At 39.8% G+C, this 144,179-nt stretch overlaps 2 protein-coding genes across 2 annotated transcripts; one reads left to right on the top strand and one right to left on the bottom strand.

Moving 5' to 3' along the window:
• Positions 1–4,653: 4,653 nt before the first annotated feature.
• Positions 4,654–105,316, bottom strand: UGGT1 (UDP-glucose glycoprotein glucosyltransferase 1). Its single transcript, XM_060105781.1, has 41 exons — positions 105,089–105,316; positions 99,945–100,080; positions 94,800–94,882; positions 92,308–92,438; positions 88,152–88,264; positions 86,302–86,476; positions 84,322–84,418; positions 83,324–83,402; positions 81,193–81,293; positions 80,406–80,505; positions 78,921–78,981; positions 75,470–75,561; positions 73,758–73,908; positions 71,362–71,481; positions 70,149–70,234; positions 66,054–66,189; positions 63,962–64,093; positions 50,816–50,980; positions 48,663–48,783; positions 45,319–45,417; positions 44,362–44,385; positions 43,754–43,848; positions 41,635–41,841; positions 40,721–40,852; positions 39,790–39,920; positions 36,908–37,003; positions 32,526–32,628; positions 31,381–31,460; positions 29,784–29,973; positions 25,216–25,374; positions 24,591–24,676; positions 22,779–22,863; positions 21,563–21,651; positions 20,923–21,027; positions 19,588–19,672; positions 18,372–18,554; positions 17,112–17,272; positions 15,708–15,822; positions 11,287–11,403; positions 10,675–10,843; positions 4,654–8,929 (listed from the first exon to the last, which is right to left on the bottom strand). Exons 1-41 carry the CDS (start codon positions 105,144–105,146, stop codon positions 8,904–8,906), a joined length of 4,674 nt encoding a protein of 1,557 aa, XP_059961764.1. The 5' UTR covers positions 105,147–105,316; the 3' UTR covers positions 4,654–8,903.
• Positions 105,317–128,505: 23,189 nt separating this feature from the next.
• Positions 128,506–129,945, top strand: LOC132494982 (glutamine synthetase-like). The gene has a single exon (XM_060106472.1). The coding sequence runs from the start codon at positions 128,711–128,713 to the stop codon at positions 129,572–129,574; it is 864 nt and encodes a 287-aa protein (XP_059962455.1). The 5' UTR covers positions 128,506–128,710; the 3' UTR covers positions 129,575–129,945.
• The last annotated feature ends 14,234 nt before the right edge of the window (positions 129,946–144,179 follow it).

Here is a 144,179-nt window from a genome sequence, read left to right on the forward strand (position 1 = left end):
AGGAATCAGGAGTGGTAGTTGGCTTGTGCCTGCCCCTAACTTACAAAAGATCAGAAGCCTCTCCCTTCATGAAGTGCTCCCAACCAGCACATGAAGTGCTGGTTGTTATAAGTGTCCAAACATGTTCCAGAGTTCCAAAATAGTTTATTGCAATTGATCTTTCCAGCTTAATGGTTGACTCAGCAGAGTGACTGACCCCAGATCTTTGTAGCCTGTCATTTTGCTTGTTGTCACACCTACTCTGTATTTTTAAGTAATGTCATTAGGTGCATACCTATTTAGGATTGTTAATGTCTCCTTGATTAATTGACTTGTATCATCATAGAATATCCTTCTTTTTCCTCTGGTAATTCTTATTGTCTTTAAGTTCACTCTGTCTAATATGAATATAGCCACGCCAGTTTTCTTATTATTAGTGTTTGTGCGAGGCAGTTCTTAATGTCAACCTATTTCTATTTAATATACATCTCTATAAATTGCTTTTTAAAATACAATCCGAAAATCTCAGACTTCTATTTAGAGTGTTTAAGACCATTAATATATAATGCAAATATTGACTTTTTCGGTTTAAAGCCTACTGTTTAATTTGTTTTACTGTTTATCTCCTCTACTTTTTCCTTCGCTTCTCCTTTCCTGCCTCTTTTGGGTTGATTGAGTTTTACATGTTTTTTTTTTTAATTGAAAATTAAAATTTTCCTGTCTCCTCTTGTTTTTTGTTTGTTTTGTTTTGATTTTTGGTATAACTATATTTTTTCAAATGGTTACTCTAGGGAAAACAATATGCTTTCTCAGCTTATCAGTTTATCTTGCATTACTGTCATACCAATTCATAATAATGTAAGAACATTATAACTCCCATCCTTTGTGCAATTGTCATGTATTTTACTTCTACATGTTATATACCCAAAATATAGGTAACATTTTTGCTTTAAGCAATCAACGGTCTCTTAAAGGAAAAATAGTATATTTACCTACATACTTACTATTTCCAGCGCTCTTCATTCCTTCCTGTAGACATGAATTTCTATCTAACTGGCATCATTTTCCTTTTAGCCTGAAGAACTTTTACCATTTTTTTTTATAGTACAGGTCTACAAGTAATGAATTCTCTCGACATTCAGTTATCCTGAAATAATTTTATTTCATTTTCACTTTTGAAAAATATTTCCCCCACATAATGTTAAGACAGATTTTCTTTCTTTCAGCACTTTAAAAATATTATTCCACTGTCATGTTCTTTTTTCCTGATAAAAAGTCAGCTATCATTCTTTTCTTTTTTAAAATAAATTTAATTAGTTATTTATTTTTGGCTTTGTTGGGTCTTCATTGCTGCATGCAGGCTTTCTCTAGCTGTGGCGAACAGGGGCTACTCTTCAGCGCGGTGCACAGGCTTCTCATTGCGGTGGCTTCTCTTGTTGCAGAGCACGGGCTCTATGCACGCAGGCTTCAGTAGCTGTGGCACGTGGGCTCAGTAGTTGTGGCTCACGGGCTGTAGAGCGCAGGCTCAGTAGTTATGGTGCAGGGGCTTAGTTGCTCTGTGGCATGTGGGATCTTCCCGGACCGGGGCTCGACCCCATGTCCCCTTCATTGGCAGGTGGATTCTTAACCACGGCACCACCAGGGAAGTCCTCAGCTATCACTCTTGTTATTTCTGTGTATGGTATGTCTTTTTTGTTTTCCTACTTTTTAAAGATTATCTATGTTTGGTTTTCAGCATTTGACTATGACGTGCCTAGGTGTGACCTTCTTTGTATTTATCCTGCATGTGTGTGTGTGTGTGCACATGTGTGTGCATGTGCGTGCGCTGGTTTGGGGGTGGGGGGTAACACACAATGAGGCCGGACAAAGATCAAGAGAAAAGCTAGAAGAGTTTTACAGTTTTGTTATATCACACTTCACACCATACAGGACCACTCGGGGGAAACACTAGAGTTGGTCACCAGGAAGAAGGCAAGGCAGGAACTGTGGGCAAGAGCTTTGTGGTTTCCCCAGGAATGAATGGGTGAGGCAGGGTAAGACTGGCTAACTTGAATATTTCAATAAGCTTTGGAGCATAGGAGCTGTCCCTGCATGTCTTATATCTGGTCTTGGGCGATTAGGGTGGGTATATAGTGGCCCAGAGTTGAAGAGTCCGATAAGTGAAGTGGTTGAGGGTGTGGACTAGATTGGCTGTTTAAGAGAACTGACTGGCCTTTAGCCAGGGCCAAAACTGGGTCAAGAGAGCATTTTTAAGGAACTGTATTCTGGAGTCACTAAGGCTCTTGGACCCACGACTTATTTTTAATCACACCTTGACAATTGTTGGCCAGTATTTCTCCAAACCTATTTGTTAAACTGCTCGATACTACCTCGCAGGTTATTACATATATTCATTTATTATTTTTCTCAATCGTTTTTCCCTCTTTGCTCTTCAATTTGGATAATTTCCATGAACCTGTCTTCAAGTTCTCTGATCCTTTTTCTTTTTTTTGCAGTGTTTAATCTTAAGCCTACCCATGAAATTGGTTTTTAAAACTTTCATCTCTCCTAAAATTCCCCACATCTTCATCCTTTGTATATATCCATTCCTATTGTTTCTTTAACATATTTATAATTATTTCATTTTTAAATAAATTTTATTTATTTATTTTTGGCTGCAGTTGGGTCTTCGTTGCTGTGTGCAGGCTTTCTCCAGTTGCAGTGAGCAGGGGCTGCTCTTCATTGCGGCACGTGGGCTTCTCACTGCGGTGGCTTCTCTTGTTGTGGAGCACGGGCTCCAGGTGCACAGGCTCTAGGCACACAGTTGTTGTGGCTCGCTGGCTATCAAGCGCAGGCTCAGTAGTTGTGGCGCACGGGCTTAGTTGCTCCACGGCATGTAGGATCTTCCCGGACTGGCATCGAACCTGTGTCCCCTGCATTAGCAGGGGGTTTCTTAACCATTGCACCACCAGGGAAGTCCCTATAATTATTTTAAAATTCTTATTCAATAATTTCAACATCTTGGTTGCCTGCAGATCTCTTGATTTTTTCCCCCTTGTTTTTGTGTCCTATATTCATTCCTGTTTCTTACGTCTGATTTGTGATTGTATACTGGATATTCTGAGTGATATATTGTAGAGACTCTGGATTCATTAATTTTCCCATAAAAACTGTTGAGTTGTAGTAGGGAGTTAAGTTACTATTGGATCACCTTGATTCTTCAAAGGTTTGACTTTACACTTGATTAGAGTGGTTCTATTTTAGTTTTGCCCTTAGTCCTAGGGCCTAGACCCGAGTTCAGCGGAAAGTCCCAAATATTTACTGAGCCTCTCTAACTTGGTGAGACATAATGCCAAACTTTTCCTCCCCAGCACCAGACATCTGCTGAGCTTTTCCAGCCTTCCAGCTGTTGCTTTGTTTGGCCCTCTTGGAATCCTGCTTTGTTCCAAGTATGATTTAGGAGTCAGCCAAGGATTTGAGGGGAGTATGCATGGCAAATTCAAAGCTCTGTGGCTTCCTCCTTTCTGGGATTTTCCGCCTTCAATTTCCAGCTGCTTGGGCAGCCTCTGAACTCTGACTTGGTTCCTCAGCCCTGTAGAACAGCCACTTTTTGTTTTATTCCCTGTGGGCCACATGAGGAATAGTTGCTTAAATGTGGATCTTATCCAGTGTGTTTCTCTTCTTTCAGTGGTTGAGTCCCCTCCAGTTTTTGCCTGTCTCTGGTCACTTTCCAGTGCATTTCAACAATGTATATAGTTACTGGTTGGTCTGATACAATGCTCTTGCCACTGATGGAAGCCAGACTATAATCCAACTTCTTTTTACCTCTTTATCTGGTTGATGGTTATACAAGTGTGTTTACTTTGAAAATCTATCAAGGTGTATGTTTATGTACTTGTACCTTCAAATGCTATACATCAATAGTAATTTTCTTACAAGAAAAAAGTGGTTTCATGTGGGCACCCAGTTTAAAACCCGTCAGGGGCTTTCTGGTGGCTCTGGATCAACTCAGATCCCCACTCCAGCACCTCACTCCTGGCCATGACTCCAGCCCCCGAGGTTCACTTGCAGCTCCTTAAATGAGATACACCAGCTCTCCATCCTCCCTGTATCCCCACCTCCCTCATTCTACATAGATAATGCCTACCGATTCCCCAAACTTGAGTTTAAGCATCCTCTCCTTGTAGAAGCGTTTCCTGACCACCAAATCCCTCCTTCCCTCCTCCACCGTAGGTGCCCTCTGTCATGTTCTCACAGCCACAAGGTCCCTCTGCCCAACCTCCACCTCTGCAAGCGCTCCCATTACACCAGCTTGCAGTGTCCAGTGAGCACCTGAATGGCAGGAACCGTATCTTCAACCTCACATCCAGCCCCAGTGTAGGAGCTCAGAGAATTTGCAAAATGAACAAAGTCCAGGCCATCCTTCCTGTTATGGTTAGTGCTTCTGGGGCAGCTTGCCTGCCAGATCCTGCCTGGGGCAGTTCCCCAAACTTGGGGACCTAGGAGAGGCCTGGGTGCTCCCCTGAGAATCTAGAGAATTGGCTGCACCTGGACCAGCTGCTCACCAGACAAGGCGTTCAGGTAAAGCTCTTCCTCCTGTCCAGGCCTGCTGCTTCTGTCAGATGGAGGGATGGAACTTCAACCTCTAACGACTTACCTTTCCTAAGCATAAAAGCTGAATGACGGACCAGACGGTTTTAAAGAAGAGAAGGAAAAGTTTATTGTGTCGAGCAGACCTTATTTTCATTATAGTACCAGAAAATTCGTTATCAATCCATTTCAGGCACAGAGGGCTCTGCAGACATTTACTGCCCCGGTGCTTGTTCCCAAGCAAGGGGCAGCGCCTGGACCTTTGTTGCATTTAATGGAACAGGATTACAGTAAAATAGGAGAGTTACAAAGTTGTTTTTTTTTTTTAAGTACACTGTTTCTTTAAAAATTCTAATATTTTTCTTCGTTTTTCCATGTTTACCTCATTATTAGCAAAAACAACTGGTTGGAAACCACTGTACTTGATAATCTTTTCTCAAATTGCTGACCTTAGGTTAATGTATTTTGCTATTTTTATTCTGAAGAGGAATTATGTCCATTTCTCTGGAAATCTAAAAGGTGACACGTAAGGCAATGCATAAATTACAGGTGGGATGAAGGCCTTGGCTCAAACCCTAACTTGTGTCCTACTTAAATCCGCCGCATTTGGCCTCTGTGTTGCTAGGTAATTGGATAAGACTCAGGAGCTGGCCTCACTTTCGGACTGCTTCTGGGGAGCATGCAGGTGCCTGAAGCTGATTTCGTGGTTTGTTTTTATAAGCTGTCAGCACTCAGTGACACCCTGACAGGGAGAGATCCTCTACTCAGTGCCCTGACTCACCGCCACCCAAAAGCGTCATTTCTGTATTAGATTGAGAGATCAAAGACCAAATAATGAAAGAGAAATTGGTATCCTCCAGATACTCTGAAGTACCAACAAAGCCCTGAGTTAATGTCGAATTTGTGGAATTCAGTCAGGTTATTACCAAAGTCCTGATAAAGATCCTTGCTCACTATAGCAAGACTGGGAAAATAGGAATTTAAATTAAAAAGGTTATCCCACCACACTAGACACAAAACAGCAACACTCAGGTTGATTAACCCTTATCATCCCACGTGTCCCCATAAAATCAAATGCTTAAAAAACTAATTATTAAAATTACACAATGGAATATATTTAAATAACTTTGCACACAACACACCCTCCATTGTTACCGAGAGAAAACTTTGCCAAAACATTTCCACTTCCATGATATTTGATACCACAGCACGAACATTTTACTCAGAAAAATGCACGAGATGTCCTCTTGAAACCCTTGAGTTGAATTATTTCTTTTAATCATCCATGGTAATTTCAGGAAAAAAACAAAACAAAACTGCTTTCAAGTAGCCAAATTTACTCCCAAGGGGGTGTCAGGGAGGAGGAACCACCTTATACTCGCTGCTGTGAGGGCGGAGTGTGACCCGTTCGAAGTTACGAGGTCAGTAAAGTGGAATTCCCAGCTGAAGGAAACTGGGATTTTCATTTCCCTTCCAGTCTCTTCTGGAAACCGCACTGCTGTCCCTGGCCGTCAGCCCTTCACGCAGCAACCCTGCAACCAGACAGACATTGTTCGTTCCATCAGACCTTTCACAGGGCTCATGATATGAAGGCGTGAGGACAGCAGAGTCGATTAAGCTCCTTTCTTGGAAACTACTACCTGGTTTTTATGAGATCTTTGCTCCCCACCGCCCCCCGAGCTGAGCTCACACAGTATGTGGGCCTACCAGATGCACGTGCGCTTGGTAGGCAGGCAAACAGCTCTACGTTTCAATTTGAAGTGCCGTTTTGACAGGTTCAGCACGCCCTCAGGCGTGTGGAAAACTGCCGCACCAGCGCTCTCAGTGTGGCAAGTATTCAGGACGCTTTTAAACGAAAACACAGGCACGTCCCCGCAGCTCTGAGAGCAGGCCGCGTGCACCCGTTCTGACCTACATCAAATACCACTGTTCGCAGGACATAAAAACCCACACTGTTGCGTGTTGTTCTGATGTGTCACATTATGTCACATCGCTCTGGCACTGATTCAGAAAGAAAAAGTTTCCACTATGGCATGATGAAGGGGAAAGAAATCCATTACGTATGAAAAGATGGTTGAAAACAACGTATTGCGAGGAGTTTCCAGAAGCTTGCACTTCTCGGTGAAATCAGTTCGTGTTTCTTGTGAAAAATCTCTATCTTTCCCGTCACAATTTGCTTTCATACGGTAGAGAGAACAAAGCTGACCAAGACCGAATTTTAGTGGCGGTATCATTTCCCAGGGCGCTAGAGGTTCGTTTTGGAAGTTGCTCATGCCACGCGAACCAAGATATTCCTGGCACGAGAAGGAGGGCCCTAGGCCATTTCAGAAGCAAGCGGGGTCTCGCATGTTTAGATTCAACTGTTAATAAGACTTAAATATAGGGTGGTGACAAAGAAGGGGCAACGAGGACACACACACACTACACACAACGGATTTCACCTCCTCATGTACGATACGCGTCAGGGCCCAGGCAGAAAGACGTGGAAAGGTGGCCTGTTCCACGTCCCAAGGGAACCAGCGTTTAGAAAGCACATCCCAGTGACTTTTGTTATTTCCCGCTCAACCTCCCAGAAAATGAAGTGGGAAAACGCACAACTGCGCCCGTGGTTGTAGACAGAAGTGGCAGCGGCAGTGGCAGCCTCTCTGAAGGCTTAATTAACCCTCAGATGGACCTGAGTGAATGTTTTCCACTCTCATTGATTCTATCCCTTTAGCTGCTCTGACCTGGGGAGGAACAGCGTGGGGGGAACTCACGCTAGAGCCTTTGTCAACAGCGACACCTCTGAGGGACCTTTACGGTCTTGGATCGATTTATCTAAAAATCTTTCGGGCTCCCTCCTCCCCAGTTTTTTAATGGACCTACGAAAGCACGCTCCAAAGCTCCCTTGGACTAAGAGACTCCCGAGCTAACTGGCGTGTGAATATAGAAAACATGAATTCCTCGGTATTTGTCCTAAGACTTTGGAAGGAGGCACACAGTGCTCCGCTGCCGTGCCCTGCAGCCTGGGCAGCCGGGGGGCAGGACCTGCAGCCTTACAGCCACGCAGGCCGACAGCACCCACAAGACTCCTCGTGGGCGCCTCCCGGCCCTGCCCACCCAGCAGGAAAGGCTGCTGCGGAAGCCCCCTTCTGGGCTGCTGAAGTGAAGACACGAAAAGCCATGACCAAAGGGCCAAACCTGCTTCACGATGCAACTCTGTGGAGTCAGAACGGGTGGAACGCTGGCAATTTCTGCAAGTCAAAGGCAGCCCACCACACTAAACTAAAAGGAATATAGAACAGTGTACAGAAAAAAGGGAATTATACAAGCAGAATCTCTCCCGATCTCAGATCTGGGAGTCTTCCGTAGAGAAAAGTCAAAGCCAACTTCCCCTGGGTCTGAGAGACGAAAATCCTGTGGAGAAGAAGAGGGTAAATGATGCGGTGACCTTCCTGAGGGAGCCCTGAGCCCTTCAGGATGGATCACTAGAGGGGCTTACTATGGCTGTATCCAGTAAGGAAATAACAGACTTCTTTTTTAAGAAAGTGGGAAGAGAAAAGCAAAGACTTTCACAAATTAAAAAACTGCTTACAAAACAATTACTTAAAAAGTTCACTGGGGCTGGGTGGAGAATAAGGATAACGTCTTCATTTCCAATTAGTCACAACGGTACCGACGGTCTATAAAAGAGAACGGCCGATCTCCGGCCCTCCTTGCCCTCACCCCAGCGTTCCAGAGCCTCCTACTCCTGACATTTTCCCTACCCCCAGCCCAACCCACCCCCATCCTAACCCCAAATTAACCTGCCCCGAGCTGAGCCTGAAGACACATGATTGTTGGCTGGGTTTCAATTTGACAGTGAACCTGATGCTGGGGAAGGGCACAGGGGAACGCTGGCGCAAACCCCGAGGTGCGCAGACCTTGGGCAAAGCTTCTGACGGCCGATGTGGGTGGCACCTGCCCTGCGGCCCAGGCTGCAGACTGAGCTCCGCTGCCCATAGGCTGAGGTAAGGAAGGACGCGGTGGCTCTGGCTGGTGGCTTCCCGAGACACTGTGGCACGTGTGGGCTCCTGGGTGTGAGCACCACAGGGCTCGTTTTCTTCCAGTTGCCTCTGCCATCTTCCCTTCTGGTTAGAAGCCTGCTCTTTATAGAGTCCCCCAAAGATCAGCCCCTTGTCTTCCTCTGAGGTATGAATCCAGTGGAGCCTTGACTCCAGAGATCCAGAGCCGCCAGCGTGCAGGAGTCATAATGAACGGTGCAGCACACCTGCCCAGCCAGTTCATCAGCAGTTGTATAGACAGATTGGAAAAAGCTAGCATTTAATATAAAAAGTGTTCTTCAAATGGTGTCATTCCCTATCCTCCTCTGGAGATCATAATTCTTCACGCTTCTGAGGTCCTACGGAAAAGGAGAACAATTGAAAAGAAAAGGAATTATTGTCAAGTTATAAAAGTACAGACTAGGGACTTCCCTGGCGGTCCAGTGGTGAAGAATCCGCCTTCCAACGCAGGGGACGCGGGTTCGCTCCCTGGTTGGGGAACTAAGATCCCACACGCCACGGGGCAACTAAGCCCGTGCGCCTGAGCCCGCGTGCCGCCAACTACAGAGCCCATGCGCCCTGGAGCCTACGCGTCCCAACTAAGAGCCCACAGGCTGAAACGAAAGATCCCGAGTGTTGCAATGAAGACCCGACACAGCCAAAAAAAAAAAAGTACAGACCAGGCATTTTCTGGTACGAAACCTATTATTTGTGCCCCTACCTCCGCTGTATCTCTCTTTTTAAATTTTTAGGAGCTTTGATTTAGTGTGTTTGTGTTATATTTTGAAAGCAAAAACAAAGTAAAAAAGACATTTTTATTTTTAAGAACATGGAAACTACCTGCATACCCCTAACTCCATCTAAATATTGTTTTCACAAGTACAATATTTATTTCTAGGAAAAATGCATATATTTTTAGTCAGGATTCTTCTTTTTTTTACTTAATAACATATAAACATTTTCCTATGTAGCAGTGTAGCTCATTTACTATTTTCTATTTTTGGGTGTTTAAAACTGTTTGTTAATGCCTTTGGTTTGCAAGTAATAATAAAATAAATTTCTCCATGTATATAACTTTCTTCTTGTATTGAATTATTTCTTTCAAGGTAAATTCTCAAGAGAGAGAAATTACTGGGGATATAAGCATTTTAATGGCTCCTGATGATCGACTGACTGCCTTCTAACAAGGATTGTTCTAGTGCACAAAGCTTCAGCAAGGTTCATCACCATCTCCCTCAACAAATGGCATTATCAATATGTACGTTTTTTTCTATGTAGCATGTATTAATGATAGATTCCTTTAATTTGATTACTGTTTCCTCAAATTCATTTATATTTGTGTTTTCCTCTTATTTAAACAGTATGTCTACATTCTTTGCCCATTTATCTATGGAAATCCTTGAGGTTTTACTCATGAACTTAATTATTTTTATGGTGAATATCCAACCTTTTAGCTGTGATTTTAATATCATGCCATAGTCTTCAGAATCACTCAAGATCCATGTTCTATAACTGCTTTTTGAGAATTCGTTTTGAGCTGAATAAATTAAAATCCAGAGCCCAGCTTATTAATGCGTTTACAAAAGGTCACTTTTGTATTCTACTTATTTTTTTAGAATGGCTACCATTCGAGATGTACATATAGTGGGGAAGACATTATATGAAGATTTAGTCCTTAGAATACTTTTTTTCCAATCAATACGTTCTCTGTATTGATCCTAAATGGGTTCATTCACTAGTGCCTGGACAGATTTAATTAAAAATCAAGGAATCTGACAAGAGGTCCCCCAAATAATGTCAGGTTTGGCTTGTGTATCACAAAACTCATGAACCTAAATAACAATAATCACAATGAAAGCAGTCTTTCTTCAAAAAAAGAAAGAAAGAGAAAGAAAGAAGGAAAAAAGGGCAGCAATTGCATTAATAAATACGGTTTAGAACCCAACTGAATAAGGAAAGTGAACAATATACACTAGCAGATGTCAGGATGGAAGGATGAAATAACTGTTTCTTCTAGTCCTTTTATTCATTATTCTGCTCTTGCAACAAACAGAAATCAGACAGGCCAAGAAGTACTTGCCTAAAGCCAAGAGGCTGTACGTACCTTCTCGGCTCGGTTCTTGTGCCGGTGCGTCTTTATGAAGTGCTCCTGTTTCCTTCTCCTCCTGAAAGCGTGTCTGTAGCTGTTTGATCTCCTGATCATAGTCCTGCCACTCTGGGACAATTCGAACAGCAGCCTCCAGCTTGGGCTCTTTGGTCATTGGATTATTACACTGTGAAAACCAAAATAACACACTTCAACGGAGCTGAAGGAAGCGTATGTTACACAGAATTCAAAGGTGTTTCTGTTCTTGGGTTACAAGTCCTTACTGGACAAAAAGAACAATACAGAGGAAGCAAACGATATTAGCAGAAGCAGTGTGGTAGTGAGTGTGCTGTACAAAGCTTCTGCAAAGAAGCTGTGGAGCGCTACTGGAAGGCAGGAAAAGAAACTGGAAACGTTACAAGGCACAGAGTGATCTGGAAGATCAGTGGAACTTCACCAATTCTAAGTAGTGAAAACAACCCCATCACATACTGGAGGATTTGGCTTCCTGCTGAGGTTGCTGTAAGAAGTTCTGCAGTCCCTGAACTACACAGTTAAAGAGAAAGACTAAATTATCTAGTCCTCCATCAGACTGGACGAAGATGCAGAAAAGAGCCGCCGACAACTTACCAAATCAATTGTTTTTGCCCTTTTCTTAGAGGCATCGTCACACCATGTTTCACACCAAAGCCATTCTTGAGGGAGTGATTTAATTGGCACCTGGTGGATCATGTTATTGGGCAAATCCTGTTCGGAAGAGAAGATAAAAACACAACAATCTAAAGTTCTAGGGGAATAAACAACAAGGTCCTACTGTAGAGCAGAGGGAACTATATTCAATATCCTGTGATAAACCATAATGGAAAAGAATATGAAAAAGAAAAAATATACATACGTATAACTGAATCACTTTGCATTACAGCAGAAATTTAACACATTGTAAATCAACTATACTTCAATAAAATATAAAAGAAAATGTTTAGAAATAAAGTCCTAGGGGAAATTTAAATAAATGCACAGCAAATTAGCTGCTCATTACATATCACATGTCAATCACAAATTTTTAAAACAGAAAGGGTCAGTACGAAAAACCTTAGAGAAACTAAAATATTTATTTCCGGTGTTTTTAAAAACCACATAGTTTAGAGGATCCATAAAGTATCTACCCACAATAAGCATCTGAAAAACTTTAGCTTAAAACTCACAAATAGCCCGCATCTAGATTCCCTCCATGAGGGCAATTCTAAGAAAAACAGTACTGCCTTCTAAAAGCCAATTAAGCATCGAGTGTGGCTCTTGTACTTCAAGGTTTTGCTTAAAGGAAGTGCTGAATCCACCTTGTCTACTGAGGCTTGATCCCAAGTAGATGAAGCCCACATGTTTTCTAGCCAGCTGTACTCTATGCTTTGAAGCTTTTCTCTCAGGAAAACTTGTGCGTTTGACACAGTAAAACGTTCCATTGTCCAAAGACACAAACAACCAATACGATCCGATAATTTCACTTCTGGGTATATACACAAAAGAACTGAAAGCAGAGACTCAAACGGATACCTGTACACCGATGTTCATAGAGGCATTATTCACAAGTCAAAAGATGGAAATAAGCCAAATGTCCATCAACAGATGAATATCCAAACAAAATGTATATACATACAATGAAATAGTATTTGATCTTAACAGGAAGAAAAGTTAAGATACATGCTACATGCATGGATGAATCTTGAAAAAAATCATGCTAAGTGAAATAAAACAAACACAAAAGGAAAAATATTGTATGATTCCAAAAGTACCTGGAATAAGCAAATGCATACTGACAGAAAATAGAATAGAGGTCACCAGGGGCTGGGGGCAGGAGAAAAGGGGGGTTAACTGTTTAATGGGTACAGAGTTTCTGTTTGGGATGATGAAACAGTTCTGGAGATGGACAGCTGCACACTGTGAAAGTACTTAATCCCACTGAACATTTAAAAATAGTTAAAATGGTAAATTTTACCACAGTAAAAAATAATCAAGGTAAAATACAGATACCTTCGGACAACAAAAACTGAATTTGTTACTAGTGAACACTAAGTAAAGGACCATCTTCAGGCAGAAGGAAAATGATCCAATATGGAAGCCCAGAAATGCAGGGAAGAATGCAGAGTAACCAAAAGGGTAACTATGTGAGTGAGTTCAAATTTAAATAGATACTGACTGTATTAAACAAGAAGAATAACTTCTTCTGGGGTTTAAAATATAGACAGATCTAAAATACATGGCAACAAAGTATTTAGGTTGAGATAAGGATAAATGGAGTAATGAGTTCTAAGACAATGACACTCAAAATGTAGTCTGTGGACTGGCAGCACAGTTTGCTAGGAATGCAGATTCTAAGGCCCAACCATATACCTACTGAATCAGCCTGTGGGGGATGGGGCCCAGGGATTAAGGCTTTAATAAGTCTTCAGGTGATTTTTTTATATATGCTAAAATTTGAGAAGAACTGTTCTGATGTTTTTGCACTGTCTGGTAGATGAGTAAAATACACTAATTAACATTAGCCTTTGCAAAGTGAGAAATGCATACTGTAATCTCTAGGCTAATCATTAAAAAATTATTTTAAGTGTATAGTTTAATAGAGGGAAAATGGAATTACAAAAAAATCCTCAATCAATCTGAAGGAAACTGACTAAGGAGAAAAAAGAAATACAGGACATATGGAATAAGCAGGAGGACTATGGAGAAGCCAAACTTGTTGGTGATTACATTAACTATAAATGGACTAATGTTCAAATTAAATGACTGTCACAACCACACGAAAAAACAAACCAATATAAGCTATTTGTAAGAAACAGAACTAAAACATAAGGATAAAGAATGATTGAGGGGCTTCCCTGGTGGCGCAGTGATTGAGAGTCCGCCTGCCAACGCAGGGGACACAGGTTCGTGCACCGGTCCAGGAGGATCCCACATGCCACGGAGCGGCTGGGTCCGTGGGCCATGGCCGCTTAGCCTGTGCGTCCAGAGCCTGTGCTCCGCAACGGAAGAGGCCACAACAGTGAGAGGCCCGTGTACCGCAAAAAAAAAAAAAAAAAAAAAAAAAAGAATGATTGAGAACAGAAGGATAAAAAAATATACCATGCAACACTAACTAAAAGGAAAACCAGCATAGCTGCACTAATACTAGATGAAGCACACTTTAAGCCCCTGCCCAAAAAGCATTAACAGAGATAATAAAAGGTTAATTTGTCAGACATATATATGACTTCTAAGTTTTTAGGCAATGAATGATAGCCTCTAAGCACATCAAGCAAAATTTGACAAAACCAAAGACAAGAAAGATTTCACAATATGGAAAGAGATTTTAGCACAATTCTCACAGTAAATAATAGAAAAACAGACAGACAAAACACACACAACATACCACTAAACCTCACCTAATGGACATACATAGAAAAACATTATACCTAACATCTGCAGAATATAAAACCAGTTGAAATGTTTACCAAAACTAATCATATCTGGGTCAGCTCAACAAGCAAAGCTCAACAAACTTCAAATGGCTGAGATCATACACAATACTTTCTCAGACTAGAGCAACTGGGCTAGAACAACAACAACAAAAAAAACCCTGGAAAATCTCCATGTATATAGTGAAAGAAACAAGAGGGGAATTTAAATATCTATTAATGAAGGCAGTAATGGAGGAACTGAGAAACACAAAAGACATACAGAAAACAAGTAGGAAATTGGCAGATGTAAATCCTACCACACTAATAATTACATTAAATGTAAACTCTAACTGAAAGCCACATGGGTTGCCAGCTCACATCTATCAATTTGACAGATTAACAATAAGTAGTACTCAAAATTACATAGAGCATCAGGAATTCTTACACTGCTGATGGGAGTATAAATCAGAACTACTTTGGAAAACTCTTTGGAATTATCTAGTAAAGATAAAGATGGACCAATCTGATGACCCAGCAATTCAACTTGTAGTTGTACACAAAATTGAAATACGTATACATGTGCATCAACCAAGACATGTGCATAAACAATGATCACAGCAGCATTATCTGTAGAAGACAAAAATGGAAAACAACCCAAATGTACAATAAACAAAACATACTACCACTTCACACAACAACATGGATGAATCTCACTAACATAACATTAAGCAGAAGAAGTTAGACTCAAGAGTACATCTTGTATAATCCCACTGAGACAGGCAGAAAAACACAGGTAAAACTATAGTGTTTAAGGATACACGTGTAAGTAGTAATTCAATACAGAAAAGCAATGGAGCGATTACCACAAAAGTCAGGATGCTGGATACTTCGGTTAAAGAGGGTGGTTCCCGGGATGCTACTAATGTTGTATTTCTAAAACTGGGTGGTAGTACATGGGCATGTGCTTTGTGGTAATTCATTGATGCATATGAATATGTATATATTTATAAATTTTTGTTTTGTACACTCACTTTTATGGGTGCTATGTATCACAAATGTTTAAAAATGTTTAAGGCAGACTTAAGCAAAACAAAATATGTGAAACTATGTATCTAAAACACAAACTATAATCTCACCTCTAAAAAATGTTTAGCATTAATAAACAGTGACTCATCCAAACTTCTTAAAAAACACCATGGTTGCTGATATGGGAAAAAATGGGAAATTATGATACTATATTCTATGCTGTGAATCCTGAGCTAGTTAGTTCCTAAAGAAGAGAAATACACTGACCCTAGTAGGCAGAGAGACAAATTTATCAGATTAGCTGGGTACAAAATGAAAAGATAGGGTAATGGTTCTGAGTGGCAGTGTCCTCCTTCTATCTCCCTCCCCAAACCAACCTCAGGCCCATGACATTTTTCACCACTATGTCCTCTCTTGAGGACAGATAAAAATGTCACACACACACACATACACACACACACAAATTCCTTTCCATGAAGACACAAAACACTGTCCCAACAGAGGAGATAATTGAGAAGCAAATACTACTTCATTTTCTGACACAACATTGTATACCCATCACTGAAACGGTTAACCAAAAAAATGGCCACTTACTTGATCAAGATTTGAAAGGCTGTTAGGATCCTGACTCAGACCTTGGTACTGTCCCCTGAGTCTGTCACCAGCAGCTATTTTCCTAAACTTCTTCAGATCCACGACATACAATGCACTGGACAGAGAAAATCCATTTGTTATAACCATGGATTATGGCAGGAAAAGTAACCGCACTGATTAATGGAACAGATCAGTAGGCAAACATTCCGGCTTCTCTTTGAAAAGGTAAGCTGAGGTCTACAGTGGAGCTCAGAGTCAGTCTGTGCTACTTCAAAGATGGCTAAGGAAGTTATTACAAAACCCATATTCTGGTACCACAAGCTCACTTTGTCACTGTTCTTTAAGTAACTGCCTTCCAAAGGAAATCATCTCTGACAAAAGATTCCTAGCAAATGTCAGCAGATTTGGTAATAAAGACTGATAACCATTAGTCAAAGATATCCTGATGATGTCTTAAATGTTAGAGGAAAAAAAAAAAAAAACCACCAAATGTTACAGTTCTTTTGGGCCAAGAACATAAAGTACGATACTGAAATCACCACACCCCAACATTTATCTCTACACGTGCTGCTTCCTCCGTATCTCCCTACTCTCCAAATCACACTCTGCCCAGAAAAGATAATGTAGAAAAGCAACAAATGCCCAACAGATACATTCACTGTTTAACCTAGGAGTTCTAGGAATTTATCCTACAGATATACTTGAAATATACACAATTATGTATTTAATTATTCACTACAACATTGTACGTCATAGGAAGACCATAAATAATATATATACTGGAATAATGTGTTGATGTAAAAAGGAAAAAGGTCTCTCTCCACATGTGGATATAAAGTCTACTAGAGACATCAAGTAAAAAAAGCAAGGCACAGGGGCCTCCCTGGTGGCGCAGTGGTTAAGAGTCCGCCTGCCTATGCAGGGGATACGGGTTCGTGCCCCGGTCTGGGAGGATCCCATATGCCGCGGAGCGGCTGGGCCCGTGAGCCATGGCCGCTGGGCCTGCGCATCTGGAGCCTGTGCTCCGCAACGGGAGAGGCCACAACAGTGAGAGGCCCACATACCGCAAAAAAGAAAAAAAGAAAAAAGAAAAAAAAAAGCAAGGCACAAAACTATAAATAGGATAGTATATATTTTGTGTAAAAAACAAGTCATAGTTGTTTACCTAAGAATTAAGAAAGTCTGGAAGGACACACAGTAAATTAATAGAGGATTTTATCTGTTGTGGGAGTGGAAACTGGGAAGAAGGGAGACAGAATGGGGAAGACTTCTTTTCACTGTGTATTGTTTATAATTTTTAGTTCTGAACCACATTAATGTATTACCTATTCACAACTTTAAACATACAAAATTACTTTTAAAGAACATCAAACAACAGCATTAGAAGTGCTCCTTCTTTGGCACCTGATATGATACTTCCGCCCGGATAAGTGACTGGCCCAGTAGCCCGACTTCCAGAACCTGTAGCCGTCCATCTCCCTGCGGCTGTCACAGAAAGGGGTGTAACCGTAGGGAGCACCGTCCAAACTGAAATCTCGCAGCTCTTTCAAATCTGTTCGCACAATCTGAAGAAGAGAGGATCACAGTCATCTGTTAAACAACTATGCAGACAACAGGGTCCAGAAAACACGGCGGGGAGCTCAGGATCAGCGGCACAGGCACAAGACCCAGCTCGAGCCTCACTTCCTCCACTGATTAGGCTGACCGCCCTCACTAGCATGTTAAGACGCTTAGCCTGGTGCTTGGCACAGAGTATTCCAGCATTCAAAAAAAAAAAGCGGAAATAAAGCAAATTAATAATTGCTACATTGCACAGCCTCTCTGTGACTCAGTTTCCTCATCTAAAATGGAGATCTCATAGGGTTGTCGGGAGGATTACATGAACTAACGGGGAATGATGGGGAATGACGCCTGGCACACAGTAAGTGCTCAGCAAGGATTAAGTGTGATTATATTAAAACTAGGAAAGCGTGCTTCAGGCTGAGCCAGTTGTGATATAAGTGAGCCAGAGGGGACAGAATTCCCAAGAGCTGGATGAAGCTTTGTCCAAATGACTTGCACACATTACATCACTTCCATTCAGATGAGGAACTCAGGTTTTAGCCAGCTCAGGATAAAGGAGAAAGGCTGTAGGGTAGAAGTATATTTACACTTTTTGAACTTGTATGCTCTAAAATTAGAAATTTTAATTTTCTAAAATTAAGTGTGTTCCTTTTAATTAAGTCAAATCTTGACAGCAGGATGACCTTCTGAAGAGTTCCACATTATCAAGGCCACCTACTTGCACTTCCTCTCTCTTACCCTTGTCAATAACTTCTAGCTTTTGGGCAAATAATTGGAGATGATGGCAAGCACTGTGTTAAACTGATGAATTTTCCAATTGTTAGTTTGTATGTTAAATGAACTAAATTGAAGATACAAAACTGCATACACAATGCAATCACAACTGTGTAAAAGAGGCAACGGGAACAAAGATGAAAAGGACATGTGTCGAATGTAAATTTTAAAAGTGATCACATCTGGGTGATACATTTCCATATACTCTAAATAATGTAAACTAAGCATGTATTTTTCCATAATTGGAAAGATAAAATCATGTAAAGAAGGAAAGCAAGTCCAATGCCTTTAATACAAACTGCTGAAGCCCAGTCTTTAAGAGCTTACCTGATCGGCATCCACAAACAGGAACTTGTCAACAACCAGCGGGAAGAGCACATCCAGGAAGAGGATCTTGTAACCCCAGATGATGCGCTGTTTCTCAGTCTGCTGATGAAGCCACCGGGGCCATTTGTACTGAACAAGCTCATATTGAAAATTATATTTGTTTGCCATATAAGGTATAAACTCCTATTTTGAGACACAGGGAACAACAATCATTTACTTTAAGAGAAACAAGTAAGTGAACCAACCACGATTACGGCACAAGCAAAACACATTTACCGTATCAGTGGTCTAATGAAGAAATGCGACCCTGTCTCATTCATAACTACATAAAAGAATACATATAAACTTTTGTCAAATCCCCATTTTTTTATGGCTTCTAATCACCACATGAGATGACAGAAATCTTTAAGTGAAGGCTTTTAGATAATTAATGTGTGTGTGTGTGTGTGTGTGTGTGTGTGTGTGTGTGTGTGTGTGTGTTTTTAAGGGAAACGGACTTTATCTGTCGAAACTTGATTTCAGTGAAACATTTTTTGAGCTTGACTTTAAGCCTTTCTCACCACTAGATCTAGTCCGGGGAATGACACAGCAAACCCAAGTGCTCTGAACAAGGTTGCTGCCATTAAGTCTTTCAGGCTCTACATGTAAGTACTTTCAGGGGACCAGAAGTGAATCACTTCTCTCGGAGAGATATTACTGAGTACATTAAAAGCTGCTTGAAGAAGAACAACAACAAAGATGCAAATAGATCAATTTAGATGACAAATACTAACTGATATAAAGCGGAAAACTTTCCAAGCGTGTTTTTGTTTTGCACAGATGATCCTTTACTTCCACAGATCACTGGGTAGTTGTGCATGACAGAACTAACCATCCTTCTCACTGGAAACCTGTACTGTACTCTCTAATTAAACAAGGACATGCACACTCAGAGGAAGAATGTTACTCCATCAAAACAAAAGATACAGACTCTCCTCCTATGTTATCCAAGCTTCAAACAAGTCATAATTTTGTGTTCAGTTTTATAACAACTATTCCCCTCAAACAGACCAGTCTGGAAGAATAATCCACATAGAATTATGTGGGTGAATCAGGGTAACCAAATACAAGGAAAAATTTTAAACTATACACATAACGTAGAAGTAGCGAAAGTATGTTACACTGTACATATCTCCTTAATAGGACTGTTTTCCTTTTCGAAGCCTGAGCAACAAACCTTAAACGTGGGGGACAAGTAATTCTTCAAGAACCAGAATTTCACAGGAGTCTTGGTGTTCTTCAGTACCGATAGCATCATTATGCTGTCAAAGAGAAGCAAAGAATAATAACAATTGTCCAAATCTTTTCAATCTCAACAAAGCCAAGGAGAGTCCAGCAGGAGACCACTCAGTGTTCTTTGTGGCAGAGCTAACTGGTGGCTCAATTAGACAGAGAGAGACCCTGAGTCGGGGACCATGGAAAACCGCCCTTACTCATCTTTAAAGCGTTATCACTGGACGGGGAAGGACTACTTATTACCTATAGTAACATACCGAACTGATAAAGGCACATGTTTTAATTACGTTACAGCTTTAAATAAACTGCTTCATGAACTGACACGTTAGTTAGGGTACAAATGAATCCTGGAGGCTGTGCTTAGCTGACGACATCACCCTAAAAAGAAGCTGGAAGAGCCCGGCGGCTCTGCATCCCGGCACTGCCCCCCACGGCCTGGACGGGGCCTGCCAGGGAGGAGAGCGGGGTGAGGTAAGGGGACGGCAAGTGGTTACAGCTTCAGGATTCCCTACTTTGGAAACAAACAAAAGCAAATTCTGAGTCAAGGAATTTAATTGAATTCAGTTGTTACTGACATCTGACATTACTATTCTAGGTGAGATATTATTTCTTGGGAATATGAGAGCTAAACGTGAGTAAAATGACATCTCGATTAGTTGCTATACTAGATTTGTAGTGGAAAATTACAAGGAAAAAGAACCCTGGCATTAGGAAAGTCACTCTCAGGCAAAGGCCTTCCTGACCACTGACAACAAGGCGCCCTGAGGGCCTCCCCCTGGCGACTGCTGTGTCAACCAGCCCAAGCCTGTGCCTCTCCTCCGCTCTGGCTGTGCGACCTCAGGCGAATCCTTCCACCCTCTGAATCTCAACCTGTCTATAAAACGGAATTAAGATCCCTCCTGGCTCTAGCATCCTATGAATCTTCAGAAGGCAGGTCCATGGCCCTATTCCACCTCTGTTCTCTCTGTTAACCTCCTAATTTCTGGTTTAAGCGATGCTTGGAGGACAATTAAACACCATTCTTTATGATGTGTGCACAGTGATACTGAAATATGTTTACAGCCTTGTAATAGGTACACAGATGCCTTTAGCTCTCCTTCATGAGGCTGGCTGGATCAAAACAAATACAATTATATATGGTAATCTAGTCACAATCCTTAGAGTGTGTCAAATACACAGAAGTATAACAGGCAGAATCCCATAAAACACGTACTCCCTAAATAAGAATCCTGTAACAAATTCATGCATATATTCTGAAATAACCAACGTGACTAACCGAAGAAATCTTTCATAGAGATGACCAGACGCGACAGAGAAAATATTAATTATGTCATCTTTCTCTTGTTTCACTTCCTCAGTCTTCTGTCCTCCTGTAAAGCCCCTATAACAAGAAAGGTGAAAACAAGAACACTTGAAACACTGGTACAGACACACCGCCCCAGGGGAGAGGGAAGGAGACGGTGCTTCCCCATCCCTGTTCCTTCCCGAGAGCGCGAGGCCGGCGAAAGCAGCCCACAGGACGGAGAGGTGGGGATGGCTGCCCAACGAGAGGGAGCCTGCCCATAGGGCCTCGTGTAGCTTCAGGAGAAGACTGGACACAGGCTAGTCCACAGAATGCAAGACATACAATGGAAGGTTAACTGAGCAATTACCACTCAGCTCTCCAAACAGCAGGCAAAACCCAACAGCAGTCAAGAACTAGGGCACAGAAGTAACCCCACCACGAGGGGACGATAACCTCTTTCAGTTAATCAGCGGGAAACACTCATCTAGTCTACGTACAAGTGCAAGATTTCGTTGCACAGAGCAGAATCTGAAAAGCCCAAACAGGATTATTATACTCAAAAGATGGGAGGGATGGTGCTTATATATCAGTTTTTCCTTAAAAACATTACTTCTCTAGGATGCCAGTTTACCATTTGAAGGAGTCCCAAAATCCAGATTCATTCTCATTAGTTCCGTCGCTCAGCAGGTCTTCATTCACCATGTCTGCCTTCTTCTGAACCTGCAACCAGTCACACGTGACGGATCTGATCCCCCTACTGGGTCTAACAGGCATTGGACTGATCTTCCCTGGACGCACACTGTCCACACTAGGGAGGGAATGATCCTGCCAGCAGGTACAATCCGCCCCGAGTCCAGATGTATTCAACAAACCGTGCTCATCATATCACATGAAAATCTTAAGTGTGGAGACAGCAATCTCTTTTAATTAGACAATAACTGTTTTCGGTTTGAAAAACGGGCAGAGAACCTTACGGCCTGAGTGAAATCAGAAGCACAATTCAGCAAGCTAACCGCTAGTTCTAGGGAAAGAGGGCAGCACACACGAGCTCTAACTGTCAGGAAGGAGTCATCTCATGTGACAGCCTTGTATCAGGGCTGACTAGTGCAAACAGGGGTCCAATCTTCTCGACAGCACAGGGATCATTTTTCTGCTCAACCGTGTGTCGTCTGCTTTCGATTCTACTGTGTATAATGATTATTTATCCCATAATACCTTTTACTTGAATTTAAAGGCACTAGGAATTTCAAAATTCTGAGAACAGAAAGCAGAAGTGAAAAGAAATTAAATAAGGCTACCATTTATTATTGGTTTTGAAATTCTCATTGGCATTCTTTCCAATCTTCTGAGAATAAAATCATGAATAATACTGTGAACTGTGGCTGTGTAAGCAAAGCAGTATCTATGAAAACATCTGATGTAAAACGAGACTTGTACTGCTCACTGAGATAGCCCAAAAGGTGCAATCTCTCAGGTGAAGAAAGCCACAAACTCGTATTTACAAAAGACATTTTGCATTTCAAGCGCATTCCTATAAACGCTACAGTAAAATTCCAAAGGTGAATTAAAGTCTCAGGCTGGTTTCTTTCTTTTTTCTTCAGCTTTACTGAGATGTAATTAACAAGTAACACTTGTAAATTTAAGGTATGCAACGTGATAAGTTGGTATAGGTATATATTGTGAATATATAATAACAGCACTATTTCTGGAGTTAACACATTCCATCACCTCACATAGTTTGGGGCTGGTTTCAAGATACATATTTTTACATAATAGCTACCAAATACCAAGTTACTGCTACTTTCACCAACTTTAACAAAGTGGCTGCCTTAATGTACCAAACTCACCTTCACTTTAATAATTTTGCTCTTGAAGTTGTTGAGGACAACAACAACTTCATCGGCATCAGGTGGAGAATCTGTACCGTCGTGACTTAGAAAAGAAAGGAAGAAAGGAAGACAGACATCACAAATCACAGGTCTCAAAATGCAGTGAATGGTCTGATATCAACCCCCCATATTTGTCCATCATCTTCATGTGATTTCTGAACAAATTATTTTCTCACAATCTGCAGGAAACCCCTTCAAGCTATGCAGAAGCACTTGTCAAAACCTCTGTCCTTCCATGCTGAGCATGCCAATCGGTCACAGCCCAAACTTCCGTCTCGGGTCCCTCTTCGAATGACCTTCCACAGAGTGAGAGGCCCCCAGTGCTGGCAAGCACATCATGAGCACGAACCACTGTCTATGTTCACAAGGTCTGAGCCGAGCACGGTGCCCTTCGATAAAGGAGCACCCGGGGGCCTTGGGTCCCTGCACCGTCACCGGAAACGCATCACTACTGCTCTGTAATGGGCAAGCAGCGAGACATGGCTCTACTTCAGAGTTCTGTAAATGCTTCTACTCTGTCCTTCCTGGAGGCACACAGCCAAGCCTAGGCCCTGCACTCAATCTGGCGCCCATCCTCTGGAGGAAGAACTCTAACGAGCTCTGTGTGCAAGCAGACAGGGCAGAGGAGGAAAAACTGAAAACAGTATCCCCCTACTAATCAACTGTAATGCCTAAAATTACCAGTCACCAAATTTTAAGGTGATAACTACAGAAAGCCACGATAGAACTGGATTCACTGTCATCCAGCAGAGAGCAAAGTTCTCGGGCAAAGGTGAGATCCTGACAGGGAGCATGAAACATTCCAGAGCCTGGGAAGCACAGGAGGAAGAGAGCCTGTGACCGTGAGGTGCTGGCCACCGTAGGAGGACTGGCCAGGAAAAGGGCACACAGCAGGGACGGAGTTTAGAAAGACAACACATAAGCTTTTGGGGAAAACATTAATAGGCGAAAACCCTACTATGTACAATGAAGATTTTACTGTAATACAAAAATCTTCTACTTTCTTGGTAAGAAATATGCAGAAATCCACATAGCTTTCAGGTGGGTCAGTAAAGACTATAAAGCTACGATGAAGACACAACAGGATGATGTTTTCAAATAAACTCTAATGGAAATCATTCCCGAAATGAATTGGCATAAAGTCTTCTCACATAGCTTAATACTAATTTAAACTGTGTTAAGCAGAATTTAGATCACACCTTTTTAAAAGGCAGTATAATTTTTTTAAACTAACAGTCACTTGTAGCAAACCTTAAAGCAAAAAGCAGGCTACCGACGATGCTCTGGGAGTACTTCTGTACCACCTCAGACCTGGAAAGACAAGTGCTCGCACCAAGGTTCCATGGCCAAAGCTTACATGTCTTGTCAATCTGCAACTCACTCAGGGTAGAGAAATATACTATCCAGGGTTGAAAAGTCTGACTGTTCTTCATTTCTTTTCTCCTTTCTTGAAATGACTCACTTTCTCATCTGCCTATGGTTTTCATCACAGTGACAGAATGATTTGATCCTGGGATACTGTTAGCACAAAAGAATGACCAAAGAGTCAAATTTGACTATACATATTGTTAGTATTTACACTGCTTGTTATCCAATTATACCCTAACAAGCCTCCCACATTTAATTTCCTAGAAAAGCACCGTTTCATCACACATACAATTGCACATTAAATTCTTATTGCCTGGGTAATTGCCAGTGTAGTGTTCAATTCAAGCTGATTCTCATTGCAGAATGCTCTAAAAAAAATGTACCTGCATCACTTAATCCTACCTGTAGATTCTATAAATGTCTTCAGAACGTCCCTTCCTTAGTCTGAGAATCCAAGCTCCTGGGTTGGCTTTTAACTGAAAATAGCCCTAGGACAAGAAGACAAGACAAATTTAAGTGCTCTTAAAAACATCAAAATGCTGTTTCTGAGGGACAGTTATTTCTTTTTCTGAAATAACATTCACCTTTATTTTAAATAAGATGGTTAACAAACGAATGCAACTCTTAAAATCTACATGTTAGAAACACTAGCAAAATACTGGCCCGTCAAGCCAAGAAGTCTGCCCTTTAGCTGTACTTCAGTGAAGAAGCAACGCATGATGTGTGAATAAGCTTCAAATCTCAAAAAGAAAAAAGAGAAAGAAGGGAAAAACGCTGTCAGCTCATAAGCAATACTTTTTCAGGAGCCAATCTGGTTAGGGTAGAATATTCTAGCATGTTTTCTTTTAAGTTGTCACGTAATTCCAATCTACAAGTTTAACTAAACTGTTGATTTTTATATTGACCAAATTCAGTCCATCATGAATTTTAATCTCCCTCATGTTCAGAATGCTAATTGCTCTGTCATAAATTGCAGTGCCCCAATTAACATGACTGAGTATCACCACCGGATGTACTGATTTTTTACCAGATTAGCCATAACAATAGTGTCCACGATGACTGGCTTGGCTGAAGTTCCTAAGGTAAACTGCAGTCCCCGTGGGGGCTGGCCGGTGGTGATGTCATAGCAGTGACCTTCCAGTAACAGGTACTCCAGCTCATACTCAGCAGCCACTATGCTGTCCACCTGCAATATCAAAATTAAATCACTTGAAGACCACTCAGCAATAAAAAGAAACAAAGTACTGATACATGCAACAACATGGATGGATCTGAAATGCATTATGCAAAGTGAATGAAACCAGACATAAAGGGCAACATACCATATGATCACATTTATAAAAAATTCAACAAGAGGCAAAACTATAGGGATAAAAAGCAGATCAGCTGTTGCCTGGGGCCAGGGGGAGGAGGAGGGGTTCCCTGCAAAGGGGCATGACAGAACCTTCTGGAGTGATGGACATGCTCTGTATCTTGATTGTGCTGGTAGTTAACAAGAGTACACAATTTTAGAAACTACGGTGGGTTGGAAGGAGAGTCAGGAAAAAGGACACAGGGAAAAACAGTAAGGAGATTATTCCAAAAGTACAGAGAGGATAAGATGCTAATCTACAAGAGGAGTACTGGGGAAAAAGCATGTAAGATAAAACTGCCAAATGAACGAACAATCTAAAAGCAAATAATGGAGAAGATAGATAAAACAATCCTACAAGGATTAGCTCATATGAGAAAAGAGAAACAATGAGAAAGAACAGAAAAACATCAGAGAGCAATGCAAATTCATCTTGGCCTTTGGAATATAGCTGAAAATATTGCTATTCTAAATGCAAACGTCCAAGATGAACTTAATGGCTCCATAATGGCATAAAACCGTTCACATGCTGCACCAACTGCCTAAATTACTGCTAATTTCTTGCAGAAAATGGGATACAACTACAAAGTCTTAGGGCAGCTTGGCTTTAGCTAATTGAAGAGTTTCTACCCCAGGCTAGCTCAGGCTTGGTTTTATGACCCTACCTAACCCTAACAGTGAGCTACTTGGAGCTTAACAGTTACTGCAATGCTCCACATGCTCACAAGTCTCAGGCTCTGTATTCTCAATGGAGTGCAGAGAAACTGGAGGAAGCCTAAGAAAGAGGAGCAAAAACTCTGGGAGATAAGGAAGAAACCTACTTTGCTTTTGTTTTTTTGTTTTGGGTTTTTAAAAAATATTTATTTATTTATTTGGCTGCGCCTGGTCTTAGTTGCAGCATGCAAGATCTTCGTTGTGGCGTGCGGTAACTTCAGTTGCAGCAGGCGGGATCTTTTTTTTTTTAGTTGCAGCATGCGGGATCTAGTTCCCAGACCAAGGATCGAACCCGGGCCCCCTGCATTGGGAGCACGGAGTCTTAACCACTGGACCACCAGGGAAGGCCCCGGAAGAAACCTGCTTTGCATCTGATCTATACTTCTGTGCACTGTTCTTTAGTGCTTTGTGTGGTCTCTTCAACAAGAGTTGGTTCCTCAAGGGTTCCCTATTTGTTAAAAATATGGTGTGTACGTATGTACACATACACACGCACGTGCGCGCACACTTTCTGTCTCTCTCCCCGCCACCAACTTAGTACCTACGGGTTTCTACTTAAAGAAACTAGAGTAATTCAACCTCATGATAAGAGGGCTGCTAATTCCTTTGGTAACTATCTTCGAGTTTCCAGTCTCCCAATTCCCAAGAAGACAGAACCAGAAAACAGGCTTCAATTGTAATAAGAGATATTTAAGGCAGACACAAGAGACAAATGTTTTAAAAAAGGAGGGAGGCTCTGAGGCACCGTAAGCTCCCTGGAAGTAAAGACCATGTCTTTTTCTTTTAATTCCTTTGTTAATACACTCTGAGCTAGGTGTAGAGTGAGGGCTGGGAAGAGACATCAGTGAAATGAAAGTACACTATCTTTGAAAATGGATTAGGGAAAAAGGACCACTTACCTTAGAGACTTCAAATACAGTTATATGGAAATAAATGAAACAGAGAACAGAAAAACAATAAAGAAAAACCAATGAAACCAATGGCTGGTTCTTCGCAAATATCAACAAATGGACAAACTTTTAGCTAGACTGACCAGGAAAAAAAAGACAGAAGAGCCAACTTACTGAAATCAGCAAGGATAAAGGAAACATCACTATTCAATAAAAAAGACTGTAAGAAAAGGCTATGGGGGCTTCCCTGGTGGCGCAGTGGTTGAGAGCCCGCCTGCTGATGCAGGGGACACGGGTTCGTGCCCCGGTCCGGGAAGATCCCACATGCCGTGGAGCAGCTAGGCCCGTGAGCCATGGCCGCTGAGCCTGTGTGTCCGGAGCCTGTGCTCCGCAACGGGAGAGGCCACAACAGTGAGAGGCCCGCGTACCGCAAAAAAAAAAAAAAAGAAAAGGCTATGAATAACTATATGCCAACAAATTAGAAAACCTAGATAGAATGGATAAATACCTAACAGACACAAACTTTGAAAACTGACTCAAGACAAAATAGAAAATCTAAACAGACCTATAACAAGAGACTGAATCAGTAACTTAAAAATTTTCCAATCAGGCAAGAAAAGTATATAAAAGCCATCCAGATTGTAAAGAAAAAGTAAAACTCTATTTGCAGATGACATGATCTTTTACAGGCTTGTATACTAAGAACTACAAAATATTGTTCAAAGAAATTAAAGACCTATATAAATGGAAAGACATCCAATTTTCATAGTTCAGAACACTTAGTATTGTTAAGATGGCAATCTCTCCAAATTCATCTAGGGATTTAATGCAATCCCTATTGAAATCCCAGCAGCCTCTTCTGCAGATATTAACAAGCTGATTCCAAAATGCAAAGAACCCAGAATAGCCAAAACTATCTTGAAAAAGAAGAACACAACTGGAAAACTCACACTTCTAATTTCAAAACTTACTACAAAGCTACAGTAAATAAGACAGTGTGGTACTGGCCTAAGGACAGACACAGAGACCAATGGAATAGAATTCAGAGCCCAGAATTAAACCTTCACATTTAGGGTTAACTGATTTCTGAAAAAGATGTAAAGACCATTCAATGGGGGAAAGAGTAGGTTTTTAAAACAAATGGTGCTGGGGCAACTGGATATCCACATGCAAAGAATAAAGCTGGAACTCTACCTCACACCACAGACAAAGACTGACTCAAAATGAATCTAAGAAGCAACATTTAAGAGTTTTAAACTGTGAAAGACCTAGAAGAAGACACTGGAGTAAATCCTCGTGACCTGAGATTGAACAACACTTTCTTAGATATAACTCCAAAAGCACAAGCAACAAAAAATAGGTAAATTAGACTTCACAAAAGATGAGAAACTTTTGTGCTTCAAAGGACGCCATCAAAAAAATGAAGACAACCTGTAAAATGCGAGAAGATATTTGTAAAGCACGTATCTGACAAGAGACTTGTATCCAGAATATACAAAGAACGCGTACAATTCAACAATTAAAAGACAAGCCAGGGCTTCCCTGGTGGCGCAGTGGTTGGGAGTCTGCCTGCTGATGCAGGGGACGCGGGTTCGTGCCCTGGTCCAGGAGGATCCCGCATGCCACAGAGTGGCTGGGCCCGTGGGCCATGACCGCTGAGCCTGTGCGTCCGGAGCCTGTGCTCCGCAGCGGGAGAGGCCACAGTGGTGAGAGGCCCGCGTACCGCAAAAAAAAAAAAAAAAAAAAAAAAAAGACAAGCCACTTTTTAAAAATAGGCAAAGGATTTGAATAGACATTTCTCCAAAGAAAATACACAAATGGCCAATGAACACATGAAAAAATATTCAACATCATTTGTCATTAGGACAGGAATGAAAAATGATGCAGTCACTTTGGAAAACAGATTGGTAATCCCTCAAAAAGTTAAACATAAAGTTACCGTATGATCCAGCAATCCCACTCCTAAGTATATACCCAAGAGAAATAAAAGCATATCTGCGAAAACTTGTACACATATGCTCATAACAGCATTATTCATACTAGTAAAAAAGTAGAACCAACCCAAATGTTTATCAGTGACATAATAAATAAATAAATAAATAAATAAATAAATAAAAATGTGGTGTATCCATACAATGGAATACTATCTGGCAATAAAAAGGAGTGAGGTACTAATACATGCCAAAACATGAATGAACCTTGAAAATAATTTACGTGAAAGAAGCCAGTCACAAAATATATGACTCTATTTAGGTAAGAGTAATAGAACAGGCAAATCCATAGAGAAAGAAAGTAGATTAGTGGTTGCCAGGGGCAAGGGGAATGGGGAGTGATTACTTATGGGTATGGAGTTTTTTTTAGGGGTGATGAAAATATTCTAAAATTAGACAGTGGTGATGGCTGCACAACTCTGTAAATATACTATAACTACTGAACTGTACACTTTACAAGGGTGAATTTTATGGTATGTGAATTAGATCTATTAGGCTGTTATTTATAAAAATACAATTATACCTGAACACTGCTGTGTCAGAAGCCCACCTAGACTGTGATCCAGTCTGGTCAGTCAGAGACTACCACCACTACATCTTCAACAGGCTTTACGTGTGGTTAGACACTGGGAAGCAAAGATATTCTTACCTCTTCTAAGTAAATGTTATCAAGGTCATATGGCGTTCTGACAGACTCTACCATCCAACTCTCAGGTGTGTTCAAGTTCAGAGTGAACAGAGGAGACTGTGGCATATCCAAAAATTTTGCTATTGGACCCTTAGCAAAGCTATTGTCTGAAGTAAAAGAAATCTCTGCTTCCAAGACATAACGGTAAAAGCTGAAATGGAAAAGAAAGATGTGAATTTTTCAGTGCAACCACAGTCCTTGAGTTTATACGCATCCACACAGGTAAACAACTGGCTTAAGACAAACTGGATTTGGAAGGGCTTCCTTCCAGACTGAGAAAAGTGTTTCCAAAACTACCTCTTGACCTAACTGTACGTCCTGTGGTTGCTGCAGGCAGGAGAGGAGAGCAGGGGAGGTGGGGCTGGGAGGGGAGGTCCTTCCTTCCTGCCCTGTTGGGGGATGGGGGATGGGGGCAACTGCTGCTGGAGTCAAAAGCATGTCCTGAGCACTTGCCTCCCCTTGGTGAAAGAAACTCACTTTCCTCTCTCTCAAAAACAAAGTCCTAAATGGTGGCTGAGTTCTCGGGCACACCCTGAAAACACTGTATGCAATCATTTAAACATTGCTCCTATCAGAGGATAATGGTGAAAGCTGGAACCCTTCCGTCACTTTCAAACACGGCTTCAGTTCACTCAGAATCTAACCTATAGAAGAAGCCAGCGCATTTGCAAGGTGGCAATTTACCACAGTCCCCAGATGTGCTACACTATTACTACTGACTGCTTTCCAGGCGACCTGTTTCACAAATGACCATTCCAAAGCTCAGAGAGTATGCAGATAAGCCTGCCTTCCTTTCAAGATACATGCAAATGAGCCACATACATTCCAACTTAGAAATGGCTGCTCTTCTAAGGAGGAGAAGTATAGACAAGTGTCTTTCTACACCACAGCACATTTTAACGTAAATTTAATAGCTACATTGATTCAAATGTTTTTAGAGAATTATGTAATTCTGACCAAAACAAAAAAAAAGGAAAGAAAGCAAACCACAGGTGCAAGTGGCCTGGGTTAATTCCACTTTTTTTTTTTTTTTTAATTTATTTTTGTCTGCGTTGGGTCTTCGTTGCTGTGCGCGGGCTTTCTCTAGTTGTGGTGAGCGGGGGCTACTCTTCCTTGTGGTGCTCAGGCTTCTTGTTGCAGTGGCTTCTCTTGTTGCGGAGCACGGGCTCTAGGCACGCGGGCTCAGTAGTTGTGGCTCACAGGCTCTAGACCACAGGCTCAGTAGTTGCGGCACACGGGCTTAGCTGCTCCGCGGCATGTGGGATATTCCCGGACCAGGGCTCGAACCCGTGACCCCTGTGTTGGCAGGCAGATTCTTAACCACTGTGCCACCAGGGAAGTCCCTAATTCCACCTTTAAATGCTCCCACGCTCACACTAAGTTCTTAGAACTTTTGATCAGTTCTTAGAAATTTAGGAAAACTGAACTTCAAAATAAGTGATTTTTTTCAAACATGAGGTCCATATATAAACCCATATGATCCTTGACATTCAATTTCAGCTTTCAGATTGAGTGTGATTTTTTTCCAGGGGTTGATTTCTTAACCACTTTGTTTTACCTTTTTAAAGGCATGTCGGAAAGTTTAGATTGGCAGTTCATAAATACTCTTAGATTCATGTTGATCAGCTGAGTTAAAACCTAAAAGAGCAAACCAGATGACAAAACATAAAAATTTTCCCTACAAAGTGACTGATATTTCAGATACAATATTTACATGGTCTCTTCAGAAATGTATCAACACTAAGTTAGGAGAGAGAACATTTCTTAATATCTCAAGCAAAAATACAAAGATAATAAATGTTATAAAGTCTGCACTGGATAAATCCCTAGAAATCACAGCTCTAGTGCACAATCTAAATCACACATACATATCACATGGACAAAAACATGGGAAATAGGTCATTGCAAATAACTGCTCCCCACATATGTGGGGAAGCAAGACAGGCAATGGATATAGCTGTCTACACAAGGAAGAGTTTAAAGGTTCATCAGTGCAGCTTACACACTATCATAGGAAAAAATACATACAAATACCCACAAAAAAGGTTAACTGATTATACTTCGGTAAAACTTAAAAAAAAAAACACAACTCAAAAAAAAATTGAGGCAACTAAATTTTTGGCAGAGTTCTTTAAAAATTTTTTAAATTTCAATATCTTATAACATATCTAAAAGACATTCTGCAGGAAATTCCCTGGTGGTCCCATGGTTAGGACTTGGTGCTTTCATTGCCGAGGGCCCGGGTGCAATCCCTGGTCGGGGAACTAAGATCCCACAAGCCGTGCGACGCAGCCCAAAAAAAAAAAAAGACACGTTACAAAAAGAAAATGCTAGTTATAAGAAAGGAAAATGATAAAGCAGAATGCTTCTACCTTTTTACTCTTCGCCAATATAAAGTATGGCAATAATAAATTTAATTCAAAGACATTTTGCTCTGAATAAAGATAATTTTTTTTTCTTAATTACATGAAGTAATCAACCAAACTTGTACCTACTTTCAGAGGTTATTAAGTTGTTTTCAGAGCCATTACTAATCTTTATGAAAACATCTGCTCTGCCCAATATGCCCTGTAGCACTTTCCAATGCCCTTTAAAGATAACTAAGGGAAAACGATGCTCGCAGAGAATCTCAGGGTATGGGACCACTTCCGGTAAATACGATGTGACACGGATGACGGGAACTGCCTCTGCAGTTGTCCCTACCAAAAGCAACGGGGCAAGTCTCTGCGCTTCTCTGGTGACAGGGTCAACAACGGCCACGACATCAAAGTACGTCTCCCCTTCCTTTGGCCTCAGTTTAATTGCACTACAGAGAGCAAAAAGATAAAACATTAATCTCGAGGCAAACAGCAAACAGTTGATTTCTTTGGGGGGAATGGGGTGGGGAGATGACACATCCAACACAACCAATCAGCCCTCTTAACATTTCAAAAAAACTTTAGATCTAAAACAACAAGGTTCCGTGGTGGTCAACTATGTGATTACGTCTACCACAAAGTTTAAAAATGCTCTAAAAGCTTCTGATGTTTGGTTTTGACAGTTACACTATGCCAAGGTTTATTTCTTGGCAAGAAGGTTATAAGGAGAGAATAAATTGACTTTTTTAAATAGTAAAAGGAACATAAGAACATTACAAAAACTTGCAAAAGAGTGAAAAAGGAAATAAATAATCATAAAATCTCACCATCCCAACTCAACCACTTTGTGGCATATTTCTACATAGTCTTCCTTAAATGCCTATTTAAAGATGAGATGCACCTACAGGATATCAGCAATTTTATAATGATTTCACTCCTTCCCCCAAAAGTTTCTTATAAAGATTTTTCCATGTTGTTATACATCAATGTCCTGAATAAGAAATAATCTTCGATTTACCAAATGAACCTGCTGTAGTTTACTCAGCTATTCCTTATTGCTAGGCATTTACTTACTTACTTACTTATTTATTTTTACATCTTTATTGGAGTATAATTGCTTTACAATGGTGTGTTAGTTTCTGCTTTATAACAAAGTGAATCAGCTATACATATACATATATCCCCATATCTCCTCCCTCTTGCGTCTCCCTCCCACCCCTCTAGGTGGACACAACGCACCGAGCTGATCTCCCTGTGCTGTGCGGCTGCTTCCCACTAGCTATCTATTTTACATTTGGTAATGTATATATGTCCATATTGCTGGACATTTAGATGCCTTTCAACCTGTAAAGAACTTCTCACATCCAGTTTTTTTCACACTTGGAAATTTCTTGAGAATTAACATAGTCCTAGACATGGGATTACTGAGTCATAATGACACAAATATTTATGTGGCTAATATGTGGCTAATATGAGGCTAATATGAGACATATTTCCTGAAGAACTAAACAATTTTACAAGGCCAAGAAATGAACTTCACTACCTCTTGTCAGCATTAAGTTATACAATTTTTTTGTCTGTTCTTAGTTAAGTGAAAAAGGACAACTCCTAGGATTTCTGGGGAGAACATGCATTTCCCCACATGTAATTTCTAGTTACATGGCCTCCTTCTAAAGCCACTTTGACTTAGGTGGCTTAAGAGAAGCAGGAGCCTATGATACATTTTAAAAAGGAATAAACTTGAAAGGATTTAAAAATACATCCAATTTTCCCAAAACATTAATTGCTTAATCAATGCTTATCTTTGTTTACTCTGAACACTATTTTAATGTGGTTTTGAAATTAATCACCACTTTTATGCAAAAACATTTACCCAACGGGATGAAAACAAAAGTTCAAAACAGAACATAATAACTAATAAAACTGTGTAAACACAGTTTAAATGGTAATGAAGGTTATTTCAAATCTTAACTGTTTTGGAAATAACCATCAGAATAGCTTTGTGACTGTACTGCAACACATGCTTTCAATCTTATATTAATAATCCCAGCTACCAATAATTATTCCAATACATTTTTTTTTACTCTAATACAGCTGTTCTCAAAGTGTGGCTCTAGACTAGCAGCATCAGCTTTACCCAGGAATTTGTAAAAAAAAAAAAACAAATTGTCAGGCCCCAACCCAGACTTACTGAACCAGCAACTCTGGGGGTAGGTCCAGCAATCTGCATTTCAACAAACTCTCTAAGTAAAAGCCAAAGTATAAGAGCCACTGCCGTCAGATAACTTGGGCCTCTGTGGTACTCTAGAATCTAGAAGGAAGAGCGCATTAGAGAACAGCGTTATACAAACTCTCCCAAAGGAAACGAGAAGAGGGGTCCCAAACAGTCCTCTAGAGCACAGCGTGTGGGTCAGGCCCCTAAGCCTGGCTGGTTTGGGGTAGAGCTCTGTACGGCATACCCATGTCCTGGGCCAGTGCTCTAGGTGACCCACAACAGACATCCTCAGAAACTGACCCTGTAAGGTCTTTTAACCACCCCCACATCTCTGCAGCAAAAAAAGAGGGCAAGAGAAACACCAAGAAAAGAGGAATATTGGTGTGGAAATGGAGAACAATATAAACTGACAACACGATGTTTAAATACACTTGCTGTATTCATCAGAGAAAAGACCAGAATAAGGCTGAAAGTGACAGACACAGAAGCAACATTAGGGGAATCACCCACACTTTTGAGAGGCGAGTAGAGCGTCAAGGAACGCAGCGCTTCGCCAACCTTAAGGTACGCAGGAGTCACCTGGGGGATCCTGTTACAATGAAGATTCTGATTCGGGAGGTCTGGGCTGCGGCCAGAAGACACTGCCTTTCCAACAAGCTCACAGACAGTGCCCTGTTCCATGGACCACACTTTCAGGGAAAGGGTATACATAACCAGTAATTCAGACTTCTTGTTTCTTGCGTAAATGAGAAACTTCTGACTTGAGTATAACAAACACTCATTTAACTAACATGACCCCAATAAAAATAACTTCTCTAATTGAAATCTGTATCATAATAGAATTTGTAATTAGGACATTTTAATTATATATGACTCATGGAGAAAACGATGTGCTAAGTAGGGAAGAGGTCTCGCTCAGGTCTTGGCTATGATAGGCAAACAAGACGGCAGGTCAATTAGGAATGTTTCCTGTGGTAGTAACCAGACCATGTCACTTCCTGAAACCATACAGAGTAAGGAGAGGATGGTGCTAGTGGGCAAAATCCAACCAGGGTGATTACTAGCAAGGAGCCGCAGCCAGTGAGAAAGGAGAGGATCTCCATTCTAGCCTGGAGTCATCAGTTCAAATTTTATCCCCACAAGGACTGGCTGTGAGAAAGCACAGGTCAATGAAACCAAAGTCCAATTCACTCCAGACTAATTAAATCAGAATCATAGGATTCTGATAGTTTGCAGGCTTCTGCACCTAAGGCCTCCCTGGTGATCCTAAGGTGCAATCAGGATATACACCTTCCTGGATACATCAACTGTAGACATTCTTCCTCAAGACAGGTTAACCTTAAATCTAATCATGAGAAAACAACCCAGACTGTGGGACATTGCACAAGACAACTGGCCTGGACTCTTAAAAAAGTCAATGTCATAAAAGACCAAAAAACCCCAGAAAACAAAACAAAAAAACACCCCAAAACTGCTTTAGCTTAGAAGAGACTAGAGACACAACAACTGACTGCAATGTGTGATCTGGACCAAACAAGCAAACAGCTGTAAGGGCCTCCCTGGTGGCGCAAGTGGTTAAGAGTCCGCCTGCCGATGCAGGGGATGCGGGTTCGTGCCCCGGTCTGGGAGGATCCCATATGCCGCGGAGCGGCTGGGCCCGTGAGCCATGGCCGCTGGGCCTGCGCATCCGGAGCCTGTGCTCCGCAACGGGAGAGGCCACAGCAGTGAGAGGCCCACATACCGCAAAAAGGAAAAAAAAAAAAAAAAAAAAAGTCATTACTGGGCATTGGAGAAATTTGAAAATGGACCGGTATTACATAATATTACTTCATCAAGGTTAAACTGCTGAGGTATGCTTAACAGTACTATGGAGAGAGACTCCTAGTACTCAGGAGATATATGCCGAAGAATTGGGGCACGATATATAATGATACCTGCAACGTACTTTCATATGGTTCCCCAAAATGTGAGTGCATGTATGTTTGTATGCAAGCATATACTATACACACACACACGGATAACTGTGGCACAATGTCTACAACTGGTGAAGCTAGATTAAAGATATTTGGGTGTTCACTATAACAGACTTTCAACTATTCTCTAGGTTTGAAACTTTTCAAAATAAAAAACTGGAAAACAAAAGAGAAGGACTTCCTTATAATGCTACACTTATTTTTATTTTACTGAAAACAAGATAGTTTTCAATAAAAGATGAGACACATGCTCTAACAACCTGTTTATTCTTTAATACCAGAAAATGACAACTGATCGGTTTCATTAAACGCTTTCTGTTTTCTTAAAGGGTATATTCAGAACTATTTCAGATTTATTTAGAAATAAATGTCAACTTGTATGCAACTGAAATCTGTTACATGAGTTTTATATATGAATATATATAAAAACCACATGCCAAATTTTCCATTCTTGTAAGAGCTTATATACACACTTTATATGGAAAAATAAAGGAGCTGAGGTAAAGGTAAATATGCACAAATTCAACATTGATTCTATACCTGTGTCTGTCTTCGAAAAACTGGTACTCGATTCTTGCATCTCCTTTTGGTTGAGCTGACAGGAGCGCATCCACCTTCATTACCAAGTCACTCGCCCTGAAAGATGTGGTTGGTGAAAATTTAGCATCTCTTTTACTGAAGGTTTTCCAATTCTTGCTGAACATAATATAATCAACCTAAGTACTGAATGCCAACAAGCTGGTCTGAAGAAAATATAAACTTTTTATCAACTGGCATGAGAAAAAAGTACAGATTTTGTTACTGATAAGTTTTATAGCCCTGGGGTAGGTGCTGATTTTTCCATATGTGAAATGGAGATAATGCCTACTTTGCATGGCTCTTGTAAATACTGCACTGGCGAAACATAGAAAATAAAGCACCTAGCTTAGGGCCTGGCCCATAACTCTCCCTCACCCTCTTCTAAATAACTTTATTATTTTTATGATCATTAGAGTAATAATTTACCGAAAAAACATTCAGGAAAAAAATATAAGGAGAAAATGGAGATACACACAATAATAGCATATTCAAGAAATAAGTATTGATAACATTTTAGTTCATCATTCTTCCATATTTTAAAATATATATATCTACACACATAAAAGTGGTACTATATTATTTGGTAACCTGATTTTTCATTTAATAAGATATCATAAACATTTTGTTGGATAATAAGTATAGGGGTACATCAATATTTTCAATGACTGCATAATATTATATTTATGGATACATCATAATCTATTTCACTATTACAATCAACATCACGGTAAACAACTTAGAAAAGCATTTCCACTTTCCCCGCCCCTCCTAACTTGATTTCTAACCAAGGAAGATCTTGAACTAAATCAGGAGACTGAAAAAATGCTCTACTCTGTTGAATTGAGGACTAAATTCTAAGAATGCTCAAATATATTTGAATATATTCGTGAATGTGTCTGAACTGGAATCAAGCCTATGCATTCTCTCATCGAACCAAACAACTATATCAAATTACATCTTTTGGTACATCTCAATAGTAACTCTGAATACATATAAAACAGGCCATTTGTTTCCTGTGATGTGTCAACATTGTCACAAAATATGTCCAGGGATCCTTGGTTATGTGGACTGGGATGATCAAAGAGGCCACAGGTGAGCTCCGCAGGGCTGATGATGGCCTCTTGGCTGCAGGTCTGGGTCACGCATGAAAGCTGTGGCTGTCATGCACGACCAAGGTGGAGGAGCCCTGGCACTAACGAAAACCTTCGGCAAGCAAGGCCCCTCTGAGAACCCGAATAGTTTTAGCATCCATCTTCTGGCAGCCCCGTGACTACCTTATTTCCCTAAATTCAACCAGGACAGATCCAGAACCATCTCTGCTTGGTAAAAGGTCAAGTCTTCTGTGCATAGTCTGGCAACTATATAGTCCACAAGGACTCCCGGGGGCTCCCCCGAAGCCTCCACAGAGACAGGGAGTGGTCCAAGGGACACCACACCACACCTAAGCCTATGACACAGTGGCTTCAAATCAGGGGGTACCTCCTGGCCTGCATCAGGGAAGTGTTTCCTAGGCTAAAACAAGGGGCATCACTCAATAACCAATGAGGAGGTGGAAGGAAACCTCTTTATCTGTAGCCCCCGTTTGGGTGAGATGAAAAAAGATTCCTTTCCGTATCACACAAAACTTGGCAAAGAGACTACTTTCACAGCTATCAAAGTCAACACTTCACTAAGACGTGCATCTTGAACTCTGCAGCATCATGGTGTATGAAATAGATGAAGAAATAAAACAGAAGAACTTTAAAATTCTATACCCTCAAACAATGCATCAAAGAACACTATCAAGAGAGTGAAAAGTCAACCCACGGAGTGGGAAAAAATACCTGCATATCATATAGCTATAAGGATTGATAGCCAGAATATAAATGAACTCCTACAACTCAACAACAACAAAATAAATAATTAAAAATGAGCAAAGGACTTGGATAGATGTTTTCCCACAGATATACAAATGGTCAATAAGCACACAAAAAGATGCTCAACGTCACTAATCATTAGGGAAGTACAAATCAAACCACAAGGAGATACCACTTCACACCCACTGGAATGGGTATTATCAAAAGAACAGAAAATAGTAAGTGTTGGTGAGGATGTGGAGAAATTAGAACCCTTATGCATTACTGATGGGAAAGTAAAATGGTACAGCCTCTGTGGAAAAAGATATAATGATTCCTCAAAAACTAAACATAACCATACATCCTCCGGCTACACATTCATTTGATATTTAATGCAGAAACCATGTGAATGTGACTGTGAGCTTCAGTTACACAGCAGGTACACAGACCAGTCAAATACTTATTTTTTTCCATTGAGAAATAACTCATTAAAATATATAAACTAATAATAACACCGAAAGAATTAAAATTAACAATCAAGAACCAACAATAACCAACTCATCATCACTTTTGGAATATGCAAGAAAAAAACCTCATTATTCCATACTAGTAAATAAAGAAAAAGAAACATTTAACTTGCCTTTTTTTTCCTGAACAAAATAAAACGGAAAGGTAATTAAACAGATAATGAGGGAAAGTTATCTCTTTACATAAGTATTCCAAGGAAATAAAATCATCTCTCTACTTCTGCATATGTTTGAAATTTTCCACAATCAAAAGTTAAAAAAAAAAATCAAAATGGAGAGAACTAACCCAGTTCTTTAAGCAGCTGGCTACAAAATAAATTAACTCATTTCAACAGAAGTATAAATAAACACTTGAATTGAAGAACACTATTACATTTTAAAGCTGGAGATAAAACATCTTGGAATAGGTAGCATGAGGAAAGTCCAATTAATATAGCCCCTGTGACATGAACTGATTCATTTCTTCTATGGCAAAACTTACACATCTTCTTCTACCCGAAGCTGTTGAATGTGAGATTTGATTTTCTGTCCTGAAGTTTTCAAGATGATATTTTCTAGGAGGTGGAAATCGTCTTGATTAAAGAGTTCACTGTCCTCCAGTGGCCCAATGATCTGTGAAGAAGAGCAGGGTGGTCAGTGCTGGAATCAGCGGGCTGCGGAGAAGTCCTTGGTTGTCCTCAGGCTACCTTACAAACCAAATCACTTTATAGACCCGAAACATGTTTACATCTAAGTCAAATCAATGAAAAAAGTGAAAATAAAACCCAAATCAACTCATACAGTTATTCACTTATCAATTCCTCAACTACACAGAGTGTATGTAGACTTGAATACTTTACAGTATTTTTACAGTAAGCAAACTCTGAAATAAAATAGCAGTATCATTTTCATTAATTCTCACTGAATATGAATAAGAAAGCCAAAATAAGAAAGCCAAAATGTAGTGGTAGATATGAGAGATTTCACCCCTAAGGGCTAAGAGTTTAAAGTTTGGTATGTCCGCCATAGTCTCATTTCCCTGGCTGCAGATATTTATGAAATAGTCTAAGCATAAACCAATTAAGTTCATACAGACCGCACAAACCATAAACATGGTCCCCACATGGGACGAGTACTTTATGAATCACAGGTCTTATGGATTTGGGTTCTGAGAACCACCACACTCTCACCACCTTACACAATGGCAGGACAAAATTAAACAGGAGGAAAGTTTCACATAGGACGTTTATGTCAAAATGAGCCAACTTCCTTTGCAACAAGGGAGCAGAAATGATCATCAGCACTGCATGAGCCCTAATCACCTTTGGAAAAAGTGGCTGTTTGAAGAGTTTACTAGCTTCAGAGGAGAATGCTGCCAAGACTGTCCACTGATCTAATTTGAAGTCAACCTTGTCTCAGGACAAAGTTCTCACCCTTCCATTGCTGATCACTGCCCTCTGTCCCTCCTTCAGCTTCAGGACATCCCTGCAGTACATGGCATGAGACAAAATGAAATCCATGTTGGAAGACTCAAAGACCTCTTTAAAAAGACTGAAATCCATGCCCTAGGAAAGTAATTGTTATTAAGGAAAAGTAATTGTTATTAAGAAAACCATGAAAATGAATAATCATATGAATAAATCATAAAATGCTCTTTTAGTGCAACGTAGTGACTAATTTTAATAATTAACACTACGATGTCTCCGTTCTCCACTCTCTCTCCCATTTTTTCCCAACCTCCCACTTATCAAGTAATGCTTATTTCCTTTTCCTGTTCGTTTATGTAATCGTTCAATTGGCAAACTATAATTCATGATATCTTTATTCTGCATTTTTAAATCTTGCTAATTTCAAGTAAGAGTCTTTTTAAACTGAAATATCAAGTACATTCATCATTTTATAAGAAATCTTAAAACTACAAAACAGTCAAAAGTATGTAACATAAATTAATAAAATGGGCTTATATTGGAAATACATCAAGAACACATAAGCCTCTAACTCATTAAGTAGCTTAAGTCTCTATAAACAAATATTTTTCATTGTTCTACAAACAAATCAAATATTATCTGTCTTTTAAAAACTTACAAAACCAATGGCTTTGTGCTTGAAACATATATAAGCTTATATCATGCACATCTTGAAGCCTAGCAAGTTTAAAAGTAATAAAGGGAATATGGCAGAATTGTTATTTCTTGGTAAGACCCTTCCAATTAAAAAAAAAAAATCATCTGAGCTCAGAACTACAATCACAAATCCTGATCATCAACAGGAACAGGACACATCAGCCCATGGGAATGAACTTCTGAAATAACAATACAAGGCATCCTCGTGCCACACACAGACTTACCCCAACGGAGAACTCCCCAATGTCAGCTCCTGCAGCCAGCGCCTCTGCAGTCTCCTCCTTGGCCATTTTTGTGATGAAGTTCTTAGCAGAGTTGGAGGTCTGTGTTTGGAGAGCTGCCCAGATTGCTCTGGAGACCTGAGTTTTCTCATAACTTATATCTTCACTAGGATTATTGATCATGCTTACTCTAACATTGTTACTGGATTTCTATTTACAAAAAGGGAAATAAGAGTTATATGGTAGAAGTCTTGAATTTAAAAAGCAGCATTAACATCAGTCATATCCCATAAGTAGCAAATAACACTTAAGTCCTCCGCATACAGAGTAAAATTAAAATGCTATAATCAGGCCTTCCAACCCCTGCATGAATTGGCCCCCAGCCTACCTTTCCAACTTCGTTCCTTACCATCCCTGTAAATACGGCATACGTGACAGACCGTCAGAGTCCTGTATTTCCCCAACACATTTTGCATTCTTCTAATGCATGTTATGCCTCACATTGGTATGTGAACCCCAGTTACACCCATCTTCATTTCCTTAAGTCCCAACCCTCTTGAAGGGCTCTGCTCAGACCCTTCATTCACATGGCCTTTCCAGATTTCTAGTAAAAATTAATCTCTCCTTGGGTCAAAAGTCAAGAATCCATGTGGGAGAAGATATCTGGGGCCCACAAAACCAAAAAAAGGGCCATAAGCAACAGAAATTCATAATCATGTGTATCTAAAAACATGTACAAGAGTATTCACTGCAGCATTCTTCTAGCCCCAATCTAGAAACAAGCCAATTGTCCATCAAACAGACTAAACAAACAAAACTTTGTGGTACAGCCATATGATACAATACTGCACAATGAAAAAGAACTAACTACCACTACCTGTAATAACGGGGGTAAACCTCCAAAATGTTGAGTAAAGAAACCAAACACAAACAAATACGTATTATAAGAATCCATTTAACTAAAGTAAAAAGCAGGCAAACCTAGGATGTGAGAAGAGGGACAGGGGAGGGCTAGTGATGTGGCCACAAGCAGGGGCATGCTTTCAGGACTTCGGCAATTCTGTTTCTGTACCTGCGTGGTGGTCACATGGGTGTGTTCACTCTGTGACACTACATCCTATTGATCTGTGCATGTCTTTTGAACCTATATTTTACTTCAATTACTCCCTCCCTGTTCTCCCACTTTTCACCACTTGAGCATTTGTGAATTTGAGTTAGAGTGTGTTATGTGTGTATCGTCCTTCACCTGGACTACTCCTGATACAACTGACCGCACCATCCAGTCTGTTCCCTTAGACAATAAAGGCACTCAGCACATCAGTGACGCTGAAATCACCTGGATATTTCAGTAAGCCTCCTTGGGACGCCGAGTGGCAAGGGGACACAGGAGGGGTGTGAAACTTGGATGAAGATCCAATCTGAAACTGCTCAGGAAAAGGAAATGTAACATCTCTCTCTCTGACAAGGACAACCTCTAGAAGGGGTGATTACTTTTCAACAGTTCACCACTGCCCATTCACTCCACTTCTACGGTTTATATGCTGCACAGCTTTCAGACCACCCATATGTGCATCCCTCTGCATGCCGACACCTACTTCTATTATACACGTGCTAATGTGCCTCTGTGGTATTTCTCCCATATCTGGACCTCTCTCAATATAAGGACACTGTCTCTCCCATACAATATACAACACAAACTTTGCAGCACCTCTGCAGCAAGAACATGAACAGTCATACAATAAAAACTTGTCTATGATGACGATCTTCTTATTTTTTCCTCTAAAAGAATCTATTCCTGGGACTTCCCTGGCGGTCCAGTGGTTAGGACTCTGTGCTTCCACTGCAGGGAGCCCGGGTTCAATCCCTGGTCAGGGAACTAAGATCCTGCAAGCTGCACGGCACTACCAAAAAAAAAAAAATCTATTCCCTTACATAAAGCCAAAATATTGCAGTCTTCTGTTTTCTCACTAGCTGCCAGACCTCTGAAAAAACAATGCTTCTTTCCCTCAAGCACCAAAAAAGCAGGATCCAGCCTCCCCACCAGCACATTATCAGCACACATATGCCATGAAGATAACTGCGGCCTCAAACAAAGATACAGAATGAAGCCGTAGATACTTGCCTGATGTTTAATAGCATCATACAATAATTGCCTTCCAGGAGGGCTATCAAAATCCCCAACAATCCAAAAAGTTACCGGCCTAATAAAAGAATCATCTGTAGAAAAACAAAAACAACATATGGAGTAGGAGGGGAAAAAGCACATCCTATGTTTCAATATTGCTATTAAGCCAAGTAATTTCTGAAAACCATGCAAAAAGTAAGAAAATGACAAGTTTAATAAAGATACAAAGCAAAAGTTTTGAAACTTGGATACTAGAATGAAAGCAGGGTAACTTGCCATGTGGCTTAACTAAAATCTAAGAACATGCACTTATTAATTCTATTTTGATTTGGGTATCTGTTAGCATGGAAAATGAAAGAGAGTCTTTGAACGTGTGGATAACATATTATAGTCTTTAATCATATTCATTTATTAACTTTCTGAAATATAATTCTTGGCAAATATTTATACACAGAATTTATCTGCATTGATAAATTATCTGTTATCCACAGGTTACAGAAACATCCCAATAAAGTGTCAATAAATTCTGAATTACAGTGGTGCCTGAAACCACATAAGATAATTAATTAACAAAAGGAATAGAACATTCTGAAATTTAAAGTTACCATAGATTTCCTTGGAGGACATTCCTGGACAAAAGTAAAGGAAAAAGAGTAGAAGAAAAGAAAATGTCATTCCTCTAAGTAATGCCAACTCTAAGAGTCAAATTTTAAATAATGCCCAACATCACCTATGCTTCTTTTCGCTCCTTAGTCCCACTAGGGTTACAGCACTGTTCCAGGACCCCTCAGAACCAATTTCTTTGAGGAAACAAATGGAACAATTGCCTGTACTTAAACATATATCTGGGAAACCAGAAATTCTCTCTGGGAGAAGACCACAGTAGATAAAAATAACTGCCTTAGGGACTTCCCTGGCGGTCCAGTGGTTAAGACTCTGCGCTCCCAATGCAGGGGGCACAGGTTTGATCCCTGGTCAGGGAACTAACACCCCACTTGCCACATGGCACAGCCAAAAAAAAAAAAAAAATAGCTGCCTTACATGACAGCCAGTGCTCTGAAAGGGTAATAAGTGTGACCAGAGGGGAAAAGCACTGTCTGCCATTAAGAGGATATCATTTTACACAATTTTAATCTGAATAAATAACTCTGCATCAAAATCAGTTTAAAAACGTGCACAAGGATTTCTTGTACCAAGCTGATCTTACAAATCCTAAAAACAATTAACCCAATATTGTCATTGAAGAGACAAGTCAAACCAATTTTCAATCCATTAACCCATTTTTACATCATAATTCTTTTTCCATTTTGAACCATGAAAAAATTTTTCCTTTTACCTTTAATGTCTAATATAAAATTTAAAAAGACAACATCTGAATTTTCAAATATATATAAAAAATTAAATTTTAAACAGATATTTTCTAGACTCAAATAATTATACAAAGTAATAAAAGAAATTATGGAATCTCTTTCCCAACAGACACTAAAAATTAAGGTTTTTGTAAATACTAAAAAAAAAAAGGAGAAACAAATTGAATCCAAGGTAAGCCTAAAATGTATTACCTTTCTTGGTCAGATAATTCATACTATTGGCTATAGCAGCAGTCTTGCCTTGGGAATCCAAGACGGTAAATCTAGCATAATCATCCACAAAAAAGTTATCTGAAAGAAAAATTAAAGTAGATTTATAATTAATATGCCTAAATTCAATCTAATGTTAATATTCAATTGATAATCTCATTTGACCATAATATACATTTTAATAAAATGCATGAGCGAAATATATTGTTTCACGTTTATTGAACAAGTTCACAACATGACCCACCCCATTAATCACATTTTAAGACACAAATAGAAAATGTACACATCTCACACATAACTCTCAGATATGTGTTTGTCAGTTTCATGGTTTAAATTTATTCTATTCCCACTCTTTTCACTTTACACCTACAAGATGATCTTTTAAAGAGACCCCCTTAACTTCACCTCTCCTTTCCATAGTCCATCCCCATAGTAAACTCTTCCCTATCCAATTTGGGGGTAAGAGGGGATGAATGGGAGAGAAAATATTTTTTTTAAACTCTTGTTTGAGTTATTTCACATCTACCAAAGTAACATTTTTAACCTTAACAGAAACAAAAGGTCATTTTCAGATATGTTTCTTTCCTGATTAGTGCCTATGGGCAATGCTCTTATTAATCACTTCCCCCTCAGAGAACTCTTGCTAAAATTCCAGTTTCATCAAGTCATTCCCTTGCTCTCAATACTTTGTAATTTCTTCCTACCTACAAACTGGTCTCCAGCCTGGTATCATAAACCCCTTCTTTATCTCCAGCAATCTTCCCAGGCCTTTGCATTATTTACTCCCCAATACAAATGCCCCGTTTCTTGCAGTGTCCTCCAAGCACATCTTGCTTGCCCACCCTCCCATGTATTTGTCTGTCCACCCACTAACCCATCTATCCTTTCATTCAACAAAGCACTCCAAGGGCCTACTATCTGTTCAGTCAATAGTCTAGCAAAGGTAAGCAATGGTAAATAAGACAGACACTGCCCATGACTTCATGTAGCAGAGGGGAGGAAGCAACATGGCCTTAAAACTGAGTTGCCGGACAGCAAAGGCCAAGAGCAGCGTAGATGATGGAGCTATGACAACTGGGTTAGGAGGATGCCAGCTGCTCTTTCACTGGGAGCTCCAAAATGCTCACCAAGCAAACCACCCTTGCCACTGTGGACTAGCATCATTTCACAGCTGAGGACTATAACACTCAGTGGAGAAAGATATCCAAAAACAGAACTATTTTTATGGTCCTTATTCATGAGTATTGCAAAGATAACTCTTTATAATTTAATTTAAAATGATGGAAACAACAAAAACTCAGGACAAAAATTCATAATACTGCTTGCCTTGCTCTACTAACACTTCTGGTAAAAAGCACTTTCTTACTACTTTCTTTTTCAAATACAAGCATACATGTGCATTTTTCCTCTGCCTGTATTTAAACATTTTCTTCTGTCTGAAAGGAAAGGAATTTAGTTTCAAGGAGAACAGGGGTAGTTGCAATAAAGTAACAACCATAAACAGATCTATATATTCACTGTATTCAACTACAACAACAAATACACTTGGTTTTGACTTCAACATTACACATATCCTTTCTTCCCCAGTGAGATTTCCTGAGCAAGTGGTAACTCTATTCTATTTCCAGCAGTTTGTTAAAGTGGCCTTAAGAGTCTCCAGGAAGGCAAAAGGAACAAATTGTACCTGGGCTTAACCTTGTAAAAAGGTATTCTTGTGGAAACAACCTAAACACTCATCAACCAAGGAACAGATAAGCGAAGTGTGGCCTATCTATACAATGGAATATGAATCAGTCATAAAAAGGAATGAAGTCTTCCAGAACTGTCAGACAATGAAGTTGTATTTATGTTTGTGATTTATGATATTTATTACCTGAAAAAAAAAAAAAGGAATGAAGTTCTGAGACAGGCTACGACATGGATGAACCTTAAAAACTTTATGCTAAGTGAAAGAAGCCAGTCACAAAAAACTTCCAATTATATGAAATATCCAGAATAGAAAAATCCATAGAAACAGAAACTTAATTAGTGGTTGCTGAAGGACAGGAAAAGGGGGAAATGGAGAGTGACTACATCCTTTCTTTTGGGGGGGGATGATAATGTTCTAGAGTTAGTGTGATGCCCACACAACTCTGAGAGTATACTAAAAACTGTGCACTTTACAATGTACACTTTGAAAGGCTGAGTTTTATGGCATGGACACCAGGGATCACCAATCCCTGGGCCATGGACTGGTACCTAGGAACCGGGCCGCACAACAGGAGGTGAGCGGCAGGTGAGCGAGCAAAGCTTCATCTGAATTTACAGCCGCTCCCCATCACTCGCAATTACTGCCTGAGTTGCGCCTCCTGTCAGAGCAGTGGTGGCATTAGATTCTCATAGGAGCACAAACCCTACTGTGAACTGCGCATGCGAGAGATCTAGGTAGCGCTCTCCTCATGAGAAACTAATGCCTGATGATCTGAGGAGGAGCTGAGGCGGTGATGCCAGCGCTGGGGAGCGGCTGCGAATACAGATTATCATTAGCAGAGAGGTTTGACTTGCATGGAGACCATAATAAATCAACTGCTTGCAGACTCATAGCAAAACCCTATCAGTGAGTGGCAAGTGACAATTAAGCTGCATCTGGTGGCAGGCTTTGAGTCAGAATCCAACACTTATTTTAGTCCATGCGTAGCCCAACCCACACCTGAGCCCCAAGCTCAGGGCTCCCACTGATTCTGCATCGTGGTGAGTTGTATAATTATTTCATTATGTATTACAATGTAATAATAATAGAAATAAAGTGCATAATAAATGTAATGCACCTGAATCATCCCGAAACCACCCCCCCCACACCCTCAGTCCATGGAAAAATTGTCTTCCACGAAACTGGTTCCTGGTGCCAAAAAGGTTGAGGACTGCTGATGTAGCTTTATTTGTTAAAAAGGCATTCTTAAGTTCTCAGAGTACAGCTACCTGAGATATCTGTCGACATCATCACTGACTGACTACATAATGAGAGAGAAGACAGCTGCTTACGAGCTTTAGGACTGTGAGAAAGTCAACAGTCTAGGTCCACTCTTACCACCTAATGCCTACGTTCAGTTGGCATTTAAAAGGCACTGAATATCTTTCAAAGTTTACAAAGATTTATCCAGGAAGAATTTCTCTCCTTTTGGAGGAAACTCTTGTGAATTCAGAAGCTAATATAATGAACTCAAGGTGAACGAAACTGTGTTGCAATCTTGGGTTATCAGAAACTCTGAACATTACAATCCAATAAATGCAAAGATTCTGAAAGACAAATGAAAAAGGCCCAAAATTGTTCCTGAAATACTCCTTACTTGTTGCTGTTAAATCCAGGTATTCTCTCTCAGCTGTCAAAATCCTAGAGTTGATTCGTGGAACAACATTTGGCTGATTCATGATATATTCTACCACATCTTGATCATGGGACAGTTCACCCTAGAGTAAAAAAAAAAGAAAACAGGGTGTGGGTGAGATGCACATTAAACAAATATGATCAATAATAATTTATTAGGACCTAAAAAATCATTAACTTTATAGTATCTTCTTATGTACTGGTAATAGCTAAAAATAGAAATTACCACGTTTTAGGTTCCTGTCATTGCCAAGCAAGGCACTGTATGTACAGTATCTCTAATCCGTTCAACAATGTGAGGAAGACGTGGTACCTATTTAAGAAAGGTTAAATAACTTACTCAAGGTCACAGAGCTAATGAGAAGTGAATATGAAATGCAAACCCATGTTTATTTGATCTCACCACAGAAGCAAGCAAGCTCTAGAAATTAGTTGAAGAGTTAATACAAGCAAAAATCCATCCTGAGATCTACTCAGTTAGCTTCTCTCTAAAGAAGAAAGCCAAATTACTTCTCTCAGGCAGTTAATATACTTTAAAAAAAAAAAAAGAAATCATCCCAAGCCTTTTTCAATCTCCGGCATTTCAATCTCAAGTAATCCTACATTTCCAGAGTCACAATTACACTGGGGGAGAAGAAATCATTAACTAAAGAATTAATTAAAGAATCATTAATTCTTCCCTTTATAGTTCTCGTATTATAGAAATACTTGTACTGCATGAGGGTGATCTATTATAAATGGCTGTGGAAACTTGCAAGTTTTTCACACTTAATATATTTCATACAAAACCATATTTCAACATGATTTTCAGGGGGAATAGATGTGAATCAAATATACACAATCAAGTCTTAAAAATTCCACTCAGGGGCTTCCCTGGTGGCGCAGTGGTTGAGAGTCCGCCTGCCGATGCAGGGGACGCGGGTTCGTGCCCCGGTCCGGGTAGATCCCACGTGCCGCGGAGCGGCTGGGCCCGTGAGCCATGGCCGCTGAGCCTGCGTGTCCGGAGCCTGTACTCCGCAACGGGAGAGGCCACAACAGTGAGAGGCCCGCGTACCGAAAAAAAAAAAAAATTCCACTCAGGCATCTTCTGTGGCTACTTATCTCAAGAGCAATAACTCACAAATTCTCAAACTATAAGCCAATAATGAGCATATGCACCAACCACATAATTCAAAAGACTTACAAAGGTAATTGATGACTTGCTATAGATGTAAGCTCATGTACGAAACTTTGGTCTCTAATATAAACCTGAACTGATTCCAATAAAAAGCCTAACTCAAGGAGGCAATCTGGCAAATCTATCTAAATTTTACATGTACATACCTTTTAATGCAGCTCACCTACACACACATACACATGCACACACAGTGGTTGTTTCCAGAAAGAAAAGATGAATGGCAGGGGAACAGGAACGAATAAATGACAGTTTCTCTTCATTTATACCTTTATACACATTTTGAATCTCACACTATCTGCATATCATATGCTTTTATATATAGTGAATTTAGTGCAAAATTTAAAATGTACATTATTACCCTTTGACACAGTTCCAATAATTGGTATTTCTCAAAAAATTATAAAGTACAAAGATATACATATTAGAAGATTCACTGAGCATTATTTATAAAAGTGTACATCTACAAGCAACGTCCAACATTAAGGGATAAAATAAATGATTATTCATTCTTAAAAAGGAATAGCAGCAATCTAAAAGTTTTAAGACAGAGTTATGTTCAGAAATGCAGTGCTAGGGTTCCCTGGTGGCGCAGTGGTTGAGAGTCCGCCTGCCGATGCAGGGGACGTGGGTTCGTGCCCCGGTCCAGGAGGATCCCACGTGCCGCGGAGCGGCTGGTCCCGTGAGGCATGGTCGCTGAGCCTCCGCGTCCGGAGCCTGTGCTCCGCAACGGGAGAGGCCACAACAGTGAGAGGCCCGCGTACGGCCAAAAAAAAAACAACGTACAGAAAGTCTCAGGGATATTTTCACTACAGCAGAACCTACTGGGAGTCTGCATATCAATTATGAGTGGTGTATAGAAAACTTTATTGCCTACTACAGGACTACAAAAACGTAAGCAAACCATGCTCTTTCAAAATCAGCCTTGAAACAGTACTTACCAAGTACACTGCTCTTTGAAAGAAGGTTGTAGTCTCCAGGATTTTGTGCATTGTGATGGTTTCCAACTCATCAGGGTCCAGCTGCTCCTTTTCAAAGGGCATTCCATTGAACAGGACAACAGGCAGTGGACCAACTCCAGTCTGCTCATAGTAGCCTCTTGCTTCCTGAAACACATGGGACCACAAACAGCATATTTTTGTCCTTCCTGAGACAAATGGAACAAAGCGAATTTTTCACACATACACGCTCTAACAAGAAAAGAAACAACAGCAGAAATATGGAAACCAAGAAATAACTAAAGAAAAATTCTTTTAAAAATATATAAAGAACTGGGGCTTCCCTGGTGGTGCCGTGGTTGAGAGTCCGCCTGCCGATGCAGGGGACAGGGGTTCGTGCCCTGGTCCGGGAGGATCCCACGTGCCGCAGAGCGGCTGGGCCTGTGAGCCATGGCCGCTGGGCCTGTGCGTCTGGAGCCTGTGCTCCACAACGGGAGAGGCCGCAGCAGTGAGAGGCCCGCGTACCACAAAAAAAAAAAAAAAAAAAAAAAAAAAAAGTATATATAAAGAACTAACACAACATTGTAAATCAACTACACTCCAATAAAAATTAATTTAAAAAATATATAAAGAACATCATAGTTAATATCCTACTAGGTAAATCTGAGTTTAAATTACTGAGCTTTAATAAAACCACAAAACCTTATAAATCAGGAAGTGGTTGAAGATGGGGATGAGGGTAATTTTAAGCAGCCCAGGCTACCGGACCTGAATTACATATACTACAGCCCAAACTATACAACAGACTTTTCTGCAATGATGGAGATATTCTATCTTCACTGTCCAATGCAGTAACCACTAACCACATGTAGCTATTGAGCACATGAAATTAATTAATTTCCATTTTAAAAGCTCATGTGGCCAGAGGCTACTATAATGGGCAGCACAACTATAGACTGTCATAAATTATTAGTGCTCCTGGGCAGATTACTTGAGATGAAATATTTACACTCAATTCTAAATTTAAAAGGGTCCACATCACTAAACAAGAAGTTACACCTACAGAAAACAAAACAAGGTTGGTGGGAAAACAGTGCTCAAAAATTGTTCTATAATGTACTAAGCTCAATCTTTTGCCTTCTCCAGGACAAAAGAGGTTCCTTGGCAGGGAAGTACCAGGCAAACAAACATATCTGAGACTTTTCCAACAATCGACATAGGTACATTCCCCCAGATATCAACCACAGACCCAAGACTAAGATTTTAGAGTAAAAACTATATTACTACCCAAGATACAAAAAAAAAGGTCCTTAAAGCATTCTTGTTAAACATCTTGTAACTGCTATCTTCTGAAAATAGCAGAATTTAAAAATATATAACCATTTTAGATAGCACAAATAGAAAAGTACCTCAATTCAATAACTAATACCAGTCATCAGCTTAGTTTCAGATCTAGCCACAGTGATAACTGACAGTGCAGACTTATCTGATGGACTATCATGGCACAATGAGAAAGGCCTTCCAGGTTGATTTCTGCCATCTCTGTATATCATGGTTAAAACTTTTAAAATGTACACTCCCAAAACTGTTACATTAATTCTGTTCTTTGACATCTCACTTATCTCAAAGAAGTTTATAAAAACTCAATTTTAATATACTTTGAGTTTTGAAAATCAATCCCCCAAGAAAACAGAACAAAATCCACATTATAACTCTCAGTGACATGACAATAAGAAGTAACACTGGTTTTCTCTGAACGTGGCAACTGAGTAAAAGGCAAGAGTGGGAGGGAGATGTTTTGACTATAAACTTTCCATTTTTGCAACCTGCAAATAGATTATCAGACTAAAACTTAACAGAATGCAGGCCAATTATCAGAATCACACTTAAAAATTACACGTGAGAATTTCTATCAACTGATCACTAAAAATGTTAATTACACATAATTTTGAAACACTGACTACAAAGTCACGAATGAGCCATTCATAGATGATAACTGAGATTAATAAAGACTCAGAGTTAGTATGCCAAATGTAAAATGTCTGCATGAATAAGTTACAACTTTTCTTACATTGGCTTTCAAACATATAAATATGCACCTATCAGACTATATTCTCTTCAGTTCAAAAGATCTACTTTAATGTACTACGTAGTTTTAGAAGTGATTACTTCTTTCAAATATCAGGCATAGATGATACCACAGCTTCAGATTTACACAAAAGGTACAGATATTCCTAAGTGTAATAACATTTGCCAACCGCACTCATTCCTCCTTAAAAAAAAAAAAATGCACTCGGGCTTCCCTGGTGGCGCAGTGGATAAGAATCTGCCTGCCAATGCAGGGGACACGGGTTCGATCCCTGGTCTGGGAAGATCCCACATGTTGCGGAGCAACTAAGCCCGTGCGCCACAACTACTGAGCCTGCGCTCTAGAACCCGCGAGCCACAACTACTGAGCCCGTGTGCCACAATTACTGAAGCCTGTGTGCCTAGAGCCTGTGCTCCGCAACAAGAGAAGCCACCGCAATGAGAAGCCCACGCACCGCAACGAAGAGTAGCCCCCACTCACTGCAACTAGAGAACGCCTGTGCGCAGCAACAAAGACCCAACGCAGCCAAAAATAAATTAATTAAAAAAAATGTAGTCATTCCTCCTTTTCAAAAAAATCTATTTTTCTTGGGCTTTTTCATATGAGGGGTACAGCTCCTGCTGTAAGATTAAAAAAATCTTATTGATCATTAGATTCTTAGGACCTCTGGGAATCTCACAACATCCTTCTCTTGACAGTGTATGCCTACCTACTTAAATAGCTAGGTAATTACGATCTGTTTATATGGGAAGGGCCTCTAACCAGTAGAGATGAGGAAAATAGCCAAATCTGGGAAACTATTGAGGAGTTAGGTCTGTGATGCTCCCACTTGATTCTTCAGCAAAATCAAGATTTCAATGCATAAAAGACAACGTGTAAAAATACCCTTTTCCCCAATTTGTCCACTATAGTCAATGTTTTTCAAGCAAATCCTTTTGATATAGCAATCATCCACAATAAAAAAGGCAACATGTACTTTTTCTTCAATAGGATGATAGAAAACCAGAGTTAAACATTTTCCAAAAGTGAAATATAAGAAAATTCCATTAGTTTTCTCAAAGATTCCCAAAGTGGCCCTTCTTTCCTTTTATTTCACCTTTTCTTTTTCTACAGAGTACTACTCACGCTGTTTGTGAAAATGTGAAAAATCACTACGTGCCCATATCAATATGATTTTATTAAAAAAAAAAAAAAGGTAAGTGACTGAACATAAGGTTGCAATACAATAATGGAAACACGTTCAGTCTAAACTGAGTAGCTCTCATGACCAGCTTCAACTCCAAACCTTAAACCAAGGAGATTTAACACTGAGGCAGGAGTGATGTCAGTATCACGGCTGAATAAGACTTCCCTCCCTCATTAGTGTCTCCCCCACAGAAAAACAACAACTTGGCATCTATCCACGGACAAAAGGGTCTTTGTGGGAGCTTTGGAACTCAGCACCATATGCCAAGTGGCCTGGCAGAAGTGTTGCCCAACCGTGCAGCAGGTAACATGCAGACGGACTTTGACCCTGGCTGTGGGCTCTGCATTGATCCATGAGCTGGCTCCAGGGAACCCCTGGGAAAAACTATCTTAATCAATCACCCATAGACAAGACAGCCTCTGTGAAGTCCAGGTTTCCAGCAAGAAGTTCCAGGACACCACTGGAGCAAAAAAATATGAATTTGGACACACTGGAGAGGGTAAGAGAACAGTCTGACTTTACTCACATCACCCCTCTCCCAAGGCAGTACAGCTTAGGGCCACAAGAGATCTTCTGAGCCTATGATTTCTCCTACAAGGAACATAAGAGCAAGGGATGAGCACTCAACTTCCCCAGCTATGTGGGATACCACCGAAGAGGCCCATTTCTCTCCCGCTCCATCCAGAATACTGCCTTGTGAGTGGCATCACCGTGGGGGCAGAGGCTGGGAGGGCAGCAGACAGTGTGCTCCTAGGGCTTTTAAGGAAGGCAGATCTTACTTACTGCATCAACAAGCCCATCTGTGAGACACCCAGGACAGCTCATCCACAGATGCCCCCGGACGGCTCACGGGCACCCCACAGGGCTCTGCACACACCTGACTCCCATATACCCACACCCTGTGGCTGGCTCCCACTGCACAATCCTGACAAGGGCAGCAAGAGTGAGCTTTGCCAGATGGATAGTGAGGATGTACAGAAAGCCAATCCACATCAGTAGGCCAGAAAGAGACAAAAAACTTGAGCTGTAGTGCCACTTTGGGGAAAACAAAAAGGAGGTGGCCTGTCAGCACCCAGCCTGGGGGCAGTGTAGAATCAAGAGGAGTTAAACAAGTCCAGACTTCTGCACAAGAGGGAACAACCGCATGCAGCAGGTGCACCCACAGACAGTCTGAGAAAGCCTCAAAATTCCTAGCAAGGCTGAAATGGAAGGTATTTCTTTCCCAAAGCAGAGTAAAGACTGGTAGAAGTGACTGCTACCAGTCACTTCCGGGAGCAACTTAAAATTGCAAGGAACATGAAAAAATCAAGAAAGCATAACATCACCTAAGGATCGCAATAATCTTCCAGTAACCAATCCCGAAGACATGGAGATCTGCAATTTACCCAATGAAGAATTCAAAATAGCTGTTTTGGGGAGATTCAGTGAGCTACAAGAAGACACAGAAGGACAATTCAACAAAATCAAAAAAAAATTTTTTTTTAACAAAAAATCAGAATTTTAACAAAGAGAGAGAGAGCATAAAAAAGAACCAAACAGAAATTCTGGAGCTGAAGAATATAATGAATGAAATTTTAAAAATGATATAGCATTAACATCAGAGTGAAATCAAGCAAAAGAAAAAACTCTACGAGTTAGAAGACAGGAACTTTGCAATTATCCAGCCAGAGGACAACAATAACAGCAACAGCAACCGAAGAATTAAAGAAATGGTATATGGATAATTTTCAAATTACCGGAGTTCCAGAGAAGATGAGATAGAGAAGGGGGCAGAAAGCTTATTTAAAGAAATAATGGATAAGAACTTCCCAAATCTGGAGAGAGATTTGGATATCCAAGTTCCTGAAGATCATAGGTCACCAAAGAAAATAAATTTAAAGAGAACCTCTCCAAGACACATTACAATAAAACTATCAAAAGTCAAAAATAGACACTCTTGGGCCTCCCTGGTGGCGCAGTGGTTGAGAGTCCGCCTGCCGATGCAGGGGATATGGGTTCGTGCCCCGGTCCGGGAGGATCCCATATGCCGTGGAGCGGCTGGGCCCGTGAGCCATGGCCGCTGAGCCTGCGCGTCCGGAGCCTGTGCTCCGCAACGGGAGAGGCCACAACAGTGAGAGGCCCACGGACCGCAAAAAAAAAAAAAAAAAAAGAAAAAATAGACACTCTTAAGAGTAGCAAGAGAAGAAGAAGCTTGTAACTTACCAGGGAAGGCTAACAGTGGACATCTCAATAAAAAAGCTGCAGGCAAGGAGTGAGTGTGATGATACACTCAAACTGCTAAAAGAAAAACCTGCCAACCAAGAATACTCTACCTGGCAAAGTTATCGCCCAGAAATGGAGGAAAAATAAAGACATTCCCAGACAAACAAAAGCTAAGTGAGTTCATCATCACCAATCCTGCCTTACAAGAAATGCTGAAAGGAGTCCTTCAAGTTAAAATGAAAGGACGTTAATTAGTAACATGAAAACGTACAACACACTGGTAAAGGTAAGTATATAGTCAAATTCAGAATACCCTAACACTGTAATATGATGGTGTATTAACCACTTAACTCTATAAAGGTTAAGACAAGAGTATTCAAATGAAGCAAGAGAGGGCCCTCAACCATGAATTTTGTAGCAATGCCCTCCATGCTCAAAGGGAATGCGGGATGGATGACAGCTGCCTGAATTCTCCTCTAATGATGATGCTCTTCATGAAGAAAACTCCATCTTGCTGTTTTTCAATATAAAGAATATGCTCATGAAAAGCAAAACAAAAAGACAAGAATACTAAAAGTAACTAGATATAATCTGTTATTGAATACACAACATAAAGAGTTAAGCTGTGAGGTCCAAAACAAAAAAGGGGTGGGAATAAAAGGGTAGTTTTTATATTTGATCAAAGTTAAGTCATCAACATAAAAGAGACTGTTTTATCTATAAAATATTTTACATAAGACTCCTAGTAACCACAAAACAAAAATCTACAGTAGATTCACAAAAGCATACCATTATGGAAAATCATCAGTTCACAAAGGGAGGCAGCAAGAGAGGAAAAGAGGAACAAGGGAAATATAACTCAGCCTCAGATAACTAATAAAATGGCATTACTGTGTCCCTTATCTATCAATAACTACTCTAAATGTTCCTGTATTAAATTCTCCACTCAAAAGGCACAGAACGGCTGGATGGATTAAAAAATAAGACCCAACTATATAAGCCTACAATTCCTTGCGGCTTTAAGGACAAAAACTCAAAGTGAAGGGATAGAAAAATATACACTTACGTAAGTGGAAACCAGAAGAGAGCAGGGGTAGCTACATAGTTCTATCAGACAAAACAGAGTTTAAGCCAAAAACTGTAACAAGACATAAAAAGGTCATTATATAATGATAATGGGGTCAATTCATTGAGAAGATTTAACAATTCTAAATATATATGCACCCAACATCAGAACACCTGAATATATGAAACGAATACTAACAGATCTCTAGGGAGAAAAAGATAACTATACAATGTTAATAGGGGAATTAAAGATATGGAAGCAGAAAACCATAATTCAAAAAGAGACATGTACCACAATGTTCACTGCAGCACTATTTACAACAGCCAGGACATGGAAGCAACCTAAGTGTCCATCAACAGATGAATGGATAAAGATGTGGCACATATATACAATGGAATATCAGTCAGTCATAAAAAGAAATGAAACTGAGTTATTCTTAGTGAGGTGGATGGACCTAGAGTCTGTCATACAGACTGAAGTAAGTCAGAAAGAGAAAAACAAATACCATATGCTAACACATATATATGGAATCTAGGACAGGAATAAAGACACAGAGGTAGAGAATGGACTTGAGGACATGGGGAGGGGGAAGGCTAAGCTGGGATGAAGTGAAAGAGTAGCACTGACATATAGACTACCAAATGTAAAACAGATAGCTAGTGGGAAGCAGCTGCATAGCACAGGGAGATCAGCTCAGTGCTTTGTGACCACCTAGAGGGGCAGGATAGGGAGGGTGGGAGGGAGACATCAGAGGGAGGGGATATGGGGATATATGTATATGTATAGCTGATTCACTTTGTTATATGGCAGAAATTAACACAACACTGCAAAGCAATTATACTCCAATAAAGATGTTAAAAAAAAATAAAAAACAAAGATATGGAAGCAACCTAAGTGTCCATCAAGAGATGAATGGATAAAGAAGATGTAGTTTACATACACAACGGACTCCTACTCAGCCATAAAAAAGAATGAAATTTTGCCATTTGCAACAATATGGATGGACTTGGAGGGCATTATGCCAAGTGAAATAAGTCAGACAGAGAAACACAAATCCTGTACGACCTCACTTACATGTGGAATCTATAAAATACAGCAAACTAGTGAATATAACAACAACAAAAAAAAACAGACTCACAGATACAGAGGACAAATTAGTGGTTACCAGTGGGGAGAGTGAAGGGCGGAGGGACAAGATACAGATAGAGGATTAAGATGTATATTATGGGGACTTCCCTGGTGTCACAGTCATTAAGAATCCACCTGCCAATGCAGGGGACATGGGTTCAAGCCCTGGTCAAGGAGGATCCCACATGCCGCGGAGCAACTAAGCCCATGTGCACAACTACTGAGCCTGCGCTCTAGAGCCCGCAAGCCACAACTACTGAGCCTGTGTGCCACAATTACTGAAGCCCGCATGCCTAGAGCCTCTGCTCTGCAACAAGAGAAGCCACCGCAATGAGAAGCCCGCACACTGCGAAGAAGAGTAGCCCCTGCTCACCACAACTAGAGAAAGCCCGTGGGCAGCAACAAAGACCCAATGCAGCCAAAAATAATTAAATAAATGAATTTATTTTTAAAAAACTGTAATAAATTTTTTAAAGACATATATTATATATACGTAATACATATCTTCCGGGATAACCTAGAAGAAATGGATAAATTCCTAGAAACATGAAACCTGCCAAGATTGAATCATGAAGAAATAGAAAATCTGGACAGACCAATAATAAGTAAGGAGTCTGAATCAGTAATGAATATCCTCCCAACAAAGAGAAGCCTAGGACCACATGGTTTCCTTAGTGAGTGCTACAAAACATTTAAAGAGGAAGTAACACCAGTCCTTCTCAAACTCTTCCAAAAAACTGAAGCAAACAGAACATATTTTATGTGTCCAGAGTTACCCTAATAACAAAACCAAACAAAGGCAACACACAAAAAAGAAAATTACAGGCCAATATCTCTGATGAACACAGATGCAAAAATCCCCAACAAAATACTAGCAAACTGAATTCAACAATACATCAAAAGGATCATATAGGGACTTCCCTGGTGGCACAGTGGTTAAGAATCCACCTGCCAGGACTTCCCTGGCAGTCCAGTGGTTAAGACTTCACCTTCCAATACAGGGGGTGCGGGTTCGATCCCTGGTCAGGGAGCTAAGATTCCACATGCCTTGCAGCCAAAAAACCAAAACAGAAGCAATATTGTAATAAATTCAATAAAGACTTTAAAAATGGTCCACATCAAAAAAAAAAAAGAAAGAAAGAATCTGCCTGCCATTGCAGGGGACACGAGTTGGATCCCTGGTCTGGGAAGATCCCACATGCTGCGGAGCAACTAAGCCTGTTCACCACAACTACTGAGTCCACGCTCTAGAGCCCATGAACCACAACTACTGAGCCTGCATGCTACAACTACTGAAGCCTGCGCGCCTGGAGCCCGTGCTCGACAACAAGAGAAGCCACCGCAATGAGAAGCCCACGCACCGCAATGAAGAGTAGCCCCTGCTCGCCACAACTAGAGAAAGCCCGCACACAGCAATGCCGACCCAACGCAGCCAAAAATAAATAAAATTTTTTTAAAAGATGATCTTCAAAAAAAAAAAAAAAGGATCATACACCATGATCAAGTGAAATATATTCTAGGGATGAAAGGATGATTCAACATCCCCACATCAATCAATGTGATACACCACATTAACAAAATGAATGATAAAAACCACATGATCATCTCAATAGATGCAGAAAAACCATTTGAGAAGATTCAACACCCATTTATAATATAAACTCTCAGTGAAGTGGGTATAGAAGGGACATACCTCAACGTAATAAAGTCCACATACAACAAATCCACAGCTAACATCATACTCAATGGTGAAAAACTGAAAGCTATCACTCTAAGATCAGGAACAAGACAAGGATGCCCACTCTTGCCACTCATTTTCAACACAATATTGAAAGTCCTAGCCAGAGCAATGAGGTAAGAAAAAGAAATAAAACATGCCCAAATTGGAAAGAAGAAGTAAAACTGTTACTATTTGCAGATGACATGATTTTATGTGCAGAAAACCCTAAAGACTCCACCAAAAAATTATTGGAAGTAATAAATACAATAAAGTTGCAAGATATAAAATCAATATACAAAAATCTGTTGCATTTCTATACGCTAGGCAGAAAGAGAAATTAAGAAAACAATCCCATTTATAATCACAATAAATTTAACCACGGAGGTGAAAGACGTACCCTGAAACCTGTAAGACAGTTAAAGAAACCAAAGAAGACACAAATAAATGGAAAGATATTTCATGCTCATGGCTTGGAAAATTTAACATTGTTAAAATGTCCATATTAAGGGACTTCCCTGGCAGTCCACTGGTTAGCACTCTGCACTTTCACTGCTGTGGGCCCTGGTTCAACCACTGGTTGGGGAACAAAGATCCTGCAAGCCATGCCTCATGGCCAAGAAAAAAAATAAATAAAGCCAATTAAAACCACACACACAGGGGCTTCCCTGGTGGCACAGTGGTTGAGAGTCCGCCTGCCGATGCAGGGGACACGGCTTCGTGTCCCGGTCTGGGAAGATCCTACATGCCGCGGAGCAGCTGGGCCCGTGAGCCATGGCCGCTGAGCCTGTGCGTCCGGAGCCTGTGCTCCACAACAGGAGAGGCCACAACAGTGAGAGGCCCGCGTACCAAAAAAACCCAAAAAACAAAAACAAAACACACACAACAACAAAAAAGGTATTTCCCTGGCCGTCCACTGGCTAAGACTCCACACTCCCACTGCAAGGGGTGCGGATTCAATCCCTGGTCAGGGATCCCACATCCTGCATGGTGCAGCCAAAAATAAATAAATAAAATGTCCATATTACCTAAGACAATTTACATTACAGATTCAATGTAATCCCTATCAAAATCCCAAGGACATTTTTCACAGAAATAGAACAAAAATTCTGAAATTTATACAGAAACAGAAAAGATCCTGAATAACCAAAACAATCCTGAGAAAAAGAACAAAGCTGGAGGCATCACATTTCCTGACTTCAAACTATATTACAAAGCCATACTAATCCAAACAGCATGGTATTGGCAGGAAAACAGATACATAGATCAATGGAACAGAATGAGAGCCTAGAAATAAAACCAAACATATATGGACAATTTATGACAAAGGAGCAAAGAACATACAATGGAGAAATGATATCTCTTCATAAATGGCGTTGGGAAAACCAGACAGCCACATGCAAAAAAAAAAAATGAAACTAGACCACTACCTCACGCCATACGCAAAAATTAACTCAAAATGAATTAAAAATTTTAATGTAAGACCTGAAACCATAGAAGTCTAAGGAAAAAAAAGGCAGTATCCTCTCTGACATCCATCTTAGCAATATTTTTCTAGATATGTCTCCTCAGGCAAGGAAAACAAAAGCATAAATAAACAAATGTAATTATATCAAATGAAAAAAGCTTCTGCAAGGGCCTCCCTGGTGGCGCAAGTGGTTAAGAGTCCGCCTGCCGATGCAGGGGATACGGGTTCGTGCCCCGGTCTGGGAGGATCCCATATGCCGCGGAGCGGCTGGGCCCGTGAGCCATGGCCGCTGGGCCTGCGCATCCGGAGCCTGTGCTCCGCAACGGGAGAGGCCACAACAGTGAGAGGCCCACATACCGCAAAAAGAAAAAAAAAAAAAAAGAAAAAAAAAAAAAGCTTCTGCACAGCAAAGAAAACCATCAATAAAATGAAAACACAACCTACCCAATGAGAGAATATATTTGCAAATAATATACCCAATAAGAGGTTAATATGCAAAATATATAAAGATCTCATATAGCTCAAGAACAACAAAAACAACCTGATTAAAAAATGGGCAGAGGACCTGAATAGACGTTTTTCCCAAGAAGATATACAGCCGGCCAACAGGCACATGAAAGGTGTTCAACATCACTACTCATCTTGGAAATGAAAATCAAAACCACATGAGATATCACCTCACACTTGCCAAAATGACTATTATCAAAAACACAGGCAATAACATATGTTAGTAAGTATGTGGAGAAAAGAGAATCCTCTTACACTGTTGGAATGTAAATTGGTACAGCCACTATGGAAAACAGTATGGAGATTCCTCAAAAAAAAATTAAGAATAGAATATGATCCAGTAATTCCACTTCTGGTTATTTATCCAAAGAAAGTGAAAACACTAATCCAAAAAATTATATGAACTCCTATGTTCATCATGGCATTGTTTACAATAGCCAAGATACAGAAACAACCCAAGTGTCCATCAACAGATGAATGGATAAATAAGATGTGAGATATATATACACACACACAAACACACAATAGAACACTTCTCAGTCACAAAAAGAAGATGAAATCTTGCCATCTGTGACAACATGGATGGACCTTGAAGGTATTATGCTAGTGAAATAAGTCAGACAGAGAAGGACAAATACCATAGGACTTCACTTACATGTGGAATATAAAAAAGTAATAAACAAACAAAACAAAATAAATGAACAAACCAAACCAAACAAAAACAAACATGTAACAAAGTAGTGAATACTGGGGGTGGGGAAATGAGTAAACAGGATCAACTGTACAGTGATGAATGGAAACTAAATTTTTGGTGGTGGGCAAGCTGTAGGGGATACAGAAGTAGAAATATAATGTTGTACACATGAAACTTATATAATGTTACAAATCAGTGTTACCATAATAAAATTATATTAAGTTAAAATAAGTGGAAGGAAGGAAGGAAATGAAAACAAACTGAATGACTAGAAAAACAAAAAAGTGCAAGGCTAAAAAACAACTGGTGTTGAATTGGGTGTGGGTAAGACTTGAGAGGGAGATTATAAAATCTAGGATTCTGTACTCAGATAAAAGAGAAAGTATAAACAATGCATTATCAGTATGGTTTCTAATGAAATGATAGCTCAGATCTCAAATAAATGAACCAAAGGCCTTGTCCGTCATTCAAAAACATGAAAAAAAGCTGGTAAATAAACACACTCTTTTATTCTTTTAAATTGTTTCAGAAATGTATTTTGATTCCTTGCCTTAACATTTGTTTTCAATAAACTGACCACCTTGTTCCTGCTTACAATAAAGGTCCTTCACTATATTTAATGTCTCACTATTATCTTTAAATAAAGATTTTAAAATATTTCCCTATATCCTTATTATGAGACTTTGCCATTCTGTTTGTTACATTTCCTATTGCATTTCCATCTTTAGCCTAAAAATTAAATACATGACACACATTAGGCACACACATCATACCTACAAGCATACATCATATACTTCCAACAGATTTTATCCAGAACATATATCACTCAGGTACTACCAGTGCATTATAAAGAGAAATTCTTTTTCAATTGTATAGTTAATAGGCCAGCTAAAAATCAATGATATCTTCACAAAATTGAAATATAAACTATATTTGCAGAGACAGAAAAGTGACCAGGTTTCTAAATTTTTAAATGCTAAGTGCCTAAATATTTCACCATCACCACCTTTATTAACAGTAACCCCCAATAATAAGGAGACGTAAGGAAAGTATAGTGTTGCAGTCAGATGAGAAGTGCCAGAGAACGTTTACCTTCCGATTCTGATCATAAGCAGAGTCAATCCCCAAAATGCTATTCACTTCCACATACGGATATTTCTTCTCCAGGACACTGACCACATGTTCAACTTTAACTTTTTCTCCAGTCCTTACTTTGTTATATATCTGAAGAAAGAAAAACCAGGTAACCAACTACACTTTCACATGTAAATTTTGGAGTATTTATTACAACAGATTTCAGAATGTAGAGGAAAAATGAAAACAATAGCTAATTCTCTTAAAAAGAGCAAATGGGCCATATTGGCAATTCTCCCTTTTCCATATACTTGCTTATGCCTTCTTATGTTAAAAACTACATATTCTTAAAATGACTCAATCAGTTCATATTCACATTAAGTCCCAAACGCAAAAATGTGTTAATTTTTTAAAAATCCGAATACTTATAAGTAACCCTTGAAATGAGAACTCATGTCCATGAAGTTTAAGGGGAAAAAAGTTTCAAAATACGTATGGCATTGTCCTTGTTTTTAAAAGGCAGACATAAGACAACAAAACTGTGTCTGTACATGTACAGTTAAGCATCTAGAAGGATGCAAGCTTTTAACAGTGGCTGCCTTTACGGATTAAGGAGGGCAGAGACAGATTTTTTAATCAACACACTTTAATATTATTTTTTAAAAGTTTTAATAATGAACATAACTTTTTTTTACTTTTGCAACTAAAAATAAAGAAAAAGAAGTGAAAACTCTTTATCCTTTCCTTTATACACACAGCTGTGAGGGGAAAAAAACTTTAAAAAACAGACTTAAAAACCCTTATTATCCTCAGCAACTTCATTGGAACTTATTTCATTCTCCAGAGCCTACTGCTAAGTAAGGTCCACCACCATTTCTCACAGAGATCACAGCAACAGCTCACCAACTAGTATCCCTGCCACTTTCTTTACCCTTCACCAGATCCATCTCCATACATGCATCAGAATGAGGTTTTAACTGGAGTTTAACTCTGTGATCTGGACACCTATTACCCAGCCTAATGGCCTCAATGACCACTGAGGTTCCCCTCTCCACTCTGCTCTCACAATATTCTGCTCAAGTCGTACTAACAACCTGGAGTCACTACCTCTGATTTGCAGCCACTGTTCAACTGACTCCTGTTTTCCCTCCTACACTCAGCTGGGACAACTTCCCACTCCACAAAAATGTCCGTGGCCATCCCTAGTGGAGCGAGGTCCTAGTGCTGCTGTAGCCAGCGGTGCTTCCCACGCTGTACCAAATCATCTGTGTGGAGGCATCCGCCACTAGACTGTAAGGTGTTTGAGGACGGGGGAAAATCTCACTCTTCTTTGTATCCCTAGAAGCTGGTACGGGCCTGGCAAAGGGTGCATCTTTAATAAAAGTTGGCCAAATAAATAAATGAACATTTCAATTAATAAAAAATGCCCCGACTGAATCTCTAAACAGTAAACATAACAAACATAATAAACAGCAGGCTGAAATCACGTTTATGGGTAAAATAAAAGTCATGAAAATAACTGCTTTAAAGATAAGTTTTTCAATAATTAACACTAATCTGTAAGCAAAAGAACTATTACTGGTAAACTTTTTATACTCAAAAATAGAAAAAAAAACAAAAAACAAGGAGAGTTCTCTGTTTGAACTTGAGCAAGTATCTTAAAAAATATATATAAAAATCAGGGTATTTCACAGTTTCTAATTAAAATGGAGAAAACAGTTAATAAGAATTTTATGACTTGAATATTAAACTGATTCCTAACAAAAATATCATGATGATCTTAAAAGGGAAGAAAGCAAAGTTTTTTTAAACAAGTAGAGAACATCACATTTACCGAAAGGCATTAATCAGTGATTTCAAATCGCCAAAAGGCAGAAAACGAAGATACCTTAATGTATTAGTATCTAAGGAATCTTAGCTGAAATCACAACATCTATTATTAACATTAGTGTATCAATAAAGGCAACTCTGGAAATACAAAATGCATGAAGTTAGTGTGAATAATTTGCCTTTTTCTCTTTCCAGAAATATAGAATCTCCTTACCACATACTGTTTCTTAGAGTAAGTTAGATTTTTAAAAATTATTCGCCATTTTGAATATAAACATACGTGTGTCAGAGTTTGGAAGGCATGATACTCATCCACTTCTTGGGCAACATAATTATATGCTCTCAGAATAGCCACTCCAGCATCCTGCATCCCATCAACATCTTCAGAGTCATTAACCACAAAGATTAAACCAAGTCTGGGGGAGAAAGGGAAAGGCAAAAAGAAGAAAAAGAAACAACTCGAAGAATGCAACCAGTTAAAAAACGAAAGGCATCCTCTCTTGAAAAACACAGTCCACATCATACTCTAACATGGTTGGCAAAGGCATTCATCACTTGCAGAATAAAAAAGCAGGTTCCCAAAGGTGGCTTAGACTTTTGAACTATTAAAGCAAGCTGTTTCAATATCATGAAATGAGGCCATTACTGACGTTTAAGGTATTGCCATAGTTTTAGATGGAAATTTGTTCTGTTTTTAAATAAAAATTAGGGGAAGTGAAAATTCTCAGAATGTGAAAACATATAGAAGGGGGGGTGGATTTTGAGATTTCATACCAGCGATATGGGCATCATAGGTAAATGGAAAGCATAAAACTATTTACGACTGTCCTTAGGCAAAAAGCTACACCCATGCTGAAATGGGCGACTGGGACGGACATGTATACACTGATGTGTATAAAATTGATGACTCATAATAACCTGCAATATAAACAAACAAACAAACAAACAAAGCTATACCCAAAGTTAAAGTTTCACTTTTTTTTTTTTTTTTTTTTGGTGGTATGCGGCCCTCTCACTGTTGTGGTCTATCCCGTTGCGGAGCACAGGCTCCGGACGCGCAGGCTGAGCGGCCATGGCTCACGGGCCCAGCCACTCCGCAGCATGTGGGATCTTCCCGGACCGGGGGCACGAACCCGTGTCCCCTGCATCAGCAGGCGGACTCTCAACCACTGCGCCACCAGGGAAGCCCAAGTTTATTACATTTTAAAACTTAAAGGAATAAACCACAAAGAGCTACCATTACACATCTACAGACTGGCCAAAAAAACTTGCACTGGCCATTATAGAGGCCACTAGCCTCTATCTTAGAGCAAAAGCAATGAAAAAAAGGACAGTCTTTAACTCAAATGGATCACAGACATAAATGTAAAACACGAAATTGTAAAATTCCTAGAAAATAACACAGGATAAAATTAGGTGATCCTGGGTTTGGCAATAACTTCTTAGATCTAACATCAAAAGCACAACCCACAACAAAAAGAACTGATAAGCTGGACTTCATTTAAATTAAGAATTTCTGTTCTGCAAAAGAAACTGTTAAGAGAAGGAAGACAAGCCAAGATGAGCAGAAAATCTGTGCAAAACACATATCTGATAAAGGACTGATATGCAAAATATGCTAAGAACTCTTAAAACTAACAATTAAAAAAAAAACCAGGGCTTCCCTGGTGGCGCAGTGGTTGAGAGTCTGCCTGCCGATGCAGGAGACATGGGTTCATGCCCCGGTCCGGGAAGATCCCACATGCCGCGGAGCAGCTGGGTCCGTGAGCCATGGCCGCTGAGCCTGCACATCCAGAGCCTGTGCTCCGCAACGGGAGAGGCCACAGCAGTAAGAGGCCCACGTACCGCCAAAAAAAAAAAAAAAAAAAAGTTAAAAATGGGCAAAAGATCTAAACAGGCACCTCACAAAATAAGGCATACAGCTGGCAAATAAGCATATCAAAAGATGCTCAAAATCATGTCATTAGGGAATTTCAAATTAAAACCATAATGAGATACCACCATACACCTATGAGAATGGCTAAAATCCAAAAAGTACTGACAACACCAAACTCTGGAGAGGATGGGGAGCCATAGGCACCCTCATTCATTGCTGGTGAGAATGTAAAACAGTACAACCACTTGGAACACAGTGTGGCAGCTTCTCAGAAAACTAAACACACTTTTACCATAAGATAAAGTAATCACACTTAGCAGTATTTACTCAAATGTGCTGAAAACTTATATCCATACAAAAACCTGCATACAAATGTTTGTAGCAGCTTTACTCATAACTGCCCTAATCTGGAAGCAATCAAGATGTTGTAAAAAAAACTATAGGACATCCATATAATGTAATATTATTCAGTGATAAAAAGAAATGAGGTATTAAGCCACAAAAAGACATGGACAAAGCTTAAAAGCATACTGTACTGCTAAGTGAAAGAAGCCAATCTGAAAATGTTACATACATCATGATTGTGGAAAAGACAAAAACTATGGAGACAGTAACAATATCAGGAGCTGGGAGAGAGGGAGGGAGGGAGGGAGGGACAAACAGGTAGAGCACAGGGCATTTTTAGGGCAGTGAAACTAAGCTATATGATACTATAATGGTGGAAACATGTCATTATACATCTGTCAAAATCCACAAAATGTACAGCACAAACAATGAACCCTAATGTAAACTATGGACTTTAGTTAATAATAATGTAGCAATACCAGTTAATTAATCAACATTGCTCTAAAAAAATACAAAGTCTATTAATTTTTTTTTAAAGTACAGCCTAAAAATATATGATAAACATATATCAAACATCATGCTCTCAGGAGGTATGTGTAGAATTTGTGTATGCATGGATGAGGTAGTTACATGTATGAGGTAGTTGAGAGGGCTTGTTTTTAGATTATAAATTGTCTTTGTCTTTTTAAAACCCCTCTTATGACAGAAATCAAATGAGTAAGCGCCAGGCAGAAATGACCTAAATATTATTCTTATGAAAATAAAAATAAGGGCTAGAACCTAATTATCTCCTCACAAAGTACCTTCCTTTCCCAAGTATTCAATTTTTAAAAAGGGCATCAGAGTTGTTCTGTTAGCTAAGTCCCCAAATCCAGACTACTGTTTCTCCCAGGACGAGTCCCTCATCAAGTACCAGTAGGGAGGCTCTCAGATTTGTCCCTTCCTCTCCTCGGTCCCTGCCAACAACTCCATATACCACAGCAACTCATACGAAGGAAAACAACTGCTCGTCTGCCTTGGTCTTTCCACCAACTGTTCACAACATGCCTGTGAGTTAAGTGCCTTCTTCTCACCTACCTTTGCAATCTGAAGAGCCCAAGCCCTCTTCCCGTCCCTCAATGAGATTCAGTAAATCTTTAATTAATGCCCACTGTGTACCATAAGCCAACTTCTTTTGTGTTCTTATATTCCCTTTTCATCAAAACATAGCTCTGGCTGTAATCCTCCACCTAACCATGTGGTATTCATGTTTACATTAAAAATTTCATTAAACTTAAAATCTCTGCTTTTCCATCAATGAAAACTCGCTATTTTCTTCAAAGTCTATCTTAAATCCAACTCTGCCATGAAACCTTTGTCCTTCCCAAATATCTGTCTATAATCTTTTTTTCCCCTGAAATTCTAAAGCACTTAGAACTAGTAAGGACATAACCTAGCACTTGATTGAATATCTTACTGAAAGTAGGCACAGTATTTTTTCCAAGAGGGTAGAAATGTGGCTTATGTTCCACTCACAGTATTTAGCTCAGTGCTGAGTATGGAACACACAATAACATTAATTAGCTAAAGAGCTCTTTTCTTCTTTATTTTCATGTTTTCTAAGAATTCAAATTTTATCAACATGTAAAATTACCACATACTATTCAGAATGTGGGAATATCTTAATCCTTATATGTAAAACCTTCAAACATTGTTCTGAAAAGGTACAGTGGAAACCCCAGCCATTTAAGTACCCCGTTGGCAGATTTGGTAACACAAGTGAAATAAATGTGTCTGTTTGCATCTATAAAAAGCTGTGTATACATTTAGTCCTTGACAGTCTGACAAAAGTTCCTGGCAAAGCTCCTTATCTCTGCTGAAGGTAGGCTTCGTGATGTGAACACTTACTTAGGAAAATTCCCTAAGCAAGCTGAGATCACATGCTATTTTTACACAGGCTATTTATTAATAACTCAATGACGGTAAGATTCTATTCATTGAGAATCAAATTCTCTCCCCCAAAAGACACCGGCTTCATACTGAGCAAAAGATAAAACTGCCCTTAACGATCCCCATGATTAATTAGCCTACAATTCAGTAACACCAGACTTGTTAAGAATGACAAACAAAACCTCAGCTAAATGAGATATACCATCAAATCGATAATGGTGTTACCTTAGTGGTATATGATTACTGAGGAACATCTCAGCTGTGTTAATCAACTCTGCAGTGCTCTCATGAGCAGGATCAACTATGAAAACCTGTAGGGGAAGGGAAAGGAAAACAGGAAACGACATTTAGTCAAATGTCACTGGGCCAATAAAAATGCCTTAGTCTTTACACTTGAAGGCCACCTTTTTCCAGCTACTTTTGAACCACATAAAAAAGAAGTTATACAAAGAGCAGTTACCCTCCCTCTGTATTCAAAGAATGTGGTACTGAAAGGCTAAGTGATTTTCTCATGATCTTACGCTAACAACATGGGAACTGCATCCAGCTGGCTAATACATGTCCTTTACTACACCTAACAAAACCCAAATTTTATTAACTCTCCCACCTTAGAAAATGGAGATTAGCTTCCTGTGTATTCATTTCGAAGGGTCTATGAATTAAGAATTCATTTAGAACCCAATTTTTAGACCACAATCGTGGCTATCATGTATTAAGTTCTCATGATGTACTTTAAAAAATAATAATTATCCCATTTAATCTCATTTAATCAAATAAAGTTCTCATTTCATAAAGTTTAATAAATTATCTCATATGGTAAGAGTAAAAGAGATTGAAATTTTGACTGGGAAGGAAAAAAGTGGTTTCAAGAGTGAGGCAAGTATAGAGGATCGTTTCCCTTGAAACTTCTGAGGAAGCCAACCTTGGCCATAACCTGCCCCGTCTCTTTAGGAACTACATGAAGTAAAAGAAAGACATGAGAGCGGAAAAGAGCGTCAACTAAAACCCCTTTTCCTCTATCTCTCTAAAGCAGTGGAATAAGGATTAAAAAGCAGGAGCTGATGAAGATTTATTTAAGGGAATAAACTGAACTATTAAATTTTAGAGATTAAGATATTCAAGAAAAACGGTAGTAATATATTCATCTTCTGAGTAAAAAAGAACAACTATCTTAAAACTTAACACAGTCTAAACCGTGAGATTAAGGATGAGGAGCATTTCCTTATACACTGACATTTCACAGCCCTACAAACAATCAGTACATTTCCCAACCCTTTCAGTTTGAATATGGAGCTAGAAAAAGAGCGTATCTAGTGGTGGTGGGGGGGAGAAGCAGCTAGTAAAGGAGAGAAGTGAACATTCTAGATATGACAGAAAGGAGGGGAGAAGGCAAGGAAGAAATAGAGATCACAGCCCAGCAATAAGGAGTTTTACTTACCATGTTGTGCAAATTCTTCCTGATCTGTCGGATAACACCAGGAAAAGTGGGGCGAAGCAACTCTTGTAGACTAGAAGGCCATGAATTGTATCTGCTATCAACCTCCAGGTTGTTGATCCACTACAAAAAAAAAAAAAAGAACACAACATTGTGCATACACTTTAGTCACCACTAGTGAAATTTGCAGAAATAACAATAAGACTTTAAATTATTTCAAGAAGAATCACATGGGAAAGACCATTTTTGAAAATATAAAGATCAAGTAGAGGGCTTCCCTGGTGGCGCGGTGGTTGAGAGTCCGCCTGCCGATGCAGGGGACACGGGTTCGTGCCCCGGTCTGGGAAGATCCCACATGCCACGGAGCAGCTAGGCCCGTGAGCCATGGCCGCTGAGCCTGCACGTCTGGAGCCTGTGCTCCACAACGGGAGAGGCCACAACAGTGAGAGGCCCACGTACAGCAAAAAAAAAAAAAAAAAGATCAAGTAGAAAAACGAGTGACTAAAACACAAGCCACAGAATAGGAGAAGGTATTTGCGACCTACGAAATCAATAAAGGACTAGTGTCAAGAATATCTATAGAAATCTAATATATCAATTAAAAAAAGGCAAGCAACATAAGAAATGGAAATGAGTCAAGAATATAAGAAATTTACAGAGGAAATTTAAATAGGGAATTAACACAAGGAAAAACGTACACCTTCACTAGTAATCCAAGAAATATAAACTAAAAGCACAATGAAATTTCACACTGATTAAACTGAAAAAAAAAAATTTAAGTTTGTCAATATCCAGGAATAGGCAAAAATATAGAACAATGGGAATTCTCACCCAATTCTGGTGTCTGGAAGTCACTTTAGAGAAGATGACCTAATAAAGTTGAAGCCTTTATTACTACCCTACCACTAAGTACTACAGCTCTAGGTGTCTACCCCAAATATATTCTCACATGTATGCACGAAGAGAGAGGTACAAAAAGAGCAGGGTGGGGCTTCCCTGGTGGTGCAGTGGTTGAGAGTCCGCCTGCCAATGCAGGGCACATGGGTTCGTGCCCCGGTCCGGGAAGATCCCACATGCCGCGAAGCGGCTGGGCCCGTGAGCCATGGCCGCTGAGCCTGCGCGTCCGGAGCCTGTGCTCCACAACGGGAGAGGCCACAACAGTGAGAGGCCCGTGTGGGAAAGTATGTGTATATTACCTTGCTTATGTAAATAGAGTATTTCTGGAAGGATATACAACGAATTGACAATTCCTGTTGCTTCCAGGGAGAAAAACTGGACAGCTGGGTGAAGAGATTTTTCCAATACACAGTCTTTTGTATGTCTTAAATTCTAAACTGTGAATTTATACAAGATATTTTTAAAAATCAGTAAAATATAAAACATGCTGTGATAAACTAGATCTGTATGTATCAACCTATATAAGCCTTGAAAAAATTATTGAGTAATAAAAATAACTGATGAAGGATACTGATATGGCATTTTTCAAAATTTTAAAGCATACAATAGGGGAGAAAACGATCAAGTAAGGGACAGGAGGGATACACGCCCACTTCAGAAGAGGAATTACCTGCAGGGAGGAGAGGGGTGGAACTGGGAAGAGATATAAAGAGGGCTTTGACTGAAACATTTTTTTCTTCCAAGAACACATGAAATGATTAAATGTTAGCATTTAGTACGTATGGCGATGGGTCCTACGGTTGCTAATTATGTTAGTCTCTTTATTCTTTGTAATGAAAAAATTTTTAACAGGAGAAAAATGACACAACAGTATTCATCAAAATAACAGTTACACCACCAAGTGAGAAGTCAAGTAGTGAACATCTACATTCTGTATCATTCCCCTTTCCAAACACTTTCCCTAAAATCAGTGCAGGACAGACACCAAGAAAAGGGGACTGGAGAGCTGAGGGTGCCAGGAACGTCTCCATCGCCGATCTCACTTCCACCACGACTGCCCGAAGACAGCGCTGCTCCCTCTGGTCTCTTTGCAGCGATATTAAAATCTACATAAATCCTTCAATATAAAATATCAAAGGCCTGTTAAAGGAGGTTGGTAGCTAAAAACTGATATTTTTAAACAAAACCACACAAGACTTGCGTGCAACTGAGAATATACAAACTCAACACTTTCCCAAGAGATGCTCAGCCAAATTCCTAAAGAGATACAAAAGTGGAAAAATCGCGGTCTTAACCACAGTAAACCTAATAGCTCAACTTTCTGGAGCATTTAAGAGCCTACTTTACTATATACACATAGCCGCATATATGCAGTTGTTGTCAATCTTTGATGCCGACAAAAGAGTTAAGAGGAATAACTTACCTCTCCTAAAAGACAAATGTGAAACCATAATAAAATACTTGGCCAGACCACTCCCTGGACACACTCACAGAATACCTACCGAAATAGCAGGGCTCCTGATGTCTACAGCATAGTCGACCTCAGAGGGCTGGATGTTCAGTTTCAAAACATTATGCAGAGAAAGGCCTTCTATTCCCAATCTATGCAGACCCTCCATCACCCGAGCTTCATTCCTCAATATATCAAACAGACTGAAAAAAAACCAAATAGGTATTTAGGAGAAAGGGCTTTAAAAAAAAAAATTCTCACCATGAGAAAAATATATCAGTTCAAACTCAATGCCCTATCAAACGAGTTGAGAAATCAAGAGGGAGCTCTTCCCTTGAATCCTTTTGTCCAAATATGCAGAACCAAGTAGGCAGGAGTTGCTTCTTGGCTGATGTTTATTTATACTTATCTACGTATACACTGTGTATAGAAATTATCTCTAATTATAAACACACAATTTGAGGATGAAATAATCCTAGATGTGGATTTTACATTGCATGTTTTTAAAAACACGAAAGTAATCTCCCTGTGATATTTCTTACAACTGCACATGAATCTAAAATTATCTGAAAAGCTTACTAAAAAAACACCAAAAAATATACTAAATAATTTATGTTTAATATATGTTTCAATATCAGCATCAGTTCCCACAGGCACACACACATATGATCACAGAAAGTGGTCTGGAGGAATTCACACCCAACTTAAGAGGTTTGCTGGGTAAGGAAGAAGAAATAAGAAGACTGTTCCTTTATCTCTGCATTATTTAAAACTGTTTACAATAAGCAAGTACACAGTTTGCAATACTCTGGAAAATTAAAGAGATTTTTTTAATAAAAAATAAAAACATGGGGCCTCCCTGGTGGCGCAGTGGTTGAGAGTCCGCCTGCCGATGCAGGGGACACGGGTTCGTGCCCCGATCCCGGAGGATCCCACATGCCGCGGAGCGGCTGGGCCCGCGAGCCATGGCCGCGGAGCCTGTGTGTCCGGAGCCTGTGCTCCGCAACGGGAGAGGCCACAGCAGTGAGAGGCCCGCGTACAGCAAAAAAATAAAATAAAATAAAAAAATAAAAACATGGGCAATCTTTTATTGTGTCCTTTACTAATTTTTTAGTACCTTTGAAAGCAGTATATGGTCATAAAAGCTCAATGAACATAATGTGAAAAGCATCTTACTGTGGAAACTGCTTCTTTTAAAGCATTAACCAACCACAGCTTTTGTTTCACTATTATGAAGCCACAGTATCAACTGTGTCAATTTTAATATCAAAGATAAAATCAGAATTCTACCTGTCTTCTGCACCCAACCCCCAAAATTCATAAGGAAAATTTAGAGCAATTTAGTCCTAAACCACATTTTAACAAAACAAAAAGGTATCAAATAACATATGTAAGACAGATCACCTTCTGAGACACCAGAGGCTGCATTTTGCATAAACCTACTTCATACTGTTCTCAGAAACAAAAGAACCTGCTCTCTTCTGTTTCTATGGTTAACAGGAAAACGAAGGCTCTGAAAGGGCACCCTCCAAAGACACCTGGGCCTTAAATGTCCAAGGCATCAGATGTACATTAGGATAAAAAATGGCCAAGTATCACCCTGCCCATCCCAGCCAGAACATGGGCCTACCTAAATGCACACACTGGGTCTGAGAAGTCATCAGGCTTTGCAACCTGTCACATCAAGGAGGAACAACAGTCTGGACGTGTCATAAGGAGCCACACGTTATAAAAACTTTTCAGGGTGAAAGATATTATCCATACCTGAATATATCCTGTGTCTCTAAATCAATATGAAGCCCGTTGATGAACAGTGCTGAATCTCCAGGCTGTAACCCTAAAGTTCCCTTGAAATACTGAAATATTAAAAACTTATTAAGGAGCAGGAAGAGAGTATTTAACAGAAATTTCCATGTTTCTGGTCTTATTATACGTACAAATGTTGACAATGATTAATACAACTGTTTCCTACAATACTGGGGACAGGGAGAGAGTGTTAAATAAGCCAAGCACGAGAGTTACTTTTTGGTTGCCCTTCCCAGTCTGTGGTGCCAGCCAAGGTTGTGCTAGCGGTCACTGACAGCTGGGCCTCCTGGGTGAAGTCCAGGGATCCGATCTGAAAGGGTTTCAAAACCCCACACCTCCCTTAAACTTTCAAACTAAGGCACGCCAAGAAACCTTGAGGTGCTGAGCTAAGGACAGCGCCTACATACACCCGAGCTCTCCAAGACCACCTCCATGGGGCCCTTCAACTGCTGCTCTCTGACGCGGTGGAATGCATGTGACCATGCAGCCCCTGCAGCCCTCAGACCCGCCTGACCCACTGGAAACGCTGCTTTGATGCCATATCATACACAGCTTCTGTTGGCTTATATCCTTTCCAATCAATTCCTCTTTCTCGGCAAGGAAACTGGAACGGCTGATCATATACTCAACAGCACACAGTAGAGAAGGGAAGAAACGTATCAGATACTACGGACAGAACATGGATCCCTTAGCTCTCCCAGGGCTGGGGGTCAAGGGCAGGGATCGCTGAGCTCCCTTCACTCCCCCTCACTCAGTGGACAGAGAGAAATGAACTCTAAGATCTAGGACTGCGTGGGAAAAACACAAAACAATGCAGAAGCCACGGCTTTTGCTTCTCTGCCCTGCCAGGATAAAATGGCAAGGAGGATAAGGGGATAACAGAAATTTGCATCGAGAATCAGAATTTCTTACAAGGGAAAGAAAAACTCCACATCCACTCATTCCCAGGCTGCGAATACAGCACGCTGTGACTGTGGGAAAGACTGACTGGGAACTATGTGAAATGAAACACAACAGAGGATGGGGATCCCATTCTGAAAACGGGACTGCACGGAAGTTACCAAATGCTCTGCCCTACTGGGCTTCTACAACTCCGGCAGCCAGAACTCACCCTCCCAGCAGAAGATCGGAAGATCCTTTTCGGGAGACTAAACAGCTCAAGAGGAAAGGTTTAAAGATTCTGTCACTGGAGTTCCCTGGGAAACGACCATACCACCACAGCCTACAGTCACAAAGACGCATCCTTCGGGGCTTTCAATCAGTTTTATATTGCCTCACTCTCTAATATGAGCAGTTAGCGAGAGATCACCAGACATCTAAGGAAAGCCTCTAACATTAAAGACAAGAGAACAAGACAAAAAGAAAGGCAACTTAAGAGGGAACAGACTATGCAGAGAAAAGAAAACACATACATGAACCATCAATATCTTCAGAAGGATAAGACAACACCATAAAAAGAATAATTCAAGAATAACCCTTGTAAATTAAAAATTTGACAACTAAAGAAAGAAATCTCAGCAAGTGGTCTGAAAATCCTTCCCAGAAAGTTTAAAACTAAAAGACAAAAGAACTGGAAAACAGGAAATAAAAGATTTTTAATTAGGCGAAATTAGTCAAGGAGATGTAACATCTTAAGAATAAAAAGGAATTCTAGGAAAACGGAAAAGAGAAACCAAAAAGAAGACGAAATGCAAAGAAATATGTCCAGAAAATTTCCCAATACTAAAGGAAAGGATTTTCCAGATTTAAAGGGCCCACCAACCACCCAAGAGTACAAAGACTTTTTAAAAAGGCATTATCACTATGGAATTTCAGATTACTAGGGTCAAAGAAAAGACCCTACATGATTCCAGAAAGAAAAGCCACATCTCATACAAAGGCTTCAGACTTCTCAAAAGCCATAATGGAAACCAAAATTCCAAGGAGCAATGACTTCAAACTTCTAAATGACTTCCAACCTAGAATTCTATACCCAGCCAAGCTATCAATAAAAACAAAAATAGAAGGGACTTCCCTGGCAGTCCAGTGGTTAAGTCTCCGCGCTTCCACTGCAGGGGGTATGGGTTCAATCACCAGCTGGGGAATTAAGATCCTTCTTGCCACTCAGTGCAGCCAAAAACAAACAAAAAAACAAAATGGAAAACTGATTTCTCAGAGTCTGAAATTTACCTCACATGCAACCTTTCTCATGAAGAATGATTTGCTGCATCAAAATAAGGGAGTAAACCAAAAACAAAGAAGACATGGAATCCAAGAAAAAGGAGATCTGAAAAAAGAGGTTAAAGGAAGGTCCCAGGATAACTGGTATGTACTAGACATAAAGAACAACCAGGGGGCTTCCCTGGTGGCGCAGTGGTTGAGAATCTGCCTGCTAATGCAGGGGATACGGGTTCGAGCCCTGGTCTGGGAGGATCCCACATGCCGCGGAGCAACTAGGCCCGTGAGCCACCACTACTGAGCCTGCGCGTCTGGAGCCTGTGCTCCGCAACAAGAGAGGCCGCGATAGTGAGTGGCCCCCGCTTGCCACAACTAGAGAAAGCCCTCGCACAGAAACGAAGACGGAACACAGCAAAAAATTAATTAATTAATTAATTAACTCCTACCCCCAACATCTTAAAAAAAAAAAAAAAAAAAAAAAAAAAAGAACAACCAGTCCATAGTGAAGCAGATCAAAAATTGATAAAACCGGGCTTCCCTGGTGGCGCAGTGGTTGAGAGAGTCCGCCTGCCGATTCAGGGGACACGGGTTCGTGCCCTGGTCTGGGAAGATCCCACATGCCGCGGAGCGGCTAGGCCCGTGAGTCATGGCCGCTGAGTCTGCGCGTCCGGAGCCTGTGCTCCACAACAGGAGAGGCCACAACAGTGAGAGGCCCGCATACCACAAAAAAAAAAAAAAAAGAAATTGATAAAACCATGACAAAAACACAGGGATGGTAGAAAGATGGGGAAAGTGCCAATATGGAGTACTGGTAGACAGTGGCAGAAGTGGGGAGAGCAGTGAAAGAAAGTCAGACCTCATCCTTGTAACAGAAGGCCAATACATAAGATTGGAAACTGAGAAAGTACCAATTTAAGCTTGCTGGAATCTGGAGATAAATATCCAAAGAATCAACTAGGAGTTGAAAGCAGATGCTTCTGGGAAGGGGGTCACACAGGGAGTGAGACATGTTGGTGGGGGTGCTTTTTTCTAAAGAAACAGGTAGCACCATTTGATGCTTTGAATTATATATTCATGTTCAACTTTGATTAACTACTGAAAGTATAAAAAAGATTGCAGAAATGAATCAAAATACCATCATCTTTAATAAAAGAAGAGTAAAACTATTAAATGTCACTGATTTAACTCACATTTCCGCATCTTTAAAGATATAATACAAAACAGAAAGGCACTATTTTCCAATGGTTAATACCTTCTGATTCTCTTCCACTTCGGTTCTAAGTTCTGAACTCACAGCTGTTTTTGTTATTGCTCTAAGGAAATAAAAACATTATCAGTGCTTAGTTTAGTATTTGATATAAAAGACTTCAATTTCCCTATATGAAACGACACATTGCTCCATAAATTACAAAAAACTAAATGGAAAAAACCTTACACCTTTACAATTGATAAATATATTCCTCCTCTCAGATGTGTGTATTTGTTCATTATCACAAGATATAAAACCAAGGAAAAGTAACAGTAATAATTGCATTTTAATGCGAGTGCAGTTATTTCCAAGATCTTAGTTAAATATATGTAACTCTATTCCTGTATATGATATCGACAGCTCACAGGCTAAGGATATTGTTCAATAACTTAAGGCAGCAGACTGTTCAAGCTATTTAAGCACATGTGTATCTTCAATAGCATGCTTGATTAAATGATAATGTACTATAGGATCCTTAAGTCCTGTCTAAGAAATATTTTTCCGAGACTAAACAAAATTTACAAAACATCCCATGTCAGAAGTCAAAACACCTCCTTCAGTGACTCAAGAAAAGAACTGACAATTATTTAAGTTTCTGAAAATGTGGCTTCTAAAACAGGTTTGCCTTGTGTTTATGAGATGTGGAGGACCATTACACAATTGAAAGCAATAGCAGAAAAGCTGCATTCAAAATCTTAATCTGTCACTATGAACAAGTCAGCCTCTATGATTCATTTCCTTCATCAAGAATGAGTAAGATGATTGCTTCCCTGGTGGCGCAGTGGTTGAGAGTCTGCCTGCCAGTGCAGGGGACAGGGGTTCGAGCCCTGGTCTGGGAAGATCCCACATGCCGCGGAGCAGCTGGGCCCGTGAGCCACAATTACTGAGCCTGCGCATCTGGAGCCTGTGCTCCGCAACAAGAGAGGCTGCGATAGTGAGAAGCCCGCGCACCACGATGAAGGGTGGCCCCTGCTTGCCACAACTAGAGAAAGCCCTGGTGCAGAAACGAAGACCCAACACAGCCATTAATTAATTAATTAATTAATTAATTAAAAAAAAAAAAAAAAAGAATGAGTAAGATGATATATAAGAAACTCTTCAGGAAGAAAAACACCGGAGTCCATGCCAGACCCTAAGTTAGCTACATCTGCATACATTAAATTTTGTTAACTCATCTAATCCTGAAAGGTCGGTGTTGTTATTTGTTTTACTGCTGAGGAACGTGATTATTTACAAAGTTCACACAACTAGCAAGAGGCAGTGGCAGGGACACAACCTAGACTGCTCTCCTCTCTTCAACCACACAACACGGGCGCTTGTCGCCTTCTCGGGAAGGTGGGCCATTAACAGTACAGTGCTGGTAGGAAGACAACTTTAATTTCCTAAGCATTTTCATATTTTAATGGCTTCATTTTATGCATAAACATGAAGATAATTAGGCATATGTTAAAAAGAAGAATGTCTCAAAGCCTTATTACTCTATGTTACCTGGCTTTGGTAGGAAAATTTTGACTAAGATCCTTCATAATCACCAGAGCTAACTCAATAGGAGCGGCCAAGATGCGGGCAGCAGTCTGAAAACTTAGATCTGCAACAACATCAAACGTAAGTTAAAGTGTATTCATCTCCAGCAATGAGAAAGAAATAGGAAAAAAGCACATTTATTTCCCACTATTTTCTTGGTAATTAAGAATGCCCTAGAATGCCATTTCAAATCATGCCCATGGTTGAATTGAAGGTTTTACTCACTTCATAGGCCCCTAGAGTGTTTACTGTAGCCATTCCTTGATTTGCCTGCATAAACACTAAGGCATATACCAACACATTTAGCACAGGATTAATCCACCCCAAACTCTTTTCCTTCTTCTGGATTTACAACATAACACAAAGTACAGCAAAAGACTTTAGTAAATTATGCTGGGAAAGAAAACCTTGATACATAGTTCTTTGGACCAGAAAAGCACACATACATCCTGCCATACTGACATGCCTTTAACATCCAACTGTGTAATAAATGTATACATATAGAAAGATTAAAACAAACTTGTTTCTAGTATTACAAGCTTATACACCTGGTCACACAAAGAAAGATCATCTACAAATATATATTACTCTGCAGAGTGTTATTTGTCTACAAAAGGACTTTCTTCCTTTCTTTTCTAATAAATCAGGATTAATCACATGATCCTTAAAATTTGTGAATAAATACAATTAAATTCAAATTGTTTTTTTAAATACCATAAAATTTAGAATGATTCCTCTACGTTTTTATTACCTTGCAATTGCCAAACTTTTAAAGGTGCCATTTCATTGGTGCTCTCAACGAGATGCTTTCTGAGTTCTTTCAACTGTCCCTTCAGGTCAGGGTGCAGGTCTCTGAAAGAAACATAAAATCAATCCTTTTCAGGTGTCTTTTCTTTCCCAAATCACATTTAGAAGTTAACCCCAAATTTATCTCACAACTCTCCCACTTAGTAATAGGAAAATTCCTACAATACAGGAAAAATATTAAATTTTTCTTAAGAAACAAGTTAATATAGAAAAGTATGAGTTAATTTAAAAACCATAAAATTTACAGATTAAAAAATGAATCACTACAACAGCGACTCTCTATGTTGGGGGAGGGAGAGGAGTGGGACTGAGAGTAGGGAACAGAGGGGACCTCAACTCTATCTGTTGTGTTTTACTCCCCTTGGTTATTTCTTTCTTCAAGTAAAAGAAGGTGTTATGTTGCAGGAAAAAAAAACCTTGATAAACAATTCTTTGGTACAGAAAAGCAAGTACAATAGAAACAGTCAATTCTGGGTGGTGAGTACAGGGGTATGTTATATTATTCTCCATCCTTTCCTGAACCTTTTTAATTTCTCAAAATAAAATTGGAAATACCTTGCTACCAATCCCAAAATGAGTTTCTTTCAGCTACACACTCATAAATCCTTTAGTCACATGAATATAATTCAAGCTAACCAAGATTATCGCGTTTTGTTTAGTTTTATCTTGAAATACAGTGCATTCTATTTAAAGTTAGTAAAACAGACGCTTTCAGAGGCAGAGATAGATCATTTAGATCAGACAGACAGATGGAACAGAGTAATCCTGTTTTTAACAGTAAAAACTCAAAATTTCTTAAATGCAACCTGCCGAAAGTAAAATATTTACTCAGATCCTTCACCATCCCACCAATCCATTCCAGTTACTACACTTTTCTTCATGGTAAAAATACCTTAAAATGGGTCACTTACTTTAGTTAAATAACCATTCTGAGTGTCCAAAAAGGAAATTGTCTTCAGTATTCTACATACTACCTTTGTGCTATAAACACATGAAATCATAGTGCTATCCAAAAAACAAACATATAAAACATGAATATGAAAAGGGATTCTGGAAACCTGGATGCAGTAAAAATGGAACCTGACTGCATATTAATAAGGCCATAACTGATGTTCAACACAAAGAAATGTGCATTTGCACAGGATGAACTCAACATATGCACAGTCACTCAACATCAACAAAGTCATCTCTACTGAACTGTTAGTCTAGCTGTCATTTCACTGGGTCAAATGTTGAAGCTAAAATATATGAAACTGCACCTACACATACTATTTCTATTAAAAAAAAAAAAGCACACCATAGATGTCCTAATTAAGATTTCCAGATAAAGCAGAATTCAGGGCTCTGAACAATGACCAAATCATAACAGAAATAACTGCAACATTTAAAATAACAGCTAAGAACATTTTTCAGCTATAAAATTCTATTATGCTTTCATAAAACAGTTATGGAATTTTCTTCAAAAGGCCACTTCCTATCCTCTTTCATATAAAGCAAATTGTAATAAAATGTATTTCAACTGAACATATATAAAATCTACCACACCTCCTACTACAACTCTTTTGCAATTTTTCAAACTATGTTTAGTGTAAGTAAATAGCTATAAATACAACATTGTAAATCAACTATAATTCAATAAAATAAAATTTTTTGAAAAAGAGATAAGAAACAAACAAGCAAAAAAATAAATAAATAATAGCTATGACCTCTCTAACATAAAATACATTTGATTTTCCTCAGGAAAAGAATGTATAAAACAATTAGATTTCTCCTATTATGTGAATCAAAAAATGGCATGTAACTTTATGCTATCAACTACAAGGTCCAGAAAATAAATCAATTTAAGCCATAAGCAGGCAGCCATAGTATCATGTAAGAATAATGTGCTTCAGAATTGCCAGAAATCATAAACTGTACTACAAACTAACTGGTCATCTCCTCATATCAGATTACATACCTAAAGTATTGTTGGGAGATCTGTAACTCAGGCAGTAAAGAGAAAGATGATGCTTACGATGTGAAGAAGGCTGGAGGTTTAAAGAGAATAAGACCCTTTCCCAAAAGAATATACATACCTTAATCTTCCAAAGAGAAATCCCTGAACTTCATCAATAGGATCATTTTCACCAATCACTGTGGTGTTAACTTCAGTTCCTACAAAAGCACAGCAAATACATGTCTAATCACTCAGATTAGAAATAAAAATATTAACTTCATAATATTTGAAAAAAATTTGAAACACCTGAAACTATAATAGCATTTAAAATGTTGAATACCTCAACTAACATAGTGGTTAACAAACACACATAATAAATGAGTTTTTGATATATCCTGTGTTCCTGGATAAAGAAAGAATGTGTTTTTCCTTAAACTGTGGAAATTTTTACATGTTAAATATTTCAAAATTAATACCTTTAAAATTATGAATAATGGATTTTTCAATATCAAAATTCTGAGGAATTTGCAACTAGGCAACTTAATCCTAAATATAATTATTGAGGACAGGATAATGAAGTACGAGGCTATCTTCCATGTACCAAAACCAATCATTTTTACTTTTAAAACAAGCTCAAAAGACATAAAAAGATTACGCATAAAACTTGTTGAAATAATGAATTCAAAACCCTAGAATATTACAACAGGAAGTATCCACAGTAAACTGTTCCAAGTGCAGAAAATAATATAAAAACATGAAACTGTTTGTTAATTATATGATAGCTTAAGATTTCACATTGGGTCACAAATTAATTACTATTTGTGAACTACCTATCATCAATAACAATAGCTACTACTTACTGAACTCTTTTGTGAAAAAAACTTTGTTAAATTCTTTACCTCTACATCTTATTTTCTCCTCAAAAATACTTTAAGAGGCATATATCATTATCTGAACTCTACAGAGAAAAAATTAGGGCCTAAAGAATTTGTCACCCAACTCAGATATAACAGAACCAAGATTCAAACACAGGTTCATTATACTCCTAAATATATTCTTTTTCATTAAAGAAACAAATTCCCCTTTAACTCATATTTAAAGAAAAGAAAACACATTGGTCTTAATTTACAAATTCACCTTTCACCTGAGTATCATCCTTGGCCTTGTACTCAGTGCTCTTAATGGCCAACTCCACACCATAGCCAGAGAGGTAAACAGGCTCCTTCCTGGGATTCTGCAAGCAGAGCAAGTATTCTACCATCACCACTCAGCTCTCCACGCATTCCCACCTAGCTCTTTATACATCACAGCACACAGAGCCTGACCATGTTAACGTCACATAGCCATCACCTAGGATTACACACTCAAAACATGCTTGAACTTCCATGGGAATCCTTAGATTGTGGATTCTGCCACAAGTGTGGGAACAGGAATTCCAAGGTAGAAACAAAACCAGATGAAGGGGGCTTCCCTGGTGGTGCAGTGGTTAAGAATCCGCCTGCCAATGCAGGCGACACGGGTTCAATCCCTGGTCCGGGAAGATACCACACGCCGCAGAGCAGCTAAGCCCGTGCACCACAACTACTGAGCCTGCGCTCTAGAGCCTGAGAGCCACAACTACTGAAGCCCGCGTGCCCTAGGGCCAGCGCTCCGCAACAAGACAAGCCATCAAAATGAGAAGCCCGGGCACCGCAACAAGGAGTAGCCCCCACTCGTCACAACTAGAGAAAGCCCGCCCGCAGCAACAAAGACCCAAGGCAGCCAAAAGTAAATTAAAAAAAAAAAATTTTTTTAAACCCAAAAAACAGATGAAGGGATAGTGGAAAGGGCAAAGGTCACCAAACCATGTGAAGAAATGGAGAAAACAAAAAAGCAGTTCCGGAACCTACACAGGGTTGAAAACTGGTGAGGTTTCAAACCTAGAAGTGCTTTGTTGAGACCGTGTGTGTAAATATGTGTGTGTGTACATTTTTTTACTGACTTGAAATGTCTTCAGGCACGGTTAGGGATGACCTAATGTCACAGGCTTACCATCATCCTGAATGAGGATGGCCCTTTAAATACCAGAAATAGGGACTTCCCTGGTGGTCCAGTGGTTAAGAATCCACCTTCCAATGCAGGGGACGCAGTTTTGATCCGTGGTCGGGCAACTAAGATCCCATGTGCCGCGGGGCAACTAAGCCCGCACACTCTAGAGCCCACATGTCACAACTAGAGAGAAGCCCACATGCCCCAACAAAGAGCCCACGTGCTGCAACAAAAGATCCTGCGTGATGCAACTAAGACCTGACACAGCCAAATAAATAAATAAATATTTTTTAAAAAACGGCAATAGAGCAAGGCGGGGTGGGGGGGTGGGGGGTCCAAAACTGGATATTGATAAATCTGTTTCTGCTCACATAAATTTTCATTTAAAATTTTTATTTTACTTTCCCATGGACTTAACATCTGATATTTACTGAGCTTAATATGACACAGAAACTTTAAAGGCCAACGATCTTTACATATAAATATTTTAAATGCTAAATGCCACACAAGGTTTCGAAAGCTTAATTTTAAATCAATTCTGCCTGATTTTACCTCTTTAGAAATCCTCCTTTTTCTATCAAATAAAAAGATGCCAAAAAGAAAAAAAGAAGGGTTTGGAAAGGAAGTGAATTCAAGAATCAGTTCCATAGTATGATGACCATATTAAATCTGGACCAAATTAAATATAATTTACATGGTTCATTTTGAAATAGAACGTAGGGAATTCCCTGGCGGTCGAGTAGTTAGGACTCTGCACTTTCACTGCCCAGGGCCCCAGGTTCAATCCCTGGTCGGGGAACTAGGATCCCAGGAGCCGTATGGCATGGCCAGGAAAGAAAAAAAAAAAAAATCAAAGCTGAAATAGAATGTCAATTTTATACAGCAGTTTTTAGGCATATTGTTTTACATTTCTTCAGAAAGACAAGCAAAGTACCTCCTATGTGTAAATAACAGATTTGATGAAAGTACTACACTTCCCAAAAAAGTAGTTCAAATCATTTTATAAAGGGGGAAATTATTAGCTGAAGTGCTAAGGTTGTGGTGGGCAAACTAATATTTAAAACAGTTATAAAATAAGTCAATACTTACAGATATATAATGTCTGAATACGTAATTGATTTTGCCTGCACTGCTTTTTGATACAAGTTGTCGGTGAAACTTATAAAACTCCTCAGAGCCAATCTCAGAGTAGAAAATAACCACTGAGCTTTCAGGATTAGATGAGGGATATCTGTGATCTCCTTTGAACAATAAAGGTTTTGGTCTGAAAATAAATATTAAAGGCTTAAAATTGTTAACTTAAAAAAGTTTTTAAACATTAAAAACAGTACAAAATGAACCTACAGCAATGATAATTTAAGCAAACATTATAAGCATCTTAATATAAAGAGTATCACAGTCTTAAATAGTTTTCAGTTAGTAAGAATACTGAAAACAAAACAGGTATCAGTCTTATTTGTTCATAATTAAAATTAACGAATGTACATTATATAAATACTAACCTTAAAATGTAGACTTTGACTAATAATTGTTACCAATTTCTAGAGCAGGGGGTAAAAAAGCCAGAAAAAGGATACACATCCAGCCCTCATAGTACTAAAACTTTAGTAAATTATTCTACCATATAAATATAATGTAATTATCTTTTTATCTGAAGACCTAAGCGCAAATAATGCAAAAAAGCAGAGGATAAATCTAAGCGTATAACTTCCCAATTACAGTATCTCCCTCCTCTATCATTTTTACTATTATGATCATCCTACTACTGCATCTAAAATTTAGGTTATCCTCATAAATTTTAAAACTCCCCCCTCAAGAAAACTTCTCTAAGAGTGACATCAAGATATTAGCAGATCTTAATGTACAGACTTTATGACCTACCAATCCTTCTTAAGGAGGTATACCTACACGTACTAAGTGGAAAATGCCCCTTATAAAAATAAACCTACCTACCTGTATAAATTTATAACCACAGAAAAAAGTATAAAAGAATGGATGCCAATCCATTAAAAATAGTTACCACCTCTCAGAAGAGGAGACATTATCACTCTTTTCTTTATAAAGGTCTGTATTATTTTAACAAATTAAAGAAAGAATTTTTCAAGTCAGTCAATTTTGTTTTCCCCAAGGAAATAGCACTTTACTATGCAGCCAATTTTGAATGTCCATACCTCACCCCGAGACAGCTGAATGCTCACTGAGTTTCTGGTAATCACCCTGAGGAAAAAGCACTCATACCATTTGGTGGGCAGAGGACAGGTGCTGAGCAGATAATCTCACTAAAGAAGAATTTCCCCACCTAAAACACCCCCTGGCACTTCTGATAGAGCAGGGCAATATCACAGAGAGAGATCACTGTTATACAATTTATAACAGCATTGGAGGATGTACAGAGGGGTTATTGCCCTAGGCAGACAGCAAGAGGTACCTATTGTTATTTGTCCACCACAGGAAACCTACCTTTAAGCAAAAAAACATCAGGCCACTGATTACCAATTTAATATTCAAATTAAGCTTGCAATTATCTTAAATAGTCTCCTTTGTCTGAAACTAATACTATCCTGAGAGATCAGTATCATTAATATCATTACTCCAGGCACTGGCTTTAATACACAGAATATTCTTTACTAAACTGATGACAAAGCCTATGTAATCTCTCCGATACAGTCATTATTAAGTAACAATAACAGTAAGTACTCTTATTATCTATTTCGAAACAAGATGAGGAAAGAAAGGTTATGTAATTTGCCTAAATTCACAAAACTATTTTAAGTGATGGAGCTGGGATTTAAATCTAGTTGGTTCTGGTTCCAGAATTCACATTCTAAACCACTATACCTACGGACTAAAAAACCCATAAGAAAAATCAGACGGTGGACCTGATATAGGAGAAAGCACAATGAATGCAGGACATTTAAATAAAGAAACACACAATCTACCTTTCAGAAGCTGTTAGTAGAAGAGTCTCAAGGGTATCAAAATCACAAGTCCTCTTTCCATGCACTGAAAAAAATGAACTACATCCTTCTGGTGGAGGTTCATCAGCTGCTATCTGTCATTTAAGAAACAGGACATTTTTAAAAATAATTTCTAACCAAAAACAAGATAAAAACATGAATATTCTAAATAGGTAATAAAATGATAATAAAACAACATCAGTAAAAGCAAAAATTAACATCTACCGAATACCCATTATGTGACAGAAAGAGCTTTATGCTTCACTGCTTTCTTGTATTATTTCATCTAGTTCCTCCCAATACCACTCCATGAGGTAGGTGTTATTATTATCCCCAAAACAGAACTTTAAAATTCTATCTCAGAAGATAGCAAAAGATATCCGGGGGGGGGGGGGGACTTCCCTGGTGGCGCAGTGGTTAAGCATCCGCCTGCCAATGCAGGGGACACGGGTTTGAACCCTGGTCCGGGAAGATCCCACATGCCGCGGAGCAACTAAGCCCCTGCGCCACAACTACTGAGCCTGTGCACCTAGAGCCCGTGCTCAGCAACAAGAGAAGCCACCACAATGAGAAGCCCGTGCACCGCAACGAAGGGTAGCCCCCACTCGCTGCAACTAGAGAAAAGCCAGCGTGCACGCAGCAGCGAAGACCCAATGCAGCCAAAAATAATTAATTTTTTTAATGTTAAAAAAAAAAAAGATATCCAGGGAGCACAGTATGTACCTTGTAGAAAACTAAGCTTACAAATGTCAATTGTAAGTGTCAAAGTATAACAATGCAGTCCTAATTAAGTATAATACGCAGATTAATGTGAAGCCCCTCCCTGAAACAGGAAGAATGACACTGAATCTAAAAAACCAACAGGGCCTAAAAAAAGAGTACAGATGGAAAGGTAAAATTATCCAAGGAGCACACTAAGATATTCAAAGGAAAGGCTGAATGAGACATGGGGTATGTTTAGAGTGAAATGCACTAACGCCCAGGCACAATGAGATAAGTCCACCTGCAACTTAAACGAGAGGCACACTGAGAAGCATGAGTGTATAGAGATGGGGAAAGGAAAGGACATAATGACAAGGCCTGGGTACACACTGAGGTCATTTATGTACCATATTCCTACTGAATGTCCTTTTCTACTGCTGGAATACAAATAATTAAGAACAGACAGGGAGAAATGGAAAGCTTGTTATGAAAAATTTTTGAACTTTCCATTACATTTTTCTGCTTTTTTGTAAATTATTACAAAACTTACAAACTTGTGTTTGTAAGAAGAAAGAACAGTACACTAAACCCCTGTGTACCCATGACCCAGCTTCAGTAATTATCAATTCATGGCCAATCTCAGTCCTTCCACCTTCCTACCACACTCCATTGGATCATTTCGACACAAGCTCCAAATAGCATTTCATTTATAATGTTTCACTATGTCTCAATAAAACACAAAGGTTTTTTGTTTTTTTTTCCTGGCCGGCCGCACAGCTTGCAGGATCTCAGTTCCCCGACCAGGGTTTGAATCCAGGCCATGGCAGTGAAAGCCCAGAATCCTAACCACTAGGCCACCTGGGAACTCCCAAAACACAGAGATTTTTTTTTTAAACATACTACCATTATCACACTTTAAAAAAAAAGTAATACAATTCTGTATTGATGGCCACCGGCAGCATAGTTTTTCAATCTTCCCAAGTTCTCCCATAAAAACAAAGCAAAAATGAAAACAAAAACCAGTGGACCACATTTATGACAAAACTAGGTGGAAGGAAATCCCCATGATACAAAACACAAAAATGACCTGCAGTCATCAGAGGCCATGGAAACAGAGGGAAACTGCAGAGATTGTGATGATCCTGAAAACAAGAAAACCCCAGAACAGCCAAAAGGTTTTCCCTGGAAAGCATGGTGGGTGGGCCGACAGGTTCTGTTTCACCTATAGTACAGGTAAGCACAAGGCAGGCTGACCACTGTGAACTCAAAACTCACAGGCTAGGACTCCCTTCTAGGAAAGGGTCCCACTCTAAGGAGAAACTGTTGAGGGCAGAATAAAACTCAAGTAGGACAGAGATAAAAGCCAATAAAAGAAAAAGTCCAAATATAAAAGTGCAAGAGGGGAACAGAGTCAGGAAATTTCAAAAAGCAAGCTACCTTTTTTTTTGAAGCCACCTTATTTTAACATAACATAAAATCAACAGAATAGGGAACCATGCGGACCTCCAAAAGTTAAAGAAAACTAATTTCACAACAAATTGAGCAGAAAAAGTCTCAGTGTCGAATCCCATACAAAGCTATTGTAAGAAAAGGGGAGAGGGGAAGAACAGAGTAACACCCGTATTCTTACAGACGAGTGCTGTACAAGAGAAATTTCTGCAATGATAGCAATCTATTGGGAATTCCCTGGTGGTCCAGTGGTTAGGACTCAGCGCTTTCACTGCCGGGGCCCTGGGTTCAATCCCTGGTCAGGGAACTAAGATCCAGCAAGGCCCTTGCTGGGGCCAAAGAAAAAAAAATGTATAGGGCAAACAGTGTAAGTTATTCAACAGAAAAGAAAGGGATAAAGGGAGAACCTATAAATTAAGAGACCATCCACCCCCCCCTAAAAATTAATAAATTTTTTAAAACTGGGCAAGACTAAACTCTATTGTTTGGAGATGAATTCTTGGGCAATGAAATCTTTTTAAAAAAAAAACAAAACAGGGCTTCCCTGGTGGCGCAGTGGTTGAGAGTCCGCCTGCCAATGCAGGGGACACGGGTTCGTGCCCCAGTCCGGGAAGATCCCACATGCCGCAGAGCGGCTGGGCCCATGAGCCCTGGCCGCTGAGCCTGCGCATCTGGAGCCTGTGCTCCGCAACGGAAGAGGCCACAACAGTGAGAGGCCCGCGTACCGGAAAAAAAAAAAAAAAAAAAAAACAGCAAATGATTCCAACAGAAGAAAGTGGTTCCTTCTGAAGGGCAAAAGTCAGCTGTGATGGGGGACACAGCACATGAAGGGCTTCCATGGTGCCTGGCTAAATTCAATTTCTTAACCGGGGTGAAAATTACAAGTGTTCACTTCGTAATAATTCTTTATACTATATATTTCTTGTGAGTCATTTTCTATGCTGGTTTTATTTCAGAATAAAAAAAAAAGATTTTAAAATTAACATTTCTTTTATACCAAACATACAATCAGTATACACACCTTTGATTCTCTTGCTATTTTTTACGAGTTTATTCAACTCAAAATCCAACAAGGGGCTTCCCTGGTGGCGCAGTGGTTAAGAAGCCGCCTGCCAATGCAGGGGACACGGGTTCGAGCCCTGGTCCGGGAATATCCCACATGCCGCAGAGCAACTGGGCCCATGCGCCACAACTGCTGAGCCTGTGCTCTAGAGCCTGCGAACCATAACTGCTGAGCCCGAGTGCCACAGCTGCTGAGGCCCACGTACCTAGAGCCCGTGCTCTGCAACAAGAGAAGCCACCCAATGAGAGGCCCGCGCACCTCAACGAAGAGTAGCCCCTGCTCACCACAACTGGGGAAGAGCCCATGCGCAGTAACAAAGACCCAACGCAGCCAAAAATAAAAATAAATAAATAAATAATTTTTTAAAATCCAACAAGATCCACACATTGCATTAAGTTGACACCTTTTTAAAGTCTCTCTTGAAGCTCCTCCTTCCCTCTTTTCTTTTCCTTTTAACTTACTTGTTGACAAAATCAGATCATTTTACTACAAAGCTTTCCTCATTCTAGCTTTTCCTGACTGTATTCCTGTGATATTGTTTCACATTTCCTATCTGCTGTATTTCCCGTGAACTGCTTTTAGATCTACAGGCTATGATCACACTCAGGGTTAAATGGTTTAGCAAAAACTATATCGCCTCTCTCTTCAGCTGTGCTGTATAAATAAAGTCTGGTAGTCAGTTTTTTGTGTACATATTTTATTTTTCCTTAAATGAAAATAAGTGCAAATTATATTTTTTATAATACATTATTTGAAGATTTAACATCATCAATTTTAATTATTATATATAAACAAATTGTAAATCCTAGACAATTTCAGGTAGAAAGGTATAGTTCTGTAACACAATGCCAGGACAACTGCAATACAGCCAATCAAGATATGCAACCACTAAAGAATACTGTCACGTGTAAGCACTGAACTCACCTGCTGGAAGGCTTGAATTGTCGCTGAGTAGGAGTGAAGAGACAGACAAAATTTCAACAGATTCTGCTGTAGTGGTGACAGAAACTGAAATGCAACTTCCAATATTGCATGATAGTAGGAATAATCAGTACCTGTCAGGAAGAACATTAACCAAAATAATTCTATATGACTAGAGGTATCCAAATACGATATAGTTCATAAAGTATAAAGCTATGTGTTACAAAAGCATACTGATTGCAAAATGTTACCACTATACTGTCCTGAACTGCTGTCAAATGTTTAGAATTCCTTGGAGTATACCATGCAATTGGACTTTTCTTCCCTTTGTTCAGACTATTCCCTCTCCCTGAACTGCAATTCTCCCACTTACAAGGATGACTAACTCCTACTTTCTTCCTCAGGAAGAATTCAGCTGTGAGAGTACCTATTCCAGGGAGGCACCGCCTATCCCTACCCCATGCCTCACTGGACCAAGTTCATCTCTTCTTTGCTCCCATAATATTTCTTCGCTTACCTCTTCCACTTAGCACATCATTTACTCATTTACCTATTTACTAACTGCCCCTCCCAAAGAGCCTTTGGGCCCCCAAAGCCCGAAACTATGACTTGTCTTTGTATCCACAGTGTCTGCATATGTTATCTATTCAAATAACCCAACAAGACGGAGCAGTGTGATGAGGAAGTACAAGATATTAAAGGATACTAATGAAACTGTAGTTTGGGGAGAAGCATTAAAACAACTGGAACACATTATCTGAGGGGAAAAAAAACGCATGTACCAGTATGAAAAAATCCCCAGGATATATTAAACGACAAGCACAAGGTACAAAACAATGTATATAGTATGCAATTTTTTCTTACTCTTAGAAAGAATAAGAAATAGGAATACATACTTATGTATTTATTGTAAAAAAGAAAAAAAAAACACTGAAGGCTAAACAAATTAATTTAAATGGTTATAAAAAGCCAAGAGAAACAGGAGGAACAAGATTTTTCTGCGTATAGCCTTTTGTATAGCTTTGACTTTTAAACCACTATTATCTATTCCAAAAAGAAATTTAACAAAAATATTTAACATTTAAAAAAGCAAAACGTAAAAGGTTCTATATGGCATTAGCACCTTCTAAGTAGAAAAAGAGATCAGAAAGAAATATCTTAAAATGTTGCCAGAATGTTAATGGTGACTATCTTTGGGTGGTGGGACTGTGACTAGTATTTCAAATAAAATGGTTAACGTACTTTTATGGTCACTTCCAAGAATTCATACTCCCCTAATTTTAATAACCAGGAACACATTAGCATTTATATTGAAGAAATTTCATTTTAAATGTCAGAGTTCAAAATTCATTACAAAACTCACTTTGATGAATTTGTTTTACGAAATCATAAACTAAAATGATTTTTTTGATAACTCAAACAATTCTAGATGACTCCAAATTATGTAACTAAAGCTTACAAATTATGTAACCAAAGCTTGTTCAAAACTTTTATGCACTTAAATCACGAAAAAAGATTCAGACTTGACTTTTTAAATATGTATTAATTTTTAAATATCATAAAGTTAAAAATCAATTGGTCAGGGCCTCCCTGGTGGCGCAGTGGTTGAGAGTCCGCCTGCCGATGCAGGGGATACGGGTTCGTGCCCCGATCTGGGAGGATCCCATATGCCGCGGAGCGGCTGGGCCCGTGAGCCATGGCCGCTGGGCCTGCGCGTCCGGAGCCTGTACTCCGCAACGGGAGAGGCCACGACAGTGAGAGGCCCGCATACCGCAAAAAGAAAAAAAAAAAAAAAAAAATCAATTGGTCAAATATTAACAGCAGTCACATAATTTTTACACATTTTCTCTTCAACAAGGACTTATGCCTGTCAATGTAATACTCAAGGTTTTAACTACTCATGTATCAGCATCTTTGACTATTAATGTTCATACTCTATGTAGCTTATATTGAATTGGAAAATGTTTGTGAAAGCTCATCAAAAACTGTAAACAAGTGATACAGTTTACCTTGTCATTAATTTGACACCTTGACACTCCAGTTGTGTGTGGCTGGCATGCATAATGGAAAACATTCTGGATGGCACTAACTTAATGATAACAAACTTAACAGATAATAGATCAGTTGTATAATTAGTTCATAACAAAAGAAAGTGAATTAAATCTGATGGTTATTAAGTAAATGCTAAATGATTTTAAATGAATTTGACTTCCACAAAATATTCATGTAGCACTTTCAATAAAAGAACACAAAGGAACAAAAACAAGGGGAGAAACAAAAAAAAAATCAAAGGTAGCTCTTATCACCAAAGTTATAAACTTTTTCAAAAATAATTACTAGTTTGTGTTGACTCTGCTGGCTACCATCACAACTCTAGTCATTAAAGATAAGAATGTATTCCATTAACTGCCATGCCACACATACTCTGAAAGAGGTCAATTTTTCTAATATATTCCCAGACACCGAAGTCAAAGAAGCATTTGCTTCAATTTTACCGTGATGATCTGATGATCCAATATTTTGACTGGCTTCTACAAAATTCCAAAATTTCTCTTGACTGTCTTCTGCTAAAAACTCACTGAGAGAAAAGGGGGAAATATCAGAAATAAAACAACTTAATGAAATCTTCTAATATAAGCTATATTACTAAGGAGAGTAAAAATAGATTTTTAAGTTACCGTATGTCCAAAGCTTGGCTTTTATTTGATAATATATATTATACACGAACATGTATAACATATATTTTCTAATGATAAGTAAGTCTTACTAGCTTATTAGCTATTGATAATTAGCTTAGTAGTTTATTCACTTAATAGTTTAATAGGTATCCCTAAAGAAACCTAGAATAATAGAAACGTTGTAACAACAGGGAAGTCCCAATATAAAGAAAGGTTATGAAATCTCATTTGTGAAAATGCTGTCAGTAGTAGAAGCAGAATTAGGAAATGGATAATTCTAGTACTAGTTCTGCTCACTCACTTTCTGAAATACCTTGCAAAGAACAAAACAATATGTTTTTGCCTAAGTTTCTCCCGAGGAAAACATGAACCCTAGAAAAATTTCTAGGAGACTAAAGGCAGCATGTCGTAATCTTTTTACATCCACAAATCCAAATTTTCAAATTCACCAAATGTTAGTTGAAAGTTAGCACTGATTTAATAAAATCAGGTCTTAGAACTTAATGCCATCTTAATTTTTTCCTTGACTTTACACTACTGTACTGACCTAAAATAAAATGGCTATTCTACATTTCCCTGCATTCAAGAGCCTAAAATCCCTTAAAAGAAAATGCATGTACTAATTGAATGATTCATGTCAATCGGTAATCTTCTCCTCCAAGGCACACCAATGTAGTGGTGGTCTTTCCCTGTCTGAAAGCAAACTACAGATCTGGATCTCAGCTTACCTAGCCAAAGGAAGACTTTCCCATTACTTGTCAACACTGGGCTGTACAACTCTCACACTACTCCACAGCTAGACACAGAGATATGGCAACATAAGAAACATTTCCTGGTAATGCACAGCTTCTCTAAAAATAGGTTTCTGAAAATACCCATTATCATAATGTATTAAATTATTTAGTGCCTCCTTGAGTGTGGCATTTTCTAGGCTTTCGAGTAACTGGCATAGACATCATACCAACCTTATAATAGCTTATAGTCTAAGAAAACAGGTACTAAAACAGATTATGATATGCAAGTAAATGCTTTGTATTCTTTGTAAGAATACAAAGTGAATCTTAGCTTAGATTCCTACAGAGGCCATATGCACATAAATATATACTTTTCATATAATTACAGGAAAACTTCTTAAACATACATTCTTTTTCACCCCACTGCATAAATAAGTCTTACAACGTCTAAGTGTCAAACAGCCTTAAGGAAATTAATTACCAGATCCACTGAAGTAATCCATGGAAGACAGGAACAATACAAGATATTATTAAAAGGAACACCGCCATTTGTTTATAGTATGCTTAAGTTTGTTTGCTTTTTGTTTTAAATTGTTTTTTAGCTTCTGATACCTGAGTAAATATCGATAAAACTTCCACTGAGTAAAATATTGATAGTTTTACAGATGACATTATACGATGTCTGGGATTTGCTTTAAAATATTTTAGCGGGAGAAGTTAGGAGGGTGGTGATGGTTATTGGACTTGAGTTGACAGTCACTAAAACTGGGTGACAGGTAGAGGGAGAGCACATTATATATATACCATTCTCTCCACTTATAAACTTGCTAACTTTCTTACGGGCACAGAGTTAGTAAATCAAAAATCTGGAATTTACATTCCAATCTCAATCACTCAAATCTATCATGCTGTATTCTCAGGCCGTTATAATATCTCAATAAATGACTGTATAAGCACTCAATAAATGACTGTTTCAACTTTAATAATAGAACTTTATTTACACAATATTTCTGTTAGTAACTATAGCTGCTCAAAACATACTCAAAGCTCTACTTCAATTAAATATATATCACTTCATGGACAACCAGAAAGCTACAAACCCTTCATTAGCATCAGGTCCAACCTAAAAATACACACAGGGGACTTCCCTGGTGGCGCAGTGGTTAAGAATCCGCCTGTCGATGCAGGGGACACGGGTTCAATCCCTAGTCCAGGAAGATCCCACATGCCGCAGAGCAACTAAGCCCATGTGCCACAACTACCAAGCCTGCGCTCTAGAGCCCACAAGCCACAACTACTGAGCCCGTGAGCCACAACTACTGAGCCCGCAAGCCACAACTACTGAAGCCCACACACCTAGAGCCCATGCTCCACAACAAGAGAAGCCACCACAATGAGCAGCCCATGCACCGCAATGAAGAGTAGCCCCCGCTCACCACAACTAGAGAAAGCCCACGCGCAGCAACAAAGACCCAACACAGCCAAGTCAAATAAATAAAATAAATAAATTTATTAAAAATTTTAAAAATAAAAATACACACAAGGATAGTTTTAGTCCCTAAGGGCCAGAAGCAAGGAAGACAAAATGTCTGTATTAGCTACATGCCTCGACGTGTGGAAAAAGATTCTGTCCCTCCCCCTCCCCCCAATGGACAGTGCTGGGACCCACCATCAGTGTCTGCCATGGACCCAGGAGGGAAGGAGAGTGGCCTCAGCTAGCTCTGGAGGTGAATATAGAGTAGTTCCAAAAAAGCACAGCAGTGTTTTTGAGTTGCCTACACGTCCCATTTCCTTGGCAAACTGTTCGCAAATAGCCACAGAAGAGAAGTAAAAACAATGACCCAAAATGGCAAATGGCCAGGATATCATGAAAAGGCGCTATGTTTGTTATGGGTAAGTTGCAGTGAAGGAAACAGTTTACAATACTCACTTCACAGAGATCAACGAAACTGAAAAAAACCTGATCAACTAAGGCTGACAATTTTAGCATACTTCCTCAGAAGTCCATAAGTACATGCCATAAGACTCTTCTAAGACAAACACCAAGAAATTTGTTAGTGTAAGTGAGAGTAATGCGACGTAATCCAGTGAAGAATGTTAAGCAGAATACCATAAAACATCCGTTACGGTTTAGTTGCACAAAATTATTTAGAAAGTGATAGTAAATTTCAATGACTTAGGTTGACACCAGATAAATCATCCAAAATAAGATTAGCAGAAAGGAAGAAAAAATGTTCAGTTACAAGAGTCCTGGCTCAGGCAGTCCAGGACCTCACACGACACTTCACCATTACAACCACCAAGACCTAACAAAGCGCGGACATTTGAGGGGCTCAACCTATTTATCAAATTAGTTATTGTGACATCACTATGAAATACATGCAGTGGAGTCTGGGGGTTTCTCGGGGCGAGACGGGGTTGTTGGAGTTTTGCTGCGGGGAGGGAGTTTGCCATTTTATTGCTGAGGAAAGGGAGGCACAGAGAAGTGATGGGAGAAAGTCTGTTCAGCAGAAAGTCAGGGAGGCTCCTCAGCAAGTCAAGACGGGCTCCTACACGTCCCACGTTCCCACTGGCCTCTCCTCAATACTGTACCAAAGGAGGCTTTGCCTTAGAAGGCACAACTATCTGTATACACTATCAACACAACAGACTCTTCATTCACATCTTCCTAGGGATCAAGGGGAAGATGTCAGAAGATAAAATTAGACCACAAAGTTAACTGATGTAACACAACAGTTCAAATTTCCAGCTGTATCAAATTCTGAAATTTACCAAATGCTTATGGTTCACCTACCTAAACGTATGCTTTAGAAAGATTCTCTACAGGTCCTAGCTATATGTTATTTGAGATACAATAAAAATAAGTTTCCCTCTATAAACAAAAAACTGACTAAAAGAGAGATATCTGGTTATATTTATATTACGAACACTAACTAAAACATACACTTGGGTTAAAATCTCCCAAGAAATCATTGACTATATTGCATTTTATTAATTTTAAGACACTGTCAATTCTTTTTTCCAAGTTTGGGAGATCGTTTTTTTTTTTTGTCTGCGCCACATGGCATGCAGGATCTCAGTTCCCTGACCAGGGATCAAACCAGCACCCCCTGCATCGAAGGCACAGAGTCTTAACCACTGGGTTGCCAGGGAAGTCCCTGGGAGATCTTCTTTATTGAGAAACTGAGATGTATGTTTTCATTTTTTCCTAAAAACATATGTGTGGTTTCTACGATCCATCTACTAACTCCTTCTTAGGGTTCACTTGAGCTGTTGTCAAGTTTCCTTCAACTTTTATTTTCTTCTGTACTCCCCAGACCAGGGAATCTCTTCTAGTTTGAGAGATAACAGTGGGAAGCTTGATGTGATTTACTACATATTTGCTATGCTCTAAATCCCTTCAAGGCCTAGGCCTTTGAAACTCATTTTCTGCACCAAGACCCTAGGAACAAAGCAGGATAGAAATGGCCATGTAGGGGATCAGGCAGACAGGCATGAATCATCTTCTAGAGTTTCCTGTAGCCCCAGATGGTACAGTCCCAGCAGAGGAGCACTAAGGTAGAGATGGGATAGGAGACTGGGGTCCAGTATGTTTCAGGAATAGCAAGATGAAATGCTGCCCAAAGACACTGTCAATTTTAAGACATATCATTGTTTTATGAAACACTGAGTGAAAGATGCCACCAATTTTAAGATAACATCTTGATTTGAATAAATGCATCCTGATTTTGGAGATGCTACAATTGGAGAAAATGTGGCTACTTTCTCAGCTTCCCCCTGCACTCTCTTATCTTGGGGTCTCCTTCCAAGTTCTTGGGAGGGGCATGTCCTCTTCCCCCACCTTGCCAAGCTCTCTTCTCTTCCTTTTATTAAACACCTCTTAACACCTTCTTCAAATAAATAGAAAATTTCTTTTAAGTACAACTCTCTCTTCCCTTATTACCACATTTACACTTTCCCTGGAAGACAACATAATAATTTAACCAATTCAAAATATTTGTCTAAAGAAATCCCTAAAGATCTCTATCATCAATTCAGTCCTAGCCTGCTGACAGACAGAGTCTGTGTTCTAACAGTCTGTGAACAGTACACAGCACAGTGCACGCTGAAAGAAGCTCTTACTAAATGCATATGATGAGAATCTCACTCCCTAAAAAGCTCCTGAATATTCACTAGCAGAGCCTACATTTTCACTCAAACATGTGAAAGAAAAAAAATGTCTTCTTACCTGGTTTCTAACAACAACGGAGTGGAAAACCATTTTGTTGTAAGAGAGGTTGTAATGGCTTTTGAATCTGCCTTTACTGAGGAAAACAGCCATAGTCCAGTGAGTACAGTCAGAAGGCCCATTTTATGGCAAACCCCTAAAAAGGGAGAAAAAAAAAAAGTTTCGTTACAAGGCAATGTTTAAACCTGAATCTTAATAATTAAGAGATACAAAATAACATGACTATCAGAAATAAAAACGCTTCTGAAATATAACAGCACCTACTATCTAGATAGTTCAGCAGTTGTTTGCTGATGACTGACACACACTAAAGGTGTGTCATTCATTACACTCTCTCCTACAAAGGCTGCACTTCATCTCCTGGGTGCCTATACCATACGGAGATATAAAAGTCAGCTGGTGGCCCAGCAGGTTGCACACAATCATACTTTATGAAGCAGGAGAGTAAATAAAGCTTAGATAGATGAAAACACAAATGAAGGGTGTTACGGGTTGAACTGTATTCCCCCCAAAAGATAGAGTGAAGTCCTATCCCACCCCAGTACCTCAGAATGTGAACTTGTTTGGAAATACGGTCGTTACAGAGGTAATCATGTTAAAATGAGGTCATCAGGGTAGGCCCTGGTCCAATGACTGGTGTTATTAAAAGAAAGGGCCGGGGCAGGCAGGGGGCGGGGGAATGTGGGCAGAGAGACAGGCATGCAGAGGGAAGACTACATGAAGAGACACAGGGAGAATGCCTGGTAAAGACGGGGGCAGACACTGGAATTACACTGCAAGCCACGAACACCTAGGGCTACCAGAAGCTGGAAGAGGCAAAGAAAGATCCTCCTCTGCAGATTTCAGAAGGAACATGGTCCTGTGACACCTTAATTTAGAACTTCTAGCCTCCAAAAATTTGTGAGACAATAAACTGCTGTTCTAAGCCACCCAGTTTGTGGTACTTTGTTATGGCAGCCTTAGGAAGCTAATAGGGTGAGTCTCGAATGTAAAATCAAATATAGGTTCTGGAATGAGGAAATGTAAGAACTCAATAGATGCCCATCTATAAAATAAGAAAGTTGGGGTCACTAGTGAATCAGCAGGGCCACAGAATGCAGGCCTCCTAAATTCCCAGCAGCAGCCTCACCAAGCATGCCGAGATCCTTGGTGTCCACATCATTTCAGAAAAGGTCTCCGGCTGCAGACTTCTTTGATCTGTTTTTTCATCCCTGGAAGTCTGCCTAACAGAACCCTAATCAGACTTCCACCGTGATATAAAAAGTCAGCATCCAAGTTCCACCCATTTGAATGGGAACCCAAAGCGGACATGAATATGTGGGAAACACTAAACCAAACTTGTGCTTCTGAACGTTAAGGTCTGGTAAAGCTCACCCCAATTCCTCGACGCCAGTTATAATATACACTGCTGGGGAGAGACAGCCCATATACCGGAGCAACCAGTCAGTATCTTCCTTTTACAAAAAGCCTTATCGTCTGTGCCAACATCTTGCTTCATATGACACACAATATCTCTAAAGAACAATGGTCCGAAGAGAAATGAATTCTACCAAATAGAGAAGTTGCTTTTAAAAGAGTCTGAAGTTCGGGCACTGCCAGCTTCTTTGGAAACAAACAAAAAAAATTAATATGAACATCCCATTTATAAATAAACACTAAAAAAAAATCAACATCGATAAAGACTAGGACTAACCAAACTAGACCTCTGACAATGAAACCTGCTGGCCCTGATTCCTGGCTTGGGGGCGGGGCGGGCAGGGGAGGAGAGGTCGAAGACGATGCAGGCCCCTCTCGGAATGTAGCAAAAGTTACTGACATTTCCCGCAGAGGAGAAAGCAAGGACCCAAACTTTTCCATACAATTTCAGCCCACTCAATTCTCCCCGACACTCTCCCCTGGAGGCCCACGGACGTAGCCTCAGAAACCTGCTCCTCATGATAGAACAAACACGGGTTAGCAAGAAGAGAAAACCTTCAGAGTCAGGCACCTGTGATCAATTCCTGAGTTTGCTACTTACTAGCAGTTTAACCACAGGCACCTTACCTGATAACTCCCTCGCCCTTAGTCTCCCACTAAAATAGGAATAACAGTATCTGCCGCAACATGCGCCACGAGCAAATTGAGAAGGCAACGTGAAAGTCACTTTGTAAAGTGTCAAGTACTACACCAGAACTAACTGCTCCAGTTCAAATATGTAAGGAAGAGAAAAACTAGAAACTGTCTTCTAAATTATAGAATAATAACTCATCGTTATTACAAGGCCTCAAAAATATGCCTTGGAAATATATCCTCTGTGGCTAGGAAAAAAAATCAAAAACATCCTCCCCCAAAGTCACTAAGTTTCTAAAGCAGAGACAGCGCATATGAACTATGTCCAAGCAGTATTAATGCTACAGCTGTGTTCACCATTTTTCCTGAAGGGATCTCGACGTGTAATCCCCCAACAGTGCTGATTCCAGATGAGAAATCAGATGCCGCTGCACAGTACTCCCAGGCCGAGGGGATGCACAGAGTGGGGAGGGGACAGGGAGGGACCGAAGGCCCCAGGAAACACCCGCACTTACAGAGCAATTACTCCGGGCGAATCACTCTGGACAGCGACACTGCCAAGCGCTCTGCAAACGCGTTACCCAGCCCTTCCACACAAGGCCCCAGGAGACTGCAGCTCCCGAGGGGGGCAGCCTCGTCCACTTTGTCCACCAGAGCCAAGAGCACAGGGCCTGGCAAACAGCAGGCAGTCCATGAATACGCTGCATAAAGCGTGAAACACCATCGTCCCTACTTGAAAAATAATAAAACGGCAGCTCGGAGAGGCTAAGTAACTTGCCGGACTAATAAATAGCAATGTTTGGAACCCACGTCTGCCTGTTTTCGAAAGTTCCACAATACCATGCTCTCTGCCCTGGTCCTCTGGCTTTAAGAAGGGGTAAGAATTCATACTGTGTAGACCCAGAATGAGCAAAGGGCTTTATTACAAGACCCAAGGCAAGTCCAGAGATTCTCTAGGGGCAGAGTCCTTGGGACCCACGTGGCTGAGAGAGGTAAAGCTTCAACTTGAAACCAAGGGTGTGAGCCTGAAGTTGGGAGCAAACCAAACCAAGCAACCGGCCTGAACAGATCCATGTTTGGGCTGCCTCTGGGGACTGAATGTGAGCTCCTCAAGCGCAGGGAGTTTTGTCGGCCACAGTCACATGCCTAGCACAATGCCTGGTACACAGGAGGCACTCAAAATAAAATAAACACAGACTTTGTTCATTAAGGGATGAATGAAAGCCACTAGAAGAAAGGGAGGTGGTGCCAAGACTAAAGGCGCTACAAAAAGGCTAAGACTTCAGAAGGGTGGAAATGAAAACTCTACGTACCATGACTCACCCAGAGATCCCCCTGCCCTGTTTTAAAGAGACAGAGAGTTTCTGGGGTACAGTACAGCATCAGTAGAGATGGGAAAGAGAGGAAAGCTGCACATTAAAGAAGAGCTTTCCCACCCCCAGACCCCACATCATTGATTACCACAGGTAACACCAGAGGAAAAGGTTGTCCAGAGAAGTAGAAATGAGAACGTCACTGAGTGGCCTTTTGTTTGAGGACGGCTTCAGTCTACGAGATCCCTTATCACTCTGACCCTCTGACCTTAAAAGCAACCCTTAAAAGCTGTGAAATAACAGCTGTCAGAATCTGCAGTGTGGCACTGCATGATTATAGGCATCACGCTTCCAGCATGATGGATAAATTAAAAACAGTCTTTAATAGGTTCTAAGCCCAAAAGATTCATCTGTAAGATCTAGTGTGTGGCCCGGTTTCTTTAAGACACTATCTCTTGCTCATTTATCAAAAATATTAATCAAAATTATATTATGGCAAATGTTTTTCACTTTTGGAAAACAGAAGAGACATAAAATTATAAAGCATCATCAACTTTTTCTTTTTCCATTTTTAAACTGAAGAAAATAGCTAACAAACTCAAAAAAAAATTGCAGGGTGCAAGTTAATAAGTAGCCATCTGAGTTTCAACATATATGATAACAGCGAGGAAAAATAACAGGAAGTACTCTTCTTGAGAAGTAAATTTACTTCTGAATACATTAAACTTAATATACACTTATACCTATTAGCAAAACCCATTTGCTGTGAACCACATACATCCAATTTCGGGTTAAAATTAGATACTATACATGTAATATGAAAATGATCGCAAGTAACTGGAGAAAAAGTCTAATGGTATTTTCTCCACAGTTCAATTTATTCTCCTCAAGTTAAATATGCACTGTGAAGATGCCCTACTACTGTACAAAGCGACGTTTATTTCCTTCAATAAAAATGAGTTTCAGCTAAGTTTAACAAAAGCAAGTCAAATGGAAAGGCTACAATCAACCCAAATTTTGTATTGTTGTCATATAGCTATTTAAAATGTCTTCAAACATCGCACAGTAAAGTTGGCTGGCCAAGTACACAATGCATGAATGTTTCCAATATAGTGTAACACAGTAATGCATAAGACCCCAGGACTTTGAATGAACAAAATATGCCAGTTCTCAAGTCGGGCAAGAAATGCAAAACGATCTAGAGATCCTGGCCAAGGAACACGAAGAGCTCCCACCCATAACTTATTGGCAATGTACGCAGATCTTTCTCTTCTGGCAGGTCCCACGCTAAAAGTGAAACCGGATCATCCAATTTTCAGCCACCAGATCCTCGTATTAAATGAAAACGAAACCAATATTCATCACCCGATTTCATTTTAGGGAAAAGAGAAATCTATAAAAAGATCCATTCGTTCTCCAACCGGAGTCCTGCAAACTGCTGGTTCTCAGCCTACTTGGGGTCAGGCTTGGACGAAATTCACGTTAGGGCACTTCCCCCACCTCCGTCTGCACCTGGGCACACGGGTCTCGAAGCTCTTCAATGAAGGCTCAAAACGGCTGAACAGAGCCCGCGACCACCCTCGCAGAGACGGTATGTGCCCAGAGGACACCGAGGGACAACTCGGGGGACTCGCAAAGAAGGGGAGGGCTGGGATACAGGAGGGGAAACTGAGTCAGGGAAGAAACGGAAGCTCAAGGTGACCGGGACACAAGGTGGCCTCGCTCCCCAGACCCTCTCCGCCCGCGAGAACTCCCCACAACCCTCCCCCCGGCCAGAGGTACCTGTCACCGGCCGCGCAGCGGCAGCACACGCGCCGCCCGCAGCCCCTTTCCAGTCCATGCCGGGGCCGCGCTTCGTCCACGACTGCACCTGCGACAACGCCGGGGCGGGGCGGCGCAGCGGCGGGGCGGCAGCAGCTGCGCCAGTGAGCGGCCTACACGCGCCTTTCCCGGGGCTCCGCTCGCAAGCCGGCCTCGCAAAGATAGAGCCCAGCCGCCGACCGCCCTTTACTTCCGCTTCCTACTGGCTGGAGACGGATGACTTCCGGCTACCGAGTCGCGGCCGGAGCCGCCTAGAACGCCACTCGGCCGCCATCTTACATCCGATGAGGTCTCGCTTCTCTCCTTGCTCTCTGCAGTTCAGTGTAGTTAGAAAGGCGTCGGTCTTCGAGGTCTTGGGGACTCATAAAGGGGGATAGTTGAGACCCAGAAGCTTTACCACATGGTGAAGCTGGGTTGGGGTTTCGTACTTTTTTCTCTTTTGGGTAGCTTCAGAGTCTATTTCCTTAAACCCTTCTATTAAAAGCACTGTTGCACAGTATAGGATAAAATGACTCACTGTTTCGGAGCACCTTAGACTTCATCTTAAACCGTAAATTTTGATAGCTTCCGTTCCAGGTGATAGGGACAGAGTAAAGGGACAAAGTAGGTGATTAAATAGTTACTCCCACTAGGGGATTGTAAGTAGAAAAAAGTATGGGAAACCCCTGTAAGTTAGTTTTCCCTCAAGAAAGCAGGTTTACTTAACCACAAACCAAGCAGGCTTGCTTAGCAACAAAACCATGCAATAGAAGCACAAGACATGCCCCAAAACAAGAGAACAATGGTGGCATGAGACCCACATCCTGCCCAGTGAGCTCAGTAAGTTAATGACCCCTAGAACATATAAAAAACAATAATTTATGGAAAGGTAACATTTCACAATGAAAGATGCTCATTGTTCTGAGACCTAAAATAATTTTTCCATAGTGCCATGATAGCCCTAGCTTGACGATGTAGGGACAAGGAAACTCCCCTGCCCAACCTGGAGGAGGAGCTGATGATGGAAGCATGATGTCTACTCAAGATTGAGGAGGAAAGTGGTCTTTTCCCCCTCCCCACTTTTCCTTTGATTATAAAACTGTAGCCCACTAAGTTCTCGGGGCACGGCACCCTCTCGCCCGTGGGCTTGTAAGCCTCACAAACGTCCTATTCTAACAAATCACTTCATATTCTAATAAATCACTTCTTATTCTAATAAATCACTTTGCCTCTCGCTGAATTCTTTCTGCATTGAGATGTAAAGGACTGGAACTCTTCGGAGCCCCCCCAAAATGCCACCTAGCCATTTCACAGGGAGCAGGGGAAAGTGTCTTTTTATTTTTACGAGACGATTTTGCTTATTTTATATGGGCAGTGGCAACTTAATCTGCAAAGGTTACTTTGTCCTTTAAATTATTTTTTTTTGCAAATACAAATTACTATCTAAAATTATTTTAGAATATGTGACACTGGGCAGATCATTTGAGCCACCTGGAAATGAATACGTCTTTGGAGGATATGTTTTTAACTCATAAAGTAAACTAAAAACCAAAAATACATTAAAAAGGACATAGAGGGCTTCCCTGGTGGCGCAGTGGTTGAGAGTCCGCCTGCCGATGCAGGGGACACGGGTTCGTGCCCCGGTCTGGGAAGATCCCACATGCCGCGGAGCGGCTGGGCCCGTGAGCCATGGCCGCTGAGCCTGCGCGTCCGGAGCCTGTGCTCCGCAGTGGGAGAGGCCACAAAAGTGAGAGGCCCGCGTACCGCAAAAAAAAAAAAAAAAAAAAAAAAAAAAAAGTACATAGAAAGTGTAAAATTTTAACTGACTTTTGATTATATGACACAAACAGTCCTTCGCTTGAGAATGGCAGAGCAAGGACTAAAAACACTTGCCTTAATCTGATAGCTATATGTCTCTACTGTGCTTAAGAACTTCTGTAGCTGACTACTGGGCTTTCTGTTCCTTGATGGATTAAAAGGAGTTCAAATAATTTTAAGGAATGGAAATGACTGTTTTAAAATTTATTTCTTGAGGGAGATTTTGTGTTAGTAGATTTCTGTTGTGTGTTTTGTATCCCTTTTAAAATCGCTTCAGGTGATGCTTCCATAAAAACAGGAATTGTTGTTTAATTCACTGAATTACAGAGTTAGTTTTTCACTCTCTGTTTTAACTTGGTCTTCTACTTTTTTTTTTTTTTTTTTTTTGCGTTACGTGGGCCTCTCACTGTTGTGGCCTCTCCCCTTGCGGAGCACAGGCTCCGGACGCACAGGCTCAACAGCCATGGCTCACGGGCCCAGCCGCTCTGCGGCATGTGGGATCTTCCCAGACCGGGGCACGAACCCGTGTTCCCTGCATCGGCAGGCAGACTCTCAACCACTGCACCATCAGGGAAGCCCGGTCTTCTACTACTGATGCATGAATAACACCAACATTTGCTTAGTTATAGCATACGATCAAGTGATAGTGCAGAACTTCTAAGAAAGTTGGGTTTCTCTTTTTCTACAATTTTCTCAGAAAATTCAGTGCTATTTTGTTTGACTAAACGCAGATTTTTTTATTGTTTTAACTTCTTATTTTGAAATAATTACAGAATCACAGGAAGTTGCAAAGATAGATAGTACAGTGAGGTCCCATGTACCTGGTTCTCCCAATAGTTACATCTCAAATAAGTATATTACAGTCTCAAAACCAGAAAATTGACATTGGTACAATGTGTTTGTATAGTTTTGTCATTTTATCACTTGTGTAGATTTGTGGAACCACCACCAAAATCAAGAACTATTCCAGCACCACAAATATTTCCAGTGGGTTAGGGGGAAGGAAGGACAAGTAGGTGGAGCACAGAGGGTTTTTAGGGCTGTGAAACTATTCTTTATGATATTCTAGTAATGGATACATGTAGTTATACACTTGTCAAACCCACAGAATGTACACCAGGAACCCTAATGTAAACTATGGACTTTGAGTGGTAAGGACGTGCCAATGTAGGTTCATCAATTGTAACAAATGTACCACTGTGGATGATAATAGCTGAAGCGGCTGGGCATGTGTGGCGTTGGGAGTATATGAGAACTCTCTGCACTTTCTGCTCATTTTGCTATGGCTCTAAAACTGCTCCAAAGTCCAAAAAATGAAGTCTTTTTTTTTTTTTTTTTTGCGGTATGCGGGCCTCTCACTGCTGTGGCCTCTCCCGTTGCAGAGCACAGGCTCTGGATGCGCAGGCTCAGCGGCTATGGCTCACGGGCCCAGCCGCTCCGCGGCATATGGGATCCTCCCAGACAGGGGCACGAACCCGTATCCCCTGCATCGGCAGGCGGACTCTCAACCACTGCGCCACCAGGGAGGCCCTGAAGTCTTTTTAAAAGTGAAAATCATAAAGGTTAAAGGTGGAAGGAATATAAGAAATAAACTAATCCTCTATTCTCATTGAAAAAATAAGTAAAAGTAAGACTCAAACTTTTAAAAATAATTGATAGACTTTATATTTTTAGTAGTTTTATATATTTTTTTAAATTTTATAGGAGTATAGTTGATTTACAATGTTGTGTTAGTTTCAGGTGTACAACACAGTGATTCAGTTATACATATACATATATTTATTCCTTTTTAGATTCTTTTCTCATATAGGTTATCACAGAATATTGATCAGAGTTTCCTGTGTTATACAGTAGGTCCCTCTTGATTATCTATCTTATATATAGTAGTGGGTGTATGTTCATCCCAAGCTCCTTTAGTACAGTTTTAATTTTACAGAATAATTGAGCAGGTAGTACATACAGTTCCATATAACCATCCCACCCCAACACCTAACAAACACCCAATACCAGTTTCCCCTAATATTAACATCTTGCACTAATGTGGTACATTAGGGTTACGTATATATAACGGAATATTTGGAATAATTTTCAAACGGAATAATTTCCAAGCCACATATCTGAAAAAGGACTTGAATCTAAAATACATAAAGGACTCTCAAAACTCAGTATTGTGGAAATAATACTGATACATTATTATTTTTTTTTTTTTTTTCTTTTTGCGGTATGCGGGCCTCTCACTGTTGTGGCCTCTCCCGTTGCGGAGCACAGGCTCCGGATGCGCAGGCCCAGCGGCCATGGCTCACGGGCCCAGGCACTCCGCGGCACATGGGATCCTCCCAGATCGGGGCACGAACCCGCATCCCCTGCATCGGCAGGCGGACTCTCAACCACTGAGCCACCAGGGGGGCCCTGATACATTATTATTAACTAAGGTCTATAGTTTACATCACAGTTCGCTCTTAGTATTGTACAGTTTTATGGGTTTTCACAAATGCATACATAATTATTATTACAGCTTCATGCAGAATAGTTTCACCCCTCTAATAATCCCCTGTGCTTCACTATTCACCTCTCCCCCAAAATCCTGGCAACCACTGATCTTATCACCATCTGCTATAGACTGAATGTTTCTGTCGCGTCCCTAAATTCATATGTTGAATCCTCCAATGTGATAATATTTGGAGGTGGAGCCTTTGGAAGGTGCTAGATCATGACGGTGGAGCCCTTATGAATGGGGTTAGTGCCCTTATAGAAAAAACCCCAGAGAGCTCCCTTGCCTTTCTCCCATCTGAGAACACAAAGGGAAGTTCTTGCGTGTGGTCCACTTTGTCCATTAAAGTCTTTAGCATATTATACAAAGTTACTTTAAAATTCTAGTCTGATATTTCCAAAATCTCAGCCATATTTGAGTCTTATCTGATGCTTTATCTCTTCAGATTATATTTTTTCTTGAATTTCAGGGTGGCTCTAATTTTTGCTTGAAACACAGACATGATGTACTGGGTAAAAGGAACTGAAGTAAATAGACCGTAGTATGAAGTTTTATGTTTTTTTGGCTAGGATTTAGGCTGTGTTTACTATTTGCTGTAGCTGTATATGTCAGAGACCTAAATTTCTTCCACTATCCTTGTTTTTCTCTCCTCTTTTGTATTGGGTTTCCCTAGAAGCTGCTTCTTAAATAGAATCTGGACATTGTAGTTCTTTCAGCTGTAATCCACCTTATTATACAGGAGCCCTGTTGATATGGTGGTGAGGTTGATGGTAGGGAAAGCTCTGCAACCCTATGATTAGCTCTCAGCTTTTAGAAGGCCTGTGCCCCTGGGCTGTGACCTTCATAAGTGCTTTTCCCATTTGTATGAGATAGGGTAGCCAGAGGGGGGCTGGAGTTGGGTAATTTCTTCCCCTCCAAGTCAGAAAAAGCTATGGTAATGGCTTTTTCCTTGCTGGGTAGGACGTTTTCTGGAGAATTCTCTAGGCTTGTTTCAAAATGATTACTTTTCCCCTCCCCCCAGGCCAAGCATGAAGGGATTTTTCTAGGGTACCCACTGTGAGAACCTGTTAAGTCTCCTGAGGCAAACCCCACAAAAGTGTGGGAGCCCTCTCACCTTACTCTGGGTACTCAGGAATATTTAACTCTCAAATTAGTCTAGACTCAGCCTCTAGAAATTCACCCAAATTGCCTGTTCAGTGTTCCTACCAGTTACTAGTTGCAGCTGCTCCTACTGCATGTAAGCTGCTCTGTATTCTCTGTGTTTGTCCATCTCTCCAGTTTTGAAGGTGGCAGTTTGTCCTCTGACTTAATTCTCTCTTGATTTTCAGCTCATTCAGTTTTTTCTTGTTGTGAGGACAGGAAAGGTGACTCCCAAACACTACTCACAGAGCAGAAACCAGAACTCCCAGACAGACCACTTGCAAGAAGTTGGTGACAGAACCCAGGTCTCTAGATCAGTGCTGTCTGATAGAAATAAAATGTGAACCACATATGTGGTTTAAAATTTTCTAGTAACCACATTAAAAAAGTACAAAGACACAGGGAACTATATTCAACATCCTGTGATAAAGCATAATGGAAAAGAATATAATAAAGAATATATATATGTATAATGAATCACTTCACTGTACAGCAGAAATTAAACACAGCATTGTAAACCAACTATACTTACATTTAAAAAATGTAAGAAGTACAAAGAAATAGGTGAGATTAATTTTAATAACATATTTTATTTGACCCAATATATCTACTACATTATCATTTAAATGTGTAGTTATTTTAAGAGTTATTAAGATATTTTACTATTTTTTGTACTGCGTTTGAAATCTAGCATGCATTTTGCATTTACAGCATATCTCAATTCAGTCATTTTTTTTAATATTTATTTATTTATTTGGCTGCGCCAGGTCTTAGTTGCGGTACACGAGATCTACTTCCCTGACCAGGGACCGAGCCTGGGCCCCCTGCATTGGGAGCATGGAGTCTTAACCACTGGACCACCAGGGAAGTCCCTCAATCCAGTCATTTTAAGTGCTCAAGAGCCACAGACTCTGCTACACCCCATCAGTCACCATAAAAAATTAATAGCAAGAGTAAACTGAGCGCATCCTTACCAGGACTGTTCCTTGAACACACAGGCACACTGCTCTGCTTATCCCCCCTGCCTGGATTACCTTCTTCCCTTTTCTCCACAAGGTTTGCTCATACTCTTCACTTAGGTCACTGTCAACATCACCTCTTCAGAAGGACTTTCCTGACTACCCCACCTAAAATCCATCCCCCAAACTGTTACACTCTCTTCTCCTTCACCTACTTTATTTTTTCCATTCTGTATTTGTCTATAGTCTGCTATCCCCTATTAGATGTCACCCCATGAGGAAAGGGACATTACTTAGTTCCATGCTATGTCCTCAGCCCCAGGACAGTGCTCATGCAACATCCAATGATGAGTTCCAGCCACATCACCCCCTTTTGTCCGTGAGGATGTACTCAATGGAGGAGATGTTCTGCCCTTGCTGTTATTCTCACCCAGTCAGCTTGTGGGTAAAGGACCTGCCTTGAGATCAGTGAGTCCCCTGGAGCTGCTTAAGAGACATAGCATAGAATCCTCCAGGTTTTAAGCTCTGTTTGTCATTCAGAAAACTAAATCGTACTGTTGACCCCGTGTGCTTTTTCTCTTAACAGGGGGTTCAGGGGACCCAATGGGAGAGTTATGTCCTGCAGGGGTGCTGGCCCTACAGTCAGACCCTAACCCTTGTAAGCCAACCAGATAAATTATCATTTAAATGTGTAGTTATTTTTTAAGTTATTATTCTATTTTCTGTACTAAGTGCTTGAAATCTACTATGCATTTTGCATTTACAGAGTTGCCTTACTAGAGTGCCCAATGAAGAAAAGAAATTGCCTGGCAAAAGAAATTCCCCAAAAGTAAGTTAATAAACATAGTAAAAACAGGGTATCTAAAAATAGCCATATGAGTTAACTGTAAATGCCTACCTATAAGTATTTTACACTGCTTTATCTTTGATTACATTTACGTGTCTTGCTTCTACTTGTATTATTCTGTCAAATAAACTCTTATTTTACATCTCCTGTCCAGCATCTTATTCTCTCACCTTTATTGATTGGTCCCATAATGGCTCCACTAATTTATAAAAAGGAACTGAAGCTCCTTGGGGACTTTTCAGTTGTTCATTTTATCACTTCAGAGAACTTGATGGGCAGTGTTTGGGTCTGTATCACTGTCCCCAGCTCTGCTTTATGATAGGCCTCTGTTGACCCTTGTGTCTTCCCCCTTCCTAACCTCTGGTTCTTTGTGTGAATGTGCATGTCCATTTATATAATGTTCACATGCTCCTGCAGTGAGGTGCCTATTTATTGTAAGGAAGTCTAGTCTGCATTTGTCCTCGGAACTCTTAGCACTTACTGTCTCTACCACTTATTTAGCTACTTCTAAACAGTGACACATAGCTCCTCAATCTTACTAAATTGTTGGAGGAGTACATAAGTTTGGTTAAAAAAGAGGAAGGAATTAAACTTTGAACTGCCAAAGGAAAAGGGAGGGGTAAAAAGAATGTGCTCAAAGAAAGAGAGGGGAACAACACTCAGAAAGAATCTTATGGCCAGAAACCAGGTTCTAAGACTTGTGGTTGCCAAGGGGGTGAGGGAGGGTGGGAGGGGTGAATTGGGAGTTTGGAATTAGCAGATGCAAACTATTATATATAAAATGGATAAACAACAATGTCCTACTGTATAGCACAGGGAACTATATTCAATATCCTGTGATAAACCATAATGGAAAAGAATATGAAAAAGAATGTATATATATATATATATATGTATAACTGAATCACTTTGCTGTGTAGTAGAAATTAACACAACATTGTAAATCAACTATACTTTAAAAAATAAATTTAAAGAAAAACAGGTTCTAAAGGGAGACATAGGTGGGAAACACAAGTTATATAAATGAGAGACAGCTTTTATAAGGTTGGCAATGGGGGCTATGTAGAACCTTCAAAGCAAATCTTCAGAAAACTGAATTCACTGTTAAGGGGGCTCTACGTACACCTTTGCATAATCTTGAATGTAGTATATGAAACTTGCTAGGAACTGTAGGATTCTGAGATCAGCAAAGAAATTGGTTGCGGAAAGCAAAGTTGATTTAATGTTCATTTTCTACATAGAAAAGGAGTGCAAGACAACAGATGCTTATAGTGGCCCACTGCGAAGTTGAAAAGGTGGTCAGGTTAGAAGGCCATCACTGCAGAAGACCATCCCGAAAGAAGATTGTCCAGCCATGAGAATCAGAGGCTACTCCAGAGGGGAAGATGATTCCACCAGGGAGGTCTGGGGGATGAGGAATCACCGAGGTCAGGATAGTGGCTCCCTGAGATTTTGGGGGGTCAGATTCCCTCCAGTTCCTAAAACTTGGGGGAGGTGAGAGATGACTGCTAGCAAACAAGCTGTCTCACCAAGGTGAGTTCCCTTAGAAGATTTGTATACCATCCAGCAAATAGGATGATCTGACTTCCTAGAAAGTCTCACTCATCCACCCCAAAGTGCATTTCCAATGTCAGGTGTACTGTGTATTTTGTCTTGGGCACGAGAGTAGCAACAGAGACACCTAGGATCATCCAGTTTGTGTGGCATGGCCCCCGGTGACTCACGCCTTCCTATTACAATGTGATTTTGCCATTCTTTCCATCAAGAAGTGGAATCTAGGGCTTCCCTGGTGGCGCAGTGTTTGAGAGTCTGCCTGCCGATGCAGGGGACATGGGTTCGTGCCCCAGTCTGGGAAGATCCCACATGCCGCAGAGCATCTGGGCCCATGAGCCATGGCCGCTGAGCCTGCACGTCCAGAGCCTGTGCTCCGCAATGGGAGAGGCCACAACAGTGAGAGGCCCGCGTACCACATACACATACACACAAAACAACTCAGTGGTAAGTCTCATACTTGCTAACTATAGATAAAATTCTCCTACATTTCACAGATGTGAACTATATTATGTTAAAACTAAACGCAACATAATACAAAAGAAAACAATCAAACTAAAAAAGAAAAAAACAAAATGAAAGGAAAGAAGAAATACAAAATCAACCGGAAAACATGATTTAAAATGGCAATGAAAGGACTTCCCTGGTAGTGCAGTGGTTAAGAATCTGCTTGCCAATCAGGGGACATGGGTTCAATCCCTGGTCCGGGAAGATCCTACATGCTGTGGAGCCCACAAGCCACAACTACTGAGCCAGTGCCCTGCAACTACTGAAGCCCGTGTGCCTAGAGCCCCTGTTCCACAACACGAGAAACCACCACAATGAGAAGCCTATGTACCAAAACAAAGAGTAGGCCCCGCTCACAGCAACTAGAGAAAGCCCACATGCAGCAACGAAGAACCAATGCAGCCAAAAAAATAAATAAGTAAATTTATTTTTTAAAATGGCAATGAATACATATCTATCAATAATTACCTTAAATGTCAATAGACTAAATGCTCTGTTCAAGAGAAATAGAGTGGCAAACTGGATAATAAGAGAGCCTACAATATGCTGCTGATAAGAGACCCACTTCAGGGCAAAGGACACACATATATTGAAAGTGAGGGAATGGAAAAAGATATTTTGCACAAACAGAAGTAACAAGAAAGCAGGGTGGTAATACTCACCTCAGACAAAAGAGACTTTAAAACAAAGGCCATAAAGAAAGATAAAGAAGGATACTATATAATGATAAAAGGATGAATACAAGAAGTGGATACTACACTCATTAAAATATATGCACCCAGTATAGGAACACCTTAATACATAAAACAAATACTAACAGATATAAAGGGAGAAATTGATGGGAACACAATAATAGTAGGAGACTGTAACACCCCACTGACATCAAAAGACAGATCTTCCAGATAGAAATTCAATAAGGCAAGAGAGATCCTAGATGACACAATAGAAGAGTTAGACTTCATTGATATTTTCAGGACGTTACATCCAAAAAAAAAAAAAACCCCAAGAAACAGAATACACATTCTTTTCAAGTGCACATGGAACATTCTCTAGGATAGATCACACTCTAGGACACAAGAGAAGCCTCAACAAAGTTAAGAGGATAGAAATTATTTCAAGCATCTCTTCTGACCACAACAGCATGAAACTAGAAATCAGGCACAGAAAGAGAAATGAGAAAAAAATGATTACATGGAGATTAAACAACATGCTACTAAAAAACCAGTGGATTAACGATTAAATCAAAGAGAATAATTAAAACTACGTTGAGACAAGTGACAATGAAAACACAACCATACAAAATCTGTGGGATGCAACAAAAGCAATCCTTAGAGGGAAGTTCATAGCAATACAGGCCTTCCTCAAAAAAACAAGAAAAATCTCAAACAACCTAACCTACCACTTTAAAAATTAGAAAAACAAGAACAAACAAAACCTAAAGTCAGCAGAAGGAAGGAAACAATAAATATCAGAGAGGAAATAAGTAAAATAGAGATAAAAACAATAGAAAAAATCAATAAAATCAAGAGCTGTTTTTTTGAAATAATAAACAAAGTCAACAGACTTCTGGCCAGGCTCACCAGGAAGAAAAGGGAGAGGACCCAAGTAAACAAAGTAAGAAGAGAGATAACAATGGATACTGCAGAAATACAAAAATCCATAAGAGAATACTATGAACAATTATATGCCAACAAATTGGACAATCTAGAGGAAATGCACAACTTTCTAGAAACATACAACCTGCCAAGAAGAAATAGATAAGTCAAGAAGAAATAGATAATTTGAACAGACCAATCACTAGAAGTGAAATAGAATCTTTAATTAAAAAACAACAGAAAACAGGGGCTTCCCTGGTGGCGCAGTGGTTGAGAGTCCGCCTGCCGATGTAGGGGATACGGGTTCGTGCCCCGGTCCGGGAAGATCCCACATGCCGTGGAGTGGCTGGGCCCGTGAGCCATGGCCGCTGAGCCTGCGCTTCCGGAGCCTGTGCCCCGCAACGGGAGAGGCCACAATAGTGAGAGGCCCGCGTACCGCAAAAAAAAAAAAAAAAAAAAACAGAAAACAAAAAAACTCCCTGCAAACAAAAGTTCAGGACCAGATGGCTTCACTGGGGAATTCTACCAAACATACAAAGAACTTATCCTGACCCTCTCAAGCTCTTCCAAAAGACTGAAGGGAAGAGAACAGTCCCAAAGACATTCTATGGGACTTCCCTGGTGGACCAGTGGTTAAGACTTAACACTCCCAATGCAGGGGGCCCAGGTTCAATCCCTGGTCAAAGAACTAGATCCCACATCCTGCAACTGAGAGCCCACATGCCACAACTAAAATATCCTGCATGCTGCAAATAAGACCTGGTGCAGCCAAATAAATAAATAAATTTTTTTAAAGAATAAATGAACCAAAGACATTCTATGAAGCTACCATCACCCTAATAACAAAACCAGACAAAGACACTACCAAAAAAGAAAATTACAGGCTACTATCATTGATGAATACACATGCAAAAATTCTGAAAAAAATATTAGCAAACCAAATCCAACAGCACATTAAAAAGATCATACAGGGAATTCCCTGGTGGTCCAGTGGTTAGGACTCCACACTTTCACTGTGGAGGGCCCAGGTTCAACCCCAGTCAGGGAACTAAGATCTCACAAGCCACATGGCATGGCAAAAAAAAAAAAAAAAAAAAAGATCATACACCACGATCAAGTTGGATTCATCCCAGGGTCACAAGGATGGTTTAACACATGCAAATCAATTAATGTGATATACCACATCAACAAAATAAAAGACAAAAACCACATGATCACCTCGATAGATGCAGAAAAAAATTGATAAAATTCATTCATGATTAAAAACTCTCTTCAAAATGGGCATAGAGGGAACATGTCTCTATACAATAAAACCTATTTATGAAAAACCCACAGCCAACATAATACTCAATGATAAAAAGCTGAAAGCCTTCCTGCTAAAATCTGGAAGGATGCCCACCCTCACCACACCTATTCAACATAGTATTGGAAGTCCTAGCCACAGCAATCAGACAAGAAAAAGAAATAAAAAGTATCCAGATTGGAAGGAAAGAGGTAAAATTGTCACTATAGGCAGATGACATGATACTATGTAGAGAAATCTGTGAAGACTCCACACAAAAGCTACTAGAACTGATAAATGAATTCAGTAAGGTAGCAGAATACAAGGTTAACATACAGAAATCTGTTGCATTCCTTCACACTGGCAAAAAAATATCAGAAAGGGAAAGTTTTTTTTAAAAATCCCTTATAAAATCACATCCGGAAAATGTACTTAGGAATAAAGCTCACCAAGGAGATGAAAGATTTATACGCTGAGAACTATAAAACATTGATAAAGGAAACTGAAGATGATTCAAAGCAATGGAGAGATATCCCATGCTCTTGGATTGGAAGAATTAATATTGTTAAAATGGCCATACTACCCAAAACAATCTACAAATTTAATGTGATCCCTATCAAATGAGATTTTTCACAGAATTAGAACACATAATGCTAAAATTTATATGAAACCATAAACGAGCCAGAAGTACCAAATCAATCCTGAGGAAAAAAAACAAAGCTGGAGGCATAACCCCCATAGACTTCATACAATACTTCAAAGCTACAGGAATCAGAACAGCATGGTATTGGCACAAAAACAGACATATGGATCAATGGAACAGAACAGAGAGCCCAGAAATAAACCCATATACTTTTGGTCAATTAACTTTCGACAAAGGAGGCAAGAATATACAATGGAGAAAAGGCAGTTTCCTCAGAAAGTGGTGTTGGGAAAGCTGGACATGCACATGTAAATTGATGAAGTTAGAATACACCCTCACACCATATGCAAAAATAAACTCAAAATGGCTTAAAGACTTAAATATAAGACATGACACCATAAAACTTCTAGAAGAGAACATAAGCAGAACATTCTCTGACATAAATCATAGCTATGTTTTCTTAGGTTTCCCAAGGCAATAGAAAGAAAAGCAAAAATAAACAAATGGGATGTAATCAATCTTATAAGCTTTTGCACAGCAAAGGAAACCATAAACAAAACAAAAAGACAACCTAAGACTGGGAGGAAATATTTGCAAATGAGGTGACAAACAAGGCCTGTTTTCCAAATTAAACAAACTACTCATACCACTCAGCAACAAAAAAACAAACGACCCAATCCAAAAATGAGCAGAAGACCTAAATAAGTATTTCTCCAAAGAAGACATAGAGACAATGTCTCTATGGGCACATGAAAAGATGCTCAACATTGCTAATTATTAGAGAAATGCAAATCAAAACTACAATGATGTATCACCTCAATCCAGTCAGAATGGCCATCATTTAAAAAGTCTACAAATAATAAATGCTGGAGAGAGTGTGGAGAAAAGGGGACCTTCCTACACTGTTGGTGGGAATGTAAATTGGTGCAACCACTATGGAAAACAGTATGGTGGTTCCTCAAAAAACTAAAAATAGAACTGCCATATGATCCAGCAATCCCACTCTGGGTCATATATCCAGACAAATCTATAATTCAAAAAGATACATGAACCCCTATGTTCATAGCAGCACTATTTACAATAGCCAAGACATGTAAGCAGCCTAAATGTCCAGTGACAGATGAATGGATAAAGAAGATGTGGTATATACATATATACAATGGAATATTACTCAAGCCATAAAAAGAAGGAAATAATGCCATTTGCTGCAACATGGATGGACCTAGATTTTATCATACTAAGTAAAGTAAGTCAGACAGAGAAAGGCAAGTATCATATGATATCACTTATATGTGGAACTTAAAAATATATACAAATGAACTTATTTACAAAACAAACAGACTCAGGGACGTAGAAAACAAACATGGTTACCAAAGAGGAAGGCGGGGGAGGGATAAGGAAAGTTTGGGATTAGCAGATACAAACTATTTTATATAAAATAGATAAACAACAAGGTCCTACTGTATAGCTCAGGGAACTATATTCAATATCTTGTAATAAACCATAATAGAAAAGAATATGAAATAGAATATATATATGCATCAGTATAACTGAATCACTTTGCTGTACACCAGAAACTAACACAACATTGTAAATCAACTATACTTTAATAAGTTAAATAAAATAAAATAACATATTTAAAAATTAGGGGCTTCCCTGGTGGCACAGTGGTTAAGAATCTGCCTGCCAATGCAGGGGACACGGGTTCGAGCCCTGCTCTGGGAAGATCCCACATGCTGCAGAGCAACTAAGCCTGTGCACCACGACTTCGGAGCCTGCGTTCTAGAGCCCGTGAGCCACAACTACTGAGCGCAGGCACCGCAACTACTGAAGCCTGCATGCTCTAGGGCCCAAGTGCCACAACTACTGAAGCCCATGTACCTTGAGCCTGCGCTCTGCGACAAGAGAAGCCACCACAATGAGAAGCCTGCACACAGCAACGAAGAGTAGCCCCCACTTGCTGCAAGTAGAGAAAGTCCACGCGCAACAACAAAGACCCAATGCAGCCAAAAATAAATTTTAAAAAAGTTTTAATTAAATGCTATAAATCCACCCCCTGCCTCTTGGTAATGGTCAAACTGATCATTTACCAGTGAATCAAATGTCACCTATAGACAAAAGTTTGAGACACCGACTGTAGCAAATGCACATCCCTTGTACCATGTCACTCACAGACTTGTCAAAACTGGCTTAGCATTTGTCACAATGGGTGTAGTTTCGGAGTAAGAAACTGTGAAATGCAGTGTGACATTTTCTGTTCTTTTTTTTTTTTTTTTTTACATGTCATAGCCCACAGATTTTTGGGTAGTTGGTCCACAGATTTGAAAACACTGGCTTAGAAGCTTTAACCTTTTAAATAGATGCAGTATATGGTTCCCTGCCTGTATTAGCTTTCTATTGCTGCTCTTACAAACTACAACAAAATTAATGGTTTATAACTACACACTTGTATTTTCTTACAGTTCTATAGGTCAGGAATATGACATGGATCTCGCTGGGCTGCATTGCCCTCTGGAGGCTCTAGGGAAGGACCCACTTCCTTGCTCATTCAGGCTCTCACAGAATTCAGTTCCCTGGGGTTGTTTGACTGAGGTCCCCATTTCCTTGCTGGCTGTCATCTGGGGCTACCTTTAGCTCCTAGAGGCCTCTCTCTGGTCCATGCACGTAGCTCCCTGCAGGTCAGAGCCAGTAACAGGACACTGAACACTTCTCTTCTGTTCTTGCATCTCTCCCACTGCAAGTCAGAAAGGTTCTCTGCTTCTGAAGACTCGTGTGATTAGATTGTGCCCACTTAGGTAATCTCCGCATCTCAACCTCCATATCCTTAGTCACATCAGTGAAGTTGCTTTTGCCATGTCAGGTACCATTTACAGATTCCAGGGATTAGAACATAGAAAACCTTGGGACTCTTATTCTGCCAACCATGCTAACACATAGGTGCATGCTTACATATGTACATTTTATTGATAACAAAGCTTAGGACTGTCAAATGAAATTATTTCTTTATCATACTTGAGTATGTTGTAGACGCAGTGTTTTGGGGAGCTTTGTAAGCTTCCATCTGGTGCTTTCTCCGTAGACTTCAAAGTGCCATTTGCTTTTCCAGATGGTGTTTTAACATTTATACATAAATCTGGGTACACACAATAGCACACAGGAGTCACGTTTAGGTGTAAACTCAGAAGAATACTAAAGATAAAAGAGAGGCAAATCCCAGCCAGTCTTTACTTGTAATTTGTTAGATGTGAAAAGGAAAACCTGAATTTTTCAGGTTTTCCTTAAAGTATCCTGAATGGGACAGTTGGTTCTTTACCCAGTATCCAAAGAATCTTCCTTTAGGCTGCAAACCATCTTATGTCAGCTGTGGAGGTACCTACTATATACTTTCTAGTGTCCATGGCTCAAGGCTCCAGAATCTTTTGAGATCAAACTAGTCACTGGCCAGTTGTTGTGAGGTAGATTATGTTTGGCTTTCACATAGTCTCTGGTCTCTGTGACCACCACTGACTTCCAGCAGCCATACCTCTGGGTCCTATTCCAAAGCCCTTGTGTCACAGAATGCCCCACACCTTTCCTTGATGTAAGAGGGATGGTATATCTAGCAAACGTTCCTTCATTCATTCAGTTAATTAATACTCTGTGCCAGAAAAAAATCCTTGGCCCTCAAGGAGCCCAGGCTATGGGGAGAGACAGAGACACAGATGATTATAAAACAGGTGAAAGGCAAAGACAAAGACCATTTTAGGCCATGGTTGTGTGCAGAGGAAGGGCACTAAGCCAGCAAAGAGAATCAGGGAAGGCTGCCTGTAAGCTGTTAACAAGTTTGATTACTTCTCTCTTTTATATGATCATGCTTTTCATTATTAAAAAAATATAATCCATTGGACAAAGAAAATTGGGGAAACTCACATGTAGAAAAATTAACCTATACCTCTATCTTCCAAGCATGTCTTCATTTTAAAATTTCCATCTATTTCCTTCTATTATTTTTTCTATTTGTAGATTTTTTTTTTGCTTTGGGAGATTTTATTTTAATGTATAAACTTTCACACGCAAGCAGCATTTTCTGAACCTTGAAAATTTAGGGACATCCCTGGTGGTCCAGTGATTAAGACTCCGCACTTCCACTGCAGGGGATGTGGGTTTGATCCCTGGCTGGTGAACTAAGATCCCGCATGCTGCACAACACGGCCAAAAAAAAAAAAAAAAAAAGGAAAGAAAGAAAATTTAGCTGATCACTATCACATAGATTTGAAAATCCACTTGACATTACTATTTCACACAAATTCCTGGTGTAACTTAATTTTCAAATATTTGGGGATTTTCCACATATTTTTCTGTTATTACTTTGTAATTTAATTCTGTTATGGTCAGAAAACATGCTTTCTATAATTTCAAATTATTAAAATTAATTATAATGTGTTTAACAGATAAGAATATGGTCCATCACAGTGAATGTTCTGTGTGTACTTGAAAAGAATAATTCTGCTCATGTTGGATGAAATGCTCTAAAATGTCAATTAAGTCAATTTGGTTGATAGTATTATTCAAGTCTTCTTTAATCTTACTTATTTTCTGGCTGATTTTCCTTTCTTTGTTATCCAAAAGGTAACATATTTTAGATATTCTTTTGCACTTTACTTTTTTTAACTTATATCCTGGAAATTATCTACATGTTCATGGAAAACTTCCTCTCAAATTTTTTTCTTTTTATTGCTATAATTTAAATATGAACAGTTTAATGAACAGTTGTTTGTGTTTTAACAAACACATTCAGTCGTGTAATGATGACTACAGTCATGATGTACAAAAATTCCATCACTTCCCAAAATTCTCCCATGCCCCTTTGTAATCAAACTTCTCCCACCATCCCAGGCCCTGGCAACTACTTCTCTGTCTCTATCCCTGTAATTTTGCCATTTCCAGAATATCATAGAAATGAAATCAGTGTGTAGCCTTTCGAATCTGGCTTCTTTCACTTAGCATAATCTGTGTAAGATTCACATATGTTGAATGAAACAATAGTTCAGGGACTTCCCTGGTGGTCCAGTGGGTAAGACTCTGCGGTCCCAATGCAGGGGGCCTGGGTTTGATCCCTGGTCGGGGAAATAGATCCCGCATGCATGCTGCAACTAAGAAGTCTGCATGTCGCAACTGGAAAAAAAAAAAAAAAGATCCCACATGCTGCAGCTAAGACATGGCACATGGCACAGCCTAAATAAATAAATATTTTTTTAAAAAGAAAGAAAGAAAGAAACAGTAGTTCATTCCTTTTTGTTACTGAGTAGTATTCCACTGAATGGCTGTACCACAATTTTTTAGCCATTCACCAGTCTTTGAACATTTGTGTTGCTTGGTAATCATGAATAGAGCTACTATAAGCATTCATATATGCATTTAATGTGAGCACTTGTTTTCATTTCTTTTGGGTAAAGCAGTAATACTTGCTGGATAATAATGTAAATGTAAAATTAACTCTATAAAAAATTGACAAGCTGTTTTCCAGAGTGATACAAGGTTTAAAAAAGCATTCACTTTCTATAATTAGGAAGATCCTGAAAGTAAATACCTCTTTATGTTTGGCACCCTCACTTTGCCTCACTTGTCTCACCTAGCCCCAGCCCTGTCTCTAATACATATAGGACTATTCAGGTTATCTGTTTCTTCTTGTGTGAACATTGGTAACTTGTGTCTTTCAAAGAATTTATCTATTTCATCTAAGGAATTAGGAAACTTTTTCTATAAGTGACCAGATAGTAAGTATTCATAGGCTTTGTAGGTCACATATATTCTTTGTCACATCTTTTCTCCTTCTCCTCCTTTTTTTTTCTTTTGCAAGCTTTTAAAAGTATAAAAATCATTCTAGGCTCATGAGCTCATTGGACCCAAGAGCCATAATCTGCTCCTGTCCTAAGTTATCAAATTTAGGGGCATAAAATTCATAATATCCTTGCTTCTTTTTTTTTTTTTTTTTTTTTTTTTGTAATGCCACATGGCTTGTGGGATCTTAATTCTCAAACCAGGGATTGACCCGGGCCATGGCAGTGAAAACACCAAGTCCTAACCACTGGACCACCAGGGAACTCCCAGTTTGTTTCTCCTTTTAATAACTGTAGAATCTGTAAAGATATTTCCTTTCTTATTTCTGGTATTGATAATTTGTGTAGTCTTTTTCTTAATCAGTCTAATTAGAGATTTATTTATTTTAATTGCTCTTCTCAAAGAACCAGTGTTGCTTTCTTTGGCTTTTTTTCATTTATTTTCTCTTTTCATTTTCAATGAAATTTGCTGTTTATTTCCTTCTTTCTGCATGATTTGGGTTTAATTTCCTTCTCTTTTTCTAGTTTCTTAAGGAGAAAACCTAGATTATTTATGTGAGACTTTCTTCTTAAAGCTGTAGACTTCCCTCTAACTACTTAGCTGTGCTCCACAAATTTTTATTTTGTATTTTTATTTTCATTAGATTCAAAATGTTTTCTAAATTCCCTGCTTCCTCTTTGACTCATGGGTTATTTATAAATTTATAAACTTCCAAATTTTGCATTATGGTGCAGAATTTGATCTAGTGTGGTGAATGTTCAATGTGCAATTGAAAAGAATGTGTGTTCGGCTCTTGTTGGATGGAGTATTCTATACATGTCAATTAACTCAGCTTGGTTTGTGGTGTCATTCAAGTCTTCTATATTCTTACTGATCTTCTGTCTACTTTTTCTAGCAATGACTGAAACAGAAGTGTTGAAGTTTCCAATTATAATTGTGTTTTTGTCTATTCCCTGTTCTTAGTTTTTTCACTATTTAATACATGTCTTTTAAAGCCCTTTATAGCGATATATATTTAACCATTGTTATGTCTTCTTGGTGAATTGACCACTTTATCATAATGGAATGGCTCTATCTTTGTTAATATTCTTTGCCCTGGAGTATATTTTTTGACTGTAATATGACCAATACAGCTGGGAATTTTGTTACTTCTTAATATTTGCACTTATATCTTTTACTTTTAACCTATCTACCTGGCCTTTATCTTTAAGGTGGGTTTCCCTCTTTAAAGTGGCCAAAAAATAAGTCTTAAGAAATTTAAGAAGTTTGAAATAATATCAACCATCTTTTCTAACCACAGTGGTATAAAACTAGAAACAAATTACAAGAAGAAAAATGGAAATTCATAAATACGTGGAGATTAAGCAACATGCTACTGAGCAACTAATAAGTCAAAGAAGAAATCAAAACATAATTTTTTTAAATCTTGAGACAAATAAAAATGAAAATACAACATACCAAAACTTATAGGATGCAGCAAAAGCCCTTCTAAGGGGAAGGTTCATAGTAATAAATGCCTACATTAAGAAACAAGAAAGATCTCAAATAAGCAACCTAACTTTATACCTCAAAGAACTAGAAGAAAATAACAAGCAAAGCACAAAACTAGTAGAAGGAAGGAAATAACAAAGATCAGGGTGGAAATAAATATGATAGAGACTAAAAAGACAATAGAAAAGATCAATGAAACCAAGATCTGGTTTCTTAAAAATATAAGCAAAATAGGCAAAACTTTAGTTAGACTCACCAAGAAAAAAAGGAGAGGACTGAAATAAAATTAGAAATAAAAGAGGGGAATTCCCTGGTGGCCCAGTGGTTAGGACTCGGCGCTTTCACTGCTGGGGTCCTGGGTTCAATCCCTAGTTGGGGAACTAAGATCCTGCAAGCTGGGGGATAAAAAAAAACACTTACAAAGGATCATAAAAAACTGTTATGAACAAATATACATCAACAAACTGGACAACCTAGAAGAAAAGGATAAATTCCTAGAAATATAAAACCTACCAAGAATGAATCATGAAGAAATAGAAAATCTGAACAAACTTCTAATACGAAGATTGAAAGAGTAACCATACCTCGAATAAACAAAAGTCCAGGACCAGATGGCTTCATTGGTAAATTCCACCAAACATTTAAAGAAGAGTAAATACCAATACTTCTACAGCTCTTCTGAAAAATAGAAGAGGAAGGAGCACTTCCAAATTCATTTTACAAGGCCAGCATTACTCTGATACCAAAAGAAGACAAAAACACTACAAGAAAAGAAAATTACAGGTCAATATCCCTGGTGAACATAGATGAAAAAAATTCTCAACAAAATATTAGCAAATCGAATTTGACAATACACTAAAAGGGTCATACACCATGACCAAATGGGATTTATCCCTCAAATGTAAGGATGGGTCAACATCTTCAAATCAATGTGATACATTACATTAACAAAATGAAGGATAAAAATATATAATAATCCCAATAAATACAGAAAAAGCATTTGAAAAAAATTCAACATCCATTTATGATTAAAATAAAAAACTCTCCAGAAAGTGGGCATAGAGGGAATGTACCTCAACATAATAAAGGCCATATGTGACAAACCCACAGCCTACATCATACTCACAATGAAAATCTTAAAGTTTCTCTTTTCTCCTAAGATCAGGAAGAAGATGATCTTGTCACTTTTGTTCAAGATAATATCTGAAGTTGTAGCATGAGCAATTAGGCAAGATAAAGAAATAAACATCATTCAAATCAGAAAGGAAGAAATAAAAAGTATTTACAGATGACATAATATTATATATAGGAAACTGTGAAGACTCCACCAAAACACTGTTAGAATAAACGAATCAGTAAAGTTGCAGGGTATGAGATCAATATACAAAAACCAGTTGCATTTCTATACACTAACAATAAACTATTAAAAAGAGAAATTAAGAAAACAATACCATTTACAATTGCATCAAAAATAATAAAATAACTAGGAATAAATTTAGCCAAAGAGGTGAAAAGACCTACTCTGAAAACTATACTACATTCATGAAAGAAATTGAAGAAGACACAAATAGATGGAAAGATATTCTGTGCTCATGGATTAGAATTAATATTGTTAAAATGTCCATACTATCCAAAACAATCTACAGATTCATTTGAATGTCTATCAAAATTCCAATGGCATTTTTTACAGAAATAGAACAAGCGATCCTAAAATTTTTATGGAACCACAAAAGACCCCAAATAGTCAAAATGATCTTCAGAAAGAAGTTCAAAGCAGGAGGTATCACACTTCCTGCTTTCAAACTATACCACAAATCTACAAAAATCAAAACTGTATGGTATTGGCACAAAAACAGACATATAAATCAATGGAACAGGATAGAAAGCCCAGAAATAAACTCACATATTTATGGTCAATTAATCTATGACAAAGGAGGCAAGAATATACAATAGAGAAAAGACAGTCTCTTCAGCAAGTGGCTCTGGGAAAGCTGGACAGCTACATGTAAAAAAATGAAATTAGAACATTTTCTAACACCATATACAAAAAAAATAAACTCAAAATAGTTTAGAGACCTAAATACAAGACCAAAAACCATAAAATTCCTAGAAGAGAACATAAGTGTAACACTCTTTGAGATAAACGTAGCAGTATTTTTTTGGCTCTGTCTCCTAAGGCAAAGGAAACAAAAACAAAAATAAATAAATGAGACCTAATTAAACTTAAAAGATTTTTCACAGCAAAGGAAACCATGGACAAAACGAACAGACAACCTACCAAATGAGAGAAAATATTTGCAAATGAAATGACTGATATCAGGTTAATATCCAAAATATATAAACAGCTCATACAATTCAATATCAAAGAAACAAACAACCTGGTTAAAAAATGGGTAGAAGACCTGAATAGACATTTTTCCAAAGAAAACATATAGATGGCCAACAAGCACATGAAAAAATGTGCTTAACGTTGCTAATCATCAGAGAAATGCAAATCAAAACCACAACGAGATATTACCTCACATCTGTCAGAATAACTATCATCAAAAAGACCACAGATAACAAATGTTGGTGGGGGTGTGGAGAAAAGGGAACCCTCGAATACTGTTGGTGGGAACCTAAATGGGTGCAGTCACACTGTGGAAAACCAGTATGGAGGTTCCTCAAAAAACTAAAAATAGAACTACAGTATGATCCAGCAATTTAACTCCTGGGTATACATCTGAAAAAAACACAAAAACACTAATATGAAAAGATGCATGCACCCCAGTGTTCATGGCAGCATTATTTACAGTTGCCAAGATATGGAAGCAACCTAAGTGACTATCGATAGCTGAATGGATAAAAAAGATATGGTGTGTACATACAATGGAACATTACTCAGCCATGAAAAGAATGAAATTTTGCCATTTGAAACAATGTGGATGGACCAGGAGGGTATTACCCTTACTGAAATAAGTCAGACAGAGAAATACAAATACCGTATGTTATCACTTATATGTGGAATCTAAAAAATAAAACAACCTAATGAATATAACAAAACAGAGACAGACTCACAGATACAGAAAACAAACTAGTGGTTACAAGTAGGGAGGGGCAAGATAGGAGTAGGGGATAAAGAGTTACAAATTACTATGTATAAAATAAATAAGCTACAAGGATATAGTGTACAGCACACAAAATATAGTGAATATTTTATAATAACTATAAATGGAGTATAATCTTTAAAAACTGTGAATCACGAGCCGAGAATGGGAGAAGAGCAGCCTGTGTAAGCAGTTCCTCCGGCCTCCTCGCCTCTCCTCTCCGCACCTCGCTCTCGCGGCCTGCCCACCCTGCCGCCTGCTCGCTGCCCAGAAAGCGCCGGCGCCTGGACCGGAGAGAGCCGGAGACCCACGAGAGGCGCGAACGCCACTCGAAAAGGAGAAAGGCTGAGGAGGGCATCGATACCGTTGACCTTATGTGTCTGGGAACACCTTCCACCATGGCCACCTCAGCGAGCTCCCACTTGAACAAAGGCATCAAGCAGGTGTACATGTCCCTGCCTCAGGGTGAGAAAGTCCAAGCTATGTATATCTGGATTGATGGTACTGGAGAAGGACTGCGCTGCAAGACCCGGACCCTGGACTGTGAGCCCAAGTGTATAGAAGAGTTGCCGGAGTGGAATTTTGATGGCTCTAGTGCTTTTCAATCCGAAGTCTCCAACAGTGACATGTATCTCGTCACTGCTGCCATGTTTCGGGACCCTTTCCACAAGGACCCCAACAAGCTGGTGTTCTGTGAAGTCTTCAAGTACAACCGAAAGCCTGCAGAGACCAATTTAAGGCACACCTGTAAATGGATAATGGACATGGTGGGCAACCAGCGCCCCTGGTTTGGAATGGAGCAGGAATATACCCTCATGGGCACAGATGGGCATACCTTTGGTTGGCCTTCCAATGGCTTCCCTGGGCCCCAAGGTCCCTACTACTGTGGTGTGGGAGCAGACAAAGCCTATGGCAGGGATATCGTGGAGGCTCACTACCGGGCCTGCTTGTATGCCGGCATCAAGATCGGGGGCACGAATGCCGAGGTCATGCCTGCCCAGTGGGAATTCCAGATAGGGCCGTGTGAAGGAATCGACATGGGAGATCATCTCTGGGCGGCCCGCTTCATCTTGCATCGTGTATGTGAAGACTTTGGAGTGATTGCCTCCTTTGATCCTAAGCCCATTCCTGGGAACTGGAATGGTGCCGGCTGCCACACCAACTTCAGCACCAAGGCCATGCGAGAGGAGAATGGTCTGAAGTACATTGAGGAGGCCATCGAGAAACTAAGCAAGTGACACCAGTACCACATCTGAGCCTATGATCCCAAGGGGGGCCTGGACAACGCCCGGCGCCTAACTGGATTCCACGAAACCTCCAACATCAATGACTTCTCTGCCGGTGTGGCCAACCGTAGCGCTAGCATCCGCATTCCCCGGACTGTCGGCCAGGAGAAGAAGGGTTACTTTGAAGACCGTCGCCCCTCTGCCAACTGTGACCCCTTTGCGGTGACAGAAGCCCTTATCTGCACATGTCTTCTCAATGAAACTGGCGATGAGCCCTTCCAGTACAAAAACTAAGTGGACTAGACTTGCAGCCGTCAAAACCCCTCCTAATCCTACATCCTGCTGCCACTCTCGCCCCTCTCACCTGTCATAATAGCTGTTAACTCAAAAAAAAAAAACTGTGAATCATTATGTTGTATACCTGAAATTTACATAATATTGTAAATCAATTATACCTCAACAAAAAAGGAAAAAGAAAGACAGAAAGATAGAAAGAAAGATTTCAAAAAAGGCAATCTATGGAATGGGAGAAAATATTTGCAAACCATAAATCTGATAAGAAGTTAATATCTAAAATATATAAAGAACTCATACAATATAATAGCAAAAAAAATCTGATTTACAAAGATGATTTAAAGAAATGGAGAGACATACCACACTCTTGGATTGGAAGAATTAATATTTATTAAAATGGCCATACTGGAGACACAAAAGACCCCGAACAGCCAAAGCAGTCTTGAGGGAAAAAAACGGAGCTGGAGGAATCAGACTCCCTGACTTCAGACTATACTACAAAGCTACAGTAATCAAGACAATATGGTACTGGCACAAAAAAAATATAGATCAATGGAACAAGATAGAAAGCCCAGAGATAAACCCACACACTTATGGTCAACTAATCTATGACAAAGGAGGCAAGGATATACAATGGAGAAAAGACAGCCTCTTCAATAAGTGGTGCTGGGAAAACTGGACAGCTACATGTAAAAGAATGATATTAGAACATTCCCTAACACCATACACAAAAATAAACTCAAAATGGATTACAGACCTAAATGTAGGACTGGACACTATAAAACATTTAGAGGAAAACATAGGAAGAACACTCTTTGACATAAATCACTGCAAGATCTTTTTTTTGGCTTTTTATTTATTTATTTATTTTTGCTGTGTTGGGTCTTCATTTCTTTTTTTTTTTTTTTTTTTTTTTGCTGTACGCGGGCCTCTCACTGCTGTGGCCTCTCCCGTTGCGGAGCACAGGCTCCGGACACACAGGCCCCGCGGCCATGGCTCGCGGGCCCAGCCGCTCCGCGGCATGTGGGATCCTCCGGGATCGGGGCACGAACCCGTGTCCCCTGCATCGGCAGGCGGACTCTCAACCACTGCGCCACCAGGGAGGCCCCCGGGTCTTCATTTCTGTATGAGGGCTTTCTCTAGTTGTGGCAAATGGGGGCCTCTCTTCATCGCGGTGTGCGGGCCTCTCACTATCGCGGCCTCTCTTGTTGCGGAGCACAGGCTCCAGACGCGCAGGCTCAGTGATGGTGGCTCACAGGCCTAGTTGCTCCGTGGCATGTGGGGTCTTCCTAGACCAGGGCTCGAACCCATGTCCCCTGCATTAGCAGGCAGACTCTCAACCACTGAGCCACCAGGGAAGCCCCTCGCAAGATCTTTTTTGATCCACCTCCTAGAGTAATGGAAATAAAAACAAAAATAAACAAATGGGACCTAATGAAACTTAAAAGCTTTTGTAAAGCAAAGGAACCATAAACAACACAAAAAGACAACCCTCAGGGGCTCCCCTGGTGGTGCAGTTGTTGAGAGTCTGCCTACCGAGGCATGGGACGCGGGTTCGTGCCCCGGTCCAGGAAGATCCCACATGCCGCAGAGTAGCTGGGCCCGTGAGCCATGGCCACTGAGCCTGTGCGTCCGGAGCCTGTGCTCCGCAACGGGAGAGGCCACAACAGTGAGAGGCCCGCATACTGCAAAAAAAAAAAAAAAAAAGAAACGAAAAGACAACCTACAGAATGGGAGAAGATATTTGCAAGCGATGCAACCACAAGGCCTTAATTTCCAAAATATACAAACAGTTCATATAATTCAATATCAAAAAAATGAACAACCCAATCAAAAAATGGGCAGAAGATCTAAACAGATATTTTTCCAAAGAAGACATACAGATGGCCAATAGGCACATGAAAAGATGCTCATCATCGCTAATTTTTAGAGAAATGCAAATCAAAACTACAGTGAGGTACCACCTCAAGCCGGTCAGAATGGCCATCATTAAAAATCTACGCACAATAAATGCTGGTGAGGGTGTGGAGAAAAGGGAAACCTCCTACACTGTTGGTGGGAATGTAAATTGGTGCAGCCACTATGGAAAACAGCATGGAGCTTCCTCAAAAAACTAAAAAACAATGAAATAATGACATTTGCAGCAACATGGATGCACCTAGAGATTATCATAAGTGAAGTAAGTCAGACAGGGAAAGAGAAATATCATATGATATCACCTATATGTGTAATCTAAAATATGATACAAATGAACTTATTTACAAAACAGAAACAGACTCACAGACATAGAAAACAAATATATGCTTAACAAAGGGGAAGGGGTGGAAAAAGGATAAATTAGGAGTTTGGGATTAGCAGATACAAACTACTATAGATAAAATAGATAAACAACAAGGTCCTACTCTATAGCACAGGGGACTATTCAATATCTTGTAATAATCTATAATGGAAAAGAACATGAAAAAGAATACACATGTGTGTACATATATGTATATGTATGCATGTGTATATATATGTATATGAATCACTTTGCTGTACACCAGAAACTAACACAACATTGTAAATCAACTATACTTCAATTTAAAAAAAATAACAGGTAGAGGATCTGAATAGACATTTTTCCAAAGATGATATATACATGGCCAACAGGTACGTGAAAAAGTGCTCAGTATCACTTTCAGGGAAATGCAAATAAACCCACAATGACATATGACCTCACACCTGTTAGAATGGCTATTATGAAAAAGACAGGATATGGTAAAAGATGTAAAAAAAATGTAGAATAAAGGGAATGGTTGGTGGGAATGTAAATTGGTGCAGCTTCTATAGAAAATGATATGGAGATTCCTTAAAAAACTAATAGAACTACCCTATGATCTAGCAATCCACTTCCAGGTATTCGTCTGAAGGAAATGAAAACACTAACTCAGGTAGATATCTGCACCCTCATGTTCATTGCAGCATTATTTACAATAGCCAAGACATGGGAACAACCTAAGTGTCCATCAATGGATGAATAGATAAAGAAAATGTGATAGAGATAGAGGTAGAGATTTATTTCAAGGACTAGTATTCTGCCAAATAAAAAAAGGGAAGAGTGAAATCCTGACAAATGCAACAACATGGATGGACCTTGAGGGCATTATGCTAGGTGAAATAAGTCAGACAAAGCAAAAAAATACCATGTGATCTCACTTATATATGGATATAAATTAAAAACACAAAAAACTAACTGATAGGTACAAGAGAATAGATTGGTGGATGCCAGAGACAGGGGTAAGGGATGAGCAAAATGGGGGAAGGTGGGCAAAATGGGGGAAAGTGGTCAAAAGGTACAAACTTCCAGTTATAAAATAAATAAGTCCGAGAGAACAAATATATGTATACCAAGGGGAAAAGGAGGGGTGGGGTGGGAGGAGTTGGGAGACCGAGATTGACACATATACCCTATTGATACTATGTATAAAATAGACAACTAATGAGAACATACTGCATAGCACAGGGAACTCTGCTTAATGCACTGTGGTGACCTAAATGGGAAGGATATACAAAAAAGAGGGGCTGGGACTTCCCTGGTGGTCCAGCGGGTGAGACTCCATGCCCCCAATGCAGGGGGCCTTGTTCGATCCTTTGTTGGGGGATTAGATCCCACATGCATGCCACAACTAAGAGTTTGCACGCCACAACTAAAAGATCCCACATGCCACAACTAAGACCCGGTAGAGCCTAAATAAATAAATTTTTTAAAAAGAGGGGATATATGTATAGGTAGAGCTGATTCATTTTGCAATACATTAGAAACCAATACAACAACTGTACTCCAATAAAAATTAATTTAAATAAATAAATAAAATAAATAAGTCCTGGAAATGTAATGTTATAAATAAAGTAATTGGGTTTCCTCTAGACAGCATATATTTGTCTCCACCTGCTCTAAGAATTTAAATTTCCTGAGCACAAGGATTTTGTTGTTTTGTTTATAGCTATATTCCCTGTGCCCAGAAAACTGTTTGGCCTGAAGCAGATATAAAATTTTTATTGAATGAACATCCAGCTTAAATACACTTTACTAGAAAGATTTCTTCATTTAAAGGCATGATATAGTTCTTATCATTCCTCTGGTATTCATGTTGAGAGTCCTCATTTTTCTTTCCGATTTGAAAAATGTAATGTCTTCATTTACTTAGTCTTTTTTTTCCCCCCTCTGTTCTTTTCTTATGAGAGTAACTTGCCAACTGAATCTTTGTCTTTTTGCCTTTCACAGTGATGATTGTTTAGTTCAAATGAATTTCCCTGACATTTGTTTCCCTCTCCTTGAATGTTTTGTGGTCACAGTATATTTTATTGTACTTCAATGTAAATAAGAATCCTTACCTATAAAAATTTTATTTGAACATTAAAAAAAAAAGAATTATCAGGCCTGGTGAGGGTTTCCCTAGATTTGCCCAATAGAAGGCAAATACACGGTATTTTTAATATGAATAAATTTCATTAACATTAGACTCTATTAACTTTTTATTTCTTGAATTCCAAAGGCATTTATTGAGCACCTACTATTTGGAGGCCCTGGGCTAGACACTTGGGACACAGCAGTGAATGAAGCAGGTAATGTATTTACCCTCCTGGAGTGTAAAAACTGATAATAAATCAGTAAAGATGTAAATAAATAGAATATAGGAGGGTGGTAAGTATTTTTTTAATTTTACTGGAGTATCGTTGATTTACAATGTTGTGTTAGTTTCAGGTGTACAGCAAAATGATTCAGATATATAAATACATATATTCATTCTTTTTAAAATTTTACCCATGTAGGTTATTACAGTGTATTGAGTAGAGTTCCCTGTGCTATACAGTAGGTACTTGTTGGTTATGTATATTATATACAGTAAAGTGCGTAGGTTAATCCCAAACTCCTAATTTATCCCTCCCCCCATGTTTCCCCTTTGGTAATAAGTTTGTTTTCGAAGTCTGTGAGTTTGTTTCTGTTTTGTAAATAAGTTCATTTGTATCATTTTTTAAAATTAGATTCCACATATGAGTGATATCATATGATATTTGTCTTTCTCTGTCTGACTTACTTCACTTAGGATGATAATCTCCAGTTCCATCCATGTTGCTGCAAATGACATTATTTTGTTCTTTTTATGGTGAGTAATATTCCATAGTATACATGTACCACATCTTCTTTATCCATTCTGCTGTTGATGGACATTTAGGTTGCTTCCATGTCCTTGCTATTGTAGATAATGCTGCAATGAATATTGAGGTGCATGTATCTTTTCGAAGTACGTTTTTCTCTGGATATATCCTCAGGAGTGGGATTGCTGGATCACATGGTAGCTCGATTTTTAGTGTTTTAAGGAACCTCCATACTGTTTTCTATAGTGGCTGCACCAATTTACATTCCCACCAACAGTGTAGGAGGAGTCCATTTTATCCACATCCACTCTAGCATTTATTGTTTGTAGGCTTTTTGATGATGACCATTCTGAGAGGTGTGAGGTGATACCTCATTGTAGTTTTGAATAGCATTTCTCTGATAATCAGTGATGTTGAGCATCTTTTTATGTGTTTTTTTGGCCATCTGTATTCTTTTGAGAAGTGTCTGTTTAGATCTTCTGCCCATTTTTTGATTGGGTTGTTTGTGGGTTTCTTTGTTGTTGTTGTTTGTTTTTTACATAGAGCTGCATGAGCTGTAGACTCTTAACTTGTAATTCAGTGGTCATTGTATGCAGTTGTTAGACTCTGTCTCTGAGCAGCCCATCTCTCTACTGCACTTCTTCCAGAGCAAAAGCTGAAACTGTGGGAGTGCCCCCATAAAGGTACCAGCCAGACCTCAGCAGCTGGCCTGCACTCGTGTGTGTGTCCCATAGGTCCTGGGGCACCCACAGGCAGCTGTGTAAATTGTTAACCAGATGTGTGCTGGCATCTCAAAGCTCTGCGACCCCGAGCTCCCATGCAAAACACTTGTAGGTTTCACCAGGAATAAAAAGATCTTTGTCCCTTCCTTACAGACAGCCAAATGGCACATAAAAAGATGCTCAGCATCTCTAATTATTAGAGAAATGCAAATCAAAACCACAATGAGCTACCACCTCACACCAGTCAGAATGGCCATCATTAAAAAGTCTACAAATAATAAATATTTACATATGACTCAGCCATAAAAAAGAATGAAATAATGTCATTTGCAGCAACATGGATGGACCAAGAGATTATCAACTATCATACTAAGTGAAGTAGGTCAGAAAGAGAAAGACAAATACCATATGATATCATTTATATGTGGAATCTAAAATATGACACAAATGAACTTATCTACAAAACAGAAACCAACTCACAGACATAGAGAACAGACTTGTGGTTGCCAAGGAGTAGAAGGTGGGGGTGGATGGATTGGGAGTTTGGGATTAGCAGATGCAAACTGTTATATAGAGAATGGATAAACAACAAGGTCCTACTATATAGCACAGGGAAATATATTCAATATCCTGTGATAAACCATAATGGAAGAGAATATGAAAAAGAATGTATATATATGCATAACTGAATCCCTTTGCTATATGGCAGAAATTAACACATCATAAATCAACTATACTTCAGTAAAATAAATTTTAAAAAATCTTTGTCCCTTCCTTTGCAGTCACTACATTTCCTTTCCAATTTTTTTATTGTGGTAAAATACACATAACATAAAATTTACCATGCTAACCATTTTCAAGCAATTAAGCATTTTTCACTATTTAGCCAATCTCTCACAAATGCTTATACATGAAGGTATAACAGAAGAGTTCCTCTAATCTGCACTCTGTTTGTAGTGTCTGGTATTGAAACTGGCTTCAGCAAATGCCTGAGTCTAATCTTCTAGCACCACTTATAGCTGAATAATATCAGAGTGGAGAGCATGTCCAAACAGCCTGGTCTGTCGGTGAAGATTATTTGGGTGCATAGAGATGGGAGCCACAGGATTTTACAATCTCCGTGGTTTTGATTCGACCAGAGAGCAGTCACCTAAGTCACAGAAGGGATATAGATGCAATCCCGAGAGGATGGCTGGGTCGATCATGATTTCATCACAAAAACAGAAGCCACTTTAGACAGTCCAGAAAAAATCAGAGGTTTACACAACGGTGCTGGGAAGACTCTAAGATGGCCACAGTGATTCCTCTCTCCTGCTGGCTGTGCACCCCCTCATCTAATCCCATTCCCATAAGTGTGGATGACCTAGCAACTTGCTACTAACCAGCAGAATGCAACAAAGACATTGTACTCTAAGGACATCAAAGGAACTCACCTTGGTGAGTAGGTTACAAGAGACTGTGACATCATCTTGCTAGTGGACTCTTTCTACTGCCTTTTCTATTTGTGTTGATGACACACGCAGCCTTGTTGGAAAGGTTCACATGGCACAGAACTGAGGGTGGCCTTCAGGCAGCATCCAGTTGGGAACCTTCACAACAACAGACCGCAAGGAGCTGAATTCTGCCAACCATCACTTGAACCTGGAAATGGATCTTTTCCCACTCAAGCCTTCAGATGAAGCTCCTGCCCTGACCAACACCTTGATTTCAGCCTTGTGAGAAGCTCTGAAGCAGAGGACCCAGCTAGGCCATGAGCAGACTCCTGGCTCAAAGACACTAAATAATACATGTGATATGTTTGAAGCTGTGAGTCTGTGGTAATTTGTTTTGTAGTCATAGATAGCTTATACAGTAGCTATTGGGAGGCTCAAGGAATGACTGTCCAGGAGGCTGTTACTGTCTCAGCTGTCTACAGCACATGGCAAAGAGCTTAACTTCTACCCTGCATCTGAAATTGCCACCATAGATTCTCTTCCGCCTTTAAAATCTTGAGCAAGGGGACTAGGGGTTAAGTCCAGTGGTTAAGAATCCACCTTCCAACGCAGGGGACACGAGTTCGATTCCTGCTGGGGGAACTAAGATCCCACATGACATGGGGCAACTAGGCCCACGTACCACAACTACTGAGCCCACATGCTCTAGAGCCCTTGTGCCACAACTAGAAAAAAACCCATGCACCACAACTAGAGAAACCTGCGCACCACAGCGAAGATCCCACAAGCCCCAACGAACATCCCGGGTGCCACAACTAAGACCCGACGCAGCCAAATAAATATATAAATAAATATTTTTTAAAAATCTTGTGCAAAGGAAAATATGAGTCTGGAATATCTTGGATGCCATAAAATAAGGAAGTGCTTTAATAAATATGGGGGAATGTCGAAAGGACACAGAGCCAACCAGAAGTTCTCAATGGCCAAAACTCAAGCAGTTTGGGAAATAAGCTAAATAATAATAGTAATGGACAATAATTCATAGAATAAAATAAATATCCATGATTCCTTGCTGATATTAACTAATTAATTAATTGGAGAGAAGGGACAACCCTTCCTTATGGAAGAAAACTAGTTACAGAAGTATTTGGGGGACTTCCTGGTGGCGCAGTGATTAAGAATCTGCACTCCCAATGCAGGGGTCCCCGGTTTGATCCCTGGTCAGGGAACTAGATCCCACATGCATGCCGCAACTAAGAGTTCACATGCCACAACTAAGGAGCTCGCAAGCTGCAACTAAGGAGCCCACGAGCCACAACTAAGACCCGGAGCAACTAAATTAAATAAATTAAATAAATAAGTATTGGGGTTGGCCCAAAAAGTTCTTTCATGTTTCCATAACATCTTACAGAAGGAATACAAGAAATGTAAAATAACCACCAGGCAAATACCATAGCAACAATTGTTGGAGGCAAGTTTCACCAAGGGATGCTAAAATCAGTGGGCAAAATAGGATATTAGCATAATCTCAGAGTAAATGTAAGATATTTATAAATTACAAAGGGGAAAAATTAGTAATTTTACATTGGAGAAACCCAGCAAATAACACCTTAGCCAAGTGATCAAGATTCACCTTCTGATGTGATGCACAAAGTACACAACATCCCATGCATAGCTTCAGTCTAATCATGAGAAAATATCAAACTCACACTAAGAGATATTCCACAAAATACCTCACCGATACTCATCAAAAATGTCCAGGTCATGAAAGGCAAGGAAATGAACTGGAGTAGAATAAGGAAACACAAGTTGGAGGAGACAAGCATCTACAAAAACTACATACAATGTGTGATTCTGGATTGGTTCCTGGAACATTAAAAGGACATTAGAATAAAACAGATAACCAACAAGGACCTACTCTATAGCACACGGAACTATACTTAATATTATGTAATAACCTATGAGGGAAAAGAAACTGAAAAAAAAATATATATATGTATATAACTGAATCGCTGTGCTCTACGCCTAAAACTTATACAATATGGTAAATCAACTTTACTTCAATAAAAAACTTTTTTTAAAAAAAAGGACATTAGAGAAAAACTGGTGAAATTTCAAGACAGTTTGTGGTTTAGTTAATAGTATTGTACCATTATTCTTTTCCTGATTTTGATAATCATACTCTTATATGATCCTACAAGTTGTTAATATTAGGGGAAATTGGGTGAGGAACATGTGTGAACTCTTTATACTATTTTCACAAATTTCTGAGTCTACATTTTTTCAAAACAAAAAACTTGGCGTGCATACATAATCTCCTACTCATATGTAAAATGCCAACAAACAACAATAATTTCATCATCCCGGTTCTGCCTAACGTCCTGATACTGGCCCTCACACCATCAAAGATGCTCTTGTGCTCTCCCCAAGAAGGTGAGACCCTGAGCCCTAAAAGTCTCTCTCTAGTAGATGTTCATTCCTTTTCTAGATCAATTACAGTCCAGTTTTGATACATTTTAATCTGAAGTCTAAATTATAAGGTTAGTATAAACACATAAGGTCAGTACTAGCATATCATGCAGAACCATCTATAAACCAAGCCTGAGGGAAAAACTAATCTTTCTCAGTGGATTGGTCATAGGGAACTCCCCACGAGGCCATGGTGTGAGAGAACAGAGTCAGTGCAGCAGGAAGGACTACCATGGGATCTAAGCCATTTGCTCACACAAATCACTTGTGTTTTCAGGACACGTTCATGCACAATTTTATATGTACTGTTTCTGCTTGATGTAGAATTACTGGTATGCATGACAACTTTACAGTTTCATAGATCCAATGACAAACACCTAGATCATGATAACCAACAGAGGTCAAATAATAACTTAGTTTCCCTTTGGTCTCTGCTAGCACTGAGGAGTAAATCAGGAGCTGTTTCTCAAAAAGGGAATATCTGTCTTCAGAAAATGGTATTACTTTGCTCCAAAATCCTAGAAGTCTGAGCTGAGATTCTCTATTGGGGTTTTCCAGAAGTCCCATCATAGCCATCAAAATATTAGAGATGCTTTGGAACCACTGAATCTACTGCAGCACCTTCTGTTGCTCAGGCTTTCACTCAAAACTGACACATTACGTATTACTCAGTAAATGTGTCAAATGTATATGTTGCCTCCAGAATCCAAAGTGACCCACCAAACGCTATGCCTCTTTATTAGTGGTAGGGGCACAAGCTGCAGTAACTCATTTTATTCGGGAGGGGCATCTCAAAATACCCCAGACCAAAAATCCTCTAGGAATATCAACTAAGTGACAAACGTTTGGATTTTTATGAGGCTTATCTCCCATTCTCAGTCATGCAAGTGTATTAAAAAGAAATCTAGGGTATTTGAAGCATCTTCATTATCAGATCCGAACAGTGTCAGTGTAGTAGACCAGGATGATGACCTGATGAAAGATTGTTTCCTGTAGACCGGATTATGACATAGAGCCAAAGATTTAACATCTTTGAGGAAAGATGATGAAGGTATACTACTGCTATTGTTACCCAGGGAAAACAAATTCTGGTAGGTTTTTTTTTTAATTGGTATATAGAAGAAAAAAAAATTTGCCAGATCAATTACCAGTTGATCTGATTGCTGCAAACCAGTTACCAGAAAGGTCAATTTGCTCTAAAGAGACATGACATCAGATGCAACTGGAATTAAATTTACGATAATCCTTTGTTCTCTGAAATCAGTCTTTTGCACAAAACTAATAGGCAGGATAAATGGGGAAACACTATCCCTACATCTTTGTTTTCTTTACTGGTGATGTTGATCTCTGAAATTTCCCAGGGAATGTTATATTTCTTTTGTGATGTGTGGGGTAATTCCTGGGCTTCCACTTGGCCTTTCCTACCATAATAGCAGCCTTCGTTCTATGAGTCAGAGAGCCACTGTGGGGTTTTACCAATTAGTGTGTATAGAGAAAAATATACAGAGTGAGTTCACAGACCACTAGACCTACTGTGAGACAGACTTGGATGAAAACTCCATGTACCACATGACTCCGTAAGTCACCCATTTGACTAGTAAAATGAAAAGTATTACAGTTTTAAGGGTCAAAGTTTGAGATGGGTCAGCAGGGCTGCATTCCTTCTGTGGGCTCTAAGGAAGAATCAGTTTCTCTGCCTTTCTCAGCCCCTAGAGGCCTCCGACTTTGCTTGGATCGTGGCTCAGCACACTCTGACCTCCACTTTTCTCATCACATCTCCTCTCTCTCTGACCCTCCTGACTCCGTCTTATAAGAACCCTTAAGATTCCATTGGTCCCATCTGGATAATTCAGGATAATTTCCCATCTTAAGATCTTTAAGGACATCTGCGAAGTCACCTATTCACAGGTTCCATTCTGGGGCTTAGGAAGTGAACTACTTCGGGAGAGGAACTATTCAGCCCATCCAGGAATCCTTGAAAATTCTGGGTATTTTCCTTCCCACAATACACAATCACTCTGGTAAATGGTCACAGATCCCGTGTGGGAGATGAGGAAGAAGAGTGGCCAAGTTACAGGGTCTTTCCCCAGGGAGTGTTCCCTCCCCTTCAATTTAAGGGGCCCTAGGGCTGTAAACTGGCTCAGGTGTGAGAATCAGGTGACGGACAATGACCCTACAATGTATAGCTCAAATCAGGTCTGTGGACGCCACAACTAGAACACTTTTACTTCTTAATATCGAGTAAAACTTTAGTGGAGTTCTCACATATTTTATTCCTCATTATCACATTCCCTAAGCCATCAGCAAGGATATCTTGAGTGAAACCATTCTGATTGCTGCTCCATCCATGCTCGCTTTGCACCGTGTAATTATGATTCCATTTCTAATGGTCTTTGGCCTGTACTTGGCCTCTGCCCCTTGGAAACTAGCAGCAGGGAGAACCACAGTTGCCATTAAAAAAGGTAATTTTAGGGAATTACTTGGCAGTCCAGTGCTTGGGACTCCACGCTTCCAATGCGGCAAAAAAAGAAAAAAAAGGTAATTTTGGTTTGCGAGCACAGACAGTCGTGAGAAGAAGAGTAGTCACAAGCCATGTGTCCCCGTCATCTTTCTGTGTGAGGGGTGAGCATCGGAGCACTCCCGATATCTCTTTGGTTCTTTCCGTTCAGCTCGGGATCCTGGGTGACACGTGGTTGAGCCCCAGCCAGTTTACAAAGGCTGACCCAGGCTTGGCTGAAGTTTTTCTCACTTGTGTTCTTCTCACTTCAGCTGTAAAGCCGTGCAGCCTAGACACAGCAGTGTAAGCTGCACCACTTCCCATGCCCACCTGGTTCATCTGAGAGTCCTCCCCAGCGTCAGTGGTCTCAGCAAACTGCACAGGATGAAGGACACATGAGGCTGGAGGAACCCAGAATTGCCCCCTCGGTGCCTTTAGTCTGCTTACATAGCAGTAACCATTGTGCCACCTTATCACTATAAAAGGAATTTCTGACATGCCTACTACGATGATAGACAGGCAGGCTTGGAGGAAATTACTGATTGACCAGGATATAAGCCAAGTTAGACAATCAATAGTGTTGCAAAATCTTGGAAATTAGACAGTCACAACTCTGTGAATATGTCCTGATGTCTTAATGCCTTTCTGGAGAGGGGAGGGGGTGATGCCTAAGATCTCCAAAAATGACAAAAGCACCACATCCCTCCACCTTTATCAACAGAGCACAAGAGCAGACCAACTGTGAGCTGCAGGGAAATCGGAAGAGTCAATTTCTTGTCATTTACAGAGGTGTCAATAAAGGCAGACGTGTATTATTCCAAAGACAGGAGGCTAAAGCAGACTGTTCGAAGGATTTATAACTAGAGTGAGATCTTAGAATATCCGTGTAACATTTTCCACTGGCCATGCTGTAGTGAGGAAGGCCCATCAGTTTGTTCTGAGTGACTACAGCTTGGTATAAGTCCCACTTAACCCTGGGATGCCCCACCAATGTCCTCCCATCTGCATGTCCCCAACACCCTCACTCTTCCATTGACACCCCAGTACCTCACATGTATTGAGCTAACATGTTCCCTTTTGGGCGGCATCTGTGAAAGCTTCCTAGGATCCAAATCCAACCAATCAGATAACACCTCATACAAAATTTAACCCACCCTTAATTAATGCATAAATACTTTTGCTTCTGTAATCTGGCCACTTCTCCCATTACCCTGTCATCACCTACCTCCAGCTGATGAAGCCCCATGTACTTTGAGAGTCCCCACTGGTGTGAGCATTAATAAAGTTTTATCTTTTATGCCTGCTGTTGGTTGTCATTAGCACAGCTATACAGGAAGCTCCTAGATGGTGGACCGCCCAGGGGAGCCCTTTGCGGAGGTCAACACACATGAAATAGGAGAGGTGTGTTGGGAGAGACAGTTCTCCATGGGTCTCTCATTTCTTGCTGGGTATGTCAGGAATGCAAGTCCCTGACCACCGTTTCCCCTGGCCACTTCTCAGGATTGTCTTTGCAACAAGCAGCCTTGAGAGATGTGGTAATGTTTCATCCTGGGGCAAAGAGCAGGCTTGCATACTGCTTGCCATAAAACAGGAGGTTCCCCAAGCTCAGTGTTTCCAAGCTGTGACGCAAACTCACTGTGTGCACAAAAACTGTCAGGCCCACATTGCATCACCCCCATGGGACTTGTGGAGGCAGTGGTGAGAAAAAAATCATGCATGTATAATGCTGATGCTGCTTCCTGTGCTGTGGGTAATAAAGTCCATGCAGTGAAATCTGATCCAGGAGTCTGGTAACTTCTGCCAGCACCCATGAAATAGGAACAGGCCAACATACTAGCTTGGAGAGAGAATGAAATGAAATCTCAGAGCCCGGAAGGTACAGGAAACGGGCAACATAGAGCCACAGAAGAAAGCCCAGAAGAATGTGGTCAAGGACAAAGCTGTTGGTGTATAGGCATCTCTCTCTCTCAGCAGTACAGCCTTTTTATAGATAAATACCTGCCAGAAAAGTCTTAGACTCTTTGAAAGGAACTTGAGACTCGCTACTATATTTGCTTCGTAAA

This window comes from Mesoplodon densirostris, chromosome 8 (assembly GCF_025265405.1).
Source record: "Mesoplodon densirostris isolate mMesDen1 chromosome 8, mMesDen1 primary haplotype, whole genome shotgun sequence".
Classification (NCBI taxonomy): domain Eukaryota; kingdom Metazoa; phylum Chordata; class Mammalia; order Artiodactyla; family Ziphiidae; genus Mesoplodon; species Mesoplodon densirostris.

What these genes read in the sequence shown, in the direction of transcription:
- UGGT1 (XM_060105781.1), bottom strand. Translation starts at nt 105,146, where the DNA reads ATGGACTGGAAAGGGGCTGCGGGCGGCGCGTGTGCTGCCGCTGCGCGG. An exon ending in TTGGGGAGTTCTCCGTTGGG is followed by an intron (nt 40,853 to 41,634) that starts GTAAGTCTGTGT and finishes TTACTTTCCTAG; the next exon opens with GGCATGGATTTCAGTCTTTT. An exon ending in CTCTATGAAAGATTTCTTCG is followed by an intron (nt 19,673 to 20,922) that starts GTTAGTCACGTT and finishes TCTCTTTGACAG; the next exon opens with CATAATGATGCTATCGGTAC.
- LOC132494982 (XM_060106472.1), top strand. Translation starts at nt 128,711, where the DNA reads ATGTGTCTGGGAACACCTTCCACCATGGCCACCTCAGCGAGCTCCCAC.